General features: G+C 44.7%; 2 protein-coding genes across 2 annotated transcripts; one reads left to right on the top strand and one right to left on the bottom strand.

Annotated features, from left to right (window-relative positions):
• Positions 1–30,094: 30,094 nt before the first annotated feature.
• TNFAIP6 (TNF alpha induced protein 6) lies at positions 30,095–84,109 on the bottom strand. Its single transcript, XM_088461988.1, has 6 exons — positions 83,965–84,109; positions 66,244–66,381; positions 53,380–53,541; positions 44,013–44,241; positions 39,436–39,476; positions 30,095–34,866 (listed from the first exon to the last, which is right to left on the bottom strand). The coding sequence occupies exons 1-6, from the start codon at positions 84,062–84,064 to the stop codon at positions 34,715–34,717; spliced, it is 822 nt and encodes a 273-aa protein (XP_088318114.1). The 5' UTR covers positions 84,065–84,109; the 3' UTR covers positions 30,095–34,714.
• A 7,745-nt stretch (positions 84,110–91,854) lies between these two features.
• Positions 91,855–94,634, top strand: LOC148453527 (uncharacterized). Its single transcript, XM_088462011.1, has 2 exons — positions 91,855–91,869; positions 93,669–94,634. Exons 1-2 carry the CDS (start codon positions 91,855–91,857, stop codon positions 94,632–94,634), a joined length of 981 nt encoding a protein of 326 aa, XP_088318137.1.
• Positions 94,635–125,841: the final 31,207 nt, after the last annotated feature.

Here is a 125,841-nt window from a genome sequence, read left to right as displayed (position 1 = left end):
ATGTGTAAGGAGCATTACTACGTGGCACAATGTGTAAAGATCGGGCATTACTGTGAGGCATGATGTGTAAAGGCCGAGCAATACTGTGTGGCATAATGTGTAAAAGGCATTGTGGCATAAATGTGTAAATGCCGGGCATAACTATGGCATATGGTGGAAAGGGCATTACTCCGTGGCATAAATGTGTAAGAGGCATTACTGCATGGCATAAATATGTTATAAGGGGCACTACTGTGTGACATAACGTGAATAAGGCCTATTATACAGTGAACAGCTAAAACAGCCATCCCCACCCATGAGCCGCAGTGACCGGCATGGCATGTATTCACAATGCAGGGAGAGCTTGACGGCAGCCCAGCATCTCCGTGAGTGCTGGGCACGCCCCCTACAGTGGTGAAAAGGGGACGCATCTCAAGGACACACCCTTTTTCAAAATGATCACACCCCATTTTCGGGCGAGTGCGAAGTGTCCCTTTCTGAAAGGCGCTCCCAGCCTGCTCTAACATGAAGACTAGGGCATTGCAGCAGATATCTGGAATATCTGGTATGCAGTCAGGAAGCCGGCAAACCTAATCCCGACAGCCGGCTTCCCGACTGTCATATCCCAGCAAGGGTCTAAAGACACTTGTCCATATGCCGACGCTTGTCATTACAAATACGCCGGGAGCCCGACGCCCGGCATCCCGATCGAAGGGACGCTGAGCCCTGATAGCCGCAGGGGGGGGTTAGGTTTAGGGTTCCCGGGGAGGACTTTGGGTTAGGAACCCCCCCCCCGGAAGGTTAGGTTTAGGCTAGGGGAAGGGGGGTTAGCGTTAGGAACCCCAGGGGGGGACTTAGGGTTAGGCACACTTCCGGGGGACTTAGGTTTAGGCTAGGGGAAGGGGGGGGTTAGGTTTAGGCACTTAGAGGGAGGATTAGGGTTAGGCACTGGGGGGGAAGGTTAGGGTTACCATAAGAGAGGTGTAGGGGGTAGAAATAGGTTAGTTAGTATTTACCTTAGGACGATCGGGATATCCTCCTCTGCTGGGATGCCGCTGTCGGGATTCAAACCGCCGGGCATGGGTCCGGCGGTAAATCATACCGATTCCATACATCTGCTGTGGTCTCCCGTACATACATCCCAGTAGTTTTTAATATTTACATACCACCTCCAAAAATGGTTGCCTTCTAGGATATTCCACATATATCCTTTGATAAATATGCCTCTTATTACCTAATGCCTTATTCATAGGCTAACCATACTATCCCTTTAAAACGGGACACTCATGAATTACAAAGGTTCTGTGGCTGGCTGACTTCATGCCTAGATTTCACCTGGTTTTAATCTGCCACAGAACCTGTGTAATCCTTGAGTGTATCGTTTTAAAGGGATGGTATGATAAACCTACTTATTCACTATGGGTTTTGTGTACAGACCTGTAAGATCTTGGAGGCATTAAACATGCATTTAAGGGGCATGTGGGGATATCTGATGCTGTTGGGGATATCAGATGAGCATTCTAGGGGTATGTGGGGATGTGTGGTGACATGTGGGGAGGTCTGAGAGGGTTAGGGGAGCTCTACAGCATAAATTATTATGGGACCCAGAAATGGTCATTTAGGACTCAATTTTTTTTTAAAGTGGTGGGTCCTTGGGACCCACATATTTTGTCACTCAGCGCGATCATTGACACGAGGGGTACTGTGGGGACTGAAGAGACTAGTGTTCACCCTAGCGGTCTATAAGACGTGTCCCCTGTTCGTCAGTCTTAGGGGCGTGCCCGGCACTTAGGGACGGGACGGGCAGCCCCCAAGCGCTGCTGAAAGGAAGAATAGATGCCGGGTCACCGCACATTTCCCCACCCGCGGGACACTGATACCCGCTGGTGGAGATGGCTGTATTAGCAGGGCGCTGCGCGGTAAGGGCAGGGCGCTCCAGGAGTGCAGAGCGCCGCGCTAAAACAACCTAGCGGGAACACTAAGAGACTGTGGGGATAGAGGGAAAGAAGAGGTCTGTGGTGAAGAGACAGAAGGAGGCTAGGGCTGGAGAGACACAAAGAGTGATGAGGCTGAAGAGAACTGGGCGGGGGGAGGGGGAGTGGCTGGAAATTATCCACAACTGGCAGGAATAGAAGGAAAAAGCTCGGGGACAGTAATCTTCATTCTATAGAAACATTACTGATAAAAATGGTACCAATTAGCAAAATACAGTTTAATAATATAAAATAGTTTGAACAGGGACGTTGACATTTTGCCCTGCACCAAAACTTCTGTTACTATGTATTATATGCTCAAACCTCTGCTACAGTATATGACAATGACATTGGTTTCCTATGCAAACAGGTGTTTTCCGGACTATGTGATCTCATACATGAATAATGATTACTGATTAAAGTCACCATCTGCCCAGGGAGGAACAATTTCTTCAGAGGTTCATGTTGCAAGATGGCTTTTAGGATATATAAGCAGACCCAAAATAATAACGACAAAGAGGTGTAGCTTGCCAGAAGGAAGGAGGCTAAGAAGGTGATTAGGCGTGCAAGGGCAGAAGCTGAGGAGAAAATGGCCCAGTCAGTAGATAAAGGGAGCAAAACTCTTTTCTACTTCAGGGTCCATAGGGTATCCACAGGATACCTTGGGGTATAGGTGATGACGTCAGGCATCGGGCACCATAGAGTTAAGTTTTCAACCTCCCAGGATGCACTAGGGTCCCCCTATACCCTGCCCCCGAACCAAGGCATCTCAGTTTCGTTGGTGCCTTGCCGGAGTCGGATGCACCTGTTTAGAGGGGGGCTAAGGATAGCCCCTGAAGTTTTCTACAAGGCAGCTGTGGCTGCACATCTGGAGGTACAGCATGGACAGTCATTCTTGACGTCCATGCTGTCTTCCCTACACCGCCGCCGGTACCAGAACGCCGGTACTGATCCGGGGGTGCTGGTAGGCATCTGGGGTCACAGCTAGCGGTGTGGGTTAATTCTCTGACAAGTTTTGTGCAGCATTTGTCAGACGTGTTACAAGGGGAGTCCGTGTTACGGCCTCACAAGCGGCTGGTGGCGTCTCTGTCTACTCCTTATGAGGATGACGAGGGGACGACCGATGATGGGGAGATTCTGGATCTGTCGGACCAAGAACCTCTCCGTACTAAAGAGTCGGACGCTAAGTCTACGGTTTATATACCTGGCCTTATTTGTGCAGTCCGCACAGCTTTAGTTATTGAGGATGATGAACCTCCGGTCTCAAAATCCAAATATGCCTTTTTCAAAGATGTTAAGGGTGACGCCACAGTGTTTCCTCTTTCGGGTCAATTGGTGGACCACTTAGAGGAAGCGTGGAAACATCCTGGCAGACGGTATCAGCCTCAAAAACGTTTAGCAGTGGCTTATCCGTTTGCGGACAATTATTTTGCTAAGTGGGAATCCCTGCCACAGGTGGATTCTCATGTGACACGCCTGGTCCGAAGTGCCACGTTGCCCATGTCCTCCTTAAAGGATGCCACGGACCGTAGGGTGGAAATCTGCCTGAAGTCCGTTTATTCCCTCGCGGGGGGGCAGCCAGGCCGGCTATGGCCATTTGTTGGGTAGCCAGAGCTATGGAGCGCTGGGCTGATAGTTTGGAGGCGTCTTTCGATTCCGACTGTTCGGCTGAACAGACCGAGTTGATAGGCAATCTCCGGGATTCGGCCACTTACATTAACAAAGCGGCTTTAGATATCAGTACCCTGACTTCCCGGGTTTCTTCGGCAGCTGTGGCGGCTCGTCGCACCTTATGGTTGCGATCTTGGAAGGCGGACGCTGATTCCAAAAAGGGTTTGGAAGCTTTGCCTTTTAATGGAGAAGTCCTATTTGGTCCGGATCTGGACAAAATTGTAGCCACGCTGGCGGCAGCCAAATCGGCATGTCTCCCGTCTGCTGCAGTTCCTTCCAGTTCAGGTACATCGGTGTTACAGGGCCCAGTGTAGGCCTAAAGCACTGTCCTTTCCCCGTCAGGCTGGCCCCAAAAAATCGGCCAAGCCCCGGAAGCAGGCCTGGAGTACCAGACGTCCAGCCCCTAAGTCCGATGACAAACCTGCGGCCTGACGGTCCGGACCTCCCTTTGGGGGATCCCAGGGTGGGAGGCCGCCTGCTGCAGTTCGCCCAGTGTTGGTCAGTTACCACGACAGACACTTGGGTTCTCCAGGTGGTTTCTCACGGGTATGCCCTCTCCTTCCGGCACAGGCCCCCGTCCCAATTCTTCACCACGGGTCTTCCATCAGACTGGAACAAAGCCATGGAACTGCGGAAGGTTTTGCACACTATGCCCCAGGCTGGAGTAATAGTGCCTGTTCCATTCTCTGGGAGAATCTGTTTTTGGTGCAGAAACCCAATGGGTCGTACCGTCGGATCCTCAAGCTCAAAGCACTCAACAAGTCCTTGCGGGTGCCGAGGTTTCGGATGGAGACCCTACGGTCCATCATCCTGGCGCTGGAACCTGGGGATTACATGGTGTCGTTGGACATACAGGACGCTTATCTGCATGTCCCTATTCATTTACGCCATCAACAGTTCCTCAGGTTTGCAATCTGCAACGATCATTTCCAGTTCCGGGCGTTACCTTTTGGGCTGGCGACAGCACCACGTGTGTTCACCAAGGTTATGGCGGTCATGGTGGCTTCCCTGCGGATGCAGGGAGTCCGCATGTTGCCGTACCTGGACGACCTTCTGTTGGTAGCAGGATCTCCAGAGCTACTTCTACGCCACTTGGACCTGACGATTGCGGTACTCCAACGGCACAGCTGGTTAATAAACTGGCAGAAGTCCCCCCTGAGCCCGTCTCAGAGGATTCTGCACCTCGGAGCCTTATTGGAGCCTTACAGTTGAGGGTGCGCAGTTGTCTGCACAGTCGCCGGGTGTCTCTGCATTCGGCGATGAGGTTACTGGGCTCCATGGTGTCCGTATTCGACATGGTGGAATATGCCCAGTTTCACTCCAGACCTCTGCAGCAATTGATCCTGTCCAAATGGAATGGACTGCCTCAGAGTCTCAAGTCCCAGACGATGGTGCTCACTCCGGAGGTTCGCCTGTCCCTTGCCTGGTGGTTACAGACCACCCATCTCAACAAGGGTCGTCCGTTTTGGGTGGCGAACTGGGTCCTATTGACGACGGACGCCAGTCTTCGGGGCTGGGGAGTGGTCTCGGGTCCACACTTGTTCCAGGGCAGATGGACACAGGCGGAAAAGGAGCTTCCGATAAACATCTTGGAACTCCGTGCCATTTTCAATGCTCTCCAGCGGGCCCATCGGGTGCTCCACTGTCATCCCGTGCAGGTTCAGTCGGACAACGCCACCACCGTGGCCTACATAAATCGGCAAGGAGGAACCCGAAGTCGGGCGACACTCGTAAAGATGTCCCGCATCCTGATCTGGGCGGAGCGCAATCTCCCGGCCATATCAGCGGTATTCATCCTGGGAGTCCTCAACTGGGAGGCCGACTTTCTCAGTCGCCAGGACGTTCATCCGGGGGAATGGTCTCTGCACCAGGACGTCTTTCAACTTCTGGTGGACAAGTGGGGTCTTCCAGAGATCTACCTCATGGCGTCACGGCACAACAACAAGTTGCCGGTGTATGGGTCTCGTACAAGAGATGAAAAGGCGTCTCTGGTGGATGCTCTGTCCGTCCAGTGGACGTTCCGGTTTGCCTATCTCTTTCCTCCGTTTTCCCTTCTTCCACGGGTAATCCGGAAATTCAAACCGGAAGGAGGGACGCTCCTGTTGATAGCTCCCGCGTGGCCCAGACGGCACTGGTTCTCAGACCTCCAGGGTCTGTCCGTGGACATCCCTCTGCGGTTGCCGCTACGACCGGACCTGCTCTCTTTGACGGCGTGGTTGTTGAGACGGCCATGTTAAGGTCCAGGGGGTTTTCCAGCTCTGTAGTACGCACTATGCTGAGAGCTCAGAAACCGTCTTCTGCAAGAATATACCATCGTGTGTGGCATACGTTCTTCCAATGGTATCGACCGAGAGGTTATGCACCTCGGGAGTTCCGTCTGTCTAGAGTGTTAGCCTTCCTACAGGCGGGACTAGACCATGGGCTTCGCCTTGCTTCTTTAAAGGTGCAGGTGTCTGCCCTGTCTGTCTGGTTCCATCGTAGGATTGCTACAATCCCTGATGTGCGCACCTTTATGCAAGGTGTTCTTAGAATTCAGCCGCAGTTTGTTCCACCAGTGGCGCCTTGGGATTTAGCTGTGGTCCTGAGGGCTCTCCAGGGACCGCCGTTTGAACCACCAGGCTCAGTGGATCTTAAATGGCTGACAGCTAAAACAATTTTCCTTCTGGCCATCGCTTCAGCCAGACGTGTTTCTGATTTAGGGGCTCTCTCTTGTAGACCCCCTTTCTTGATTTTTCATGGGAACAGGGCGGTGCTGCGCACTCGTCCTGATTTTCTTCCCAAAGTTGTTTCCCGTTTTCATATCAACGAGGAAATAGTTGTGCCGGCTTTTAACTCACCTGACCTGTCGGTGGATGAGGCCACTTTGGACGTTGTGCGGGCCTTAAGGATTTATGTTGACCGCACTTCTTCGTTTAGGAAGTCAGACGCCTTGTTTGTCCTCTATGGCTTCCGTAAAAAGGGTTGGCCTGCTTCAAAGCAAACTTTGGCAGCTTGGATCCGTAAGGCCATTTCAGAAGCTTATCTTCATTATGGCCTGCCGGTTCCATCCTCTGTGAAGGTTCATTCCACTAGGTCTGTGGGTCCTTCGTGGGCAGCTCGACGTGGTGCCTCTGCAGTCCAGATCTGCAAGGCTGCCACGTAGTCCTCGGTCCATACATTTGTGAGGTATTACGCGTTTGACACCTTTGCCTCTCAGGATACTTCCTTCGGGCGGCGGATTCTCCTTTCAGCACAGGAGCGTCCCCACCCTTGAAGGATACTCCTTTGGGACATCCCCAAGGTATCCTGTGGATACCCTATGGACCCTGAAGTAGAAAATATGAGATATGGTAAGAACTTACCCTAGTTATCTCTATTTCTACGAAGTCCATAGGGTTCTACAGGACTCCCGCCCTGTCGCACCTACGCTGCAGATGGGGTTTACTCTGGTCCCCGGTTTTTTCATCTCCCTCTGGTGAGAATGTGATTCTTGTGTGTGTCCAGATCTTTTTTCTCTCTCTTCCTTCTCCTCCTTCGGCCTATGGCTTGGTATGTAACTGAGATGCCTTGGCTCGGGGGCGGGGTATAGGAGGGGGACCCTAGTTCATCCTGGGAGGCTGAAAACTTAACTCTATGGTGCCCGATGCCTGACGTCATCACCTATACCCCAAGGTATCCTGTGGAACCCTATGGATTTCGTAGAAATAGAGATAACAAGGGTAAGTTCTTACCATATCTCATATTTTAAGTATATAAGTGAAAGGCGGAAGTCAAATGGAGGAATAATAAGACTTAGGACAGAGAGTGAGTGCATGATCGAGGGAGACAAAGAAATAGCAGATTATCTAAATAATTATTTTTGTTCAGTATTCACTACAGAAAAAGAGGGGAAGGGGCCACAGTTAAGTTGCAGAGGCATTCTTAAAAATGAAGTACGTGAAAGTACATTTACAGAGGAGAGGGTCTCTGAACTCTCAAAACTGAAAGTGGATAAATCAATGGGGCCGGATGGGATACATCCAAGGATACTAAAAGAGCTTAAAGGGGTCCTGGTAACACCAGTAACAGAATTATTCAACCAGTCGCTAGTATTAGGAGTGATTCCAGAGGACTGGAAAAGAGCAAATGTATTACCATTGTACAAAAGTGGCAGCAAAGAAGAAGCAAGTAACTACAGACCAGTGAACCTTACATCAGTAGTGGGAAAAATAATGGAAACACTATTAAAAGAAAGAGTTGTGGAATATCTCAAATCCAACAATTTATAGGATCCCAAACAGCATGGATTTACTCAGAGGAGATCATGCCAAACAAATCATATTTACTTTTTTGACTGGGTGACAAAAGTAATAGATCAAGGGGGGGCCGTAGATGTATCTTATCTAGACTTTAGTAAGGCTTTTGACACGGTCCCGCATCGCAGAATGATAAATAAACTGGAATGCTTGGGATTGGATTCTATGACTGTTGAATGGATAAGATCTTGGCTGCAGTATAGGAAACAGAGAGTTGTAGTAAATGGAGTGTATCCACGGGAGGGAAAGGTTACCAGTGGAGTACCCCAGGGATCTGTACTTGGGCCGGTGCTTTTTGATATCTATGTTGGTGATATTGCAAATAATATTAAAGGGAAAGTATGCCTTTTTGCAGATGAAACAAAAGTATGTAACAGGGTAGACACACCAGGAGGGGTAAAACAAATGACTGAGGATCTGGGTAGACTAGATGAATGGGCAAGAAGATGGCAACTACAGTTTAATGTCAAAAAATGCAAATCATGCACTTGGGTCTCAATAACGGAATCGGTATGATTTACCAACGGACGCCTATCCAGCGATTGAAATCCCGATAGCGGCTGCCCAACATGGGTGAAAATCCCGATCGTCCATAAGGTAAGTATTGACTAACCTAATTCCCTCCCCTAACCCTCCCTTAGGGGTGCCTAACCCTAACCTTCCCCCGAGTGCCTAACCCTAATCCCCCCTCTAAGTGCCTAAACCTAACCCCCCCTTCCCTGCCATATAAAAACCTAAGTCCCCACCGGGGGTGCCTAACCCTAAGTCCCCCCCGGGGGTGCCTAACCCTAACCCTCCCTTCCCCTAGCCTAAACCTAACCTCCTGGGGGGGTGCCTAACCCTAAGTCCCCCGCGGGAACCCTAACCCTCACCCCCCTGCGGTTGTCCATGCTCGGCACCCGGCGTCCCTTCGATCGGGATGCCAGGCGCCGGTCTCCCGGCGTCGGTAAAATGACAGGTGTCTAGATTTAGACTCCTGTTATTTAACCCTTGCCGGGATTAAGCAGTCGGGAATAGGTCCGCCGGCTTCCCGACTGCATACTTCAATAACCTAAAGGCTAAATATAGTATCAAGGACACTATAATGGAAAATACAGAGGAGGAAAGGGATTTAGAAGTCATTACAAATTACTTAAAGGCAGGCAAGCAATGCACCAAAGCTTTGTGGAAGGCAAGTCAGATGCTTGGTTGCATAGGGAGAGGAATCAGTAGCAGGAAAAAAGAAGTGATAATGCCACTGTATAGATCATTGGTATGGCCTCATCTAGAATACTGTGTTCAGTTCTGGAGCCTATATCTCCAGAAGGATATAGACACATTAGAGATGGTACAAAGAAGGGCAACTAAAATGGTGCATGGCCTACATCACAAAACTTACCCAGAAAGACTAAAAGATCTTAATATGTACAGTTTGGAACAGAGAAGAGAAAGGGGGGACATGATAGAAACTTTCAAATACATGAAGGGTTTTAACAAGGGACAGGAGGGAAGCATTCTTCAAAGGAAGAGATGTACAAGAACATGAGGACATGAACTGAAACTGGAGGGAGGTGGACTCAGAGGAAATTTGAGGAAAAATTACTTCACAGAAAGGGTAATGGATAAGTGGAATAGCCTCCCATCAGATGTGGTTGAATCTAAAACGGTGGAACAATTTAAACACACTTGGGATAGGCATAAGAATATCCTTAAGAGAGATGTAAAGAGCAAATAGGGTTGAAGTTGCCTAAAGGATACATGAAAAGGGGCAGACTAGATGGGCCAAATGGTTCTTATCTGTCGACAAATTCTATGTTTCTATGTTGCACAGAAACCACATACAGGTAAGGCAAACTCTCAAGCAACGGGCCTGTATCTGCCAAGGACCCAAGAATGGAGGGTCAACGGAAAAAAAATTGGTGTACCGGGCCCCATCATTTCTGTTGCCGGCCTTTCCAGACTTTGATTGTGGTTCCAAAGCACAAAAAGATATTACTAACATAAAAGCATATAGTTACACGCCTTGATCTACAATACAATTAGCGCAAAGGTTATACAGTTACAAGGTACAGTTGATACATACGCAGATCCAGATTTCCCGGCAGCAAAGTTGAAGCCTCCGTCAACAGAAAGAAAAAGATGACTACTGAAAACAGAGCGTCTGTATATATACCCTTACAGAGAGTGGCAATACAATGGAAACGAGTTGGCATAATCCCATTGGTTCTTCTTCTTGGTTCTTCTGTTACGATGTAGTTAGCGTTCCCGCTAGGCTGTTTTAGCGGGGCGCGGCGCCCTGCCCTCGTTCTGGAAGGCAAAAAGCACCCTGCCCTCCAGGAGGAGGGCAAAAAGCGCCCTGCCCTCACAGCCTGCGGGAGCCGTTCTCACCCGCGGGACGCAGTGTCCCGCGGGTGGAGAAACATGCGGTGACCCGGTCACCGCTGGAGAATAGACGCCGTGCGCATGCGCCCGGCATCTATTCTCCCTGTCTGCAGGGCTTGGGGGCTGCCCGGCGTGTCCATAAGTGCCGGGCACGCCCCCAAGAGTGACGAAAAGGGTACGCGTCTTATAGACACGCCCCCTTTTCCGATGACCACGCCCCCTTCGGCGCGTGCACGGGCATGCCCTCTCTAGCTCCGGCGCCCTGCCTCCCGCCGGAGCTAGAAGGAACACTATGTAGTTCTTAGGTCAGTTTGTACAATTGTAGTTCAGCCCTCCAACGGCTCTTTGTGTATCTTTTCCCGACGAAGAACAAGTCTAAACTGACTAATAAACATTACATTACAGAGTACATTTCAATACCTAACTCTCTATGATTCATAATTTGCAGACGCATGTTGCGATCTCCTTGCCAATGGAACCGGAGATCTGCAAATAGACTGATTTAGAATAGCACCAAACACGGTCTGCTTATCATGTACTAAACCCTAGATATCAAATACCTGCATTTCACAACATAATTGATAAGTAAAACCTCTAATATTAACATTAATGCTAGGGAACCTTTATGTGTAAGTATGCAGTGTGTCGGTGTGGGGATATTAAGAAAAGACGCTAGTATGCGTTGTGCGTCTATGTGTTTGTGAAGTACACCATGGTATGTGCTTTGTGGCGTTGTTTATATTATATGTATTGATAAATGTATGTATTTGTATAATAAGGACTTTTAACATACATCAGTGGCAGATGCACAACGCTAATAATCATAATAGCGCTGTACACAGGGTATCGTGTAGGCAACGCAAAATGGCGTTGTGCAGATATTATTGTTACAATTTAGGTCTCAGCCAACCATCTGGCTTCGACAAGGGGGCAAAATTACTAAAGTGAGAATTTTTAGAAGTGAGTTTTAGAAGTGATGTTGCCCATAACAATCAATCAGATTCTACTTAACAGAGATAATAGCTAGAATCAGATTGGTTGCCATGGACAACATCACTTTTAAAACTTACTTCTAAAAACTCTCACTAAATTTACCCCTAGACATGATGGGTTTTTTTTCTAAAAGGTTCTGGGATCAGGTCAGCATAATAGTTCACAAATAATGCAATGCACATAGTCCACCTTAGGTGCATTTGGATCCTAAATTAAACACAAATGCAGTTAACAGAACAACAACCTTCTGTATATTGTGTATGATATATGAAGGTAGGATACTTCTTAATGGAACACATTAACTATGAAAAACTACCTTAATATTTAATTTAATTTAAGTATTGTTAAGGCCCCCATACATCAGCAATTGATTGCAGCAATCGTGCAATTTGCAATCGATTGTGTATAAAAATCTTTCCCTTTTTCAATCGATTGTGGCAATCTGCAATCGATTGAAAAAGGGAAAGATTTTTATGCACAATCGATTGCAAATTGCACAATTGCTGATGTATGGGGGCCTTAAGGAAAAAGGGTAAATAACTCCTCTATTCATTAAACCACAGAATTCTGTCCCCTCCTATTATAATCTGCCAATGTACCAACTTTAAAGGTCTGGCTAATATTAATTTGGGTAAAAAGGTATTTTGTCAACCAAAAAGTGCTGGCTGCATTTTGTTTCCACTGTAAATACTTTGGCTGTAGTGCCTAAAAGATCAAATGAGAGATGGAAGAAACAGGTATGCCACTTTGTACCTATTTAGGGCAGAATTGGATAATCCCTAAAGGCCCCCATACATCAGCAATCTGAAAACCACAATTGAACAATTTGAAGATTTATTGCCCGATTTTAGGATTTCCCAATCTAGCAATCTGCGCCCATACATTACAGATCTTTTTAAGTGATTTGCAGATCGATTGCAGCAAACACAGATCTGCCAATCTTGAAAGGCCCATCATTTTACTAGTAACGGTCTGCTAATCATGTCCATACACTAGCAATTTACAGCCCCAATCAATCTGTGACATCCAACATGTTGAACAATCTGATTTAACAATTCCAATCACTCTTTCGTTGCAATCTGCGATCTGTGAAGCCCATACATTGCAGATTTTTATACACAATCGATTGCAAATTGCAGAATTGCCAGAATCGATTGCTGTTGTATGGGGGCCTTTAGACAACCTAGACTCCTGGCTAGGGCCCAGGGGGTTCTGAATGGCCCAGATTATTATAACCAATATTTATGTACTGTATTTGTTTGTTACACAAATGGAGTGATGAAGGGGCCCTAAACCAGTTTCTTGCCTAAGGCCACATTGGGTCTTAACCAGGCTCCTTTCCAAACCTGGGTGCATACACACTTACCAATCAATAGCTAAATGTGCCGTGCCTGACACCACAACTGGGCAGGCATTTACATGTGTGATGTCATTCACTGCCGACCTCTGCAGCAAGTATACAGGTGGACGGCTGACCGCCCGCGCACACAGCAGGATGTGCCGATATATATGCAGATAGATCGGCCATCAGCTGTGCTGCACAGCCAACGCAATATGTCTGTGAACGACATCGTACACAGACATATCGCTGGTACACCCCCGCCGACGTGCCCAAGATATATATCGCCCATTCAAATGAACAGCTAATATATTGGCTAGTGTGTACCCAGCACAAGGGTTTAAGCATCTACAAATTGAATATATTTAAGTGGTGAGTAGACAGACCTAATCAGTTCGGTGACAGTCAAGTTCCATTTAGGTGAATCAGCAATAAAATACTTTCTTGCAACATGTATACTGTAGGATGTAGAGGCTACATGAAGACTAGATGTTTGTTACAACAGCAGATATTTATGCATATGTAATAGCTCGCTATGCGAGATATTACGGCTGACACTGTGCCTCCCGCTACAGCGTATACACATGTCATTACACAGGCAGACCTTAATTCCCAGCAGCCTCTGTAGCTGCTCAGGAGAACTTCACATGAGCAGTGTCAGGGGTAAGGAAAAATGACAGTTGGAAAGTGAGGGGGCAGTTGGAGAGACGCCCGGCCAGAGAGTGAGGCGACTCAGGGAAGGAGCAGCTCTGTACCTATCAAACGCTGAAAGCCTGAAAGGAGACAGCACTGAGAGGAGCAGAATGTACAGTAGCAGTGGAAGCGTCATTCATTATCACATTGCCCCTCCTTGTTGCTGGTGCAGCCCGTCCCCTGTTATCTCCTCCCCTCTGAAGTGATTGACAGACTGCAGTGAGCAGCTTCTCTCCGGCTGTACTCAGGAAAGTTGCTGACATCTCTCTCTGAGAAAGCAGCCGGTCACATTACACTGAGGAGCAGATCTCAGTCACAGAGCCTCAGAGATAGACGCTTTATTTAGAATGGGTTCCAGTAAGGCAGCTAGAAGTCATTCAGCTCCCCCCCCACCACCACCACCACCCCTGTTATCAGAGGCTGTTGCTGAAAACTTGAGTAATAATAGACTCCATGAACATCTGTAACAACTGTGGCAGAACATTAGTCTTAGGGGGTCATTCAGACCTGCTCGCAAGCGCAGGACGCTCGCAAGCGGGTCAATGTTCCCCCACTGCGCATGTGCACGACGGAGGGAGCCTTTGGTGCGCGTGCCTGCCAGATGGAGGCGTTCCCATGGGAACGCCTACCGGCTGAAGCCGGCCCCACTGACATCACTAGTGATGTCAGTGGGAGTGATTTTGGCTCTGATAGAGCCAAAATCACTCCAGGGCTTGTGGCAGGGAGACCCTACCGCAGGGTCTCTGTCGCAAGCCCGATGGTCGCGATGGTGAAGACCATCGCGACCATCATGGACGCTTGCATATGCTGTGGGTGGTCACCCACAGCTATGCGAGCGGCCAGGAGGCCGCTCCATTTTCATGGAGGAGGGCCCTGATTCAGAGCGAGCGCTCTGGTCAGAGCGTTCGGCTCTGAATCAGGCCCTTAGTGTGTACACTGAGAGGACGTGAATTGTATATTATTCTCCAGAGGGACTATAGATTATAACTAGAACTCCTTGTTTTTAAGTAAATTTAGAAGCCCATCCCATGCAGATTGTGACCACAGCTTCTCTGTTAGGGCGTGAGGCTGATCCCTCTGGTTCCCTAACAGCAGCAATAGTAAAGCCTGAGCTAGGGAAGTTCGTAGCACAGCTCTTGCTCTACAGATGTGTCCTCATACATTCAGCCTCAATACGTTACGCAGCACGACTTGCCTGGTGTGAGTGAGCCGCCAGGACTCATGGTACTCTGCTAGCATGGGCGTCTATTTTTGCCGAAAATGCAATGTGATGCAACTAGGACTCACTACAGACTGTGCCGATTAGTGTGATATGTGACACTTTATAGCTGTGTGCTATTGAGTCTGTATATGAAGTTGGAATGAAAAAAGCTGTGGCCGCTATATTGTATCACTTTGTATAGAGATTCAGGGACTCATTTGCACACAGATAAACAAGTGTCACTATCAAATTAATCAGCACAGTCTACTGGTGCGTCCTAGTCGCGTCACATTGCAACTTAGACTCATTTTCAGCAAAAACGACGCCTTGGTCTATAAGAGTCTCACGGGACCTGGCACGCCGAGATCGACTTTTTAGCGAGAGTGCAGCAAAGATGTGTAAGGACACATCTGTATGTAGATGCCAAAATCTGCTATTAGCGCACATTGTGCCTAATTCAAAACCTGCTTGCAAGCGGCTCTGTTTGGGCCCTGCGCATGTGCCGCATCTGGCGTGCGCATGCGCTCGCCCCGACGAGCGACTGAGCTTCAGTCGCTGTGGGGCTCGCTACAAGATGGGGCGGCTGTCGATGGTGAGTGACAGCTCACCCCATTTTGTAGGGGGGGTGGCTGCACAAACGCAGGCGTTTGTGGGAGGACCTACTGACTAGTGATGTCAGTAGTGGACTTCCTGCTCTATTAGAGCAGGGAGTCACTTGGGCTTGCGGCAGCTGAGACCCTACCCCAGGGTCTCGTTGCAAGCCTGATGGTCGCGATAATCGTGACAGTCTCCAGCCTGCTCGCACAAGCTGTGGGTGGACACCCACAGCTTTGCGAGTGGCTTGGAGGAAAAAAAAAAACGCCCAAAGACCCTGCGAGCAGGTTTGAATCAGGGCCATTGCCCTATGGACTCTGATACCTGGATTTAGTCAGGAGAAAACTCTTAAGACCAGAACTTTCCACTATATTTATGACCCAGGTCAGACTTTCCTAATAAGCTGAACACATTAGATATATGGGCCATATATTGTTTCAAATGCATTTAGATTAATAAAGGATGAAACATTATATTAAAGAAAAGTATAGTTAATGTTATTGTCATTTTGGGAACCCACATATATAAGGTATAGCAATGGTGATATGAATTAGAATGAAATAATATAGTTAAGACAAATTTAGTTTATACGTAAAATCTCCTTATTAAGGAATTAAAGGTTAATTTACTGGTTTTGGAGGTGGTATTTATAATAATATAATAACCAGAAGATTCCAGAATAGACATACAGTCAGGTCCATAAATATTGGGACATTGATAGAATTTTCATATTTTGGCCTCTATTCACCACCACAATGGCTTTGAAATGAAACAAACAAGATGTGATTTAACTGCAGACTTTCAGATTTAATTTGAGGGTAATTACATCCAAATCAGGTGAATGGTGTAGGAATTACAACGGTTTCTATATGTGCCTCCCACTTTTTAAGGGGCCAAAAGTAATGGGACAAACTAAACAATCCTAAATCTAACTTTCACTTTTTAATACTTTGTTGCACATCCTTTGCAGGCAATTACAGCCTGAAGTCTGGAACGCATAGACATCACCAGACGCTGGGTTTCATCCCTGGTGATGCTCTGCCAGGCCTCTACTGCAAATGTCTTCAGTTCCTGCTTGTTCTTGGGTCATTTTCCATTCTGTTTTGTCTTCATCAAGTGAAATGCATGCTCAATCGGATTCAGGTCAGGGGATTGACTTGGCCATTGCATAACATTCCACTTTTTAGCCTTAAAAAACTCTTTGGTTGCTTTTGCAGTATGCTTTGGGTCATTGTCCATCTGCACTGTGAAGCGCCGTCCAATGAGTTCTGAAGCATTTGACTGAATATGAGCATATAATATTGCCCGAAACACTTCAGAATTCATTCTGCTGCTTTTGTCAGCAGTCACATAATCAATAAATACAAGGGAACCAGTTCCATTGGCAGCTATACATGCCCACGCCATGACACTACCACCACCATGCTTCACTGATGAGATGGAATGTTTTGGATCATGAGCAGTTCCTTTCCTTCTCCATACTCTTCTCTTCCCATCACTCTGGTACAAGTTGATATTTGTCTCATCTGTCCATAGGATGTTGTTCCAGAACTGTAATGGCTTTTTTAGATGTTGTTTGGCAAACTCTAATCTGGTCTTCCTGTTTTTGTGGCTCACCAATGGTTTGCATCTTGTGGTGAAGCCTCTATATTCACTCTTGTGAAGTCTTCTCTTGATTGTTGACTTTGACACATATACATCTACCTCCTGGAGAGTGTTCTTGATTTGGCCAACTGTTGTGAAGGGGTTTTTCTTCAGCAGGGAAATAATTCTTCTGTCATCCACCACAGTTGTTTTCCGTGGTCTTCCGGGTCTTTTGGTGTTGCCGAGGTCTTTCTTTTTAAGAATGTTCCAAACAGTTGATTTGGCCACACCTACTGTTTTTGCTGTCTCTCTGATGGGTTTGTTTTGATTTTTTGTTACGTACAGTAGTGTATACTATATATAGTGTAGTACCTACTCTGATACCATATCTCTAGTATTAATCTTTTTACATAAGAATCAATAGTCAGCAGTTTCTGATACGCAACCCATTGACCATTCAGCATTTCTACTGTGGAACCCAGTGGACAGCCGAGTAAAAGAACAAAAGACTCGCAAGCAATTTGCAGGATTTGGGAGATTAACATGGACAAAAATGACCGTTACAAAAATTTCAACTGCTGCTAATTAGCAGCACTGAACTGTAGGTAGGGCAGTATATTTTACTGTGAGATGGTTTTCTGCAGTAACCACCGTACAAAAAATGCTCCACAGCTGACCTTGCTGGCACCATAAGCTGCATATTGCAATAATTCTGTAAATTACCAGCCTTTTTCATACAGTAACTTTGAGTTAATTAGTAATTTAACATTCTGCTACGCTATTAAATGTCTCCTTTGCATTATATTATGTTGTTCCATGGGCTTACCTTAACACTAATAGGGTTCTGCTATATTTTCTAAAAACAGTAACAGTAAAATAAGAATGAGCTAGAAAAACCAATTAGTTATCTCCTACCTTTGATTTGCCTGTTATTAACAATTAAGCGATGATCTACGGTTTCAAAGGAGTGTCTGAGGTTATACGTGGATGAAGTCTAGATTTTTGCAAAGCAGTTCAGAGGGAAAGGTAAATAGGTTGGGTCAGTGTGAGAGCTAGGGATGTTTTCTGGTTCTGCAAGTCTTTAACAAATCCAGAACAAACTATTTTAAACAGGCTCTTACCAAACCTATGAATAAAGATTTTTAAATTTAATATGTAGGTTTTATTGCACATAAAGAAATACAGTTCATACTGTATGTAGCTGTCGGCATACTGCAACATTTTTATGCTTTTGTGTACTCAAATACAAATAGTTGTGAATTATAGGTTATATGAAAAGGCTACAAAAAATATTCCCAAATAAACAGTATATGAAAAAGTTCCTAAAAGAATGTAAGATATTTCATTTATTTTCAACATTTGTTATGCAACTAAATTCAAGAGTTTGCTTGATGTGGCCTTTAATGATACTGAAGACAGGAAGTCAGCTAATATAGGATTCTTCCTTCAAATCGGGTGTGGGTAAAAACCGGAAACATAGTAACTGCATTGAAAAAGCCGGAAACAATGTAAACTGTATTGAAAAAGCCGGAAATCATAGTAAGTGTATTGAAAAAGCCGGAAATCCAGAGAAAATGTATGAGAAAAGCCGGAAATCATATTACATGTATTGAAAAAGCCGGAAATCATAGTAAAGCGCATTAAAAAAGTTGGAAATTATAGTAAATGCAGTGAAAAAGCCGGCAATCATACATTTACTATGGATTTCCGGCTTTTCTAATAGATTTACTTGGATTTCCGGCTTTTTCAATACATGTAATATGATTTCCGGCTTTTCTAATACACTGAGGGCCTGATTCAGACACGCTCGCAAGCGCATAGCCCTCGCAAGTGGGTCGATGGTGGACTAGTGCGCACGCGCAGCGTACGCAAGCCCCAGATCGAGCGCAAAAAGCACTCGCTCCGTGGCTCACTACAAAAGGGGCAGCTGTTGATGTTGATCGACAGCTCGCACTGTTTTGGAGGCGTGGCATGGGGGTGGCTTCACAAACGGAGGCTTTCCCAAGCGAACGCCTGCCGTTTGTGGGCGGCCCCACTGACATCACCAGTGATGTCAGTGGGAGAGCTTCCGGCTCTATTAGACCCAGAAGCTCTCTGGGGTTTGCGGCCACGAGACCCTACCACAAGGGTCTTGTCGCAAGCCCCAATGGTCGCGATGGTCTTGACCATCGCGACCATCATCCTGGCCGCTCGCGATAGCTGTGGGTGGTCACCCACAGCTATGCGAGCGGCCAGGAGGCCGCAACTAAAAAAAAACAGCACATGCCCTGATTCAGAGCGAGCGCTCGCTTTTTGCGAGCGCCTCTGAATCAGGCCCTTACTATGGAGTTCCGGCTTTTTCAATGCATTTACTATGTTTCCAGCTTTTACCCTCTTCCCTTCAAATCAATATTAAAATATCTTCAGTTCTTATAAGGGGAAGCAATCGGGAAGCCGACTGCCTAAATACCGGCAGACGGCTTCCCGACTGTCATATCCCGGCAAGTGTGAAATGCCGGTCGTCTAGATGTAGACGCCCGCATTTCCCCAACGCCGGGAGACCGGCGCCCGGCATCCCGATCGTAGTGATGCCGGGCGCCGCGAGCGGACAGATGCAGGGGGGGAGGGTTAGGTTTAGGGCTCCCGGGGGGGGACTTAGGGTTAGGCACCCCCCCGGGAGGGTTAGGGTTAGGCTAGGGGGAGGGAGGGTTAGGGTTAGGCACCCCCCGGGGGACTTAGGTTTAGGCAGCGGGGAAGGGGGTGGTTAGGGTTAGGCACTTAGAGGGGGGATTAGGGTTAGGCACTTGGGGGGAAGTTAGGGTTAGGCACACCTAAGGAGGGTTAGGGTTAGGGGGGTTAGGTTAGTAAATACTCACCTATCCACGATCGGGATTTCCAGCGCTGTCGGCCTTCCGCTGCTCGGAACTCTGCTGATGTCGGCCTGCCATGCGGCCTGCGGTATTTCATACCCATTCCCTTATAAGCACATGAAGCTATAGTTAAGGAGAATTGGGGAACATTTTTCACAAATGGAGTCGGTGAGGATAAGTCCATTTAGCAGAGGTTGTGCGACTGCGGTGTTACCACGGAGGACTTCACTTTGACATCCTTCCCCAATTCTTTGCAAAGGGAATCAATTTGGTCAACTCATAATAGATAAGATAGAGACCACCCCGCTATGGGATTACCACCCCTCACATATGTCCTTAAAACATGTGTGGGAGATGCAATCATTTGCAAAAAGTTGCACAGTTGAGTCATGTTCCATCTTTCCAATAGGGAAACCTTGTTTCTCTAAAAACTCTTGAATTGATATAAATTTATTAACAATTAGAAAACTGTCTAATTATAAGTCAGTGCTTTTGAGAACCGTATTTTGAGTAGCACTGTCCTGGGTCCCAGTTTTTTATAGCCGCCTCCTTTCTGGTATTATTGGTATCATACTGAGCTTGATTCTAATAGAGATTGAATTAATACATAATTGTGTGCTATAAATTAACTATTTAATGTAGTCAATGTTTATGTACAGGCTGTGGATCTGGTTCAGTTTGGAACCTAATTTGCTGATTAAGATATAGTACAGAAGGAATATGCTGGCTGTCAGGGCATGCAGGAATTTTTTGTTCCACAACTGATAGATAATTTCTTACCACTGATGTACAATATATTAAGCTAATGTGTGACAGCATCTATAGAAATGTTTCTCGCTCGTTAGGTACAGAAAAACCTACTTCTTCTTGAGTCGGAGGCTCTAGTCTGAGTGGGACCATTATATTAGACCTGCATATTTTTGACAGCTCCTAATGTAGCTCCGCTTTGCACCAGGGATGAGACAGACCATGACGTCACTACATCTCATTTCCCGGCAACACTGCAGCAAGAGCAGGAGGAGATCCAGCCTGCTGGCCATCATCGCTTCTGGCTTCTTTTGTGTTACTTGACTCACAGGTCAAGAAAATGCCACAAGTATCTGCATTGTGAGTCCATGATTCTGCTCGGCGGCAGTTCTGCGCTCGATTGACTGATATATTGGAAAACTGCTGCACATGAAAAGGTGTTAACAGTTACCTATTTTTGACACCTGGTTTCAACCCAATAAACCAAAATATGAAGTGAATGAGAATGGATGTGTCAAAAGAGAGGGCCCTCCCTTTATAGCTCACTTTTTTTTTGTGTGCGAACAACGTTCTTTGTCAAATAAGCATATCTTAATTACAATTATCTTTATGTGTGTGCACAAACTAGCATAGACATGCAACATCCATCATGGTCTTAGCAGTAAACCAGATTTACCTCAGAAGGCTAAACATAAATAATAGCTGATTGCTTAGCATGCAAAAAAAAAAGCAGTAAACCAGATTTATCTCAGAAGGCTAAACACAACCTGATAACGCAGGTAATGACTGATTGCTCAGCATGCAGTAGTAATGATGTCTGTAGAAAGCAGTCAGCTAAATAACATCAAAGGCGTAGAATGAAAAAGCTTATACCTGCAATTTTGTACATATTAAAATTAGCATTTATTAATGCATAAAAATAATCACAAGACAAAACATAAACAATAAGTAACAACATTGGTGGCAAACTGGCCACATTTACCAGACAGTAAACAAGTTGTTGTGGTTAAGAGACTCCGGAAATCTCTTACAGGATTCTCAAGTCTACAGCATGTGCTGACGTGTTTCAAGACTCTGGTGTCTCTTTTTCAAGGTGTGGAGATGTCTGGCTGGTTTCTTCTTTATATAGGGCACTAATAAAATAAATAAATACTAGTGAACTTAAAAATATGTGTTTACAGTACATAGTATGGCTTGGTGGGTTAAGTAAATCCTGAAGTTCAAGAGCATTGCTGCTTATGAAAAAAACCTCTTTAACTCAATGTCCTGGTTGAGTCCCCGTGAAAATAAAGTTTTGCATGGGCTAGGTTTTTCATTGATATTTCTATCTTTCCAACAAATTGGTAGAATTTTTTTGGTGGAGCAGTTAGGCTTCTGATGGAAATGATCCAAAAGGTGGTGAGTTAGTAGTCCTTTGTTTATAGTCCCTAGATGTTCTGCAATTCTGGTTGTTAGGGATCTAGTTGTTCTTCCACATTCATGGTATGACAAGTGATAAAATCGTCAATCTCTAAGGTGATATTGTTAACCGTAATCTTCGTATTTTTGGAGATGTCTGCCTTGATGAGTCTGCATCCCAGGTACATGTCACATCTGTGGAATCCTTTGGTGCGTATAGGATTTTTTGTTTTGGGAGACTATTTTTAACTAGTTGGTCTTTCAAGTTTTTTGCCTTACTGTAGAAAAATTTAGGTTTTGTGGGGATTAGTTCTTTTAGGATGGGATCCTGTTCTGCCCCTTTGAATTTCAGATCTAGAAGGTTTGATCTATATTTGTTGATTATACTTATAAGGTGATTGTTATTGTACCCCTTGTCTAGAATGTTCTCCTTCATTTTCTGGATTTGTACTGAACAAACGGTATCTTTGCTATAATTTCTCTTTACTCTTAGCAACTGGCCTTTTGGCACTCGCTTGAGCTAATTGTTATGATGTTCACTGTTCGTGGGGATGTACCTATTTACATCAGTTGGTTTGTGTATGTCATTGTTTGCAGGGAGTTGTCTTTGACGTGAATAGTCAGGTCTAGAAAATTGATGCTCTGTGTGCTCTGGTAAAAGGTCAGAGTCAAATTAACATTATTGGTGTTGAGGTAAGTGTAAAACGCTGTGAGCTCCTCCTCGTTTCCCTCCCATATGAAGATGATGTCATCTATAAAATGATGCCATGTTTTTAGATGGGTACCCCAAGTCACGCTATTGTAGATGTGGTGGGAGGGCAAATTTAGTCCACATTGGGGTGCCATTCATATTAGAAGTAGTTGTTCTCCAAGATAAATCTGATTGCTTCTATAATAATTTTTTTTTTAGTTCTGAGTTCTGTTTGATTCAAGAACTATGATATGGCCCTGATTCCATCGTCATGTTGAATGCACGTGTATAGTGAAGCTAAATCAGCGGTTCACAGTCTTTTATTGCTGATCCATACATTGTTCTATAGTTTCTCGAAAGTGTATCCAGTGTCTTTGAGATAATCTGGATTAGTTTTCACCATTGGTTGTAGTAGATTTTCGATAAGAGCTGAAAGGTTTGATGTAAGACTGTTGGTGCCTGCGATAAATGGTCTCCCCAGGGGGTTTGTTGCATCCTTATGAACTTTTGGTAAGACATATACTGTATAGTTGAATAAGTGGATCTAAAATGTTGATAAAGTTGAATTCATCCTCCGTGTGTTCAGATGCTTCCTAATCATCTAATCATCTTTTCAAAGTGGTCCTTTATCTTCACTGTTGGGTCACACTTTTTAATGTTTGATAAGTGGTTTGGTTCTGCTAACTGTCTTTGAATTTCTCTGATATAGTCCTTCTGTTATATGGTAGCCCCCCCCCACCTTTATTACAGAGTTTTATAACTATTTTCATTCTTACTGAGGTTCTTTCCGGCATCTCTTTCTTTCTTAGTGAGGTTATGTTTCATGGCTATTATTAATGTTAGATGTTCTATTTCTTCTTGTACCAACTTACTGGTTTTGTGAAGTTATTTATAATGGGAAAAATTATGTCTCATTTTTTAAAATATAATGGCAGTCGGTATCAGTAGTTGTTCCTACATGTCCCAAAATAGCACTTGGAAATTTCATGCCGGACCGGAATGTTTGTTCCAGAATCCCGGACGTTACATCATCGTCATTTCTAGAAGATGAGGATTTGTTAGTGAATGTGATTTTGAAGGCAGAAGTGATGAAATTCTTGCCCATTGCAGTGTTGTTATGGAAACAAAATTCCTTCATATAAAATTGCACCAGCAGACGGAATAAATTCAGTTTAAATATAATGATGAATCTACTGGATAAATAAATGTATTTGTAACAAGCATATAAAATATTTCAATAGGCACACTAATTAAAAAAAAATACTAATGAACTTAAGTATAAGGTTTCGTCAAATAATATCTACTGTACACACGGACAGATGCACTATGCGATATGTCTTTCGTCGGCTGATTGAGTGACATATCGCATAGTGTGTACCCAGCATTAGCTTCTTGAATGGTCTCTAGCTACTAACTCAGTAACACAGAAATGTTTCTTTCTTGGCAGTAAAATAGGATGCTGAGTAGAAGGTTTGTGATGATATGTTATAGGAGAATCCTTTATTTGATGTCCAATATAAAGATTAGAAGGCTGTAACTAGAAAAATATCAGAGCAGGTACTTGTCACATACAGTATACTGCAAGGGCTCCCTCTTATGGTGAATAAGTAGAAGAATATATATATATATATATATATATTAGGGATGTGCAGGCTCGGATAGGTTCGAGTTTGCACGTGGAGTTCGGATTTTTCCCTCCAAAAAAACGGAACTCACAACGAGGCAAAACGTCATCTTGCATGGACGAACATCATCATTCCTGGTCTTTTGTCCAGGAATGATGATGTTCGTCCATGCAAGATGACGTTTTGCCTCTTTCTGAGTTCCGTTTTTTTGGAGGGAAAAATCCGAACTCCACGTGCAAACTCGAACCTATCCGAGCCTGCACATCCCTAATATATATATATATATATGATCTTTATAGGTATGACTTAACCTTGAGTTAGATTTACTGTAGGGCAGTGGTTCCCAAACTGTGTGCCATGGCACCCTGGGGGACCTTGGGACACTTGCAGGTGTGCCTCAGGTTGGTGGTCCAGCACCAAATCAAATTATTTATGGTTAATGTAGTGTAAATATGTGGACAAACAGAAGTGCAAACCTGTCCACCACCACATAACTGAACCCAAGAATGACAGGATGACCGGTAAGCACAATTTACTTCACTTTACTACTTTACAAATTTTTTTTCACAATTTCTCAATAATAAACTTTTGGCTTAGAAGTGCCTTAAAACAATGCTGATACTCTAGGGCCCCGTAGTTCAAACAATTTGGGAACCACTGTTGTAGGGGTCAAATGGATGTGTTGCCCATAGCAACCAATCAGGATTATAATATAAATTCCTGCTCAGATGTTGGAATTAGGGCAACAGGGTATAATCAAGATTAAGGGCAGACACCAGCTGTACCAGAGGAGATAGGGACTGATTCAATCACAGCAAAGGTCATCTTGGGAGGACATGGTGGCCTGCACTTCTGTGCCTCATCATCTTATGAGGAGTCAGTGGATATTACTCAGTGATTCACAGGAGTATTGAGGACAATGTAAAGCTGGAAATCAGACGGTGCTGTCTGAGATGTGAAAGGTCTGCAAATATTTATTTGGATACTAGTGGTGTAGCGTGGGCAGAGCAGGTGGAGCTCATGCTCCGGGCTCTAGATCCGGTGGGGGGCACCAGCTGTGGTGGATCAGCCATTGTTCATTCTCTTTCAAAGTTTTAAATATACTACTGGGACCATTGATCTGCCCCAGCATTCCTAGGCAAAACTGCGCAAAAAATACAGGGTTGCCATTAGGAGTAACCCCACTCTGATAGATCATTGGTCCCACTGGTATTACACAGAGGGCACAGTGAGAAGAGGCATCAGTAATAGGACAGCAGTGCATAAAATGGAGTGGACACCCTGCTCCACTGCTCAACTCCTGTACTGGATGGGCCCTGTCTGTGTGATAGCTGTCTGTTTCATATGGATCCACAACTCAATGAGTGACAGCTACAGTAGTGTTCCTGCAGGATCGTAGGACTCAGAAGGGGATGCCACATCCCATCCAGTGCCCCCCAGTACAGGCAGAGCCCTTAACTATGCATGTACAGAATGCTGTGTATTGTATGGCGTCTATAGAATGCGTCTATAGAATGCTGTGTATAGTATGGTGTCAAATGGTATTTTAGGATTTCAAATTGCTATTCAAAAAGGGACACAATATGGTTGATTCAATTGCGGGCGATGCCGGCAAGGCCCATGATCTAGTATGTGCAAATGCCGCACTTATGGTAGCCCCAAGTATGTGTAGTGTTGTACGCAGTGCAATGGGACTGGAAACAAAAAAATCAGCAAGTTTGGGGCAAAGTCGGGATGGTTTGTTGTGCCATGGCTGGCGCTTTCGTGCAGTTGCGACAGCATATCGCAGGCATTGCCCACAATTGAATCGGCCCCAATGGTTCTGAAATAATAGATTTGTTTAGCTGTTTTATATGATATTCATAAATATATTTAATGTCATTTTGGATATTTGTATTGCAATGAGATTATTTTTTCTGCTGCTTATTAAATGTAATACTATGCTGCAATGTTATTCAGGCTCTATTATTAGCTATACATAGTTTTTACTCTTCAGTGTTTTTATAGTTTTTATGTAAATTTATTTCACATTATTTTTAAAGTATTTGTTTATTGCCTTTTACTTATTTATTATTATTGTGATTATTATAATTACTATTATTATTATTATTATTATTATTATTATTATTATTATTATTAACATCATTAGCCTGGTAGCGGATTCAAGGCCAACTATAGTGCATGTGTGTGTTGCATATGTAATGACCTGACAACACAATATATACCCCTTGGGATTCCCTTTAAAAATAAAACATTAAAATACTGCAAAAACCTTTAATATTTCTTATTCTATTGACAAAGACTGGTGTCATGCCATTGACCTTTTGTACATGTCTGATTTCCATTTGAGATTCTCATCATTTTCAAATATCCAATCTAGTCCATACAGCATAGCCAACCAAAAGGACTTCCGCTTGGGGGTTCAGAATTACAAAACACTAAACAAGTGCGGCATCTTGGTGTTGTCCTGGATAGTGGCTTGACACTTAAACATCAGGTATCAGCCACAATCAAATCCTCATTCTTTCATCTGAGGAACATAGGGCCTGATTCAGACCCACTCGCGAGCGGCTGTCCGCTCGCAAGTGGGTCGATGGTCTGCACTGAGCATGCGCACGACGGAGGGAGCTCCGTCGTGCGCATGCGCCAGACGCGAAGAGCGAAGGAAAGTCCTTCGCTCGTTGTGTCTGATCAAAGGGGGCGTGCTGTCGATGTTGATTGACAGCACCCCCCCATTGGTGGGCGTGCCGGGGGCGTGCCTCCCTGACGGGGGTGTTCCCAAGGGAACGCCTACCGTCAGAAGCTAGTGATGTCAGTGGGAGTGATTTTGGCTCTGATAGAGTCAAAATCACTCCGGGCCTTGCGGTTGAAAACCTCAACCGCAGGCTCCGGCTCGCAGTTTCGATGGTCGCGATGGTCACGACCATCGCGGCCATCAAACTGCACGCTCGTATAGGCTGTGGGTGGTGACCCACAGCTATACGAGCGTCCAGGAGGATACTCCATTTTTATGGAGGGCGGCCCTCATTCAGAGCGTGCGCTCTGCTCAGAGCGTACGGCTCTGAATGAGGGCCATAGCCAGAATCAAGCACTTAATTCCCTCAGAAGATCTGCCTAAAGTCATACATGCATTTATATCATCACGCCTAGACTACTGCAACCCCCTCTACCTCGGTCTCCCAGCAAAAGAATTACACTGCTTGCAGATGGTACAAAATGCAACTGCCAGGCTATTAACCAACCAGCCCCGTTCCAGCCACATAACACCCATTCTCTACTCCCTTCACTGGCTGCCTGTCAGATGGCGAATTGCTTTCAAGATTGGATTAATAACTTACAAAGCCCTTCATGACCATGGCCCAGGGTACCTGAAACAGCTTCTGATTCCTTACTGTCCCACTCGATTACTGCGATCCATTGACGAAGGACTATTAACAGTACCAAGAATCTCACGGAATTCGTCTGGGGGTCGAGCTTTCAGTTTTGTGGCTCCAACCTTTTGGAACTCACTTCCCCGCACAGTTCGAGAGGCCTCCACTCTAGAATCCTTCAAAAATAGACTCAAGACTCACCTATTCACCCAAGCATTTCACTAATGTCCCTTGTTTAAGCTTATTTTGTATTTTGTACTATAAATGTAAAGCACTTTGAGTCCTTTAGGAGAAAAGCGCTATATAAATAAAATTATTATTATTATTATTATTATTATTATTTTTGAGTTTAAAATTGCAATTGAACATGCAGCAAGCCATTCTTCTGAAGTATCTCCACTTACTCAGCAAGCATCAAGTGTTTTATAATATTCAGTAAGGATTTCTCAAGTTCAGGGGAATTGATAGCATGTTTTTAAAGAAGACCAGTCACTGGGGAAATCTGGGTATTTTTATTTATATGTTACAATGACAGATGTGTTCTCAAAATCTCTCACTGAGCCACTTGCTCACAGTGTGTTATACCAGCATGATGGCAAACAGGCTGCATGCCAGAGTTCCCTCATAAGCAACAGTATGGGCGCAGCCATGTTAAACACTGTCATCTGATGCTCTTCCTCCACTCAGAGCACTGCTCCCAGACCAGCTGATTGCAGCATCCAATCCTTGGGAATCCTCCCCTATAAATTCAATTTCCTGACTGGCCCTGTGTTTTGTTTTCAATACAACATCTCTTCTTGCTGAAGTTACAGCTTAGTACTGAGCTCCAGGTACTCTGTATCTGAATGGTTCCAGTTCATTATATCCAGTTCCTAAATCTGGTAAACAAGTCTCCTATACCATCTTGCACACCAGTCTGGTTTTAACACTGAGACTTGTTCTCACAGCCTCCATTGGTTCTAGCTAATACCTCCAACCATCTGTCCCATCCAATGCCTCCAACATCAGACTCTTATCAATTAAGTTCTTCAATTCATCAACATCGGTCCCAACTGATCAAGTTTATCAATTCATCAACATCCGTCCCTACCAATCAAGTTCATCAATTCATCAACATTGGACTCATATCAATTAAGTTCTTCAATTCATCATCGGTCCCAATCGATCAAGTTCATCAATTCATCAACATCGGATTCAAATCCATCAAGTTCTTAAATTCATCAACATCGGTCTCAAACCAATCCAGCTCAATCTAGCATCATCAGTCTCAATCCGATTTTGCCCATTCCTTCAGTATTATACATCCAGTCCCATTCCAACCTGCTGTTCAATAAAGCAATTCTATTCCTGTCCTCGCCTTCTGGTCCATCATCCACTGCCGTATCTCTACCTCCTCACATCAATACTTGAGGAAGTTCTGGCCCAAGCCACCTAAGTTCATCCACGCCTCTCAAATCTCCTCTTCAGCCTCCCATGCCTGTTCCAACCCAGAGCAACCCTCAGGGTGATAGTGACCCTGTGGATAAGCTTTCTTTACAGCATTCAGTTAGAGCAGTGGTTTTCAATTTCAACCCTCAAATTTTCCCAACAGGTCATGTTTTGAGGATTTCTGTCTGTGGAAGCAGGATCATTTATGACCCAGCAAAATACATTCTCACCCTTGCATGGTTAATGGTATACACAAAACGCCACTCCAACAAGCCGTGCCAGGGTAATCAGTAGCCCCCCCCCTCCCCTCTAGGCTCTCTAGTTGGTGGTACTTGAAGACTGGAGGAGAGAACCCATGAGTAATAACCCTTTTCCACCAAAATTTCGGGTCCGACCTGGGATTTGGAATACGCTTCCAAACTGGGACAGACCTCTCTCACACCACTGCGCTGACTCGGGTTATATCAGAGTCATCGTCATTCACACTGCACCCGGGTACCCTGTTTACATTGCCCTTTAACACGGCTCCTTCCTGTGTTCAACCCTGGTTGCTACCTGGGTTGGATTCCCGGGTCACTGGACCCGGGTTATTGCGGCAGTGTAAAAGAGGTATTAGAGTAAATAAATCCTTGTTCCCTTGCATCCATCGACCTGTCCTTATTATATTTCACTTGCCAGAATTTAATTGACCAAAGTCTAGATCTAATACAGTAACATGGATTTTGTATGAACTTTTTGGTATGTTAATCATCTACTAAGCATTGCCATACCTGACTGATGTGACTTAATAAACATTCTCTCAGAGCTGCGTGATACCTTGGCACTTTATATATATATATAGTATAAAATTGAAAATTGGTAACAAAACTATTGATGCCCATCCATTTAACGATGCAGGGGACGACGGCACGATTACGACGCCGTCGTCTCCCGCGGGGTGTACTGCATACACTGAACGTTCAGACGTTCAGTGTATGCAGATCAATCATCCCCGAACATGGCAACCTGACAGCGGTCGTTAGGTTGACCGTCATGTTCGGGCGATGATTGATGTTAAAAACGACCAGTGGGCACGCGCTTCGCTGGTCATTTTTAACCTTTTACTGCCCGATTTGCGGGCGATTACCAAGCGATGGAGCGATAACGACCGTCGTAATCGCTCCATCGCTAGGTATAATCGCCTAGTGGATGGGCAGCATTAGTGTTCTTATTTACATGCTGGCCAGTGTAAACATGCGTTTCATTTAAAAACAAAAGAAAACTAATATTGTTCAGCATATGATTTATTTATTTAAAATTGTTAATAGAGCACATACAGTATGTCTTTTCATCAAATGATTAATATTTTACAGCATATAAATAAGAAGAGACCCTAAATAATATTAATATGAAATATAATATTGTACATACATGGTCAGATTTAAGTTTGTCGATATATAAATATTTACTCAATATTTTCCCATTTACACTGACACAGAAAGTATACCTGTAATGGCAGATAAAATACAGCTGCTAACTATAGGGCAAATATTTAAAGTACCCTTGTCACCTACACGCACCGTGGACACAGCCTTTAACATGTTTCAGTAATATCACTGGGTCCTAATGAGTTAATAGTCTGTGTTTTTGTAACGCATAATTTTTTGTTCTCCTAAAAACATTGCTGTAACCACGGCATCTTGGCAAAGTATGCACTTGTTTTTGGACATGTGCCGTACATTAGAATAATAGTGATATCATTCTTCTTAAATTTTTGAGGAATAACAAATATAATTTGAATATATTAATAAACTCTTCACTACTCTTATTTATTAGAATGCAGCGTGCCAGTGGCCATATAACCCGTCATTCCCAGGGTGCAGATTCAGGTTTCTTCAAGTTAGATACTTCTGATGGATAACTGCATAGGCAAACGCAGGGGGGTTTCCATCTGCCTGGAAATCCCCCTCCCCAGCCCACACCATGACCACAATAGAAATAGTAATGCAATAAAATTTTACTAGTGCTGCATGTTATTCTCAGTATCACAAATGAAATCATTTGCACCACCTGTGAATCTTTTAACATGTATCAGTCAGTAATAAATAACCTGTGCACCAACTAGGAGATCTGGAAAACATTCACTGTTAGGGATGTGCTGCTATAGAGCCCAATATGTACATATATGTCCAGGGCAGTGCTATATTCTGCTGCTGCTCCCAGACTCCCGGACTTGCTCCCATGCTCTGGAATGGTGCCCACATCTAAAATAAAACCATTCAGCTCAGGCAGGACGTCCTACTGCCACATTTAATGGCTTACTGTAATTGCTGGTCCTCTATATGCTGGAATTATGACACACAATATACTTTGTATGACGCATATTATAGCTGGTTAAGTGGTAATTATGTCCTCTTCATGGACTGGCCACACTCACTCTAAAATCAAGCATTTGGAAACCCCCCTCTAGAAATCCTGCGTTTGCCAGTGAACTGGGAAGATTTGCTGTTGTTTTGTAGCTCCTATCACTATGGAATGAAAAAAACTGCTTGTGTGTCATGAGTGGGAACCAACCTGTCAGGGTTATTATAATACATCTGCCTTTACATTCCCATTGTCAGGGCAATAGGTAGCATGAAAATGAGCAACGAACAGATATTTGGGAACAATGAGATTTGTTTGTTTTACAGTTAAAGACAAATATAAAAATTGTTTTTTTAAATATTATCTTTACAACATGAAGTACCTTTTGTGGAATTTACTGCCAGACAAATCCTAGATAACATCCAACTGTGCAGGAGCTATTTGCTTAATAGATTATTATTATTATTATTATTATTATTATTATTATTATTATTATTATTATTATTATTATTATTATTATATGTAATGTTACAGTATCACCACATGGTGGTGCAGTACCATTACAATTAAACTTATTGGAGTGGAACTGAAATTATACTTGGGCTGAAAGTGACTGTGCGAAGGGGCAGTATAACTTATCATGGGAAGAACAAAAAAGCAACAAATTGTCTTTGATCCTTTTTTTTAATTGACCACTGTATATAAATGGCCAATAACAATCAATGTAAAATTAGGCTTGCTTTGCATTCATTAGTATTGCCCTTTTAAATACAGTGGTCAAAGTGATAGGTGTAATCATTTTATATTCTAACTTAAAATTGTCATAAATACTATGCCATGTGGTCTTTTACCATTTCCTATATCTGAGATATTAAAACAAGGAAAAACACTTCAGAGAGGCCACCCTAAGAAATCTGGGTGACAGATTAATGCAGATGAGCCAGAGTTATTATCTATTTGGTAGCAGCACAGATGTATTTCACTGAGCACAATAATTCATTTGATATCTGCATATACACTATCAGATGATACAGATGTGGGGCTGGCTAGTATGCAGGGATGCAATGGGTCAGTGCTGCGACTAGGGGAACTGGGTAGTTGAATGGGGGTGCCATTCAACTACCCAGTTGTCACTAATTCAGTGCTTTAACCAAGTGCTTAAAGCACTGAATTAGTGACATAATAAAATGTAATTCTGCCAACTTAATGTCACTTATTCAGTGTTTTTCACGGTGCTACCTCTCACAGTGAGAGCAAGCCGCTGTCATGTAGGTTCAGCTTCCTACCTATGAGGCTGCTGGTTGCAGCTTCTCTACATTAAGCTACACTTCTAAAAAAGTGCCTCCTTGGATCCCCTCTACCACCAGGGGTTCTAAACAAAGGGGCTGGGCAGCATCTGAGAGGTGTGCACCTAGGGCGGATGTGCCCTACCCCTGGGACTGCATAGAAAGCATGATTTCTGCATATTTAGGTACAGTTATATACACTATTAGTGTATCCCATCAATGGTGCACGTGTGATAGGCTGTTGAAAAAACAGTTGTGCTTGAAAGTGCCTGTTTATAAAGGAACTGCGCATAGCATAGTATTTCAAGATGGCAGCATCTTAGAGGGGTGCAAAGTTTGCATCACCTTATGAGAGGATCTGTCTGGTGTTCCTTACTGACTGAGGGCTAGCTGCCTTTATACACATCATGCTATTCACCTCAAATGAGATTTCATGTTGAAGAAGAGACCATAGAAGTGAGATTTCATGTTGAGGAAGGGATTATAGAAGTGAGATTTCATGTTGAGGAAGGAACTATAGAAGTGAGATTTCATGTTGAGGAAGGAACTATAGAAGTGAGATTTCATGTTGAGGAAGGGACTATAGAAGTGAGATTGCATGTTGAGGAAGGGACTATAGAAGTGAGATTTCATGTTGAGGAAGGAACTATAGAAGTGAGATTGCATGTTGAAGAAGGAACTATAGAAGTGAAATTACATGTTGAGGAAGGGACTATAGAAATGAGATTTCATGTTGAAGAAGGAACTAATGAAGTGAGATTACATGTTGAGGAAGGGACTATAGAAGTGAGATTTCATGTTGAAGAAGGAACTATAGAAGTGAGATTTCATGTTGAGGAAGGGACTATAGAAATTAGATTTCATGTTGAGGAAGGGACTATAGAAGTGAGATTCAATGTTGAGGAAGGAACTATAGAAGTGAGATTTCATGTTGAGGAAGGGACTATAGAAATGAGATTTCATGGGATTGAGAGTGCATTTATAGGACTGTTCTTGCATTAGAGGAGGACCACAGAACCTTCTTCCTCTGGCAAAGTGACAATTTTTACATCAGTTTCAATGATATCCAGTCAGCTGGTTGACATTCAGAAGATCAACACCAGAATGTTGATATGGTTAAAATGTTGACATGTTTACTATGTGGACATATGTTTTTTTGTTACATTTTAGGGTTAGGCTAAAATAAGCTAATACATATGTTCACATTCTGGTGTGGACATGTTAAATGCTGACATCATGAACATGTCACCATTTCAACCATGTTGACTTTGTTGCATGCCGGTATATTGTGTGATGACCTAAAGCCTGTGTCAGCATTCTGAGAGCCGATTATTATACTACACTCGTTTCAGTGGGCCAATGATCAATCATTGGCCTATACTTTCAATGGGATTCCTTTCACACATTCCAGGCACATATATGGGAAAGTGAATTATACAGTAGGTACAATTATCATAATATGATTGAAATGTACCATAGTGACAGGAAAATTTGTTGCAGAGAGGAACCATATGTAGCACTTAGATATTACATATAATGCAGCTCTAATATACATAACAGACACGAGGTGACAGAGGAGCTCAGTGCAGGGAGCAGTACAGAAGTTCTAATGGTAATGATTAATATAACAATATAATTACCATGTGTGCAAGTTATTGCACCAAACCTACTTCACAGCCCACGAAAAGATTGTCACAGAAATAGACTGTACGATGGGAAATATAGAATAAAGAGTGGAAATGCACTACTCTTTCCTAAATATTTACCGTAATACATTGACCACTGTATACAGTACTTAATACAGGGAAAGTAACATAATCCGTGATAAGCATAACCAGGAATTCATGACTTGCGCTAAATTGAACTAGAGGTTTTTCAGCCAGCCATATCAATGGAGTGGTAGCAACATGTATGGTTATGTTAAATCAATGTAATTCAGAATCCTCAATATTGTAAATTAGGAAGGTTTCATCTAGGAATAAGGTGATCTTTACATTATTTTCAGACATACTTGTTGGATAACTTAAAAGTATGCAGCAAAACATCACACTTAGCAGGCCTGTGCTTGAGCTACACGCTTTTTGATGATAAATCAACATTACTACAGTACATATTACATGGAAAGTTTAAGAAGTAATCTATCAAAGTCCGTCGCATGTTAAGTGTTCCATTCATCTCCCATTCAAGTCAGTTGGGGCTTTGCCCAGAACAGTCTACATTACGCACAGTGAAGACAGATGAATCACCACCAAATTAATTTCATTTGCTTCTTTGGTTAGGAACGACTTTTCTGCTAATGTTCTCATTAAAAACTTTAATGTAAAAACTCCGGGTTTGCTTCAGACGTCAAGTTTGTCTCTATTTCAGGGTGTAATTTGGACGGTGGGTTTAGAGCCGTATACATGAGCTGAAATCCTCCTCCGGTGATGGAACTGTCTGACAAAAATTTCAAAGTCATAACATTTCCTAAAAGGAAAACACAAGAAGGTGTATGAGTAAGGATTTGTAATAATTCTACAATTCTCATTGGGTTTGGCTCCTCATTGAAATAACATAATCACAGCATTGAGATACTTTACAAAATCAGTGTTATTTCATTTTGTACTGGATCTAATTCTTGGTATTTTAAGGTACTATAAGAAATCAGCTACCCAGTTTCTAATCCAAACGTAAATAGCTCATCCATACTTTTACGAGTGCAGCTTTGCAGCTATTGGGTATTGTATTTACCTGCAGGAGAAGCTTTCTTTGTCAATTAGATGCTAGGCCAGAAATTCAGGTGTCTGCTAAATGAGTTTAATGGTGTGTTATTTAGTGATCAATGATCAGATATGTGGTTTTGTGGGGAATGGCATTGACTTGAAGAATGGCAATTTATGCAATACTAACTCTTGTTCCTTACATTACCTGGGTATTTTTGTGTTGTGTTTTTTCTCTCTTTCTCAGGTTTATCTGCTTATAATAGTGATAGGGCCTGATTTAGATCTGCATGCAATAGCGATATTTATGCAGATCGAGCTATCGTTGGCCATTGTGCATGTGCGAAAGCTGCACTGCGCACGTGCAGCGAATGTTTTGCAACTATGCTCACACAGATGATTAAATTGCAAACTGATTTACAGTCAGCATTTGGGGGAAGTAAAGAAAAACGCAGGCGTGTCGGACCGTTTAAATGCTGTTTTGAGGACGTGCATAAATTAGCCACTGAGTCCTTGCTCGCAGCAGGAGAACCCTCTGCTTGTCTGAAGACCCGATCTGTCTTCAGACAGCTGAGACTTACTCAGAGGGCTGATGGCCGCCTGATCTGCTTGCAGTGTTTCTGATGTTTGCGGATTTGTGCATGAGTGGCGGATGTGAGATGCTTTCAGTGGGCGTCTCTTAGGCCTGAACGGAGGGCGAGTAATTAGCATATTTTCGCAATTGCGTTCCGTATGAAATTGCAGCTGCGATGGCATTTGCGTGCGGATCTGAATCAGGCCTTTAGTTTTGTGCAAGGCAATCAGTAATTTATGCTTATTTTCATCTGGTGACTAAGGGGTCTATTTACTAAGCAGTGTTAGGAGATAGAGTGAAAAGTGATAAGAAAGTGATAAGGTGCCAGCCAATCAGCTCCAAACTGTCATTTTTCAAACACAGCCTGTGAGGTGACAGTTGGGAGCCGATTTCCTGGCACCTTATCACTTTCTTATCACTTTTCACTCTGTCTCCTAACACTGCTTAGTAAATAGACCCCTTAATTTGGTATATTTGGTAACACCTTTTATACTAAAATTGTTCGCCAATTTGATTACAGTATTCAGAGAATACCTTGTTAGCCCAGAAAATGCACTTTTAGCAGCCATTGGCTGAGTTTATTCTCAAAGGTCTGTAATGCAGAACCAGAATGTGTAATCAAGGCTGTCTTTAAGGAAAATATCAAAGGAAATGTGGAGTGCAGAGTGCGTGTTCCTCTTAAAGAGAGACCCTCTAGATAGACGAAAGCACTGTATATTAGTGAGTGAGCATTGCATTAATGTCTCCCTATCAGTATTCATTGCTCTAGTGTGGCTGCTTCTCTAGCTCTTAGCAATGGTAACAAGCACAACCAGCCCTGCTTTGATGAATTGAATTGGTCATGCTCTAAAACAATGCTTTTTAAACTCAGGGCCTGATTCAGAGCCGGACGCTCTGACCAGAGCGCTCGCTCTGAATCAGGGCCCTCCTCCATGAAAATGGAGCGGCCTCCTGGCTGCTCGCATAGCTGTGGGTGACCACCCACAGCATATGCGAGCGGCCAAAAAGATGGACGCGATGGTCTTGACCATCGCGACCATCGGACTTGCGACGGAGACCCTGCGGTAGGGTCTCCCTGCCACAAGCCCTGGAGTGATTTTGGCTCTATCAGAGCCAAAATCACTCCCACTGACATCACTAGTGATGTCAGTGGGGCCGACTTCAGACGGTAGGCGTTCCCATGGGAACGCCTCCGTCTGGCAGGCACGCCCCCGGCACGCCCACCAAAGGGGGCGTGCTGTCAATCAACATCGACAGCACGCCCCCTTTGGTGCGAGACCCGGAGCGACAGCTTTGCTGTCGCAGTCCGGGTCTCGCGCATGCGCACGACGGAGCTCCCTCCGTCGTGCGCATGCGCAGTGAGGAACATCGACCCACTTGCGAGCGTACTGCCGCTCGCGAGTGGGTCTGAATGACCCCTCAGTCCTTAAGACACACTTAGAGCCGTATTCAATATGGGAGTGAAAGGCCATCCTGGACTTTTGGCTCCACATCGGAGCTTTCCATGGGATAAAGTATCGGGCGCGTGCCCGCTTTATCCCCGTATTCAATTTAAAACAAGCGAAAACGGGACCCGGCGAATTGGGAAAAAACGGGAATTTTCTGGAAATTTGCCTGGGACCCCCCTAAAGATGTCCAGACATGGGGGATCACTATGGGTACCCCTGTTTTTGCCTGCAAAAGAAAGTTAGGTTTTTAAATAGCCGTGCAAGGTGTTTTTTCCCGACATTGAAGAAGTGATGCAGATGAGCACTTAGGTTGTTTTTTTCATTTTCTTAAGTGGTTCCATCAAATTTGGGGTACATGAAAATGGGGGTAAGCATTTTTTTAAGTCCCTAAAATGATTTTTCAAAATTCTGCAAAAATGCACCTGCTGCTAGCACCTGCATTCTAGAAAACACCTGCCGCATACATGGGGACCCCCCCTGAGGCCATTCCACTAATTTAATAATTTTCTCAAACACTTTTTTTTTTTTAAACCCCAAAATTAAAGTTCATTTTTGGGATGTCCTGATTTTTTTTTTTTTTTTACACAGTTCATTTTTAAATGACATTAGCAGGGGTGCAGGCTAAATTATCAGGGATAATTTATCACCAATTCCGACTTTTCGCATCCAAATTGAATACCCCCCTTGGGGTATATCTACTAAAGTGTGGGTTTTTAGAAATTAAGATATTGCCCTTAGCAACCAATCAGATTCTAGCTATTCTCTTCTAGAAGGTGGTAGATAAATGTTAAGTAGTATCTGATTGGTTGCTATGGGCAACATCTCCACTTCTAAAAACCCGCAAATTATTAAATATACCCTTACAGTCCAGGTTTAAGGATATCCATGGTTGAGCACATATGGTTAAATCAAAATGACAAGCACTAATTAAGTTGCCTATGCTCAAGCATGGATATGCTTAAAACCATGCATTTGCATAATAGTGCGTGTACGCGAAGACTCCACTGCGATCGGGATTGTGATCGCAGTGACTAATCAGACCCATCGCAGAGTGATTGACAAGAAGTACCGTTTGAGGGTGGTGACGTGGGGGTTATCAGCGAAACGCAGACGTGCCAGTGCGTTTGAACGCCGTTGCAGGGGCGTGCATAAGTTAGGCACTGCGATGCCCTACACAACTTGGGCTTTCACTGCGTGCAATGAGGTTAGCAATTTCTGAGTAAGGTCAGACCTTGTGCAAGTGTGCGTGAGGCTGCGATGGTACTCAGTGTTACCAATGGTTTTCCAGTCTTGCTAAGTGTTATGGATGTGTGTAAGGTAATGTGGGCGTCCTTATGTTAGGCTGTGTATGGCATTGCAATTACAATCATTAGCATATCTTCGCAGTGAGACTGCGTGCGTAATCGCTATTGCGATCGCAATAGCGATCCTTACTGAATCAGGCCCTTAGTGTTAGAAGCACTTCTCTAAAAAGTAAAATCCAATAAGGACTGCCATGTAAAAAATAAATTTTGAAAAATTTCCCTTCTTTTGAAAAATGTTAGAAATAGTGGGCAAAATTTACTAAGCGGCGGTTTGAAAGCGGTTCGTATTTTCTAAACCCCGGCGGTTTGGTGGCGTTTTTTCAGCAGTTTCTAAATGACAGCCTTGTTCTATTCTATTCTAAAATGTGTTTTGACTGTGGTTTGGCGGCGGTTTTGCTATCTGCAGATTTACTAAGGCCAAAACCGCTGCAAAACTGCCATCAAAACACATTTTAGAATAGAATAGAACAGGGCTGTCATTTAGAAACTGCTGCAAAACTGCCACCAAACCCCCGGGGTTTAGAATAGAATAGAACCCGCCACCAAACCCCCGGGGTTTATAATAGAATAGAACCCGCCGCTTATTAAATTTTGCCCAGTGTCTCTAACTAGTGCTATATTTCTATTTATAGTTTTTATGTATGAGAAATATGAAGATACTAATCCAATTTATTACTTTTAGCTTCAGAAACTGGTGATAATCCTTTACTTTCCTCTATGCAATATAGTTAGCCCAATGGAGATTTACAGCACAATGTTATAACATGCAGATTTTCCATCTCCTTCCTAATAAAACAGAATTACTCAATGTCTTTGTATGTATGATGTTATTTCCTTTTTTTTTTAGTTGAAATAGAATATTTCTGTAAGATCCTCATACTGCTTTATTTATCCTTGGCAGTACTCATGCAACATAGCAAATATATCAGCTATAGAGTAATTGTTGTATTATATAGCTGTCAATCGTTGCATTTGCACACAATAGATTACTGACCAATTTTCTATGTTACCTGTACTGATGATGTCATTAGGAAGCATGTATCCACAAAACCTGGAAATGAAGAAAGAATAATGAAAAATATAAGGCATAAATAAAAGTGAAAGAAAAAAAAAACTTTAAATTAAAACACAAAACCAAACTTGATTCTGTGCTATGCATCATCCATTTTGGTACTCCACCCCCTGAAGAAGTTACATGATCTATGATGAAACGCATTGTGCCACACCCAGATATTTTTGTCACATATGTGCCATGTGTTTTAAAAATTGTTAAATTCTTTATGCTTTTGACTAAGGTGCTCTGACAGTGGCTAGCAGTATTTAGTTGAATAAAAGCTTGTTTTAACTGTACAAGCTCTCAGTAGGGTGTTTCATTCCCACTACCCCTCACATACACACACGGACAAACAAAACACAAAATAAGGAGACTCTTCCAGGACTAGCTGACGTATGAGGTGAATAACATTCTCACCTCATTCTGACAATATCTGATGCTGCGCCATTTATTATCTGAGGTGAAAATGATTGTTGGGAAGCAAGGTGGCATCTATTCTGAAGGAGACAGTGGGATTTTTCTATCACCTTAAATCAACACCTAAGACATAAGGACTTAGTTGTCATCCGTCATCACTAGACCACTTCTAGACAATTTCCCTTTTATATAGAAATATATTGACATATTCGAAATGAGTGTATGGTATATTTGTTTAATTCATCATCCACTTTGCACCATATTGAGGCCCAAGGTGCATGCTCCAGTGCTTGCAGGGAACACCTGTGTTGGGGGCTTGGATCATCGGACCCTCTCCAAAAAGAGAAGTGTCCTGTTTCTCCCCAGGCCCAGAAGGTCCCATTGAGGGAAAATGCTATCTTCAGGTCCTTATTGCAGAAGATAGGGGAGACCTCTTGACATTCCTGAGCCCTGGAACCAAAAGGCCCCTAAAGGGGGCAAGTGTCTTCATGCTCCCCTCAGCCACAATGCGTGGGGTTGCCCTTTTCTCCCCAGGGTTGGCAGAAAGAGAGAGCCTCCGATGACAAGGGGAGAAAGTGAGCCATAAGGGTCTCATCCAAACCCCTTGAAATATGTGACAAACACACACAAAAACATGAAATGGTGTGATGAAAGTGCTAAAAAAATTTAAATAGTGCCATAAGTTCCCCGATTTTCAGCCCTGGCCAAATGATTGGGGCAAAGAAAACAATGATGTTACCTGGAAAAATAGTGCTTATTGCAGAATGCCATACTAAGCACAAAGGAGGGACCCCTTCCCCACAGGCTTTTTGGGGCACCCCTGGCCCAGCAGCATCGGGAGCACATCGCACCTCAGGCTTCAGGGAGACAGCCTCTTGCCCAGAGTACCAGGTGATGGCATAACACCTACTGGGACCATGCATGAGCATCTACACCTGATCTTCCATCTACACCTGAGAATCCATCTACACCTGAGAATCCATCTACACCTGATCTTCCATCTGCACCTGAGAATCCATCTACACCTGATCTTCCATCTACACCTGAGAATCCATTTTGCATACTATGCTCCAGTGTGTCTGGATTATTTGGGTGTGCAGCTATCTTTGAAGATGTATTTTTAGCTAACAAAACATCAACTGTGGCATAAAATGCAACTCATCATAGTTTTACACATTCTTAGAATCAATTATACAATCACTTAATGGTGTGGTGTAAATTACTGGAATACACTTTTTGTCTTTTGTGAGCAAAAATTGCCTTTTGTATTAACACCTTTTTTTCAGTCAAACAAATGAATGTGCAATAGGTGGCTCTAATTATTAGAAATTAATATACTTTGCTGTAACCAATACTTATGAAAGCATTGTTTTATTAAAAAATACCAATATATAGCAGTGGCTTCCTTTGAATCACGGTGCCCCAGAGTATCAGCATTTTTTTATGGCACCCTAAGGCCAAAGGTTTCTTATTGAGAACTTATTTAATGATGTCATTTTTATGTTAACCCTTGGTTCAGTTATGTGGTGGTCGACAGGGTTTGCAAATCTGTTTCTCCACATAATTTATGATTAACAGCCACAAGCTCTGGTTTTGCCTGTCACACTGACCATAAATAATTCCATTTGGTCCTAGACCACCAACCTGCGGCACCTCAGGGTGAGAGGTCACCCGGTTTGAGAACTGTTTATATACAATACGTTTTAGATTTAATCGCAGGGATTTTTTTGAATTTACCAAATTTGAAAAATCACTCACAAAACTAATCTCGAGATGATTTACGCTTCTTTCATATAACTGTAATGCTAGTTTCTATGCACAAAAACTGTGCATGGGATTTCTCAGAAAAGGAGTTTAGTACATTTTTAAAAAGTTGGGGATAAGGTGTTACTACTGCAGAAGGAACCCCACACTCCTGGTCCCCATATGGTTGTGGAAATCAGCCCTGCCGGTATTGGGAGGATGGGGGAACATGCTGCCCATTCTGTTATTATGCCTTTTCTTACACATGGCACTGTACATAGAGACTGTTTTTAGTTTTGTTTTTTTATACAGGTGAGATCACTTCTCGCCGAACATGTCTCATGGAAAGAAGCACATTTCAAGGTACATAACAAACAGCTTCACCAAAGTGAAACATAGAATGTTCCTTCACTCTCCTAATTAATAAGGATTAACAGCATTATTTTAGGACCAAAACAGGAACTTTTAAGAAAAAGTGAGGGGTGGTACAAAAGGGCAGCAGGTTGGACTTTAAAGGGACAGTTACTGTGCGCCTCCTACAGATTTATAGAGAGGGTGTGTGCTTTGATGTGAGAAGGGTGGGCCATCGAGGTGCAGGAGTGGAAAACAAAGGTACTCTGTGCTGCACATTGTTTATGTTTCATAAATGAGCTCACTGTGTTCAGATGTTTACACTGCAGTGTTCTCCAAAGGGCCTTTTAATAGGTACTCCTCCTGGTATCTTTGGCCCTACTTGTAGATAGCGCTGGCGCTGGCCAGCGGGTAAGAACATGGGTAGAACACTGCACTGTACATTATTTACTAATTTCGGAGCCATTAATAGTGCTTAGTTTTTCTATCTATCAAATAGACTCTCCCTACCAGCATTACAGATCAGATATTAAAATATTCTCAGTAAAATCTATGGCAGATTTTACCTAGGGGCTGCAGGGCCACAGCACCCCCTGTAAAATCCGCTAACTCAGTGAGCTAGTTGCAATCCATGCACTAGCTACACTGTGACTTATTGGAAGTGTTACCTGCCAGTCACACAGAGGACAGGCAGTCCCAGGAGTGGGAGGGGGTGTTTTCTCCCCCTGGCACTGCTAGTCTGGGCTGGGATTAGCAGAAAGAGCGTGCTTTCAGTGGGAAGCTGCTCTGCTAGGTTTTGGGAACTCCCCACACTCATAGTTGCCTACTTTTGCATTTCAGAGAGATTGTGAAAGCGACACCTACAGTATGAGCGTGGCGGTAAAGTGGGCGTGTACTGCTACATCTGAGGGGCGTGTCATAACATTGATTTACATCCAATGTAAACAAGCCCCAAAGCAGTTAGTAAGATATACATGAAAACACACTGATACTTCTCAGAAAATGCATGTAGCCATAGGGATCATTGTGCCTGATTCACTACGGATCGCGATCGTGGCTAGGATTACACACGCAGATCTGTTGCGAAAATATGCTAATGAATGCAATTGCAAAGCTGTCGCACAGCCAGTATAGAAACGCCCACTACCGCTATCTCACATCCATAATACCTTGCAGTCCTGCGTTTATATCGGGAACATCGAGTAACATCAGCACTTCAAGCACAAATACAACAGGTCTGACCTTACTCAGAAATTACTCACCTCGACACACACGAAGTGAGTACACAAGCTGCGTAAGCAATTCGCAGTGGCTAATTTATGCACGCCCATGCAGCAGCGTAAAAATGGACAGGCACGTCTGCGTTTCTCCAGCCCCCCCCGTCACCACAACCGCTTACGTCCCATCACTTGATCTGCGATGGCTTACTTTCTGCATGCGTAATCGCAGAGTGATCACAATGCTAGCTCATGCACGCGCACTGTGAAGCATATGCGGTAAGCACTATCAGCCGATCTGCGTACACCATTTCAGTTGCGATCCTTAATGAATCAGACCAATTGTATATTATAACCAATGCAGGGAAATTATACTAATGATCCCATTGAATGTATATATCTGTTCTTAAATAAAACATCTTCATAATGGCGGTAAGGTGCAATCATGGAGATTGCTACTATTTCAGGGAGTCTCCCTCACAATCAGGGAGAGTTGGCAAGTATGCCTACACTGATTTTGCAGCCGATACAGTCCGTAGAAACCAGTGTTTTGCTATGCGCTGTTGTACCATTGCTAGTGCGCATGCATGGGTCCCGGCACTTGCCAGATCCTTTGTGCAGGCGCCCGGACCTGGCCGCGCAAGACTACTGTCTCCTCCTCTCCTCCTGGTCCTGCAGTGCAGGTAGCCCCCCTCATCCAAGAGGGTAGGAGCCTCTACTGGTAAATTCCATAAGTAAAAAAAGCAAAAACAGAAGATGCAAAAAATATACATTCAAGAATTTTAGATATTAGGATTTGATTTACCGTCCTACAAAACCATGAAAATCATCATAGCTGTCATATACTTCTAAGTAGTCAGAGAGACAGTCAACTTCTTCTTCAATATCCATCTCTAAGAAATGCAGGAGAATTGGCTGGCCAATATTGGCCCGTATGTGCCAATAGCAGATTTGCTCATTTTCATATTCATCAGGAAATCCTGGGGATTTAATAATCCTCTCTTGCTCGGTATACACTCCACCGCACTCCTTTGCTGAAAAACAAAATGCATATAATAGCTGCTGTATATACTATGTTTTATATTCATAAATTACATAAAATATCATAAAAATAGTCACTAAATTCCCATCTTCGTATCGGTGTGATATAATAGTTGCACAATGGTAGAGGTGCACTTAGAGCTCTATTTATTAACATTATTTTTACTAAAATAAAGTGAAAAAGGGTGTTTTCACACCCTTTTCACAGTATGTTAGTATCACCTACAGTTACTACAGGGCAATTGGAGTAGTATTCGTAAAATTCTACTCCAAGCTCTAATTACTTATTTTTAGTAATCAGATTGCATTTCCCATAATTGTAATGGGAAATGTGATCTGGCCAAAGTTACTAAAAATAAATTGTGAAAAAATACCGGGGGAAGCCCTGTGATAATAACGCCAACTCCAGGGTCTCCCCCGGTTACCGGACTCCTGCTCCGCTCTAACGGGCAGAGCAGAGCCCGGAGCCAGCCCCAGTGATCAGCTGTGTGGTCTAAACAGACCACATGCTGATCTCTGCTAAAAAAAAAGAAATTGGTAAACAAAACTTACCTGAGTCCAGGCAAATATACTGTGATAAGTGTGCGGAGGGGATTCGCAGGGACAGAGCTTTATCGCAAGCTCTGTCCCTGCAAGGGATTTGTAGTAAATCCCTGTGATATAGCCTGAATTCGCAATGCGAATTCAGTCAGTAATATTACATTACAATCTGCATTACAAATGCGGATTGTAGTAAATTGAGCCCTTAGTCTTTTCCAAGAGTTTCTCGGTGTCATAAGACCCAAATGGGGTGATCATTCCCCTGCCCCCTGAGTGATCATTAGTATGCACAGCACATTTCATTAAGGTGTGCACCCAGGGAAATTTAGAGAGGTATACTCTGTACCAAGGGGCTTGTCTAGCACCATACAGAGCCATTTCCAGCAGTATTTCATGTCAGCAATCCTCTCTCATAATGTCCCCTCAGTTCCCTCCTTAGCATTATATCCCCCAATAATCCCATCAACTCTGTCACCTCACTTTCCCGTTACCACAATATATGATACTGTAGTGACCCCAATTCATATTATGCTAAATAGAACTGGACGGCGTATTTTATATGTACAACTCTGGCAATCACACCTGGAAACAAACTTTGTCTTTTCAACACGAAAATAGCAGCTAGTAAGTTTTATCAAGAGTACACCCAAACTCTAAAATTCACTAACATAACCATAAAAATAAAAAAAATCAGCGCTTCATTCACAGTCTAAATCAGGGATGCGGAATCTCCTTCCTGGGGGCTGTATATTGCCCTCGGAATCATTTGGTCTGGCCCTCTGAGCTTTTTTCTGCTAGCCTCATCTGGATAGCAGGGTGCCTAGAATGGCTCCCTGCAGCCAGAATCTTTGCAGTAGTGCTGCCAGGAGTGTCCTTATGACGCTTTAGACAGCCACATCGCTGCCCTTACAGCTCCTGAGGATGCTCCAGGCATTGCTGTAATCACTGGCAATTGTGGCCCCACCCCGTGTGATGTCACATGGAGGGGGCGTGGCCTGTGCCAGGCCCGCCAATAATGTTATATATATCAAAATGGCCCTCGAAAGAAAAAAGATTCTGCACCCCTGGTCTAAATCAACAATATAAAATTTAACTTTATAGGAGATCAGTAGTAACAATGTCTCTATCCTCTGTCTGTGATAAGCAATGGATACCCCAACTCCAGGCAGCGGTGGAAAGACGGTGTCCGTCCTCGTGCTGCAGATCACACGGGTATCGTCCCACACGGGATGTAGTTATGTGACTGACGCCTAGGGTTAGGCTATGGGTAGGTGGGCATTAGGGTTAGGCACCCCCGTGGGAGGTTAGGGTTAGGCACCACCTCGGGAAGGTTAGGTTTAGGGTGTGGGGAGGGGGGGGATTAGGTTTAGGCACTAACGGGGGGAGGATAGTGTTAGGCACCAGTAAAGGAGGGTTATGGGGGGATAGAGGGGAGGATTAGCTGTATTTACCTCCACTGTCGGGATTTCCTCCCTTTGGCCAGCCGCTGTCAGGTTTTGAACCAGCAGCTATACAGCCGCCAGCAATACAATCTCACTCTCACACTGCTGCAGTATATCTACGTGTTTCGAGGAGTTCCCTCCTATTATGCCGCAGTGTCCTCCGACAAGGACTTATCAGTCTGAACAATCGGGTCATGTAGTTTTCATTGTCCAATCAACATGTATAAAACCCGGCCGATGCAATAGCAAATTCTTGTACGTTGACTATGCTATCCATATAGATACAAATACAGCAGCTATTCATCATATAAACTCAATCCTATATAAAAACTCATCTATTCATCATATAAACTCAATCCTATATTAAAAAAATACATACATTTAAAAATATAACAACAATTGGTATTAATAGTAACTCCAAAGAAATAGAGTATACTCTAAAACACCACATATAGCTAAAGTGCATATGAAAAAACATGGCAATACTAATGTATATATGAGCTCGATAAAAAAACAGGAAATAAAAAAGGGAGAGAGTGAAAAAAGAAAAATTAAAAGGTTAGTAAATGGCATAACTCAGAAACAAGCCATTTGGTTTCAAAGCAATCTCTGTATTATTAGTTCCCCGGTTAGTTCTACATAATTTAATTCCACAGGAACTCTTCAAATCTTTAATATTGCAGCTATGCCTCTCTTTGAAGTGCAGTGATACATTATGTTTGTCATAACCCTTTTAGTATTTCTGATATGCTCTGCCAGATGATCTTTCAACATTCTGTTTGTTCTGCCAGTATATTGTTTGCCGCATTTGCAGTCCAACAAATAAATACAATTTTTACTCCGTGTGATGAAATCTTTAATTTGATACATAGCAAGTAACATTTGATATATATTGTGTTATATTCTTTTCAGTTTTGCAGTTGTGCATGAGCCGCATCGCTGAAAACTTTTTGATTGGGTTCTAGTAACTCTTTTTGTAATAGGCAGAGCACTTTTAACTAGTTTTTAAATTGTCTGCTCTCCTATATATGAATCTCGGTTTATACGACACATATTCTCTCAGGATTGGATCTCTGGTTAGGATGCTCCAATGTTTTCCAATTACCTTTTCTAATCTTTATGTTGTGTGAAATATTTTGTAATAAATGTGACCTCTTTATAATCTTATTTTTGCTTATTTCTAGTGCTGGTACCATTCAAAGCATCCATTCAATTTACATTTCTACTTCTGTCTTTGGCCATCCTAACAGAGTGTTTGTTGTAGCCCTTATTCAGGAACTATTTTTCCATCATTTTGGCTTGATTGTCAAAGGTTTCTAAATTAGTACAATTCCTTCTCAGGTGCTGAAGTTGGCTGTTCGGTATACTCCTTATCCAATTATCATGATGGTTGCTTTCATGGCTGATATAAGAGTTACAGTCTTTTGGCTTTGTAAATTTTCTTGCTGATAAATTCTCCCCCTCTACATAAATCGTAAGAACAAAAAGTTAATTTCATCGGAACTAATTTGGAAGAATGGCTCTATGCCTCTAGTGTTAGAATTAAGGTATGCACAGAAGTAATTTAAATATGTACTATCACCTCCCCATATCAAGAGGACGTCATCTATATATCTTAGCCATAGCACCAGGCTGGCACCCCACTTATGGCCTGCCCATACCGATTGATCTTTCCAGTGGGACATGAAAAGAACTGGGTGCCAGCCTGGTGCCCATAGCAGTACCAGACATTTGAAGGTAAAAATCTCCTTCATACCAAAAAAAAAGTTTGTTCGGAAACAACGAAATACCTTCCAAAATAAAACTATTTTCTCTTTCATCAATGTTTTCCTTGACTATGTGGTACTCAATGGATTCAAGGCCCAATTGATGTTGAATTATGGTATACAAAGGCCGGACATCTGCTGTTACTAGAAAATATCCTGATTTCCATTCAAAATCCATCAACTTTTTAATCACAGAGGGTGTATCCTTCACATCATTTTTACCTCTAGACGTTGTATTTTGTGGTCTAAAAAACACGAGGAGGTTGGACATGATAGAGTCCACACCCAGTGGTGTCACAAGGGGTGGTGGTGGGTGCATGCCACACCTGGGTGTCACCCGCCGAGGGGTGATAGCAAAGTACTGACTTCCCCTCAGCCGGGTGCTGCACTGTAGCATTACATGCAGCACTTGGCTCCTGACACAGTGAGGGAGCCGGCTTTGCAAATACACTGGTTCTCTCTGGGCAGTCCGCACATCCAGGACCCCCAGAGAGATTAAAATGGGTTCATGCCGTGAGGCCGCACCCCCTTACCTGCAAGACCATACACCTTACTGTGGAGGCCACACCCCCTTTGTTACCACCTTGCGCACTTAGGGATGAACATCGGTAGCCTGCCTGGGTGTCACCTAATGGAGGGACGCCACTGTTCAGACCAGCCACTATTGGTTGTCCAGGACGCCTTTCAGTGCATTTATGCACTTTAGGGAGAATATACAGGACTGCAATTGAAGCATTCTGCAGCCTAATGTACTCCGCCTCTTGTTCTGAAATTACATTGTGAGTAGTATATAGACTAATGAGTATTTCAAGTTTCTTCTGCATATTATTCGAGGGGTGTCTCTTAATTTTTTATGTCTGTTTATCTGAAAGTTGGCATAGAATTTCCACATTATAATCATCTCCCTCACCTTTTTCGGCAGGTTTAATAATGATCTGGGGGCCTATTCATTAAACATTAAAATTCTCTGGAGATAATTAGCTTTAGAACTCTCATGGAGTTCTAGCTAATTATAGGTGGAATTCATCATTCCACCTCTCCATAAGTATCTATTCCGAAAAGCTATTATTTTTGCGATGACAGCTTTTCGGGAAATAGATACTTTTCCCTGCCTACACTACCTTATCGCATCTGGAAACAGTGCTGCGCATGCGCTGTTACATCTGTAAAACCAGCGCATGCGCAGCACTGCCTACAGATGCGTTAAGTTTTGTACCCCCCCAATCCCCCCCCACCCCCCTCCCCCCTCCGCTCACCTTCCCCCCCCCCGACTTACCTGTCCGCGCAGCAGCCTCCGGCTCCGTCCTGCTGGTCTGTCATGTGGTTTCCCTGCAGACCACATGACAGATTAGAAAAAAAATATATATATTTTTTTCTTTTTCTAAACTTTCTTGTGCTCTGCTGGGGAGCACACATGACAGATCAGCCTCTGGAGCCTGAGGACGGAGCAGAGCGCCGGAGGGACTCGTCGGGGGACCTGCACTCGCTGATACAGGTAAGTTTCACCCGCTATTCGCCACCTCACAGTGGCGAATAGTAACTGCATCAAATTCCAAAAATTTATAATTTTCGGAATTTGTTGAATACCACAATTTCCACATCCCCATACTAATGTATGGGGAGTGTGGAAATTAACGCAGGGGAACTTAGCAAGGAGATATCTGTGATATCTCCTGTGTTAAGTCTGTTCATGAATACCAAAATAACGTTATTTAAGGAAAATGTCCTTAAAAACGTTATTTTAGTGTTAGCGTTACTTTGGCCTTTAGTCAGATTATGTTTTCTAAGACACATTTTTTCAAGATCCTCTTTAACTCATTTTTCAAATGTGTCTACAAAACACCCCTTTTTATGTTTGGGGAAAAATTAGGATTTTCTTCGGAATACTTTGATACTTCCCTCTGGAGTTTCTATCTCATTAGTTAAAATGGATGAATTTGAGGTCTTCATTGAGCTCCTGAAGTTTGTTCGAAAATTATCATTAAAGATATTTTTTGCTGAAAAAAGGACTTGTAAACCCCGCTGTTATTCCATCGGCCGAGTTTTATACATGTTGGACTTGTAAACCCTGCTATTATTCCATCGGCCGAGTTTTATACATGTTGGACTTGTAAACCCTGCTGTTATTCCATCGGCCGAGTTTTATACATGTTGGACTTGTAAACCCTGCTGTTATTCCATCGGCCGGTTTTATACATGTTGATTGGACAATAAAAACCATGTGACCCGATAGTTCGGACTGATAAGTCAGTGTTGGAGCACACTGCGTCATGTCTTGAAAAAGAGGAGAGAACTCCTCAAAACGCATAGATAAACCTGCTGCAGTGTGAGACAGGTCAAATCCCATCAGCCCATGATCTTCAGCATGAGGACGGACACAGTATTTCCACCGCTGCCCGGAGTTGGGGTATCCATTGCTATTCATCCATTGATTCAGAACTGTCATTATGCTAAGACTTGTTTTTTAATATTTTTAAAGACTTTGTATATTTTAAATCCGTTTGCTGGATTATTGTGAATAAATTCCTTTGAATTAACTAAAGGTTCTCACACATATATTCAGAATTTTTTACCTGCTGATTTTATTCACCTGGAAACACTTGGGAGAGAAAGATACCAATATGAGAACACGGGGCTGAAATGCTATGTAGCTTTCAGTCTGACTGAATGAGGTAGCCTGGTTGTATCTTTTGACAAGACATATACGTGTAAGAATAGAAATGTAAGTGTTTTTCCAGCTGATGTAAGGGGTTAAAGTTCTGCTCAGTGTATATAAAGAAACCTTTCATGCACACGTGAAAGAATTTCAATGTAAGTGCTGTTCTGATTTCTGCAGACAGAAGATAAAGCTTGTTTATCACAGACAGAGGATAGAGACTCTGTTACTACTGATCTTCTATACAGTTACTTTATGCTTTTTATTTAGACTGTGACTCCTCCGTTTCCGGGAGTGGAAAGGCCAGGACCTGCGTCCATGGACGCAGATTCCTCGCCTCACAAGTCGGCCAGCCTGCGTAAGCTGAGACTCACTGACCTGGCCGGCGCTGTCCAACATTGCAACCTATGCATTTGCTTGTGTGCGGCTTTGCAATTCCGTCCTCTGCTTAATCGCCCCAGAGAGTAGTGAAATGACTCCTTTCTGAGTGTAATCACAGATTATTCAACACAAGTGAGATCTCTATGCACAAATGGGGAGGCTAATATCAATATAAAAGAGCATCAATTCGCTCAATATTCACACGTATAAAAGGGAAAAAAGTTATGATACTTTTTCATCAGAGGCAGAGCGTTATTGGTGCAAGCAGTAACATTGTTACACATATGCAGTGATAGAAAAATGAGCATATACTTATGATCAGGAGACAAATGTCTGTATACCATAGATACAGGAATTTAAGTGTAGGTTATTCATATGTAATATTAGTTCTGTAAGTAATATATTGCTGAGACGGATCCAAGCAAATCAGCATTATGTGTAAATTGCAGATCTAGAGCCTGAGGTGGAGGCAGAAGCGCATGTTGCTGCGGCGATTGGCGGTCACCCGTCTGCGACTTTATGCAAATGCTGCTACAAACTACTTTCCTTGTGTACATCCATGTGGCCAAATGTGCAAGGACTGAGACGCCCACTTTCAGCATCTGTATCTGCAGTAACACCAATTGGTGCACCATCGGTTGCACCATAGAAACTTACACCAGACCCATGGTAGGTGCAGTTTCTACGTCTTGCTATGCCTGTGGCTGTGCGTCTGTGTACGTGGCTGCTTTCATTGACACGCCTGCGGCACACTCAGAACACGCAAACTGCACAGACCATTTTTGTGTGCATTACTAGTCACCTCCCAGGGACGCCCACCACTTTCCAGAACATTTCTGATACTATTGCGTCTTAATTGCAACAGCACCTTTGTGAGTACAGTACACTCTCTGTAACGCATGCGCTGTTGCAAAAAAAAAATATATAGGCATTTTCGCGCATGTGCAGTTGCAAAATAGTGTTCAAGTATGTGAGCATCGGCATTGTGTACCTTTTGAATACGGCTCTGAATCTTGGTGCATGTGTACATCTCACACTTCGCATGCACCGTTAGATTACCGATGACGTTCGCAGTGAGGACTTGGACACAGTGTGATTGGCAGTCAGGGAACATTTGGTGAGGCAAACACAGGCATGTCAAAACCGTTTTCTGGGCACGTCTCAGGCTGCAAATGCGAATTTGTACGCAGTGGCAAAGGCACTGGCAGCTTACTTGTGACTGACATTCTGAATGCCCCTAGGGTTGCTCAGAAAATTAATGGTGTGACCTATGGTGCATCCGTGTACGCAAGTAGTAGATTTGAGATGGCACTCGAGGGCACTTCAGTACAAATTCCTGCGCTCCGACATTTGCATATTTTTCACAACCGCTGAGTACAAAATGCTGCCGCAATGGGATATGCGTGCACCTCTAAATCAAGCCCATAGTTCTTAGTTAATAGTTATGGCAGTTGGAAGTGGGCGCTCCAGAGGCGGGGCTGCAGCCCAGTTCAAAATTCAAATAGGGGAGTCACACCAACTGTCATTTCAAACATTGCTGGCTGGGACTCACTGGCAGTTGGTGTGACTCCCCTATTTGAATTTTGAACTATGCTGCAGCCCCCCCTCTGGAGCCTCCACTGATCAATTGTCAAATAAACATAAGTATCATATTAATAATTAAATGTAAACCAACAAAGTGTGTCACATGCAGAAGAAGTTGTTTTTTTTTGCAAATACAGTACATAATTGATGGATACTGTGATGACATTTGGCAAATAATCACATTGATGAATAGTCAGATAAGCATGAGCACCAAAAGCAGCTTAATATGTATAAGTATATTTCCTTATGACATTTGTTAATTAAAGGTACCCACAATTTGTGTAGTAATATTGATACATAATGTTCTGATTATGTGATGGATAAAAAGAGGGAATAATAGTCCTGCTCTAGTATTTCCCTTGCCTTTACTTTCCCATGTGTCAAAGCATTTTATGGTGGATGAGTGGGCAGAGGTACAGATGCCGGTGTGAGGATAGAAAGAGCACTTCTGCTGTCAGGGCTGTAGGGGAAAGGCAGACACTGATATCAAAGGCTAGTGCCAGGAATTCTGTCCTGAATGAACCCTGATGAGAGAGTGCAGCGTGAGACAGTTGATTCCTATTAGTAGTGCATGTGAGAGGGGATAACAAACCTCCTGAGTCAGTAGTCAGGTGCAGTCACCGCTGACAACTCCTGTCCGGTTTAGAAGAAGACACGCGTTTCGCCCTGTAGGCTTGTTCACATCTTAATAAGAGGAAACCTTAACCTTACTAATTTAAATATTAATAGCATAACATAAATGACACTATATTTGTACAGTACCATGAGGATTATAGCAGTAGGCGTCCCATCTTTCACTCTTATTTAACCGGTAGCCATAATCAATTATTCCTTTTTTCCCAAATCCACAGTTGAATGTAGGTTTTACTATAGGATATCCAACTCTTCCTCTCTGCAGCCATCCTGCAGCGCATACATGGAACCCTGGGGACCATATAAAAAGAAATAGTAATTAATATAGAGAAACCGTGGGTGTTGTCAACCAATTCTAAAAACTAATCACACGATCTTTATCTTCTCTCATCTCCCTGTAATACCAAATTCCTTACTTATTATCATTTTCCTTCTTTTCCTGTTTCTTCTGTTAAAGGGAAATCCTAATTACCTTTAATAGTATGTACTTTGCTCCACAGTTGCACAAGACATTAAAGATCAGACATTTTGCGTGACTGTAATCCTCCGTCAATTTAACTAGCTGACTTGTTTAAACAAATCACTTGGCATGGCTGGGGTTGAGTACATTAATCTTACGTAGATGCATTTGCTAAAGTCATTAGTTTGTGGGCTGAGTAATAAAAAAACCTTATGAAACCATGATGATGCAATCTCTAGCATTAGATTTCTGTACATCCTCTATCATTATGGTGAGAAATGTAGGAAAATTGTGGCATGAATGCTGAATTAAACAATTCAGAATACAGAAATACGTTTTACTTATTTTTCAGATTAAATCTGTATTTATTTTACCAGGATAAATGGACGTGAATGTACCCATGTCGTTCTTTGACCTTTTCCCAATCTCAATTATGTCAGATAATCCACTCATATATAATACAATAGTTTTGGTCATGACTTGGTAGAAATGGCAGCAGGCAATGCCCCTCACTGCAAGTGGTTTAATGCACACAGCAAGATGTATACTCCAAATATATAAAAATAATGATGTAGACAAGAGCACCTTCGATTATTCTTAGTAATATACAGGCTACTTCTCACTCCAAATTCTGTTTAACACGTGTCAAAGCCATAATTTCTGCACTGAGGGGCTAATTCAGCATTGCACGCAAGTGTGCAAGACCCGTTCTGCGAATGTGCAGAACGGGACCTGCGTCATCGCACGCAGCCCCTTGTATTCCACTGCCTAATTGACAGACAGAGGCATTTAAAAAGGGCAGAGTAGAGGCTTGGTCGGACGGCGTTCCCGGAAACGGGGGCATGTCCTACCCGTTTTCCGGGAGTGGCAAGGCCAGGGGCTGCATCCACGGAAGCAGTTTCCTGACCTCAAAAGCGGCCAGTCTGTGTAAGATGAAGTCGCATACCTGGGGCTGTGATACACCTCCTGCTGCATTTGCATGTTTGCAAATATGAAATTGCAAGCTCAATCACCCCCTGAGTTTCAATATGTAATGTGCAATGTTACAGACATAAACAATGGGCTACTGCCCTGAACAACTCCAACTCTCTTATAATTTGTCACCCTTACTAGGGGTGCAGTATATTTTGTCGATATTCATCATGTCGACATGCTTGGAATTTTGACACTGACCATGTCAACACGGATGAAATGTCCATTAGAATGTTGACAAAACTTCCCTGGTGGTCTAGTGGTGGGTCTGGCGACTCCAGCGGTGTCTTCCAGGTCTGGTGGTGACTTCCTGATGGCTTCTGGCAGATCCTACAGCTCTTCTGGCGGTGAGTATCACTAACCATCCCCCTAGTGTCTAACCCTAACCTCCCCTCCCACAGACTAACCCTAACCTTCCCCCAGTGACTAATCCTAACCCTAACCTTCCCCCAGTGCCTAATCCTAACCTCCCCTCCATAGCCTAACCCTAACCCTCCCCCAGTGCCTAACCCTTACCTCCCCCGCATAGCCTAACCCTAACCTTCCCCCAGTGCCTAATCCTAACCATCCCTCCTGTAACCTAAACCTAACCCTCTGGTCCCTGCAGAATATCAACAATTCACATGTTGACATTGAACATGTCGGCATATGCAGACTGTTGACATTCACAATGTCGACATTTAAACAGTATTGTCGTCATATCTGTCAACATTGTGTTTAAATGTTGACATTATTATTACATCTCGCTACCCAGAGATCCAGCCTTTACAGGGGACAGCCTCCAATTCAGGCAGGGGTATCTTGTATTACTCTCCCTCTCTGCTTGCTCTATAATGGTAACCAAGTAGGTGGTGTTAAATAGCATATTAAGTTGTTTGCTGGATAGGGGGCTCTCTTTGCTCTACCTGCTTTGCACTACAGCCTCTGGAAGCACCCCCTTCATGGGCCAGATTTCTTCTTCCTCTTCCAGAACAACCGCCCTTATTCTGAGTTGACCACATCTATGAGACTGCACCTCCCTCCTACTCTCTGCTTGCAATAGCAGCTGTAATCACTATTATCTACATGTATACCAGCCTCATCCTAGGTGCAGCAGATCCAACTGAAATCGAATGGGTCTCTGCATATCCTAACCACTGAATAGTACGCAACTCTGTCTACACTCCAGCGATATGCTTCTTCTATATGCTGGCATCCTGTTTCCAGCCAGTAATGTCCATTCATCTATAAGTGCATAGGCAAATAGCAATATAATGGAATTTTACTAGTGCTGCATGTTCTTCTCAGTATCATAAATTAAATAAATAGCACCAACTGTGAACCTTTTAACTAGGGGTGAGCGGGTTCGGATTTCTGAAATCCGAACCCCCCCGAGCCCCCCCGATCCGAGTCCGATCCGAGTCAGGCTCGACTTTTCCCGCCTGACTCGGATTCTGAAATCGAGGCAAAACGTCATCTTCCCGCCATCCGAGTCTCGCGGGTTTTGGATCCTATATAAGGTACCCACGTCGGCGCCATTTTCTCACTCGGCTGTGGACAGTGAAGAGGGAGGGTGGGAGTTAGGGCTGTGTAGTGTAGTGTAGTGTAGTGCTGCTGTTGTCCACTACTTCAAAGTCCATAGGGGCTGGCTGTGTTGTGCTGTGCTGCTGTTGTTAATAGGGGCTGTGTCCACTACTTCAAAGTCCATAGGGGCTGGCTGGACTGTGTTGTGCAGTCAGTTCTCCATAGGGGCTGTGTCCACTCCAAAGTCCTGTGCAGTGGCCCAGTCCTAAAGAGGTGCTGTAGTGTTGTCCAGGGGGTGCTCTGTCCATCAGGGGTGCTCCCCCCAAGTGCTAAAAAAATAATATATTTTCTGTGTTTGTGAATTGTGTGCGCAGTAGCCGCACGTGCATCAACAAAGTAGTGCCAAGCGTGCGCCTGTGTCATAAGTAAAGGGCCGGCTGGCTTGACCATTAAAGGGTGCTGTAACCCCCGAAAGTACACTCCAGTCCAAACCAAAAAAAAATTATTTTCTGTGTTTGTGAATTGTGTGCGCAGTAGCCGCACGTGCATCAACAAAGTAGTGCCAAGCGTGCGCCTGTGTCATAAGTAAAGGGCCGGCTGGCTTGACCGTTAAGGGTGCTGTAACCCCCGAAAGTACACTCCAGTCCAAACCAAAAAAAAAATTATTTTCTGTGTTTGTGAATTGTGTGCGCAGTAGCCGCACGTGCATCAACAAATTAGTGCCAAGCGTGCGCCTGTGTCATAAGTAAAGGGCCGGCTGGCTTGACCGTTAAGGGTGCTGTAACCCCCGAAAGTACACTCCAGTCCAAACCAAAAAAAAAATTATTTTCTGTGTTTGTGAATTGTGTGCGCAGTAGCCGCACGTGCATCAACAAAGTAGTGCCAAGCGTGCGCCTGTGTCATAAGTAAAGGGCCGGCTGGCTTGACCGTTAAGGGTGCTGTAACCCCCGAAAGTACACTCCAGTCCAAACCAAAAAAAAAATTATTTTCTGTGTTTGTGAATTGTGTGCGCAGTAGCCGCACGTGCATCAACAAAGTAGTGCCAAGCGTGCGCCTGTGTCATAAGTAAAGGGCCGGCTGGCTTGACCGTTAAAGGGTGCTGTAACCCCCAAAGTACACTCCAGTCCAAACCAAAAAAAAAATTATTTTCTGTGTTTGTGAATTGTGTGCGCAGTAGCCGCACGTGCATCAACAAAGTAGTGCCAAGCGTGCGCCTGTGTCATAAGTAAAGGGCCGGCTGGCTTGACCGTTAAGGGTGCTGTAACCCCCGAAAGTACACTCCAGTCCAAACCAAAAAAAAAATAATTTTCTGTGTTTGTGAATTGTGTGCGCAGTAGCCGCACGTGCATCAACAAAGTAGTGCCAAGCGTGCGCCTGTGTCATAAGTAAAGGGCCGGCTGGCTTGACCGTTAAAGGGTGCTGTAACCCCCAAAGTACACTCCAGTCCAAGCCAAAAAAAAAATTATTTTCTGTGTTTGTGAATTGTGTGCGCAGTAGCCGCACGTGCATCAACAAAGTAGTGCCAAGAGTGCGCCTGTGTCATAAGTAAAGGGCCGGCTGGCTTGACCGTTAAAGGGTGCTGTAACCCACAAAGTACACTCCAGTCCAAACCAAAAAAAAAATTATTTTCTGTGTTTAGCCGCACGTATATATCAAATCGATATAACATAAATGGAGGACCAAACTTTCTCCGATAAAAATAAAATAGAGAAAGATCAAGAACCACTTCCTCCTAGTGCTGAAGCTGCTGCCACTAGTCATGACATAGACGATAACATGCCATCAACGTCGTCTGCCAAGGCCGATGCCCAATGTCATAGTAGAGGGCACATACAATCCCAAATGGCAAAGTTCAGGAAAATGACCTTGAAAAAGACATTTAAATCAGCTGAAGAGAAACGTAAACTTGCCAATATGCCATTTACGACACGGAGTGGCAAGGAACGGCTAAGGTCGATCCCTAGTATGTTCATGACTAGTGGTTCAGCTTCACATGACGATGGAAGCCCTCCTCCCACTAAAAAAATCAAAAGAGTTAAGCTGGCAAAAGCACAGCGAAGAACTGTGCTTTCTAAGAAGATATCACAAATCCCCAAGGAGAGTCCAAGTGTGGTGGTGGTTGCGATGCCTGACCTTCCCAGCACTGGACGGGAAGAGGTGGCTCTTTCCACCATTTGCACGCCCCCTGCAAGTGCTGAAAGGAGCACCCACAGTCCACTTGCTGATATGCAAATTGAAGATGTCACTGTTGAAGTACAACAGGATGAGGATACTGGTGTAGCTGGCGCTGAGGAGGAAGTTGGCGAGGAGGATTCTGATGGTGATGTGGTTTGTTTAAATCAGGCTCCGGGGGAGACAGTTGTTGTCCGTGGGATGAAAAAGCCCATCACGGTCATGCCTGGGCAGAAGACCAAACATTCCACCTCTTTGGTCTGGCAATATTTCTATCCAAATCCGGACAACAACTGTCTTGCCATATGTACCATATGTAAAGGTGAAATAAGTAGGGGTAGGGACGTCAACCACCTAGGAACATCCTCCCTTATACGGCACCTGCAGCGCGTTCATAAAAAGTTACTGTCAAGTTCAGAAACTTTGGCTAAGACCGTAAGCAGTCCAGGGACACCTAAATCCCGTTGTCCTGTTGTATCCAAGCGCCTGCAAACCACACCGTCAACTCCCTCCTCGTCAATTTCCTCCTTAGTCAGGATCGGAAGTAGTCCTGCAGGCCATGTCACTGGCATGACTGACTCTCCTATCCGGGATTCCTCTGGAGGATCCTGCATTGCTACGCCTACTGCTGCCGCTGCTGCTGTTGCTGCTGCTGGGAGTCGTTCATCATCCCAGAGAGGAAGTAGGAACACCACTACTTTTACTAAACAATTGACCCTCCAACAGTCCTTAGCGAGGAGGATGAAGTACGACAGCAGTCATCCTGAAGCAAAACGTATAACTGAGGCCTTGACTGCTATGTTGGTGTTAGACGTGCGTCCGGTATCCGCCATTAGTGCAGTGGGATTTAGACAATTGATGGAGGTAGTGTGTCCCCGGTTCCAAATCCCGTCTAGATTCCACTTCACTAGGCAGGCGATACCGAGACTGTACAGAAACGTCAGAAAAAGTGTCCTCAGTGTCCTGAAAAATGCCGTTGTACACAATGTCCACTTAACCACGGACATGTGGACAAGTGGAACAGGGCAGACTAAGGACTATATGACTGTGACAGCCCACTGGGTAGATGTATCACCTTACGCAGCAACAGCAGCAGCGTCACCAGTAGCAGCATCTCAGAAACGCCAGCTCGTTACAAGGCAGGCTACGCTGTGTATCACCGGTTTCAGTAAGAGGCACACCGCCGACAACCTCTTAGAGAAACTGAGGGAAATCATCGCCCAGTGGCTTACCCCACTTAGACTCTCCTGGGGATTTGTGATATCTGACAACGCCACCAATATTGTGCGGGCATTACATCTGGGCAAATTCCAGCACGTCCCATGTTTTGCTCACACAATAAACTTGGTGGTGCAGAATTTTCTGAAAAGCGACAGGGGCGTGCAGGAGACGCTTTGGGTGGCCCGAAAAATTTCTGGCCACTTTCGCCATTCAGCGACTGCGTGCCGAAGACTGGAGCGCCAGCAAACACTCTTGAACCTGCCCCGCCATCACCTGAAGCAAGAGGTTGTGACGCGGTGGAACTCAACCCTCTATATGCTTCAGAGGATGGAGGAGCAGCAAAAGGCCATACAAGCCTATACATCCACCTATGACATAGGCAAAGGAGGGGGTATGCACCTGACTCAAGCGCAGTGGAGAATGATTTCCGTGTTGTGCAAGGTTCTCCAGCCCTTCGAACTTGCCACACGTGAAGTCAGTTCAGACACAGCCAGCTTGAGTCAGGTCATTCCCCTCATCAGGCTTTTGCAGAAGCAGCTGGAGAAAGTGAAGGAGGAGCTAAGACGGAGCGATTCCGCTCGGCATGTGGGACTTGTGGATGAAGCCCTTCATTCGCTTTGCCAGGATTCCAGGGTGGTCAATCTGTTGAAATCAGACCACTACATTTTGGCCACCGTGCTTGATCCTAGGTTTAAAGCCTATGTGGTGTCTCTCTTTCCGGCCGACACAAGCCTGCAGAGGTGCAAAGACCTGCTGGTGAACACACTGTCAGCTGAAGCGGAACGTGACACGTCAACGGCTCCTTCTTCATTTTCTCCCGCAACTGGGGCTGCCAGGAAAAAACTTAGGTATCCTAAGCAACCCGCTGGCGGTGATGCAGGGCAGGCAGGACCAAGTTTGGACATCTGGTCCGGACTGAAGGACCTGGCAACAATTTCTGACATGTCTACTGTCACTGCATATGATACTGTCACCATTGACAGAATGGTGGAGGATTACATCGGTGACAGCATCCAAGTAGGCATGTCAGACAGTCCATACCTGTACTGGCAGGAAAAAGAGGCAATTTGGAGGCCCCTGTACAAGCTGGCTCTATTTTACCTGAGTTGCCCCCCCTCCAGTGTGTACTCCGAAAGAGTGTTTAGTGCAGCCGGGAACCTTGTCAGCGAAAGGCGTAGGAGGTTGCTTCCACAGAATGTGGAGAAGATGATGTTCATCAAAATGAATTATCAGCTCTTCCAGGGAGACCAGCCTCCAGAAGGTACAGAGGGACCTGTGGTGGTGGATTCAAGTGGGGACGAGTTAATACTTTGTGAGGATGAGGATGTACACACTGAAGAGGGTGAGGAATCGGTGGATGAGGAGGATGAGGATGACATCTTGCCTCCGTAGAGCCAGTTTGTGCAGGGACACATTAATTGCCAGCTTGTTTTGTGGGGGCCCAAACGAACCAATCATTTCAGCCACAGTTGTGTGGCAGACCCTGGCGCTGAAATGATTGATTTGTTAAAGTGTGCATGTCCTGTTTATACAACATAAGGGTGGGTGGGAGGGCCCAAGGACAATTCCATCTTGCACTTCTTTTTTTTCTTTGCATTATGTACAGTTTGGGGCCTAGTTTTTCTAACTGCCATCCTGTCTGCCACTGCAGTGTCACTCCTAGATGGGTCACGTGTTTGTGCCGCCCACTCGTGTCGCTTAGCATAGTCATCCAGCTACCTCGGTGCAACCTTTTGGACATGAAAACACTATTGTGAGGTGTGAGGTGTTCAGAATAGACTGGAAATGAGTGGAAATTAAGGTTATTGAGGTTAATAATAGCATAGGAGCAGAGAAACCAACAAATTCTGTGATTTTAGCTGTTTTTATGCTTTTTAAAAAAAAAATACAGATCCAAAACACAAAACCCAGAACCCAAAACACGGAAGGGTGGTTTTGGCAAAACCAATCCAGATCCAAAACACGAAGAAAGATCCAGATCCAAAACCAAAACACAAAACACGAAAAGTGGCCGGTGCACACCCCTACTTTTAACATGTGTCAGCCAGTGATAAATAAAATAACCTGTGCACCAACTAGGAGATCTGGAAACCATGCACTTTGTATATAGATCAGATACTGTATCAAATGAATCAGCGCAGTTTTCTGGTGCATCCTAGTCACATTACACTGTGGCTAAGATGCATTTCCGGCATAAAAGACGCCTGGCGCTAGCAGAGTAGCGCAGGACCTCGGATGCCGAGAGGGGCTGTTTGGCACTTGTGTGTGTGTGTGTGTTTCTGTGTGTTTGTGTGTTTGCTTTACTCTTGGCCTAACTTTGCACCAATTACTGATTTCTCAACTTCAGATGGAGAAAAAAGTAAGGAGAATAATTGAAAATCACAGGAAGACTTTTGTTTGTTCGTCTGGCATCTGAAGGGAAATGATCTCATATTAGTGAGAGTATAAGTATTACTTCTGTACTTACACAATGCCATTATTTTACCCTGCCAAAATTCAAGGAATTGCAGATGTCTAAGAAGCATTTTACCCTTGAGATTTTAAGGGAAGTTTTAAAATATTTACACAGAACTTTTAAGCGATTGTCCTTCAGAAGTGTTTTTTTGTAAGGCATTGATCCAAAATATTTTTTTCTTTTTTTAAAAGAGAAGCCTATTACATAGTAAGTATCAATGTCCAATAATACATGATCTATAACCATAGAAGTCTTTATAATGGGTGCAAGGTGCGCGGTGCACATGGGCCCCTGGGTCCAGGGGGGCCCACACAGCACACCCTGCATCCATAGGTAATCATACTTACCCCTCCGCCGATTCCCGAAGTGCTGCTCCGCAGCGCCGGAACGGCGCTGCAGAGCAGCAAACACACACTGGAAAAATGGTGGTGGCCATTTTCCCAGTGTTCTGCGCATGCGCAGAAAAGATGTCCCCGGGAAAGTAGGCGCAAGCGCCATTTTCCTGGAGACCTGCGCATGTGCTGTAGATTCTGGCATGAAGCCAGAATCTACAGCGCTCAGTGCCGCGCTGAGCCACTGATGGAGAGGAGGGGGCCCAAACGGAGGCTGCACACGGGCCCCCTCCTCTCTTAAAACGCCCCTGTCTATAACATACCTCCCAACATCACCCTCTCCAGGAGGGACACAATGCTCTGGTCCTGGACTTCCCTGGTAATTTATGATTGGTGGCGGCTCCAGAGGTGGGGCTGCAGTACAGTCCAAAATTCAAATAGGGAAGTCACACCAACTGCCAGTGAGCCCCGGCCAGTGATGTTTGGCAGCTTGAGAAATGACAGTTGGTGTGACTCCCCTATTTGAATTTTGAACTGCGCTGCAGGGATGTCCAGGACCAGAGCATTGTGTCCCTCCTGAAGAGGGTCATGTTGGGATGTATGCTATAACTATGTCTATTTGCTGATAATTAGTCATTATTGTATTAGTTATTTATATATTAGGTTAGAGTGTCCATACATGCACAGACATTTGACATAACGGGATTCGGAGCTCATAACAGTGCACAATTATTGTGATTAGTCAGTGACCAGACACACTACTGGTACTAAAAAATGGAGTAATACCAACTCCACATAAAGACTTGTATAAATGTATAAGTACCTTGATAGTGCTGATTGCAAATACACCTTTTGGTATTCGGGATATATTAATAACTTACCCCACAGTATAAAATGATATCAATTTATTCATAATTATACACAGCAAACATAAAATGGAAAATATCCAAAAAGAACACACAATGTTACATGGAGGAGAAACGGGTTCCACAAAAAGCTTCTCACCCAAACAAGGTGCTGCGGTGGGCAAGTGCTAATTAAGCAATGGGTCCCAGGCCTCAATAGCTCGGCACCACAGTTTTTCCATAGTTTTTCCAGCTGAACATAGAAAAATACATTGAAATTTGGAACCAAATTCGCTCTATTTTGATTTCAAAACCTGTGGGGTAAGTTATTAATATATCCGGATTATTAAAAGGTGTATTTGCAATCAGCGTTATCAAGGTACTTATACATTTATAGAATTGACGCTTGTTTAGGACCCATGGACACTCATTTCTACCTAGACATCAGAACGTTGAATGTGATAATGTCTACATGTTTGATATGTCGACATCTGAATAATGGCGACATAGACAATATATTGGCATAGTGAAAATGTCAACATCACCATTTGGATTACCTGAAAAATGTCTTGTCGACATTGTGACCATGTTGCCATTTCATAAGTTCCAACATTAATGTCAATTTAATATACTGAACTCATTAAAAGGTGGAGAAAAAACCTTTAAGAGGACATTTTTACTGTTTATTTTTATTTGGTATTTTTATATAAAGTTTTTATGGCAAGTATGAAACATCTTGGGGTACATTTACTAAAGGTCGATTTTTAATCAATTTATAATCGAGGAAAATCTATTAACATCAATGTTATGTTTCTGGGGCTAAATCAAACATTTACTAATGCTTAAAAAAAACAAACATTGGGCCCTATTCACTACGGATCGCTATTGCGATCGCGGCTGCGATTACGGACACAGGCCTGCTGTGATTATATGCTAATGACTGCAATCACAATGCCGTCGCACAGCCAGTATAGAGACGCCCACTGCCGCTATTTCACATCCGTAATATCTTGCAGTCCTGCTCATACATCGGGAACATTGAGTAACATTGGCCCCTCACGCACAATTACAGCAGGTCTGACCTTACTCAGAAATTACTAACCTTGTCGCATGCAGTGAGTACTCCAGCTGCGTATGCCATCGCAGTTGCTAATTTATGTCTTTTGCAGTGTTTCTTATTTACCCATTATTCACGGTACGCCACACAGTAGTACTCGTAATTCATGGTACGCCACACAGTAGTACTCCTAATTCACGGTACGCCACACAGTAGTACTCCTAATTCACGGTACGCCACACAGTAGTACTTCTAATTCACGGTATGCCACACAGTAGTACTCCTAATTCACGGTACGCCACACAGTAGTACTCCTAATTTATGGTACGCCACACAGTAGTACTCCTAATTCATGGTACGCCACACAGTAGTACTCCTAACTCATGTTACGACACACAGTAGTACTCCTAATTCATGGTACGCCACACAGTAGTACTTCTAATTCACGGTATGCCACACAGTAGTACTCCTAATTCACGGTACGCCACACAGTAGTACTCCTAATTCATGGTACGCCACACAGTAGTACTCCTAATTCATGGTACGCCACACAGTAGTACTCCTAACTCATGTTACGACACACAGTAGAGCCCCTTATACACTAACATGCCCCATAGCCCTGATGCCTAATTGCACCCATGGGCCTTATGCCCGACACCTGGTGATCTAGGGAAGGCTAGTGGTAAATTACCGGTGGCCAAGTCCGCCTACCGAGAAGTTAGGAGAGGCTGCAGTGGGGAGCTTTGTCTAGCTCTTTGCTTCCCACCACTTGCAGCACTCTCTGGTCCTCATCTTTTTTCTTCTGCCGTTGGTCTGTCTTGGTAGCGGTACCAACTTCTGGCCTCTTCCACTGCTGCCGGAGCTCTTCACGCAAAGTCCTCTTCTATTGACCAATGTACTGAATGCTCCGGTCAGTGGCGTCTGACGTCAGTTGCTGTGAATGGACAGAGCTATGACGTCAGTTGCAGTGAATGGACAGAGCTATGACGTCAGTTGCTGTGAATGGACAGAGCTATGACGCAGAGAGATGCAAGTGGCTGAACCCGCTTACCCTATCTCGCTGGACCTGGTTAGGGGTAGGGATTAGAGTTAGGAATAGTAGAGAAATACTAAAAAACGCTGGTCCCTTAAAGATCTGACCCGTGAGTGACGAACACAAGACCGATGGGACCCAGAAGTCGAGCTGGAGTCGCTGTGAGAAGGTAAAAAAATCACTAGGTCACATGGTACGGCTTGTCGACAGTTGATCATGTCGACATAAACATGATGAATGTTGACATGCAGCATTTCGACATTTCGACCATGCCGGCATTCTCATGTTGACATGTTGACCTGATGACTGTCGACATGATCACTGTTGAGAAATCATGCCACACCCAAACCTTGGTGGGTTCCCAGTGCACTTTGTGATCAGGTTCATTATTGATTTCTTTGGCCTATATAATCTACACAGTCACCAGAAAATTGTCCTGGTTCCGAGTCCACTTATATGGGGTGTTTTGCCAAAATGTGGTGACTTAATATCTGGTGTTAAAATTAATAGAATTCTGACTCCCTTTTCTTTATTTATTGACCCCAAATAACAAATTATTCTTACTTAATGCTGATTGGCTGTAGGAAATGCCAGAAAAGTAGCCAGTGTTCTTACTAACCATAGTACTAATTGTTCATGGAAGGAGGGAGCAAGATTCCCAGTCACTGGTCACAAGCGATGGAGACAAGAGACATTCATCAGCAAGCAAGTAAAGAGGGCCAACCAGACTGACTGGTATACCAGCACGGTCATTGGACTCTGTATACCAGTCAGTCTGGTTGGCCCTCTTTACTAGTCAATTTCATATTTGTTACTTTTCAAATGAGTGCTATGTACTAGCCCATTTCTGTACTATCCTCCTGCTCTTTTTCCAGCCTTTACTCTTACTTGAAAAACCGTGTATTATACATTTCCGAATCCATCAATGCACCATGACTTGTACCTATTTTCCTCGCCTCCTCCAGTTGATCATAAGTGGCAAGCTGTCCCCCTTCATATTCACAGACCGCTCTCGCCTCTCTGTAGGTAAGCTGGTATTTTCCACTCCGTGATTCCCGATGATAAACTCCAGCTGCTTGTTCTGAAGAATATAAGAAGTGACAATTAGGATATTGTATCCAATCCAAGACATTAATATACCTCCAGCACTGCACATAGTACAAATCTGCCAGAAACACACATACAGGATCGGTTTCATTGAGAGAAAATATTGGACAGTGGCCCAGAATTAGAACAAAGTCATATTTTAGTATATATATATTTATATTCCAGATTTTCATTGTGTGTTACCCCAGCAAATCTGTTTCAATGTAAACCTACTCATTTGTTGTTTCCTGTAGATTGTAATCCATAATGAATGTCCCATTTAAAATCAACGGAAAGGCTCCAAGGATCCTTTTGTTGAAGACATTTTTATCTGGTTTATGTAAACAGAGGATTTCATGTGCTCCATTGTTTTGGCTATTTCACAGGATCCTCCTCTGTAGTTAGACCCATTTAAGCCTCCTACAAAGTTTGCTGTTGAGTTGTCAGTCTGCCTCCAGCTTTCTCTACTTAACATTTCCCCTCTCACAGGGCATCTGAGGTTACCACATTTAAAAAAGCCTCTTTTCATTCAAAATGTATTATATAATGATACAATTAAAGAACATAATTTTAACGCTAGACAATTCTTGTCTCCCTCAATAATCACATCTCAGTGCTATTGGAATAGTGATTACATAATGGCATGACCAACACGCGCTGGCAGCAGTCTCTGTGGGACTGTGGATTAAGGTCACCTCCTACACCACAATGTAGTAAGTGATTACTGTGGAATGTGGAAAATACAGCTGGTACAGTACAGGGTAGTGCTGGGAGGACATGTTGGTAGAACATGGAGACTGTGCTTGCTGGAGGGAGGCAGCGATGGTATCATAGTGGAAAATGCAAGTAAAACATGGAGGCATTACTGGTATAACATGGGACCCTAATTCACCTTGTTTAGCATCTTGACCAGACACGATTCTTAGTAAATTTACTCCCTACAATGGTTTTGCACTGATGTGAATACATTAGCTAATGAAGATATTTGTAACATGTGTGGGATGTCTGAGCCAGTAGCAGCATATAGTAGAAACTAGAGGCCAGAGCCGTAACTAGACTTTTTGGTGCCTGGTGCCAGAGAGAGCATTGGCGCACCCCCCCCCCCCCATTTTTTAAATGGGTGTGGATCATTATGTCTACAATAAAAGGGTAGACAATACAAGTTAGACAAACAATAGGTCAACAGGGTCTAAAGGTCGACATACTAAATGTCGACTGGTAAAAAGGTCGACACGTTAATTGTCGACACAGAAATAGTCGACACATGTTTTTTTTTTTTTAGCCCTAATCTTTACCCTAACCCTCCCCTTGGTGCCTAACCCTAATGCTGCATACACACGGTCAGATTTTGTTAAAGATTTGAACGATAACGATTTTAAAAATCATTCAATCGTTCATATCTGTGACATGTTGGGCATGCATCGACCAACGATGCGCGTTCCTGCATGTCAGATAACGATATCTGACATCGACTGTGTTTGCAGGAAGATTTGGACAATTTCATTCATTTTAATACTGTCTGAAATCGTTCATCGTTCACAAATCGTTGATGAAATCATTCATCGTTATTGTTCAATCGTTCATCGTTCTCGTTCATCTAGCAGATCTGACCGTGTGTATGCACCATATCCCTCACTCCTGGTACCTGACCCTAACCCTCTGGTAAGTGCCTAACCCTAACCCTCCGGTAAGTGCCTAACCCTAACTCTAAAAAATAGAGCATGTGTTAACCATTTCTGTGTCAACCATTTGTGTGTCGACCTAATGGCCCTGTCAACCTTCTTACTAGTTGACCTTTAGTGTATTGACCTTCAAACCCTGTCGACCTTCAGACCCTGTCAACCTATTGCCTGGTCTAACTTGTATTTTCTACCTAGGAGATGCTGGGGATAAAATAAGAGGAAGCTACAAGTGAGAATCATAATAAACAGGAAAATTGACAGGTCTAAACAGAGCCCCTTGCCCTGCGGTGCCCAGTGCCATGGCACTGGTCGCACTACCCTATTTACTGCCCTGCTAGAGGCTCTTGGGAACTTTTAACAAATAGCCTTTGATTTATTATTATTAACACTTACTAACACCCTAGCCTATCATAGTTGCGCTGCCCTGGGGTGGCTGGCCTTTGCCGGCTCGTTGGGGTTCCGTGCCCCAGACTTTGACTAAGCATTAGGGACCTCCAGTATCAGAGAAGCCGTGACGTGTCCTGGAGTCTTAGCCATATTTTTGCAAACATATGCAACTGAGATCTCTGAATTATCTACCACCATGTAGTATTTCAAATCTTATTGCTGATATCATTCAGAGTGCTGGGGGATACCTTTTGTTGTCTCTTGTATAGAATAACCCCTCCCCTTCAAGCACCTGAGTGATGTTACTAAAGTGATTGAGCAGCTTCCCATATGTACTGCTGCTCTTGAGAACTGTAAGCTTGTGCAACTTTAACTAATACTACAAAAAACAGACTGACAACACGGTGATAAACTTTGCCTTTCCGTTGTCAGCTTTACCCTGCCAGTATAACACAGCGCTTACATTTTTCATAGATCAGATCACATAGTCTTTGACAATATACTTAATTGCCAAAATTTTGAGCCAAAGAGACATATCCACTATTTTAGAACATTAGTAATTATTACAGCTCATAATGTTCTCTTTCCTAATGTTTTATTACTTATTCTCAGAAAACGCACCTCCTACAACCAATAAATTTGTAGTGGGGGAGCAGTTGGAAGTACCATTCCCTGGAACAGCCATAGTTTATCAGTTATCCTTCAATGCTTAACCTCACAGTCTACTCAGTCAACAGGTTAAATTATAAATACAAGCAGGGTTTGTGTGATCAGCTGCATCAAACCAATCAGCAGGGTCTTCACAAACTGGTCATACTGAAAACACCACTAATGCTGCAGCCTGGATAATAAATTGAACCAGATTAAAGTTTATGTGGTCCCAGTGCCTGATTCATAATTGCAAAGCTGCACGCAGGCTATAGATATGATGTATGCACACAGGCTATATATATGATGTATGCACGCAGACAGCTTTTGCAATTGCGACCCTTGCAGATATGGTAATGCAGCAGGAGGCATCACGCCTCCTGTGCATTACTTATCCAAGCTGCGTTGTCCAACATAGCATCGGATAATCTGCGTACCATCGGCCGGCTGCAGTGGCCCATGGGGTCCCGCAGCCAGCTGCCGCAGTTGAGATGAAGAAGCCTGGAAATCTCCATCAGCCGACGGAGATCCAGGCTTCTTCTCTCCCCCGCAACGGCAGCGACACGCCTCCGTTTCGGGAAACGGGGGGCATCACCGCCCCCTCCTGCCACCAGACTGTCAATCACTGACAGTCTGCTGCCAGTTTACGTGCGGCCTCGCAGACCCGTTCTGCAGATGCGCAGAACGGGTCTGGCGCCTGCGCAAATTTCCGAACATCGGGAATCTGCGTTCAGCAGTGCACTGCTGAATCAGGCCCACAGTCCACTACTTAAGTCCTCATCATCCTCGTCCACCCCTCATCCCTAAAGAGCTCTATTTAAATAATGTGTTTTGACAGTCCTGGTAGAAAGGAATAAAGAAACAAGGTATTCTCTGGCCATTCTACAAATATGGGTATGACCCACTGTACAATATTCTGGACGGAACTAACACTATAATGCGATGAAACTTCCGACAACTTAAATTTTCAGAGGTTTGACAGCATACCCCATATGTATCAAGCTCAGGAAAGCGAAACCCAATGGCGTTGCCTAATAGAAGCTTTTCCCCCAAGAGGGATCCAATAGAATCCCTCCCAGGGTGCCTTGCTGATGGCTATAAACCCGGAAGTCCTCACTTCCGGGTTTATGTTGGCAGAGCTGTCCTTTGCGGTTTTAGGGCCTTATTCAGAGTTGTACGCAAACTGAGCGATTTTTTTTGCCATTGCGCATTGGTCAAAGTACTTTAATGTAGTCACACACTGCGAGTCTTTATTGATCGACAGACAGGGAGTGTTTAGGGGAGGCAACTGGGAGTGTCGGCTAAAAACGCAGGCGGGTCTCGACTGCTTCTGGGGCCTGTCACATTCTGTGATCCTGTACGCAGAAAATAGGGCTCCGGCATCTCAGTTACGGCGGCCGTTCTGAGTAACATTAGACTGTAGGCGTAGAAATTTGCCTGATCTGGGTCCGATGCTGCGTAAGTGTGTGCAGTTGTGATGGCTCCGGTGGGCTTCTCAGTCCTGGCGGCTGTTCTATTAGCATACTTTAACAAATACGCAGATGAAAAAAACTGCAGCTGCGGCAGCAACAGCATACAACTCTGAATCAGACCCTTAATCACAAAACTACCTCCATACGGCATTGCTAAACCCGCAATGCATGTCAGTAATGTGTCATTGTTTTCACAGTGTCACTTATTAACTTTAGTGAGTCCCTTCAAGCTATCAGGACCTTATTCAGAGGTGGCCGTACGGTCTACGACCGCACGGCCGCCTCGATGTTTGGCCAGTGCACATGCGCACGAGCCGGCTCCCTCGTGCGCATGCGTGAGATCAGCGCTGGTCGTAGCGGGTCTCTTTCCAAAGGGGGCGAGCTGTCGATGTTGATTGACAGCTCGCCCCGTTTGGAAGGCGGGCCGGGGGGGTGGCAGCCCAAACGGAGGCGTTCCCATGGGAACGCCTACCGTTTGGGGGAGGCCCCACTGACAACACAAGTGATGTCAGTGGAGAGCTTCCGGCTCTGACAGAGCCAGAAGCTCTCCGGGGCTTACGACAAGTGAGACCCTACCCTAGGGTCTCGTCGTAAACCCCGATGGTCGCGATGGTCTCTGACCATCGCGACCATCACCCGAGCGGTCGTTAGAGCTGTGGGTGTAAACCCACAGCCTAACGACCGAAACAGAGGCGGGCGGTCAGGATGCAAGCGGCCGCCCAGTTTCTGAGCGACCGCTTGCATCCTCCGACCGCCTCTGAATGAGGTCCTCAGTACCTTTACCATACTCATTTCTTATTGATACGTACAGTACATACAGAGAAGATCATTTTTCAGACTTACAGCAATAGCCAGTGTTTCTCCCCAGAAGTTTCTATAGGTCTGTCATTTCAATGGCTTTATTTTAACTGTAAAATTGTGTTTGATCATGGGCATATATTGATTTTTTTATTTTTTTGGACAATACATCCAGCCAGTCCTAAGGATAATGCTGTGTGATATTATAGCTATAGTGGAAAATGTATTTTCAATGACACCAGTATAGTGTACAAATTGTATCACAGTGGGACAGTAGATAGCATTGTTATCTACTGTAGAATGTAAATCTCTTCTGAGAGGCATGGATGGGATCAGTATTTGGAGAGTAGGCTGATCCTTGTAGTGCCATATTGGAGAATATTGGGTGACTTTCAGGTAAGTTTATACTTACCCACTCTCCCAGAAGTTGCAGCAGACTCACAAATTTGGGGAAGAGTCTCCTGGCTCACGGTAAAGTGGGCAAATCTTCCACATCCCGCTGGCCGACTGTGAAGTGGTCAGCTCCTAGAAACCGAACCTGCCCGAACTTACCTTAGCCGAGGAATTCGAAAATCAGGCACAACGTCATCTTCCCAACGTCAGATCTCGTGTGTTTTCAATCTGATACAAGTCCCTCTTGTGGTGATTTGGCGTCATTTGTCACAGGAACGCGGGAGGGGTAGGAGGGTAGGCTAGTTAGCTTAGCTAGTAGTAGTGACAGTTAGTGAGACAGTGACAGTCAGGAGTAGGACAGGTTTAGTGACACTGGGGTCCATTTACTAAGCCTTGGATGGGGATAAAGTACCAACCAACCAGCTCCTGACTGTCATTTTTCAAACGCAACCTGTGCCATGGCAGTTAGTAGCTGATTGTCTGGTACTTTATCTTCGTTCACTTTATCTCCATCTAAAGCCATGTATCCACTAGCCAATATAGTGAATGATAACGTTCATTATATCGGCCAGTGGATATGCCGTCAACGACCAGCGATGCGCGCTCCCGCTGGTCATTGACGATGTCGGTCATTGCCCGAACCCACTGTCCCAACTTGACAATATCGTCAGGTTGTGGAGGTTCGGGGATGAGGAAGGGTGCCGGCGTGCCGTCGTGATTGATATCGTTCAGTGTGTGCTCAATGTTGTTAAGGACATTGGGCCTGATTCAGACCCGCTCGTGAGCGCTCGCAAGCGGGTCGATGTTGGCCCAGTGCGCATGCGCACAATGGACCCCGCTTGTGCGAGACCCGGATAGCGACGGCCAAGCCGTCGCTATGGGTCTCGTACCAAAGGGGGCGTGCTGTCGATGGTGAGTGACAGCACGCCCCCTTTGGTGGGCGAGCCGGGGGCGTGGTTGCCCAGACGGAGGCGTTCCTATGGGAATGCCTACCGTCTGAATCCGGCCCCACTGACATCACTAGTGATGTCAGTGGGAGTACCTTCAGCTCTGATAGAGCCGAAAGCACTCCAGGACTTGCGGCAACGAGACCCTACCACAAGGGTCTCATCGCAAGTCCGATGGTCGCGATGGTCTTGACCATCGCGACCATCTTTTTGGCCGCTCGCTATAGCTGTGGGTGGTCACCCACAGCTATGCTAGTGGCCAGGAGGCCGCTCTAAAAAAAGAGAAGGACGGCACTGATTCAGAGCGAGCGCTCTGTCAGAGCATCCGGCTCTGAATCAGGGCCATTGAGCACATCACTGCCGGGGACACACTACATTATTTCGCTCATGCATAACGCTTAGTAAATATACCCCACTGTCTTTGATGGGCAGTGACACCCACAGTGACAGTCCCCTAGGTAAAACTGGCTGAGCTAGTTTTTTCAATAAGCAATCAGCAAATCGTTTTTTTTTTATATAGTGCAGGAACATCATTTAATCATTAATATTACTTGTGTGCGGCTTAAAAAAAACTTTGTTTTATGCTAAAAACTTGGCCATGGTACTGTGTCTGTGATATACAGTATAACAGTAAGTAATGATCAATAGGTCAAGGACCACTGCTTATACTATCTTTGCAGTGTGTCGCTGTCGGTGGGCACGTTTTTTTTTGTTAAAAAAATAATAATATATATATTTTTTGTGCTAAAAACTTCAGGCTGTGATACTGTATCTGTGATATGTAACGGTCAGTAGGTCAAGGGCCACCGCTTATACTATCTGTGCAGTGTGTCGCAGTCGGTGGGTAATTATTTTTTTTGTTAAAGAATAATATATTTTTTTGTGCTAAAAACTTTAGGCCGTGATACTGTGTCTGTGATACATAACAGTCAGTAATGGTCAGTAGGTCAAGGGCCACCACTTATACTATCTGCGCAGTGTGTCACAGTTGGTGGGAACATGCTTTTTTTGTTACAAAAAACATAATATTCTTTTTGTGCTAAAAACTTCAGGCCGTGATACTGTATTTGTGATATGTAACAGTCATACTGTGTCTATGATATGTAACAGTCCGTAGGTCAAGGGCCACTGCTTATACTATCTGCGCAGTGTGTAGCAGTCGGTGGGCACTTTTTTTGTTTTAAAAAATTATGTTTTTTTTGTGGAAAAATTTCAGGCATTGATATGGAACACTGCAATCAATCAATAGAACAGCAGGAGAAGCAACAAAGCACTAGTGCTGCAGCTGCTGCCACCACCAGTCATCATGATGGTACCACTTCAATGTCATCTACTACTCAGTCAGGGCATCTAAAATCCAAAAAGCATATACACCACACGCAGTGGCAAGGAAAGGCTCAGGCCTTGTCCTTTATTCTGAGTGGTATTTCTGCAACTGCTGTCAGTCAGGCATCTTTTTCTGCCTCACATGATAATATAAGAGCGTCTCACGCTAGAATAGGTGTGTGGAAAAAACCCCCACCAAGGCAGGAGAACAAACTACTGTGTTGTTCAGAAACTACACAAATCCCTGAGGAGAGTCTAAGTGTGTCCATGAGTTTTATTTGTGAGCTTGACCTTTCTGATACTGCACTCTTAGAGAAGCCTCCTTTCTCCATTTCTGCACCCTCTGCCAATGTGGGAATGAACAGCACAAGTCAAGAAGATGCTGAGAGACATTGAAGATGCTACAGTGGAAGTGCAACATGATTAGGGGGATATTTGTGTAGGTGATGCAGGCGCTAATGGAGGATGTTGATGATGAGGATGTTGCTGATGGCGATGTTGTTTATGTAAGTGAGGAATCAGTGGTAGCAGTTCTTGCCCATGATAAGAAGAAGGCCATTGTCATGCCTGGGCATAAGACGAAAAAATCCACCTCTTATGTGTGGAAATATGTTTACCCAAATCAGGACAATTGTCTTGCCATCTGTAGTGTTTGTAAAGTCACAGTAAGTAGAGGTAAGGACTTTCTAGGAACCTCCTCCCTGTTACATCATTTGCAGTGCGTTCATGAAAAGTTTTTGGCAAAATCAGAACCTTTTGCTAAATAAGTAACAACAAGCAGTCCAGGGTCAGCTGCTCAGCTAGATCCAAGCACCTGAAATCTCCACCACCAACATCTTCATCATCAATATTCTCAATAATGATCGGAAGTAGTCCTGCATCTAATTTGATTCCTCCCCTATCCAGAATTCATCAGAACAATCCTTGAGTGCTAGGCCTGCTGCTGCTGCTTTGGATGGATCTTCATCCCAGAAGGAGACTCAGAAGACTACTACTAATAGTAGTTTAAAAGAAAAAATGACTGTTAAACAATCCATTGATAGAGGAAGCAAATATGACAGCTGTCACCCAGTTGCACAGCAGATCACTGACGCCATAACAGCTATTCTGGTATTAGTTCTGCATCCAATATCAGCCATTAATATAGTGGATTTTAAACAGTTTATTGAGGTCATGTGTCCCCGCTACCAAATCTAGATTCTACTTTACTAGAAAAGCAATCCCCAGCCTGTACATGGACATATAAAAAACTCAATTAGTGCCCTCCAAAATACTGTTGTGCCCACTGTCCACTTAACCACAGATATGTGGACAAGCAGTACAAACTAAAGATTACATGACTGTGACAGCCCACTGGGTTGGTGTATTGTCTTCAGCAGCATGAACTGTAGCAGCATCTAACAATTACCAGCTCATTTGGAGGCAGGCTACTCTCTGTATCACTGGCTTCACTAAGACACATACCGGTATCAACCTCTTCGAAAAACTCAGGGATGTAATTGCAAAATGGCTTACCTTGCTTGGACTTTCCTCAGGATTTGTAATTTCTTACAATGCCACAAATATTGTGAGAGCATTACAGCTGGGTGATTTCGAACACATCGCATGTGTTGCTCATGAAATCAATTTGGTGGTGCACAATTTTTAAAAAAATTACAGGACCGTGCAGGAGATGCTGACTGTGGGCTGAAAAATATTGGGACATTTTCGGCATTCAGCAGCTGCATGTAGAAGATTGCAGCACCTGCAAGAACATTTTAATTTGCCCTACCAGCAGCTGAAGCGGATGGAGGAACAGCAAAAGCCATCCAAAGTTACACAACTGGCCTTGACATTGGGAGAATGTACCTTACTCCAGCACAGTGGAGAATACTTTCTGTGTTGTGCAAGGTGCTAAAACTCTTCGAAGTTGTCACATGTGAAGTGAGTTCTGACACTGCCAGCTTCAGTCAGGTGATTTATTTAATTAGACTTTTGGAAAAGCAGCTCAGAAAACTGAAGGAGGAGCTGAAACAAAGCAATTCCGCTAAGTATGTTGCACTTGTAGATCAAGTCCTTTATTTGCCAGGATCCAAGGGTTATCAGCATGTTGTGCCTTTCCTTCCACAAGAGACAAATCTTAAGAAAAAGAGGGAAATTGGTGCGCTGATGATCAATTACTGCCCAGTATAGAGACTTGCTGCTGACACCTGAGGGTTCTGACAAAAACCCTCACAAAAATCACAAGAACAGAAAAAAATGGTGTTTGCACTCGTAGCTGTACAGAAATTCCCAAGGCTATGTATAATCAAATAATAAAATGTATTTGTACAAACAATGAACTGCAGTTCAATCTTTAAAAAACACATAAATACATTAAATATTGAATAACATGATTAATATGCCTCAGACCTGGTTTGCATATGGCAACAATATGAACACAATGTGACTATTATCTCAAAGAGATATATATGGAAATGTTGTCTCCGCTAGTAGCTATACAGAAATTCCCAAGGCTGTTTATAATCAAATAATAAAATGTATTTTTACAAACAATGGAAGGTCCAGATAAATTAGCCATTCATCTCATCCCCCACTTGTCAGCACCCGCTTCGGCTTAGCAGCCACACATGCTAGACCAGACATCCATCTCACTCACTGTGTGAGTGACCGAGAGCCGCTGGCACAGCTGCAGTGAGACGCTGGAGCGTGGATAACATTGGGAGCTGGTGAATTGGGAGCTGGTCAACTACACCAGCTGGTGCAGTACAGGAGACACAACAGTGGCACCCATTGGGATAGTCTACAGCCATACAGCACAGCAGCATTTATGTGGTCACACACAGCCTCACAGGAGTTCCACAATTGGGGAGCCTAATTTCTCTGGACCTTCCATACAGTGCCCCATATGGTGACTATATAACAGATGATCATTATTTTAGGATGACATTTCTTTTTTGCATATATAGTATATGATTATCTGTTTCTCTCCCTTAATGAAAGTAGAGGTGGGTCCCACCCATGTACTATTTGAAACCATCATTGAGATTTAGACACATTGTGCCTGAATATCCATCTATATTTCTTTGAGATAATAGTCATATTGTGTTCATATTGTTGCCATATGCAAACCAGGTCTGAGGCATATTAATCATATTATTTCATGTTTAATGTATTTATGTGTTTTTAAAGATTAAACTGCAGTTCATTGTTTGTAAAAATACATTTTATTATTTGATTATAAACAGCCTTGGGAATTTCTGTATAGCTACTAGCGGAGACAACATTTTTTTCTATTTTTTTCTGCTCTTACAAATCTTATGCAAAGAGCTCTTGGTGAGCAAGTTGACAGCTCAAGTAGCACATGACACAGCAACGTCTCCTCCTTCAGTTTCTCCGGCAACTGCTGCTGCCAGAAAAAACTCAGCTTTCACAAGAGACCCACTGGTGATGCAGATGAGTCAATACAACATTTTGGCATCTGGTTGCATCTGAAATAATTGCCTAAAATTAGTGACACCTCTACTGCAACTCCATCTGATATGTTCACCATTCAAGGAATGGTTGAGAATTATTTTAATGACATCATGCAAATAGGCATGTCAGACTGTCCCTTTGACTACTGGCAGGAAAAAAAGGCAATTTGGAGGCCCTTGCACAAACTGGCTTTGCATTACTTAAACTGCTCATCCTCCGTGTGTACTCAAAAAAGAGTTCTCAGCACAGCCGGGAACCTTGTCAGCGATCAGCGTAGGAGGCTACTTCCTCAATGTGGAAAAGATAAGGTTCATCAAAATAAACTACAAATTCCATGAGGAAGACCTTCTCCGGCAATTATGTCAAAGTCCAGAGGCACCTGTAATGGTGGATTCCAGCAGGGATGAATTAATATTGTGTGAAGATGATGTACACACTGATGAGGGTGAGGATGATAATGGCGATGCCATATTCCCTCTGTAGAGCCAGTTTGTACGTAAAGATCATTGCTGGCAGTGTCAGCTGCTTGGTAACTTGTTTTGTGGGGCCCCAAACAAACCAATCACTTCAGCCACAAGTGGCAGTCACTACCGCCAAAGTGATTGGTTTGTTAAACTGTGTATGTCCTGTTTAATATAGAATCACATACCAAGGACAATTTCATCTTGCACCACTTTTCTTTGCATTATGCGCTGTTTGGAGCATTGCTGACTGTCTATTGCGTAGCCGTAGACGACAAACATTTTTATAGTTATTATACTGCCATCCTGTCTGCCACTGCTGTGTGGCAATGTTTCATAGATGTTCTATATTCTTTTAAACTGACGTGTGTTTGTGCCGCTGCTCTTTTGCGTTGTTTAGACAGCCAGCTCGTCACAGCCTTTGGCCTATATTGGTAAACTTGTTTAGGCATATGAAATGCCTTCTGATATTAATCTTAAAAAATGTGATATTCTCATGGGATAGAGGTTTTCTGAGGTCTAATAATTGCTTGCAAGCAGCACACTGTCACTCATAATACTGTTTTTAAAGAAATAAAGAACTTTTTTGTGGAGAATTTGGATAAATTATTGTGAAATAAAGCATAAACAAGAGTCCTTTTCATAGTGCATATTTTCCACATTAAATGATAATTTAAATAATCACCAGTCATTCCCTAATACAGTTAACACCAACTTGCAGGGGAGATGTGTTTATACCAGGCTACAATGTAATTACTCCAATGTCAATGTTTTTCTTTGGATTGCATTGACTGACTACCTTGTGTGCACATGAAATAATGTTTATTGCATCAGTTATTGTACATAGCTGCCAGCAGAAAGGGGCATGACCTGCAGTAATGGGGCGTTGATTGGCATTACTAAAATAAAAATAACTTTTTTGCAATATGGCATGGTTTGGGTGAATAGAGGATGGGTTCAAATTAATTCCAATTTTTTTAAGGAGGGATGTTGGATGGTAAGCTTTTGAGTTAATTACAGAAGTTGTATTTTTAATGCCACCTTATAATTGAATTATGTACGGATTAAAATGTACATATCACTTACACACAGCTAGTCTTATTCAACTCCTACATTGTGTTCTAGCTGGGATACCCAGCGTTGCCCTGGTTGAAGATTGGACCCTGAAGTACACCTGCAGCCTTTGTTTACATTGTCTTCGTTTATAACCCCATTTCATTCTTCCTGAAAAAGACCCCACTGTTTGCTAACATGCATGTAAACAGTGGCATAACTACTGTGGGTTGCAATGGTGCCCAAGCTGCCTCTGGAGCCTGCCGCTGAACCAGTCGCGCACACATGGTGGTGCTGGCCCGCCAGCTGATTACAGCTGGCGTACCGGCAGGCAGACATGAAAAGACAGTGCCGCCGGTCATGAGGCAATCAGAGCTCACGGATCGGCAGCCAATCAGCAGTAGCGGCTCCTGATTTGCTGCCAGTCTGTGAGCTCCGATTGGCTCGCGACCGGTGCCAGATTCATATTGCGCCGTGCTGTCTATCCATGTCTGACGCTGCCTGCCGGTGTGCCAGCTGTAATTAGCTGGTGGCCCGGTCCCAAATCCACACCTGCTGGATGCTGACGGCACACAGAGGGAGGCTAGAGGCTGCTGGAGGAACACGAGTAGGTGAATTGCTGGGGAGGGGGCATAATGTGTAAGGGGCACTACTATTGTGTGGCATAATGTGTTATATGGGGCACTACTACTATGTGGAATAATCTGTAAAAAGGCTTTACTATGTGGTATAATGTGTAGTGTAAAGGGCATGTGGCATAATGTAAAAGGGGTACTCCTACTGCATGGCATAATGTGTATAAGGGGTACTACTGTGTTGCGTAACCTGAATGGACTCTGTGTGGGGGCGAATGTATGAGTTTTTTTTTACCTCTCGGGGGGCCCTATTAACATATGTGGCCCCCAAAGTTCTAGTTACACCCTTGCATGCAAACACAGAGGGCTGACTAATATATATAGTCACTTTCAAAGGACTAATTCTGGATTTACTATGAAGTGCTTGAGTCATAGAGTTTAACACTTGCTCAGACTGTGAGGTTAAAAGGATACTTTTGTAGCTTTCACACAGGTTTTTGGCAGACTGGCAATTTACACTGGAGCCAGCCCTGGAATCTGTGTAATTTAAGATTGTCCCCATTTTTAGGGATTGTGTGACAGTGTGTGACTCTGACGAAGTTCAATCCTAAGCAAAAACCTAATCATGTTCAAACTACACCACCCTGCCAAATTTGGTGGAGCTAGGTCAAAAACTCTGGCCGTGCATAAAGGACAAACAGACAGATATGCTTTCTCGTTTATTGTATAGATAATCACACACACTATTTGACCCTATAGAGGAGCAAATTTAGATATCCAAAATGTATATGTAATGTTTAAACATTAAAAGTACTTCTGGACTTCAATATTATTCCCACCTCCTTTAATTTTGAATAGTGTGTGATTTGTTTTATATTTTATCTATCTATCCTTTTTTTATTGTATTTATTCATTTTTTATTCTTATATTATACTTAAAATATATTTGTATGAATTATATTTTAAAAACAACTTACCTCTTGTGGGAATTCTGCCATAAGTCTTGTTTATTTAAACACATTGATGAACTCAATGACGAACAACGTGCTCTACCCAACTCCTGAAATTTTGTACTGTAAAATTTGACTCTTTCCAACTGACTACATCTTGATAAATTGAATCTAGACCCTCCAGCACAAATAGGGGGGTATGACATCATCAATTTCCATTGTACCTTAGCTGTTTTATACATTGTGAATGAGGCACAGTGGGGGGGGTTGCTATTTTTGCAGTGCCAATAAATATTTACAAAAATGCAGCCTATTAACTAGGGAGACATCCCTTATGCCTCACTGATGTCACTGGTTCCTAGAAAGTGGACTGAATATATTTTCAGTCCATACTGACATATATTTTAAATGTTTCAATGTTTCATTTGTAAAATATTTCTGAGCTGAGTACTGTTATTAAAGTTACTTTAATAGGTCTTCATCTACTATGTGTTTGTACAAATAGTGGGTGTGGATTAATAGATAGACAGTCAATAGATAGACACCAGAAGGTAGACAGACAATAGGTCGACAGAGTTAAAAGGTTGAACAGTATATTGTTGACAGGGTCAAAAGGTCACCATGGGCAAAATATCAACATACTGTACAAATGGTCGACAGAAAAGGTCAACACGTGTTTTTTCTCTCCATATTTTAACCCTAATCCCAACCATGCCCTCCATGGTGTCTAACCCTCCCCTTAATGTCTAACTCTAAATGTCCCCTTCCATAGCCTAAACCTAACCCTCCAACAAGTGCCTGATCCTAAACCTAACCCTAAAATAATGAAAAACCAACCATGTGTCAACCTTTTTATGTCAACCATTTGCAAGTCAACCTGTTGACCATGTCGACCTGTTTACACTGTCACCAATTTACATGTCAACCTTTTTAATCCTGTCAACCTATTTACTGTCTACATTCTGGTGTCTATATAGTTACAGTCTATCTACCATGTGGATACCATACTATAGTTCATAAGATAATCACAATATGGTTAATACAGTAGTTTCCATATGTCAATTCTCATCTTCCTTACTATATTAGTATTAACAGCACCATTATCTTCGGGAATGCTGTACAATAATGGGTTATAAGGGATGACATTCACAGAAGCAAATAACAAAAATGTCACAGCTCAGCTTACAATCTTATAAATATCCAGCTAGACATTTTCATTTGCAGGTGGGTGTTCACGCTTCTATAGCATAGGATAGCAGTGAATATTAAACCAACAATGTTCATTCAATCCAGTTTTGTTTTCTTTTCTTGTACATTATTATGTCTGTTTCTAAGCATATAGCTATACAGTAATATTTTAGAATGTATACTTATGGACTGCCTTTCTTTTAGAGGGACAATGCTGCTTTCAGACTTGACGCCATGATATAAAGTTCATCAGAGGGACTCACTTAGGAGAAAATAAAAAGTAAAAAGCAACAGTTGGCCCAGCAAGTCTGTATCTGCGGCCCTGAGCTTGGTTCTCCACTCTGTTTATTTCTTTCTCTGATTTTGTTATAAAGCAGAGAATAAAGCTTAGGGGGAGCCTAATCGGTGGCTGGAATACAGTGCATTCTTCCTCCATCCTTGGTGGACTCCAGTTGTGCAGGTAACTATGTCTAGGCATGTGTGAAGGCGTGAGTGGTATGCAAGTGCAAGTATGGAATACATGTGGGATATGAAGTCTTTGGGTAGAGGTCTGAATGCTCATGGGGCATATAGTGGAAGTGGGGGTCTGAGGGCATGTAGATGAATTTTCAAGCAGGGGGCATTTTGGGGTGAGTGATGTTGGGATACTGAGATCGCTTTGGAGCTGTTTATTATTTCTACAGTATAAAGGTAATGTGGGGCTCTTTCGAAGGTTGGTGACCCTTAAGACAGTTTCTGCTTTAGTCTATTAAGAAGCAGCCGTGGTACCGTCATTGGTTTCAGACTTATGGTTGCATTGGCGTTCGGTACTCTGCAACCAATAACAGCACTAAGAACTGCTTCATCCTAGAGACTTCACATCTCTGAGGAGTCAGGGGATAGTAAATACTACTACTGCAGTTAGGGGCTTTGCTGATGCCTGATGGGGCTATGTATTGTGGTCAAGCGGCTGGACATGTGACTGTATAATGAAATGGGACTGAATTTGCTAAACATGTAACAAAATGGGCTATACAGTATATGATGGACTGTTCAGTCTTATTTGTAAAGTATTTAATTTCGGCCATACGGAGCAGTCTATGTATTTACGTCTACATATTATTTCAGCAAGATTCATTTTGCTATTATTTGTTTCACGAAGAGATAAAAGGGTGCACAGTTCTGCCGATACTACGTTTGTGCTTCGTCATTCCATGGAATAACATTCTGCACTGTATTTGTAAATTTGCATTTTGATAAATGTGTAGTCCATAAAGGCAGCTGGGAATCACACAGTCAATTCATTCCGCTCTGTGATATGTATGTGTAAGAATGGGACTTCTGATAGAGCATTTGCTCAAGTGTCCCTTTCCTGCTATTGTACGCAAACTACAGTATTGAAACTTTTGTAAGATTCACTATAATTTCAAATTACAGTGATTGTACATTTGCATAATGTAGTAATGCCAACAGGGTGCATTTTACTGATCAGAAATGTACATTTTACTTTATGATAACATCTGTATATAGTAAAACAATCATACAGTTTTGGACGTTTTGTCAACTTTTTATAACTTATCAGGAGAGCATGTTACTTACTGTAAGAACTTTGTTGTTAGTTTAAGAAGTTTGAAAAGGTATAACATAAAGGTATGAATGTTGTACAATGCTGAGGCTCGAAACACACAAAATACACAGAATTGTACAGTAGGTTGTTTCTATAAATATACATTTTGTTACAGGAAAAGTGAACTAACCAGGTTGTTTCTCTAAATGTACATTTTGTTACAGGAAAAGTGAACCAACCAGAAATTCCGATTAAAGGCTTTCATTGCTATGAAGAAATTTAACTAAAACATCATATGCAAAATGTAAATATTTACACGATAATGTAAACAGCTTTTAAGAAGAATAATGTCTTCTAAAACATATCACTTTCTGTAGACTATACTTGGACAGCCAGTGGAATGCCAACTTTTGTAGAACAAGTCTGAACATATTCTGACAACTTGTAAGGACATGATGAGACTTGTAGTTCCACAGTAGTAAGAGATTTAGAGGTTGCTTAGTTTTGCTGCATGAGAGCCACAAGGTACCTGCCTATTGCAAGTTAAGTTACTATACCATAAGTTACCTACCTATTACTTAACTGCAGGAGAGCCTCAAATTCTCTAGCTGTTTAAGAACCACAGGATTCCTAACTCTGCTGCAGATTATATTTACGTTTATGTAAGTAAAAATCAGTAAACAGATGAATGACATACCTAGCCAGATTGAATTGTGGAATATTTCGCCCTTCATTCCCCATTCAAACGTTTCATCCAAGCACAAGGCTATCAAAAAGAATAATATCAATTTGTTCATGTTTCAGCTATTTAAGAGGGATTTCTTCCAAGGAAACTACTCTTGCATCTCACGGAGCCCTTTTTAAACATCTGGTCTCCAGATCGCTTAAAGCAAGATCTTTTTTTTTTTTCCTGCTTACTGTGAGTTTAGTGAGCTTGCTCCAATTAAACGTACAGCTGTAGTATTTCACAATTAGAATGATGTCAGACTGTATTAGTAGGGAGAGGATGACGATAATATAACCAACAAGCATGACTTCCCCTGTCTGTGGTTATGACCAACCAGACTCTGTAGGGGGGATTCATCAAAGGTTGCTTAATCTGTTTCAACAGTCATTAATTTCTCTTCTTAATTAGCTTTGATTCTGTATGTTTGCAGGGACATGTCTTTCAAGGAGGTGTGATAATGGAGAATTGTTATAGATTGCGGATATATTTAGATTGCAAGCTCTTGTGACAAGGTTTGTTTATGTCTGGATAACTTACAGTATTCCAGTATTATATATAAAATATTTTATTATTAAAGCTGCTGGCAATGATTATGTGGCTGTTGCAGAGTTGAACACATGCTCATTTGCGGAGCGTACCTTTTGTGTTCTTGCACTGAGCATGCTCCGAAACTAATCATGGGCAGTGCAGAGACTTAATGGAAATGCGGACTATGCAGAGCTGGCTGGAAGCATTTTTAGATGTATCTTTTGCGCCGGGGATTGGACAGGTACAAGTGCGCACTGATAATGATGACAGGTATCAAGACAAGCATACGGGTAGTGGCAAATAGGATAAGGATGCTTTGCTCGCAACAATGCTTATAGGTATAGGGATTATGGCTGGCATGCATCAGCCCTTATATAATTAATATGTACAGTGTATTGAGAAATTAAATGGTTTAGATTTTGTGGGCAAGGTTTTGTCTCAATATTTCCTTACCACAAATGAACATTTACCAATGTCACATTAATAGGTGTCAACTCATAAGTGAGGTGAATGTATGTTTTTTCCCCATAAAAGTATTATTATTATTATTATTATTATTATTATTATTTTATTTTGTAACACGCAGGACAACTGGAGACAAGTGTAACTGTCCAGGCAAGATAAATAAGAAAATTATTATTTATTTCTGGCAAAGCACAGGTTCTCAAACTTATGGGCCCCATCCATGTGCAATGGATTTCCGCGATCCGGCGATGTTGCAACCCGGCATTGCAGAAATCCAACATGTTGGATTTTGCCGTTTTGACGATCGCGATAAAAAAATGATCGCGATCGTCAAATCGCGGACATTTAACATGTGAAATGTCTGCGATCCGGCGACGGATCGCATCCCTGCATCGCGACGATCAGTCGCAGATGTATGGCCACCTTCAGTCCTCAGGACCCCAAACAGTGCATGTTTTGCAGGTCTCCTCATGGAATCACAAGTGCAATAATTAGCTCCACCTGTGGATCTGTTAAAATGTGTCAGTGAGTAATGACTATACCTGTGCCCAGCTAGGTGACCTGGAAAACATGAATTGTGTGGGGTCCTGAGGACCGAGTTTGAGAACCACTGCGGGAAAGCAAAGCTGGTGTAGTGATTTGCGCAAATGTAGTGAAAACAATTACTTTTCCATGTAACTTCCCTGGAGGATTTGAAACATCACAAATGTCTTCTAATGCCAGTCATATAAAAAAGAGGCTGCTGTCTTGATAGAGAGCAATCTGAGCTCAAAATGTATTGGCCACCCATGCCAGCAGTGAATACCGTTGCCATGAAGGGGTGTACTTGGTCTGCAACAATGTTTAGGTAAGTGGTACATGTCACAAGTAGACTCTGGGCCCTAGTCTGTGCCCAGAGTCTACTGCGCATGCACATGTCAATTTCCCTACTGCACATGCGCAGAATGCCGGGAAATTGTCAGCAGCAGCCATTTTTCCAGGCGATTTATGCAGCGCTGCTACAGTCGACGCAGAACTTAACAGTAACGGTAAATATTCAAATTATGGGTGCAGGGTGTGCGGTGTGGGCCCTCCCAGGACCCAGGGGCCTATGTGCATTGCACACCCAGCACCCATTGTAAATATGCTAACAGATGTGTATAGACTGCGCACGTGTTAACCAGAAATAAAATCTCAAGTATTCATGCAAAGATACTTTTTATCTAAAAATTTTTTGACACATGATAAACACACTAAAATATCACATAATGGATTGCATAATAATAATAATATAACATATAAAAAAATACAAAACAATATACATATAATTGTGCTTCTCAGAGTATTGGTTCTGCACACACTTCTTTTTATGATTTAAATATCGTAATAAAGATGGATTGCAGAGATTAATATCCAGTGTAGTATAGTAGATGTGTAGGATGTGCACATCAAAAAGGCCGGCACCTATTTCAACAGTCTTACGATTCCTTTTTATAGCCGCGGACCTCAGATGACATGTGTAAAACGTGCTCCTGATGTTGGTGATGAGAATCACATGTGGGTAAATAGTCACTAATGTTTATATCCCCAAAGGCAGGCGGTGAGAGAGGTGGGTATGTGAGTATTGCGGCCAATATGTTTGTAAGTGTAACATTTATCCAGCAAATTAGCACAATAGAATATAGTGCAAAAGCCAATATTGAATGGAAATAGTTTGGCTGAAATATGACTGTTACTGTATGGAAGTCTCTTCCCTATTAAGGGATGTTCTCACCGGTGAGTAAACTTTGAAAATTGGGCTGGAAAGTACATACGGCTGGATCCAATGCCCTGCGGTGTGTGCTCTGACTGAGACCACTGTTAGGTAGTAGCTGTAACTGGAGGCCGGAGAATGGATGTTGACCCAGCAGTTCAGAAGGACTGCTGCCAGTAATGGATATGGTCTGCAGTCTGGATGATAACAGCTCAGAGTCCTGCTGGAATCGCTGGTTGCTGTCGGCGGTTGCCGGTCGGCGGTGATTGTTTACTGCAGAAGTGTACGGAGCAAACTTCTGGCAGTATATGGAAGTCTGCAGTCCGGAGGTGTGCAGCTCAAGGCTCAACGCATTTCTGTACAAGGGTGTACTTTCATCAGAAGGGGGCATGAGCAGGGTCAGGGGATGATTTTATATTACACTGAGCAGTCAGAGCTCAGAGGTGCTTTCCAAAGCATCTCTTCTAACTACATCATGTGCCTGTGGTTGCCATGATCACTTTACAGAATAAAAGAACAACGTCACTAATACCAGCCTGAAGAAACAAGCCAAGTAAAATTTTAAATTACACCCTTGTGCTTATAGCTTACCACTGTGATTTATAATTAAAAAAACTTATATATTTATAGTCTCAGGAAGAGGCCTGGGATCGGCCGCTCCTCACCTTCGTGCCGGCGTCCTTGGTCTTAGGTGTTCAGTCGCTTGGAGTGGAGGTGAGTGGTGACTGAGTATTCTCCCCGTGGTCTGCTTTCCTGCTTGCGTCCTGGTTTCCGGGGTGCCGGGCATGGGCGCAGTCATGTTGGTCCATATCACCTGACTAGTCTCTCCCAATGGTAGTCCTGTGGTCACTCAGCTGATCCTCTGATCTAATGACCAGCTAGCCAGGGGTATTTAAGTCTGACTCCAGGAACAGAAAACTGCTGTTCAACTTCGCTGTTCCAGTGACTTTGCTAAGGCCCCCATACATCAGCAATCTGAAAACCACAATTGAACAATTTGAAGATTTATTGCCCGATTTTAGGATTTGCCAATCTAGCAATCTGCACCCATACATTACAGATCTTTTTCAGTGATTTGCAGATCGATTGCAGCAAACACAGATCAACCAATCTTGAAAGGCCCATCATTTTACTAGTAACAGTCTGCAAATCTGCTGATCATGCCCATACATTAGCAATCTACAGCCCCAATCGATCTGTGAAATCCAACATGTTGGACAATCTGATTTAACAATTCCAATCACTTTTTGGTTGTAATCTGCGATCTGTAAAGCCCATACATTACAGATTTTTATACACAATCAATTGCACATTGCAGAATTGCTACAATCAATTTCTGATGTATGGGGGCCTTTTCTCCCCCATATGGCTCTGTGCTATTTCCTTCAGAGTGTTGCTTCAGCCTACTAACAGTTCTCCAGTATTTCCTACATTAGCTTCCATGCTAATTTTTCAGTCTGAGACTTGAGCTCTCTCTCAGTTTTCCAGTCTTTTATGTTACTTTTCCTGAGTATTTTGTAGTATGCTGCTCAGCCTCTACTGCAGCTTCTCTGTAGTACTGAGCTGTCAGGTTTCCTGCTAATTACTACTTAGCTTTCAGCTGGACCTCTACCAATTCCCAGTACATGCCTGTGTCCACATTTCTCTGTGTTCCAATGTGCAAATCTACACCAGGATCTCTACATTCTCAAGTTAATTTCCAATTTTCAAGTATTCTGTTCATCACCAGTGTTCAAGTATTCCATTCATCACCAGTGTTCAGGCATTCTCAAATTCATCTCCAGTGTTTAAGTATTCCGTTCATCACCAGTGTTCAAGTATTCCGTTGATCACCAGTGTTCAAGTATTCTGTTCATAACCAGTGTTCAAGTATTTAGTTCATCACCAGTATTCAAGTATTTAGTTCATTTCCAGTTTTCAAGTATTCCATTTATCACAAATGTTCAAGTATTTATCTCAACTCCTGTGTTCAAGTATTATATCAACTCCTATGTTCAAAGTATTATCTAAACTCCGGTGTTCAAGTAGTCACTTCATCTTGTGTTAATATATTCATGCTAATATAGTCCCGGTCTTTCTGCTACTCCCAGGTACCTGTCCAGAGGGCTGCAACCTGCCTACTTGGTGCAGCGAATCCCAAATCCCGATTGGAGGGCTCACTGAAGACCACCAAGTGGGTTAGACTCTGAGCCTCTGGGCAGGTCTAGCCAAACCTGGGTTTGGCCACAATAGGGAGACCTAGTCATTGGCACTCTCTTAGTTGGTCCCTAGCTACCCTAACCCCCTGGCTTTTACCCTCACCTGAGGATTTTCCGTATGGATCATGACATATAGGAATGCTCAAAATCCAAATGTGACAGGTCCACATCAAATATTCTTAATACCTGTTAAAATGATTTTAGAATTCCCAGGTAATACACTTGTACAATAAAAACAATAATATGTTTAATTTCTGATATGAAGCGAAAAGCCTGCCTGAAGCAAAGCATAAAGATAGTGGCCACAAGGTGATTAATGAGGACAATCTCCGAAGCACATACAAATAGCACATTATGAACTATAATAGCTACATTTATGTTCAGGCAAAGACATAAAAACAGAACATACATTAAATTAGGATTAAAGCACGCGAATGCTAGAATAAGCATGAGAGGACATAAGCACCCTGTTTTTTATTGTGCTAATACTGGTTAAAACTGGTTTGGGGGTTGCAGTCTTGTTATAGGTTAGGTTAGTGGGTCAATCAGTAGTGACAGCCTGTCAGGGACCTGTTTGGGCGGGCTCTGTTTATGAATATTAGGGCGCTGGGAGGAGTCAGCTTTCCCTTTTCCAGTTGTGATCGTCTGGATAAGTACCTCAGTGTCAAAATACTTATTACTTATTATTTCCACTGCTTGATTATTACCTTTATTTACTATCCCTTCCATATTCTGCCCTCTCCTGTCTCTCATCTCCTCTATTAGTTCATCCCACCCGTGTACCCCCCCCCCCCCACGCTCCTCACCTTTCCTTGCTGGCTCTTCCCCCACTGCATCCTTTCTGATACCCCCTTCTGAGCACCCTCCATCATGCCGCGCCCGCGCCGCAATGCCCCCCCCCCCAGCGGCTGACCGATGCAGCCAGGCCGCTTGCAGTGGCCGCCGCTTCCAGTGGCCGCCGCTTCCCCGTACACGCGCGGTGCACGCACTGCGCCCGCGCATATGTCATCACGGGCGCCGGCGGCGCCCGCTTCCAGCGCGGGCACCGGCGTCCTCGCGCCCTCACCGTCGGGCCTGCAAGTCTGGCTGGCCCGCGGTGGGGGCCCTTCTCCGAGCCCATCACAATCACCAGGGGTTGGCGGCGGGAGCGTTGCCACGGAAATCGCGGCTCCCGTCGCTGGCCCCGCTCAGATGGCGGCGGCGGCCATTTTAGGTGAGCAGGGCCTGCAGAGCCCTGCGTTAATGGCCGCCGGGCACCAGGACTCGGCTGGCAGCGCGGGGATAAGAGGCTTTGCGCCCTCACCGCCGGGCCCCCAGGTCTGGGTGGCCTGCCGGGGGGGCCCTTCCCCCCATGCCTTTAATATAACAAGGGCTGGCGGCGGGAGAATCGCTGCGGTAGCCGCGGCTCCCGTCGTTGGCCCCGCCCACATTACGGCGGCGGCCATTTTAGATGTGCAGGGCTTGCAGAGCCCTGCGTTAATGGCCGCCGGCTGTCGGGACTTGGGGAGGGCGGGTTCGCTGACCCCAGCACCCGGCCCCGCATGCATTGTTACCCAGGCGCCTGCAGAGTCACAGCGTTTGCGCAGCCCTTTTTCAACTACCTCCACTGCTTTAGGGGCAGGGAGGACGGGGCGCAACACCCCTAGCAGAGCACAAACCCCCTCGGATAATGTGCTTTTCTCCAGCCCCGCAGGGTTGCAGGCTTCCCCTATTAGGCGTAGTGCTGCTGCGGATGGACACGGCAGTGTCTCCGCTCGTAGCACCCCCATTACGCCGCAGTATGTGCTACCTCTCGCGGCGCCATTGCCGCAGGCGCCCAGCATTGTGTTTTATGGCCCTGCGCGGCATAATTTGCCTTTGCACAGCCCGGCATTGGGGGCGCAGTGGTCCCTTTATTTTGCTCAGGGCTTAGCGCAGCAAGTGCTCCCAACCGTCCCTCCAGCGTTTCCGCAGCAGTGCTTCGACGCGCGGCTGTCTCAGGCGGCGGGTCAGTTCATGCACCAGGTGATGCCGCCCTATGCGGGACAGCAATTTTATTCTGCCCCTTCATGGTTCCGCTTGCAGCATCCGGTTTCTCACCAGGCGCCAGACTATGTTGTCAGGCAGGACCCAATTCAGCAACCCCCTCTGCCAGCGGCCCCTCCTCCGGTTAGGCCACCCACCCCCCCATGCTCAAGCCACGCGCAGGCGAGGGCTTCCCCGTCCGCAGTGGTCCCGACCCAAGCCCCCGCAGCGGCCTCTGTGGCACACAAGATTGTGTCTAACACTGTTGTTACAAGTCCACAGGGTCCATCTGCTTCGGCTGTCATTGCTGGTGATGCTGTGTCTACAGAGGATGCCCAGCCGTCGTCAAACCTGATCTGATGGACATGCCACGCGGCGCAAGTCAGGAGGCGGTTTCCGCCGTGGCGTCAGCTACCCCGTCGACTTCCGGAGCAGGTGAGATACCATTGCACCACAGCCACATAGATTTGTCACACTCGGAGGATTCCTCTGACTCTTCCAGTTCAGTAGATAAACCGCGTAAGCTAATGCGCTATTTCGTTCAGCAATTGAAAGGGAAGCGTAAAATCCCGAATAGAGCGCGTAGTTCTGCAGGCAGCTCGGTTCCGGATGTGACGGGTGATGCCGTACACTGCTCTAACACTGCCATTTTAAGAGGCGTTAGGTCGAAAGTGAGGGAGCGTATTAGAAAGGGCAAATACGTAGACATGTTTGCCATTACGCATGACGCCAAAAAAGCTTTGGATACAGCTAAATCTGGGGGGGCAGCAGCGGAGGAGGCGCGGCGCAGCTACGCCTATTGGCTTTGCGGGATGTATATATTTGCGGCTTGCTACACTGAGACTAGGCCTGCCGAGTTTCTGAACATCCTGAAGTACTTACACCTCGTTCACAGCATTCAGTTGTTCGCTAGGCATAATGTGTGGCGGCAATATGACGAGGCTTTCCGTAAGAAGCAGGATGGCCAGAAAATTCTTAGCTTCGGCTATAAGGATGTGGACGTCTGGCTTGAGGTCACTCAGCAGAACAAACCCACCACGGAAGCACCAGTGGGCCGTAAGCAGCCCTTTGTTGCCCGCCCAGGTTTCAACACGGCAGGAAAGGGAAAGTGCTTTGCCTTTAATAACGGGCAGTGTAACAGAGGAGCAAGCTGCCGTTTTAAGCATGTCTGTCTGTCGTGTGGCGGCAATCACGCAGTTAAAGAGTGCAGGCGCACAGGCGGGCAGGCAGCGGGACAGGGCGAGCAGCGAGCTGCTAAATAGAACCGCTTCGCCAATACAGTTAGATGTGTTGGAGCGGTGGTTGGGCCGCTACCCGCTTAGGGCGGAAGCAGCCTTTTTATTGCAAGGTTTTCAGGAGGGTTTTCGTTTGCCAATAGTTAGGTCAGTTGCAGCGTTAGCAAAAAGGAACCTTAAATCGGCTAGGGATTATCCTGATATTGTGAGAGCCAAAGTAATGGCGGAGGTGGAATTGGGCCGCATGGTTGGCCCTTTCTCATCTCCTCCTTTAGTGGATTTGTGCATTGCTCCCTTGGGAGTTGTGCCCAAGAAGGAGGTGGGTAAATTTCGGCTGATTCAGCACCTGTCCTACCCGGAGGGAGGATCAGTTAACGACGCTCTGGACCCGAGGGACTGCAGCGTCACTTACCAATCTTTCGAGGACGCCCTCCGGATAGTGCAGGGGTTTGGTAGGGGAGCGCTATTGGCAAAAATAGACATAGAGTCGGCTTTCAGGTTACTTCCATTGCACCCCGACTCTTTTAGGTTCATGGGTTTTAAGTTCGAGGGTTCATATTTCGTGGACAAATGTTTGCCAATGGGTTGTTCCATTTCCTGTGCCTTTTTCGAGTGCTTTAGCTCATTTTTGCAATGGTGCATTCGAGTGGGTTCGGGAAAAACTGGGATAGCCCATTACTTAGATGATTTTTTATTAGTTGGTCCAGCTGATAGCGGTGTCTGCAGCGAGCTGCTTTTATCAGTGCAGGCTCTTTTTCGCGTTATGGGCGTGCCCATTGCGACGAAGAAGACAGAAGGGCCTACCACAGTTTTGTCCTATTTAGGTATCGAGATTGATACCGTGATGGGTTTATGTCGATTGCCCCAGGATAAAGTCAGTAAGATGCGGGAGTATTCAGGGCTCTGCCTCTCTGCAAAGAAAATTTCATTGAGGCAGTTGCAGTCGTTACTCGGCCTACTTAATTTTTCTTGCCGAGTGATTCCTATGGGTAGGATCTTCTGCCGTCGGTTGGAGAGGGCCACGGCGGGCGTTAAAAGGGAGCTTAAGGAGGACGTGCGTTTGTGGTGTGCCTTTTTACGGGATTTCAATGGTGTGAGGATTTGGTTACCCGAATTGGTGGCCAACTCTGAACTCCAGCTTTATACGGATGCGTCCGGAGCTTGCGGTTTTGGGGCATTTTTCGAGGGGCAGTGGTGCGCGGAGCCATGGGCGAAAAGCTGGCAGGACGCCGGTTTGACATCTAATATGCTCCTTTTGGAGCTTTTCCCGTTTGTGGTGGCAGTAGAGATTTGGGCTGTGCAGCTTAGCAATCGTAGCATAAGTTTCTGGTGCGATAACTTGGGGGTAGTCCATGCCATTAACAATCAGAGGTCAGTCTGCCCTCAGGCTCTCAGTTTACTGAGGCATCTGATACTTTTGTGTCTAAAGGGGAACATTGATTTCAGGGCTCGGCACGTCCCTGGCGTTGAGAACGAGATAGCGGATGCTTTGTCTCGTTTTCAATGGACTAGGTTCAGGGCATTGGCGCCTGCAGCCAGCGCCCAGGGCTTACCTTGTCCCGCTCATGTCTGGCAGATCATCGGGCCGGCATCGATGGACTCACGTTGAGAGCTTTGGCACCGAGCACCTTAAAGTCATATACGGCAGCGTGGGATTCGTGGCTGGCTTTCTTAGCTGAAGTAGATCGGGGTAAGAATATTGAGGATAGCATGTTGCAATTTGTTTGGAGGTGGCACGAGCGTGGCCGGTCTAAGGCCGCAATGTCCGGTGCCTTAGCCGGCATCTCGTATTTTTCGCGCTTGCGTGGTTTGGTAGACCCAACCAAGTCGTTCCTTCTGGCCAAGGCTTTAAAAGGTTGGGCTAGAGAGCAGGCAGGGCCAGGTGACTCTCGGAGGCCGGTTGACACCGGTTTGTTGAGAAATCTCCTGGTGGCAGTAGCAGGAGTAGCCTTGGGGCAGTATGAATCCTTTTTGTTTCAATTAGCTTTTGTGTTGGCATTTTTCGGAGCGCTGCGGGTAGGCGAGTTGGCGGCCGCTAGCAAGAGAGCAACAAGCTCGGGGATTCTTTTGAATAACGTGATGGTTAAGTCGGATTTGATCTTGCTCAAAATTCAAAGATCAAAGACCGACCAATTAGGTAGGGGACATTGGCTGTCAATCCCTGCGCATCCGGACCCGAGCATATGTCCAGTAACCATAGCTAGGCATTACAATCCTCAGCGTCCGCAAGGCGGTTTGCAATGGCTAGTTCATGAGGACCTTTCGCCACTGACACGTTTTCAGTTTTCTGCAATTTTTAAGCGGTGTTTGGTAGCGCTTGATTTGCCGGTTGAGCTTTACGGCACACATTCGTTTAGGATTGGCGCAGCTACTTGTGCGGCAGCAGCGGGCTCTTCCAGCGACGCAATCAAATGGTTGGGTCGTTGGAGGTCTTCCGCTTATAAAGGTTACGTGAGAGGCGACATGCTGCCTAATTAGACAGCGCATCTGGCGAGTTTGTTTTTTGGGAAACCCAGTGCCTTAAGCTACCCGCCGCTAGGGGGGATTGGAGTTCTTTTCACCTTTTGCCCTCCATTGAGGTTTTGGTGTTGTTCACCTCCATCTGGGTCACTCAAATAACTCAGTTTCCCCGACCTTGTTGTTGGTTACGTGAAATTCGAATTAAAACTAACGTTCTTTTAAATAATTTCCCCTTACAGGTTGTGGTAGGGTGTTTGATAGGGTGTGGATCGTAGGCCATTCATATGTGTTTTGGGCTTGCAGGCACCCCCTTGCTCGTGATAGCCCCGGTAATGTACGCTGGATCGGGGTGCGAGGCTTTCGTTGGAGTGGTCTGTTGCCTCTTCTTTGGGAATCAGAGAAGAAATGGGGTGCCCCGGATTGCTTGATCATCCACTTAGGCAGCAATGATTTGGGCACTTGTAAGGGTGTTGAGGTTATCCTGGCCATTAAAAGGGATTTTCAAATAATAGCCGAGCGTTGGCCGCAGGTGCATTTGGTGTGGTCGGAGGTTATTCCTCGTAGGTTTTGGCGAGGGGAGCAAGGTGGCGCGGCTTTGGATAGGGTGAGGAGGAAACTGAATGCCGCTGTATCTCGTCATGTAGAGGGTCTGGGAGGGCGTGTCATTAAACACCCCCGTATACGTTTTGAGGAGGTTGACTTCTACAGAGAGGATGGAGTGCATTTGGTAGGACAAGGTTTGGCATTGTTTGTTTCGGCTCTTTTGTCGGGCATGGGTAGAAGTTAGTGGTCCTGTTAGCTGGTGGCGGTTCGTTGTCTAGGGACCTCGTTTTGGCGGAAAGCAGTGCTCCTCGGCGGCTCAATTTAGTGCAGCTGAACTTGGCTAGCATCCCCCCTTTGAGAGAGGCGAGTCGGTTGCTGCCTTAGGGGAGGACCAGGTCTCCATCTTATGGAGGGATCAGCACTGTGCTAGATTAAGGGGGGATGGTACTACTCAAGGCAGCTCACATCGGGTGGTGGATTCTCCACCTCCTTCTTAGTAATACTCTTAAACGGGCTGTAGTCGAGTTAGCATTGCTTTTTCGCCACCATGCTCGATCATTACAATTTCAATTCCTAATCTGATTTCAATAAATTTGGCTGCGACCTCTTTTTTGCAAATCTATATCGTTGTCAGTGTCTTTATTTTAGTTGGATAAGTTTGATTTAAGTATGGTAGAATAATAAAACTATGGGTGACTTATGTAATGGGTTATGAGAAGAATTCACAGCCAGGCCGATTTGTTTAAATAAAAAACTACTTTAACTGAGCGGGATGTTTTGATTAGTGCTTCCTCTTATGGTGATGGATTGTGGCATGTTTGTCAAAGCTATTTAAAAATGATATACAGTGCCACCACCCAGCAAACACTGGCTTCTTAATACGGGTTACACTTGAATTAAATTTTACAGAACTGGTTAGTTACATAGAGGAATGGGAACTAAGGGCTTGATTGAGAGACGGGCGGAAATGCGGAGATCACTCACAGATTGCAATTGCGAAAATATGCAATTGAAATACTCACTGTCCGGTGCTTTGAGACGCCTACTGAAAGCATCTCACATCCGCCGCTTATGCACAAAACCGGAAACATCGAACGCAGATCAGGCGGCCATCAGCCTTCTAAGTCTAAGCTGTCGCAGACACAGCGGGTCTCCAGACATGCAGACACGCAGATGGCTCTCCGGCTGCAAACATGAACGTAGTGGCTACTTCAAGGACGCCCAGAAAACAGTGTTTAAATGGTCTGACACGTCTGCATTTTTCTATCCACACCCCCGTTACCTCCCCTAACGCTGACTACACTTTGCCAGTGAATCCTCTGTGTGAGCGTAATCACAACTCAATCGCTGCGCTTGCACATTGCGCCATTCACACTTACACAATGGCAAACAATAGCTCAATCTGCGTAAATATCGGCATTGCGTCCTTCTCTGAAACAGGCCCTTAGCGTAGTAATTTAATACATCCTGCAATTAAGACGGTATTTAGGAACATAGAACAAAACTATGACCATTCAGGAGACTATTTTAGAATTGTAGTTACTTGGAAATCTAAACAAACTCCTGTCTGTAGCCTCAGGGGAATTGAAAGTGTTGTTGTTGGTCCTATGGTAAGATCTCATGCTATATTCAACCTGTGTGCATTTATTCACCATGGTGACTTCTTCAGGGGGAGGATTTGTTTGTACTCACCTCTGACTACATAAACACTATGAAGAAATGTGTTAGAGACTGATATATTTATTTCTATTGATCTAACCAATTGGAGGAAAAATTCAAACATCCACCATTCCACTGCGGCTTCATCCAAGGGATCCAGAGCAGGAATCCTCTTGCGGCAGCTGTACAAGACCTCGCTGTTACCACCTCCCTGCCTGAAGCTGCACGTTCTCCAACTGTGCACATTCAACCGGCTCATGCTCCAGCTACCGTTCTGCGGCTGCATCCATGGTCACAACCACATTCCACCTTACCCGCATAGGCCCTGTGACCACCCATATATCACAGCAGAGGAGTTCTGGGCCACATAACTGCTTAGTACATAGAGCCCCGGATTCTATCAGCATACCAGTTCTTTGTACCGGAACACTAACTAACATAGGCCCTCATTCAGAGCCGTACGCTCTGAGCAGAGCGCACGCTCTGAATGAGGGCCGGGCTCCATTTTCATGGAGCGTCCTCCTGGACGCTCGTATAGCTGTGGGTCACCACCCACAGGCTATACGAGCGTGCATTGTGATGGTCGCGATGGTCGAGACCATCGCGACCATCAAATTTGCGAGCCGGAGCCTGCGGTTGAGGTTTTCAACCGCAAGCTCCGGAGTGATTTTGGCTCTATCAGAGCCAAAATCACTCCCACTGACATCACTAGTGATGTCAGTGGGCCGGCTTCTGACGGGAGGCGTTCCCGTGGGAACGCCCCCGTCAGGGAGGCACGCCCCCGGCACGCCCACCAAAGGGGGCGTGCTGTCAATCAACATTGACAGCACGCCCCCTTTGATCGGACACAACGAGCTCCCTCCGTCGTGCGCATGCTCAGTCCATAACATCGACCCACTTGCGAGCGGACAGCCGCTCGCGAGTGGGTCTGAATCAGGCCCATAGTGCGAAGCTATATATTTTGAACATCAATGTTTTATCACACCATTGCTCTGACTGAGCGGCCTATTCATAATTGGGGCCGGGTAGTCACCGATAATTAAGTTATCCAACTTGCTGCAAGCAGCAATGATACAAAATCACCAAAGCAATTCAACATTGCCCCTGGTGCGGAGACAGCTGGTCCGGAGATCCCCAGTCCCAGCGATCCCTATCACCACCACTTTAGTACTTGGGTTCACATATTCATACAATGAACTCGGCATCCAGTGGATGAAGCGAACCGGAGCTCTTCTCCAGTCTTCTTCCCATAGGGAATCAGCACCATCTGGTGCTATTGTATGGGGACAGTGTGCCAGGTCGGGGCTGAGAAGCAAGCAGAAGATATCAGTGTAATAATGAATGGACCCGATACTTAATTTCTCCACAAGTAGGTGAAAATGTTAATTTTTCATCTATTTTTGTAAATATTAAAGGATAGACCCCTGTGTCATTATTCAACATCTCTGGACTCCATTTCTAATTAAAGGGCTGATACATTAAAATTGACTGCTGTGACCATACCAGTTCCTTGTACTCTATGGGCCTGATTCAGACCCACTCGCGAGCGGCTGTACGCTCGCAAGTGGGTCGATGGTCTGCACTGAGCATGCGCACGACGGAGGGAGCTCCGTCGTGCGCATGCGCCAGACACGACGAGCGAAGGACTTTCCTTCGCTCGTTGTGTCCGATCAAAGGGGGCGTGCTGTCAATGTTGATTGACAGCACGCCCCCTTTGGTGGGCGTGCCGGGGGCGTGCCTCCCTGACGGGGGCGTTCCCACGGGAACGCCTCCCGTCAGAAGCCGGCCCACTGACATCACTAGTGATGTCAGTGGGAGTGATTTTGGCTCTGATAGAGCCAAAATCACTCCGGAGCTTGCGGTTGAAAACCTCAACCGCAGGCTCCGGCTCGCAATTTCGATGGTCGCGATGGTCACGACCATCGCGGCCATCAAAATGCACGCTCGTATAGCCTGTGGGTGGTGACCCACAGCTATACGAGCGTCCAGGAGGACGCTCCATGAAAAAGGAGCCCGGCCCTCATGCAGAGCGTGCGCTCTGCTCAGAGCGTACGGCTCTGAATGAGGGCCTATATTCCTTATCACATGCACACTAGGGTTAGTTTGTGTTGGGAGCCAATTAATTTACCAGTATATTTTTGGAGTGGGGGAGGAAACCCACACAAGCACAGGGAGAATATACAAATTCTGCACAGGTAGGGCCGTCGTGTGAATCGAACCCATGACCTCAGTGCTGTGAGGCAGTAAAGCTAACCATTACACCATCTGGTACATTCTATGTACCATTGAATACATTGTTACAATATTATACATTACATCACTTTTTATGTTTGAATTTGTGTATGCATGACCTGATTGCAGCACTGCAATCACTATTTTTCTTTGTGGTTTGAGACCCTATCACGGCCGCTTGGATCAGATTCGTTACACAAACTGTGCACTATTTTAAATGAATATACCCCACCAGCGCTGAGAGTGAGTTTATTTGTAGAGCTCTGGGGTGAAGCTTATGATTTAAAAAGTGCTGGTTCCTGTGGATGGGTGATTGAAACTGCCCAAGCTCTAATACTATAGGTCACAGGTTCTCAAACTCGGTCCTCAAGACCCCGAACAGTGCATGTTTTCCAGGTCTCCTCACAGAATCACAAGTGAAATAATTAACTCCAACTGTGGAACTTTTAAAATGTGTCAGTGAGTAATGAGTACACTTGTTCACCTGCTAGGTGACCTTGAAAATATGAACTGTGTGGGGTCCTGAGGACCGGGTTTGAGAACCTCTGCTGTAGGTGATCTCTGTTAGCCTAGTGATAGGGAATGCTAAGGAGAAATTGCCTGCTTCTGTAACTTGTCTGCTATCCTGAAAAACAAATCACTCTATTATTGTAAGAGAATTACTTTGTGAGTGTCATCTTGAAAGTTTCAGTGTCACAATGTACATATTCTAACAATGTCCCATAACTATACCAGTAACAGGCCACATGGTTGCAATTGGGTCCAATGATATAATGAGCATGACATGATTCCTACCATTATGACTTGTTTGTACACAGCCGGAAAGGTTTTATATATCATGATGGAAGGGAGATGGCCTTAAATTAAATCTGCTCAGACCCTCACCAACCTGCAAGCTTCTGCTTTGGGCCTGGGAAGAAGGCTTGGCTCATGGAGGTGAATTTCTCTTTGGAAGGACAAAGGCCCTGATTCAGAGCCTGGACGCTCTGACCAGAGCGCTCGCTCTCAATCAGGGCCCACCTCCATAGATATGGAGCGTCCTCCTGGACGCTCGTATAGCTGTGGGTCACCACCCACAGCATATACGAGCGTGCAGGATGATGGTCACGATGGTCTTGACCATCGCCACTGTGAGCAGAAGCCTGCGGTTGGGTTTTTCAACCGCAAGGCCAGGAGTGATTTTGGCTCTATCAGAGCCAAAATCACTCCCACTGACATCACTAGTGATGTCAGTGGGGCCGGCTTCTGATGGTAGGCGTTCCCTTGGGAACGCCTCCGTCTGGCAGGCACGCCCCGGCATGCCTACCAAAGGGGGCGTGCTGTCAATCAACATCGACAGCACGCCCCCTTTGATCAGACACTACGAGCGAAGGAAAGTCCTTCGCTCGTCGTGTCTCGCGCATGCGCACGACGGAGCTCCCCCCGTCGTGCGCATGCACAGTGCAGACCATCGACCCACTTGCGAGCGGACAGCCGCTCGCGAGTTGGTCTGAATCAGGGCCAAAGTTCAAATCATGAATCCATGGTTATAATATACTCAACCCTTTATTCTTATGTTATCCCCTAGTCAACACTTAGTTAATAATATCTAAAACCTGATAAGCAGATGCGCTACAGGAATAGACGCCATTCACAACTTATCAGGAACTGCCATGTTACTTAACACTACCCTTCAGAATAGAGAACTCTTTAATCGAGCTGTTGTGTAACTTAGAGAAATACGGCTTATGATTATCAAGCAGATGTTACCAGCGCCTGAGGAAGCCACATAATCACTCTGTGTGATGTTCAAAGGCTAAAATACTACAAATTATACAATTACTTAAACAGCAAATACATAACTTTTTTCATGTACTGAAAGATGTATTTCCTATAAAAGGGCAACAAAACACATGGTTGTAGTTAATGTGATATTACAGAACTGTATATCTGTTTGTAAGCATACAGTAGCAAAGATCTGTCACACTGCTTATATCCTCACAGACAAGTATGTACTGTAATTTTCTGTACCTAGCTGTGCGCTGTGTCATTTGCACTTATCACATTCCAACCTCAATATCAATTATTTTTTTATGCAGTACCCACACAAATTATACCTTGTTTGTTTCAGAAGACTTTATACTTTCAGAATTACTATTAGTCTTTGTGTCTCATTCTAACACATCAAATAACAGTTATATATCAAAAAAGTGTCTTTAGTAATGTTTGAAGAAAGTGAACCAAAAGCAAACATGATTTTTTTTTGTATAAAGACCACAAATAAACACTTTGAGGTGCCTGCTTCAGCATTAATTCACTGTTCCAAAGTTGCAACCCAAAAAAATAATTTGTTGCAAATTGTTGCTGTCTCGATTTAACCGGTAACCATGTGTAGACATAGGGGTAAATTTACTAAGAATCGAGATAGGTCGAGATGACCATCTCGGGTGATTTATTCATTTTTTTCATGCTTGCAAATTTGCTAAAGGTAAAGTCGGGTGAGTTAGAGAGAGATTTCTGTCATCTCACTCGTAAAACTTGGGTCAGATAGCAATCTCGAATCAAATCACCATCGGGCCAAATCGGAAGTACTTTTCACCTAAAACATACATCTCTCAAATTTACCAAGAATCAGGATGACAAGCTCTCTGTCAAAATAACTTTTCAAACTCTCAACCCCCTGAGCTGCGAGATAGTCAGAAACATACACAAATCATTGTGATTTGTGTAAGTTTATTTCTGTAAATGGTTAAAATAGGATTCATTTTAGGGAAAAAATTACGTGAGGTCCCCCCCCAAAAGACTAACCAGCCCCAGGCTTGCCAGCCAGTCCTGATTCTTAAAATTACAGGGAAAAAACTGTGTAGGGTTCCACTGTAAATTTAAGAACCAGCACCAGGGAGCAGGGACAGAGCTGGTTTTAAATATAGGGATAAAAAAATTGGTGTGAGGTTAACCCTATATTTAAAACCAGCCCTGGACGCTTTCTAGCGGGGGACTGATGCCACAACCAGAGGTTCCCTTTCACCAGGCACCCTAGCAGCAGCATCAGCCCTGACCTCTAGTCAGCCCAGGCCAGGGATCCCTGGGGAGTTGGGGACCCCTCCAATAAAGGGGTCCTCCTTTCCAGGGCACCCCTGGCCTAGGCTGATAGCCCGGGGCTATTCCCGGCACTCTACAGCGGTGGGTGCTGGGTTGATAATGTATGTGTAGTGTAATAGAAATGGTTAAATATTGTCTTTAGTTGTAGAACAACACGTCCCAGCAAGCCTCCCCTGCATCCTGGTATTTGGAGAACCACAAATACCAGCATGCGGGGCATTACGGGCCCACAACCAAAGCAATATGTAAAAAACACAACATACACCGTGACAGTAAAATTTTATTATAACATACATGCACACTCACACTCACTATCACACTCGCTATCACACATACTCACCTAGTATCCGAAGTAATCCATAGGGGTACCTAAAAAAAAAATCCATACTCACCTCTCCTATGCGTAGTTCACGTCCTCTTCTCCAAGTAGGCATCCAAAGAGTTAATACAAAAAAATGGGTGTTCCCGAATCCAAACGGACTGAGCAAAGCTATGTGTTTCCACATAGCTTTACTCCGCGCGAATGGCCGGGGCACACTTGGGCCCCATCATTGAAGGAGCCACCAGCCAATCAGCGGGCATCTCCGTCGCAGCAGCTCGCTAATTGGCTGTGTGCGGTCAGAATTCTCCATTGAAGTCTGTGCTGGGAACTGCGACATTATATCTACTGCTGTAACCACAAGGGTGACCTCAATTAACCTTGTGGTTACAAAATATAGGGATAAAAAAATTGCCGTGAGGAATTTTTTTATAGGTACCCCTATGGATTACTTCGGATACTAGGTGAGTATGTGTGATAGTGAGTTTGAGTGTGCATGTATGTTATAATAAAATGTTACTGTCACGGTGTATGTTGTGTTTTTTACGTATTGCTTTGGTTGTGGAACTACAAGTGCCAGCGGGCCCATAATGCCCCGCATGCTGGTATTTGTGGCTCTCCAAATACCAGCATGCGCGGGAGGTTTGCTGGGACATGTTGTTCTACAACTAAGACAATATTTAACCATTTCTTTTACATTACACATTATCAACCCGGCACACACCGCCCTAGGGTGCCGGGGATAGCCCCGGGCTATCAGCCTAGGCCAGGGGTGCCCTGGAGAGGGTGACCCCTTTATTGGAGGGGTACTCAACTCCTCAGGGATCCCTGGCCTGGGCTGACTAGCGGTCAGGGCTCATGCTGCGGCTTGGGGGCCCGGAGAAAGGGCACCCCTGGCTGTGGCATCAGTCCCCCACTAAAAAGGGTCCAGAGCTGGCTTTAAATATACGGGGAACCTCCCAAATTTTAGCGAGTTCCAGCGAGATTAATCTCCTTGAAAATCGGGACCATCTCGATTCTTAGTAATTTTACCCCATAATATCATAGTGCAACAAGGCCTACCATTTATTAAACTAGAGAACCTACAACATTAACCACTTAACTGACGATTTTTTTTCCAAAAACCGCTACAAAATTGTCGGATTTTTTTATGAGTGAATTAGGTGAGGAACATCCATTTTATCTTATCCAAAATGGTTTCATAAAAAAAAAAAAAAAAGTTTTTTTTTTTTTTAAGATTTGTAAAAAATTTTTTTTTTTTTAAATAACTGAACATCGGAACCACCATCAGTACATCTGAAACATTGTAAACATTGCGACCATCGCAACATTCAATTTGAGACTGGATACAGGAACCAGGTATGTCAGGGGCATGAGGGGGGAGGTTAACTTACTTTTCCCCAGCGGCTGCTCAGTTCTGCAGGTGCCGGGTAGGGGGTCCTGCTTTGCTGACCAATCAGCAGTGATCAGCAGCACAGCAGACAAAGGGGGAGAGGGTGCTGGCAAGCAGAGGGATCGGAAGGTCCCTCTGAGAACAGCAGCTGCGGGAAGATTCAATTCCTGCAGCCGCCCTCATGTTTATCTGTCTGGACAAAATTTTACGTCCAGTACAGATAAAGATCTGCCTGGTGGGGACAGAAAATTACGTCCATGCCAGGCAAGTGGTTAAATGTTATGTAAATTGTTTTGGGGTAAGATCTGGACTTTAGATGACTTCTTGTGTGTGTGGGCCAGTATGGGGGAGATAGGGCAGAATTTGCCTTACCCCCTCCTATGGAAAACTAAATTTGTCTGTAGTGCTGGGTGATATTGCCTGGTGATCATAATTTGAAAGAGGGGACACCCCTCATTTTTTTGTGGGTGCCACCATCTTTACATGTATAATTATGAGCTTGATATGGCATGTAGTGCACTCTCACTCATTTATAGAAAATGGGTGTTTTCCGTAAAGCAGTGTAATATGGTATGGTAATCACCAGACAGTAACTGCAGTAGACTCCCCTCTTTCAAATATGGATTCCCCCACGGTTTCAGGTCTCATTATTGGGTTTCCGTAGCACAGGTTAATATTGTCTGGTGATCACCAGACAATACTGTGAGTACTAAGGGACTCAGGGCCTGATTCACTGCGGTTCACAATTCTGCTTATACGCAAGCACCGCAATTGCTAATATCTGAGACCGGAGGTAAGACTGTGCATAGACGCGGGTCCCCGCCAGTGGGGATCCGCCTTACCTGTCCCCTTGAGTCCTGGCTGCAGTCTGGGGTCCGGGGAGCCTTGCTAGCTATGTCCCCCTCAGAGCCCTGCCAGGAGAACCTAGCCGAGGGCTGGTGTCACGGCGTCGCGGGGAGGTGATGGAGCAGCAGTGCAGATGTCCAAAAGACTGTCTTGCGCTGCTGCTCAGTAGTAAAATAAATGAAAATAAAAGTAAATTATAAAAATAAGCTTGGGCGGCTTAATAGCAGCCCCACTATTAAAACGGTGATCCAGCTCCTGTTGGACACCAACGAAACTGAGTTGCCCTCTGGCTGTGGGCGGGGTATAGGGGGAAGGACCGGAGCATCCTGGGATTGAAAAGCTTTGCTGTTGGTGTCCCACCTACACCCCATTGTCTCCCCTGTGGAGTCCTATGGACCCTGAAGAAGAAAAAAACATTTTCAGTTCACTGACTATTTTAAAATTTTATTAAAAATACTCTCGCTCCCCCTTCCACTAGAAATATAATGAAAAGTTGTTGCATTGCACTTTTATATAGAATAACATTTGTTTCGTGATAGGTTACAAACCAAAATATGTCTCTATTCTTTGCAGTTCTGGCCATATCATGAAAATATATTATACATGATACAATTTTCTTAGCTCCTTATGACTTTGGAGCAAAATCATCCGTCCATTATATACTAATAAAGTACAGAGTAGTTTTAGCTATTTTTTTTACTTTGTTTTTGTTATTATTTACTAATATAGTACAATATAGTATTATCTATTTCTTTACTTTTATTTTTATTATTATTAGTGATATAGGGACAACTGCAGAGCCTGGCCCAGTGTAGTGGTATATTGGCCCTTACTGCTCTGGGCCAGTATCGCTGGAACAGCTGAAAATAATCCAACTGCTCTGATGCTAATAAATTGAGGCAATATGGCATTTTTTTCTATCATTGTAATAAGTAGCGATAAGCATATAACCTCATTGCCACAGTTCTGGTTAGAAATACTTAAGAAGAGCAGAACAATATTTAATTCACAGTGTTAGTCCTGTTGAGTGCAGAAATAAGCCAGTGACACTTTGCTGAGTTCTACAATCTGGTCTAGTCTATGACCAGTCATGCAGTAACTTTCCAGAAGGCAATCTGCCAGTGCATGACTGTGAAGTCTAATCATTAAGTCACTGATAACATTAAAAAGGAGTCATGGAAATTCAAAGAACTTGGTATTGACTGCATATGTGTTCCCTCTCAATAAAAGTGTTAAAACACCCATAAAAATAGTATATTTACTCCATTATGTTGAGTCGGACGTATCTCAAGATGCATCCAGCCCTGCACCAGTAGTATATGCACCAGCTAAATGTCAGGCCTTCATTAAACACAGGCAGGCTGGGGCAAAACTAGGCTTTCTTTCACCAAGGGCAAAGTCTCAGCCTCTTACCAGCCCACATTTGTTTTTAAAGGGAGTAAGAAAGGTGAAACATCTCCATTGCTATCAGGTTTCCCCACAGATCTCCCCACATATCAAAATATTCACAAAAATCATTAGCACAGCTGTTACCCACTGCTGTATCCAGTGTGTAAATATGTAATCTGTCTGTTAACCCATTCTGCTAGTGCTTCCACAATTGCTGTGGAGGAAACTGTTGATCTGGGGAGAAAAATGTTGCAAATAGAGAACATATCCCTCAGCACTCCTGTGTGCACATCATATCTCCCCACATGCTGCTTTTATTTACCCGCATGCCATGGGATCACCTTAAATGCTATAAGCCCCGTCGCATACCCTTAGACACGCCCACATACCCCATAAATGCCATCAAACATCACCACATGCTCCTTACATGCCCATCAGACATCCTTATATGCCATAAGATCTTCTTACATGTCATCAGGTCTCTTTAAATGCAAATAAATATTCCCCACATGCCCATCAGCATCCCCCAGATGCCCATCAGACCTCTCCACATGCCATCATGTCAACACATACCATCTATCCTTTTCCTTATGTCATGAAACCCCCTCCACATGCCAGCAGACGCCCTCCACATGCCATCAGACCCCCTATATATTCCATCAGACCGCTTCCAAATGACATCTGTTATTCTGCACACCAATCATTGCATTTATTATTGTGTCTCCTAATAGTCAGATTTTTGTATAGTGATTTTGGCAAAGCTGACAGGATGTTCACATGCACCATAAGTGAGAACTCCAACAGACAGGCTCTGATGACTTCATACCCATGAGGATTGGTATGATATAAACATGACTACTGCTGCTACTAATAGATACAGTTACTTTCCAATCTCTAGTATAGTTTACGTATACACATAGTTGCAAAGCCCACTTTACACTGTTGGGGGTAAATTTACTAAGATTCGAGATGGTCCCGATTTTCAAGTAGATTAATCTTGCTGGAACTCGCCAAAATTTGGGTGATTTAATCCCTTGTTTTTTTACGAAATTTACCAACAGGCGATTTGAGGCTAAATGAGTTGGCCGATGGGGAAGCAGAATGAGATATCTCTCCCAAGTATCTCGTTTTGCAGGAGATTACTCACCCGAGATTGCAGTGTTTTCTCTCTGCAAATCTCTCCCGAGCTAGCAGCTTGCACATATCAGTGAGATTTGTGTTGGACGCTTGTGTGTTAAGCCTTCTAAAAAAGGGTTACATTTTTTTTTTTCAAATGACGTGAGGTCCCCCCCAAAAAAACTAACCAGCCCCGGGCTTGCCAGCCTGTCCTGGTTCTTAAATTTACAGGGAAAAAAATGTGTAGGGTTCACGTAAATTTACGAACCAGCAACAGGCAGCAGGGACAGAGCTGGTTTTAAATATACAGAGAAAAAAAATGGCGTGAGGTACCCCGTATATTTAAAACCAGCCCTGGACCCTTTCTAGCGGGGGGGCTGATGCCACAGCCAGGGGTGCCCTTTCACCGGGTCCCCTAGCTGCTGCATCAGTCCTGACCAGTAGTCAGCCCAGGCCAGGGATTCCTGGGGAGTTGACTACCCCTCCAATAAAGGGGTACCCCTCTTCAGGGTATAGAGGATGTGACCTAAGCATAGGAGAGGTGAGTATGGATTTTTTTATAGGTACCCCTATGGATTACTTCAGATACTAGGTGAGTATGGGGGAGATGTATTAACGGCGACATCGCCGTTGCGGTACATCCCCCCCGACTTCGCGTACATACCGCGGTTCATTACCGCGGTATGTACCAAGGATTTCGCAAAGGACAGCTCGCTCGATGAGAGCTGTCCTTTGCGATGCTGCCGGGCAGAGGGACTTCCGGGTTGAACACCCAGAAGTCCTTCTGCGCATGCGCAGAAGGACGCGGGCTGCGGGGGCTCATGGGAGGGATCCGATCTGATCCCTCCCAACCCCGAGCGTCGCGCTAAGAAACCCATAGGCTTCTATTGGGTAACGCCACCTGAAGGTGGCGTTACCTAGCGACGCGAAGCAGCAGAATGCAGCGCATTCTGCTGCTTAATACATACGGGGAATGCGGTAAAACCCCCGAAAACTGCATTTTCGGGGGTTTTACCGCATTTTGCCGTTAATACATCTCCCCCTATGTGTGATAGTGAGTGTGATAGTGAGTGTGAGTGTGCATGTATGTTATAATAAAATTTTACTGTCACGGTGTATGTTGAGTTTATTATGTGTTGCTTTGGTTGTGGAAATACAAGTGTCAGCAGGCCCGTAATGTCCCGCATGCTGGTATTTGTGGTTCTCCAAATACCAGCATGCGGGGAGAGGCTTGCTGGTACGTGTTGTTCCACAACTAAAAACAATATTTAACCATTTCTTTTACACTACACATACACTATCAACCCGGCACCCACCGCCCTAGGATCCCGGGGACAGCCCCGGGCTGTCAGCCTAGGCCAGGGGTGCCCTGGAGAGGGTGACCCCTTTATTGGGGGGTCCCCAACTCCCTAGAATCCCTGGCCTGGGCTGACTAGAGGTCAGGGCTGATGCTGTGGCTTGGGTGCCCGGTGAAAGGGCACCCCTGGCTGTGGCATCAGTCCCCCATTAGAAAGGGTCCAGGGCTGGTTTTAAATATACGGTGGACCCTCACGCCATTTTTTTCCTCCGTATATTTAAAACCAGCTCTGTCCCTGCTGCTTGTTGCTAGTTCGTAATTTACAGTGGAACCCTACACATTTTTTTCCCTGCAAATTAAGAACCAGGAGAGGCTGGCAAGCCTGGGCTGGTTAGTCTTTTGAGGGGGAACCTCATGTAATTTTTTTAAGTAAATTAAACCAATTTTAATCATTTACAGAAATAAACATACACAAATCACAATGATTTGTGTATGTTTCTGACCATCTCACAGCTCAGGGGGTTGAGAGTTTGAAAAGTGATTTTTTTACAGAGAGTTTGCTCCTATCTCCCCCGAGCTTGTCATCCCGATTCTTGGTAAATTTGAGAGATGTATGTTTTAGGTGAAAAGTACTTCCGATTTGGCCCAATGGTGATTTGATTCGAGTGAGATGACAGAAATCTCTATCTAACTCACCCGACTTTGCCTTTAGTAAATTTGCAAGCAGGAAAAAAAATGAATAAATCACCCGAGATGGTCATCTCGACCTATCTCGATTCTTAGTAAATTTACCCCTTGGACTTCACATCCCAACATGTTTCCCCATTTTATGGTATTTTCAAGCCTGCTTGTAAAATTATACATGCCAGTAGAAAAGATTGGCGATAATAAAAAGAGTACAATTGCTTATTTTGAACAAACCTGCACAGCCCCATAAGGAATAAAACTGTAAACTGTAGCGTGCTCAGGACCAAATACACAGATGATTTCTCTCTTGGCACAGAGGATGGCATCAGAGGATGTACTATGCAACATTAGGTAACTAGTACAGAGAACTTTAATGGGGAAGAACAGTACAGCACAGTTTGTATTATCCAGGTGCTGCTTACTGCAATCATATCTCAGAGTTAGTTGATAGCACTGACTGCCAGGTTCCGCAGTCACAACTTATGAATGAAACTTAAGACAAGACCTTGTAAAAGGTTATGCTTATAAGGTTTACAAATATGTCTGAGATATTTGCTGCTCAGACGTCTCCTTTTCTCTTTAATCCCCAGAATGAGCAATTTCCATTTTCTCATTCCCTGACTCAAGGATCCGCACAATGATAAAGAGATTTTTAAAACATGTCTGAGATCACACTTTACTTGAAGCAGAACCCACCCTTTAACCAGAGAAATACATGTCTCAGACCTGGTTTGAAACGATGGAACAACTTGGCAATCGGAACAGTCTATGCTAAAATTTGACAGCTGCACATACGGTAATTGTTTTGACCTTGAAATGGGCCAACATAAATCATAAAAAAGAAACGACTGTTAAAATGAAAGCCACATGTGGAACTAAAAAATAAAATATTCACTTATTTTACTGGAACAGATTTTCTTGGAAATAGAAGAGATGCTTCCAATTTAGTTTGATGATGGTGCAGAATTTTTAATATTAACAGATTTTTAGGAATGTGGGAAAGATTGAATATCTATCTAAGTATCTATCTATCTATCTATCTATCTATCTATCTATCTATCTATCTATCTATCTATCTATCTATCTATCTATCTATCTATCTATCTATCTGTGGTGCCCCAAATATATGTATTATGGATGTTATAGTGAGTTGGATCATCATAGGCCTTCTGTTACCTGATTGCAGTGTGTTGTCATGAATTTGCTGTTGCCCCTGCACTCTTTCTTTGGCAGCACTAACGCTCCTCTCTTTCTCCAAACCACAGCAGAGAGATAAGGATCTCTTCCCCAGACACAGACAATAAGCCAGTCCAATATATGCAAATAGGATTTTGTATTTATTACTAAAGACTCCACCAAGGGTTGTAGGGCTCTATTTACTACAATCCGCATTCAGAATGCAGATTGTAGTGTGATATTACCGGGATTTTAATATCACAGGGATTTTTAAAAAATACAGTGACAGGTGCCCGTGCATGTGCTGACCATCCGCCGCTACCCCCACCCCATGATCGCGACCCTCCCCGCGGCCCTTCCTCCTCCTTAATTGCACTTACCTGCAGTGATCGGAGCTCCGGTGATCCGGTGATGTCCTCCCTCTGGTCAGCTGGTATCCCATACTGCACTGCTGTAACCCGGTCACAGTGCAGGATGGGAGACCAGCTGACCGGAGGGAGGACATCACCATAGCCCCAATCTCCGGTCCCTGAACTCTGGTAAGTTTTTTTTCCCTTTTTTTTTTACAGTGTATGAGCGTGTGGTCTGTTTAGACCACACAGCTGATCTCTGGGATGGCTCCAGGCTCTGCTCTGCATGTTAGAGCAGAGTAGGAGTCCGGCAATCGGGGGAGACCCTGGATAACGCCACCTCCAGGTGGCGTTATTATCACAGGGCTTTCCCCGGTATTTTTTCACAATTTATTTTTAGTAACTTGCACTCGGATCGTATTTCCCATTACAATTATGGGAAATGTGATCTGATTACTAAACATAAGTGATAATTAGGGCTTGGAGCAGGATTTTACAAATTCTACTCCAAATGTCCTTTAGTAACTTTAGGTGAAACTAAAATAACGTGAAAAGAGTGTGGAAACACCCTTTTTCACTTTATTTTAGTAAAAATAATGTTAATAAATAGAGCCCATAAGGTGGTACTGTTTACTTAATGTTTAATGATTAATTGGCAGAATATTCTTGTGTAGAATATAGTACAGATTAAAATACCAGAACTAACCCTGTCTTCTCCAAAATCGCAGGATTTATCTCTTGTCTCCTTTTCTCTGTCTTTTTTTTATCTGAAGAAAGATACTGGTACCCACCTCAAGTAACCGTTTAATACATGATTTACAGTAGCTTCTAGACTCTGGATAGGTTATCAGATGTTTATGTTATTCATTTATGAAATTATTTCACTGATTTCTTCCTGTTTCAAGGAACTAGTTATAAGAATGAAAAAGTATAACAAAAAGTAGTGCCTGTACCATCAGAAAAAAGCACTGCTTATATAGAGTATAAGTATATGCATCATGGATGATGAAAGCAAATTCATTATTGTATGTAGAGCTGGTGGCATATTAATTTTGTGAGCTGTCACCCTCTACAGCTGGCTTCTTATGCTTCAAAAGTATTCCTTATTAATATAAGGCGGAGCGTGGGAGGCTGCAAAGTTCAAGTGATGAAACACATTAGATGGTCTCCCGAGCCCCATCTGGTTTGTAAAGCTTGGAAATTCTGACACTGCACACTTGATCTGGTGAAGTTATCAGCTGTCTGTGTACTACGGAGACAATTGCTTTAGTGCATTATTTATTATATGATATATATATATATATATATATATACATACAAAGACCAAGCCCCGGCACTCCACATCAATAGTCAAATAACTTGCTCCGGTGCCCTCCTAGAGGGTCGGCCCCATCAATACTACAGCAGAAAAGACAGGCAGCACTTGGAGAATGTAAACAACGGTGAACCCTAAATAAGGGTATTTATTGTCCAAGACAAAATAAATACCCTTATTTAGGGTTCACCATTGTATACAGTCACCAAGTGCCGCCTGTCTTTTCTGCTATGTTTATATATATATATATACATATATACATAACTTATAGACAATAAATATCTTGTTAGTGGGGGTCTTTCGCTGGATATCTGATATTGATGTACAGGTACGTGAACATCACACAATGGGCTCTATTTATTAACATTATTTTTACTAAAATAAAGTGAAAAAGGGTGTTTTCACACCCTTTTCACATTATTTTAGTTTCACCTGTAGTTATTACAGGGCAATTGGAGTAGAATTAGTAAAATTCTACTCCAACCCCCAGTATCACTTATTTTTAGTAAAGCAGATCGCATTTTCCATAATTGTAATGGGAAATGTGATCCGACCACAGTTACTAAAAATAAATTGTAAAAAAATACCGGGGGAAGCCCTGTGATAATAACGCCATCTGGAGGTGGCGTTATCCAGGGTCTCCCCCGGTTACCGGGCTCCCACTCTGCTCTAACGGGGAGAGCAGAGGCGGGAGCCGGTACCAGTAATCAGCTATGTGGTCTAAGCAGACCGCAAGCTGATTACTGTAAAAAAAAGAAAAAAAAAATTAAACATTTTTTTTTTACTTACCTGAATCCAGGGACCGGTGATCGGGCCTCCGGTGATGGCTCCTCTCCGGTCAGCTGGTCTCCCATAGTACACTGGGGCCCGGTCATCAGGTGATCGGGCCCCAGTGCAGTATGGGAGATCACCTGATCGGGAAGCCCGGAGAAGATCACCGGAGGCCAGGAGGATGCAGGTAAGTGTAATGAAGGGAGGGGGGGTTGCGGGGGGGTTCCGTGATCGCGGGGGCGGGGCTTAGCACCAGGGGGCGGGGCTTAGCATCGGTGGGGGGGTAGTAGCAGTGGTCGGTTGGCTCATGCACGGGCTCTTAGTCGCGGTATTTTTTCCGAAAATACCGCGACTAGAGTGCAGATGGGATCCGCAGGGACAGAGCTTTGTCGCAAGCTCTGTCCCTGCAAGGGATTTATAGTAAATCCCTGTGATATTGCCTGAATTCGCAATGCGAATTCACTCGGTAATATCACACTACAATCCGCATTCAATATGCGGATTGTAGTAAATAGAGCCCAATATGTGTCACATAGATTTTATGTATCATGCTTGCATTCTTCACCATAATGTGACATTCCGGGGTATTTTGCTCAGTAGAATGATCAGTGGTGCAGTACTTAGGTGTCAAATAAGGGTCTCCATACAGCTTGTTTGGGTTAAAGCAAACAAAATGATGCTTTAATATGGTCAGCATGAAGCAACAGAAAATAAGAATCAACCTAGCCTCCATTCAGGGCACTGCCTCACTTCTTCAGCCCTAAATATCAAGGACAGCTAGTCTGAGCACAAGTACTCAGTCCTGCAGGCTTCTAGCAGATATAGCCCACTGGTCTGGCTGCCACAGCCCACCTGGGCTGTGGGCCTGATTCAGAGCCGGACGCTCTTTGAGAGCGCTCGCTCTGAATCAGGGCGTCACTGTTTTTTTTTAAAGACGGCCTCCTGGCCACTCGCTAAGCTGTGGGTGACCACCCACAGCTTTAGCGAGCGACCAGGAGATGGTCACGACCATCGCGACCATCGGGGCTTGCGACGAGACCCTTGTGGTAGGGTCTGATTCCCGCAACCCCCGGTGAGCTTTCGGCTCTAATAGAGCCGGAAGCTCACCACTGACATCACTCGTGATGTCAATGGGGCCGCCCCCAAACGGCAGGCGTTCCTTCGTGAACGCCTCCGTTTGGCCAGCCACCCCCCCTGCCCGCCTCCAAAACGGGGCAAGCTGTCAATTACAATTGACAGCTGCTCCGCTTTGGTACGAGACCCGTAGCGACAGAGCGCCCGTCGCTGGCCGGGTCCAGCATGCGCATGCGCAGTGGGGGACCATCGACCCGCTTGCGAGCGCTGTGCGCTCACGAGCGGGTCTGAATCAGGCCTGGTATACTCTGTGCAGCAGATAGGTGTGGCCACACATCTTTTTAAACTTGTTTGGGTGGATCCCACCATCACAGCACAGATTCAGTGTCTCACCAATGACACCTACTGTAGCTTGTATGTATATTAGAGATTATTAGAGATGAGCAAATCGGTTTTGGTTCAGACCTTACCGCCAAGTTTGGACCTCAGAACGAGGCAAAACGTTATCTTTCACGGACAAAGATTATTATTATTATTATTATTATTATTATTATTATTATCGTTTATTTATATGGCGCCACAAAGGTTCCGCAGCGCCTTACACAGTACATAAATGAGCACACAAGAAAAACAGTTATTAGTAATACAAAACAATGCAGGACAAGGACAAGGTAATAAACTCAGCTGCAAAACACAAGCAGCAGTACATGAACAACCAGGTGTTAGGTGCCGTTGTGGGGAGTTAGGAGTAAATGATACTATAAGTAGGGGGAGGAGAAACACGTGAGGATGAGGGCCCTGCTCGTGAGAGCTTACATTCTAAAGGGGAAGGGCAGACAGACAGGGGCGACACAGAGGGGTAGATAGTGAAGAAGGAGCATGGAGCAGTGGGTTAGGATATGTGCTGCGGAATGTGTGTGTATAAGATGACCTGATGTTATGTAAAAATTAAGTCATTCATACATCTATCTCTGATAGAAAATAGATTGTTTGTGTTATTTACATGAGAGATGTACAAAGTAAAGTAGAAGCACTTTAATTTGTGTGTTACATTTTAGCATCTATATACATCCTGACAAGAAATGCAGCTATTATGGGACTGTCCCGCCATCCTGATACAGTAGTGACTACTTTAGTTCCAGCTGCTGGGTGCTATGCCATGCTCCTGTGAGTGGGTGCATCTCACATGATGTTGACAGATGATGTTTTGTCCATGAAAAATTATGTTTTGCCTCGTACTGAGATCTGAACTTGGCGGTAAGGTCTGAGCCACAACCGAACCGCTCATCTCTAATATATTTATACTGTATCTTGCATTTTAGCTTTAGCAGGATCCTTTAAGTGGTCATTTTACTAGTGGCTGACAGAGAAGGTAAAGCTTAATTGAACTCTTCTGTCTGCACAACGGTTACATGACACTTAAACTACACAGATACATTTCATGAAATATACTGTACATTGCAGACAGTGATTACTCATAGCTGCACATTGCATGAGTCCGTGGGTTTAAGGAATAAGTAAGACAATGACCTATAAGCTTACTAAAGGCGTACTTTGTGTGGTCTTGAAATGGAAACATTTAATTGCATAATTTATCCTGTTTCAGATCTACAAAGGAAACTCCTTTATGAAATCACTATTTAAAATCATATGTATATATGATGATGCCATTATTCCCCATTACAGTATAAAATCAGTATTACTGTGATATTGATCCTCTAAATTCAGGCTACTTATGTGCATCAGCTGTAGCAGCTACTTTTCCCTTAGGGCAGCCACGTCAAACATAAGCTATACAGTTAGTGCCGGTCCAAACTCCCTAATTCCTACTGGTTCCCCCCCTGCAGCCATCAGTATTTATGCCACGCTCAAGCCCCACCACCACCACCCTGTTCTCTGTCACTGTAGGGTTATGGGGAGGGGTTACTGTCCTAATGCCACACCAACACCTCCATAGTGTAGCAGGGCAGAACATACTCTGTGCCACCTCACCTGGGACTCACCATGTGTGCTAAATTACTCCAATTGGCTGAGTACTCAATGCTGCAATGTGCCGCATGAGGAAAGAAGGAGAATGGAGGACAAAAAGCAAGAGCAAGGAGGGCAAAGGGCTAGGACATAGATGGAATAAAGAGGGAGAAAGAGGAGGAGAAAAGGGGTGAAGCACGGAAAAGGAGGAGGATAAATAAGAATGAAGGAGGGAAATGTAGGAAGAGGATGAATGATATAATGATAAAGCAGAAGGAGGAGAATCAGTTGTGCAAGTAGATTTCATTTCTTAGAGGTACTGTACTACACCTGTGTGCCACACTGACATTTTGCTCCACATCTTTTAAAATGGTCTTTGTTTTCTTATTACATTTCTCTCCTATATTATATCCACTAAACCCTCCTCCATATTACATTCAGATCCCACACCCCACCATATCAATGTGGTTGTAAGAGCCTGGCTGCTAGGATGTATACCATGTGCACACACATTGTTGTGGTCAGGAAATGTTTAGTAAATGGCCGGGTGTCAGTGAGCTATCTAGACCCCAGAAGCTTTAGGGACTTTGATAGCGTGAAATCTTTTTGGATTTTTATTACACCCCTGCCAGCAGCTTTGACTCAAATGTTAGGTCATTAAAAAAGAAAAAATTGTTGCCATCAATGTCACTCACTTCATTTTTTCTGCCACCCCACTGAGTTACTTTTTTGACAGGTTCCTATGCCTTCCTGTACTTACTTATACATGTTGGCGTACTTAATTTCTTACTGCCACTAATAGCGGCAGTATGAAATTATAATTATTGGGTCAAAAACCTCACAATTAATAAATGGGCCCCTTTGTCACTTGGATTTGTTTATTTTTGCAATCTCTATGAACCTTCTCAGCTTTAGAATGTTTTCATACTTATATGTTGGTTTCTTTGCAATGGGAAGCCTATGAAGAAATTTAGCCTACCCAGACAGACAGGGGTGCCGATGGGGGGGGCAGGGGGTACTAATTACCCGGGCCTTGGCTTGCTGGAGCGGCCTGGGTCTGGCGCCAGCCCCCTTCCCTTCCTCTAACATCACAGCAGTCCCCCTCCTCAGCGCGCAGCGCCATTGCAAAAATGTTATCTTTATTTATTTTTCCTAAGGGGGTGTGGCCCTGCAGCCACAATTAGGCCACGTCCCCTTTTTACCTGGGCCTGCATGGCTCTTGGCGCGCCTGCAGACAGACAGTGGGACGTAAGTGCAAAAATGGACATCAGTAGACTGTGCAATCAACAAAGAAAGCAATCACAGACAGAGGCGTATTAAGAGAGCAGGGGGCCCGTGTGCATTCCCTGTCTGGGCCCCTCCCTCTCTCCCCGGTGGCTGGCCGCGCACTGACTGCAGTAGTAGACTCTGGGCAGCACTAGACTCATGCACAGGTCACCCGGAAAATGGTTGCAGCAGTAATTTTCCAGGTGTTTTGTGCAGCGCTAAAGCCAACGCGGGACTTCAGAGGGGTAAGTATTAAAAAATATGGGTGCAGGGTGTGCGGTGTGGGCCCCCTGGACCCAGGGGCCCATGTGCACCGCACACCCTACACCCATCATAGATACAGCCCTGATCACAGACTGCGCATACGCTGTACCACGCATACTGTGCATACAAAACAAGAAATAAGAACAGATGATTTGCAGTGCGTGGCCACTTCTCTCTGTCTATGAAATGGACATTTCTGGGTGGCAAATTTGTGGTTACAGCACTTACACACATAACACATCCTTGTTGGGACATCAGCCATGTAGCCGACTTCTGTGCTTGTTTGTGGTGCGCGGACTGAGATGGGACGTCTGTTTCAGATTGATCTTTTGCACCCAGCATGGGGTGATGGAAGTGCTGGTACCATTGATGGCAGCGATCATAAGCATGAAGACGGATAGTCACAAAGACGAATAGTAGCTTTAGTATAATATGTTAATCTGGCTGCCACAGACTTCAGCACTTGCAGCTGCTTTATGTCTGACTCTGCATATGCAGTTGGAGATCACGTGGTACAGAAGCTATCTCTGTAACATTTCTGTTTGCATCTCTCCAGCCTCATCCCCCCAGTGTCTCTCCAGCCTCATCCTCCCAGTGCCTCTCCAGCCTCATCCTCCCAGTGTCTCTCCAGCCCAATCCTTCTATGATCTCTCAAGTGTCATCTCCCCTATTTCTCTTCAGCCCCATCTTACCTTCTATGTTTTTGGCTGCCTGCTATTCTTCAAAACTCCTCTTCCCTTTAGTGGCATGACATATCTGCATTTCATTCCCACCACACAAGCCATAGGAGGAGGAATGGTAAATGGGCTAACAGACAGTAGCACCGTTAGCATCATCTCAGGTGCTGGGTGGCACACAGTAGGCACTACTGATTGGAGGAGTCCTCTTAATAGGTAGCTTGCTGGCACTGTGTAAGTAAAGATGGAAATGGAACTACTGTAGTTCTGCTTCCAACACAGTTGACAGAACACAGTTGTGCTCAATTCTGACCCACTTTAACCCCCAGATTCATGTAATTTCTTAATGCTGTGGCACACCAGCCTTTACCACCTTACTTATGTCTGCACCAACAATTATGGCTTTTCTCCCAACTGTGGAGATAGTCAGCAATGATGTCCCATACACATTGGTAGCCGCTCTGTACTGCCGAGGGGCAGTGAGCAGATGCCACACACATATCTGTAACTGGCACGCACAACTTTTCCTGCTTTTTAATATTGTAATGGGATTGGGAAAATCCTAGATATTCTGATAAGAAGTGGCCACACACACATGGGCGACAAATCCAAAAGTTGAGAGGTATGATAACCAGAAAAATCAGGGTCATTACCAGAGCTGACAAGATATGGTACAAGATCTGCTAGCAAAGGCCATGTCCATTACGCTGCAGTGGGCAGAGACGGATTTAGACCTCATGGGGCCCTAGGGAGGATACCAGTTTGGGGCCCAAACTACCCTCATCACAGCCCCTCGTAACCTCTCCATTACAACCCCTCTCAATCCCCCTCATTACAGTCAACTCCATCACAGCTCCTCATATCCCCTCTTCACAGCGGACCTTCATCCTAGCTCACTCATTCCCCCCCCCATGGAGCCCCCCACAGCCCAGCACCCCTCATCACAGCCCCTCACAGCACCCCTCACCATGGCCCCAGTCATCACAGCCCCCCTCACTCCCCTTATCACAGCCCCCATATATACCTCATCACAGCCCCTCCATCACAGCCCTCCATCACATCTCAGTCCCCCTCATCACAGCCCCCTGCATCACAGCCCTGTCCATCATAGCCCCCTCCATCACAGCTCCTCTCACTCCCCCTCATCACAGCCTCCTCCATCACAGCCCCTCCTCATAGCCCGCTCCATCACAGCTCCTCTCACTCCCCCTCATCACAGCTACTCATATCCCCTCTTCACAGCACCTCTATCACAGCCCCTCCTCATATCCCCTCTATCACAGCCCTCCATTATAGCCCCTCCTCATAGCCCCCTCCATCACAGCCCCTCCTCATAGCCCACTCCATCACAGCCCCTCCTCATAGCCCCCTCCATCACAGCCCCTCCATCACAGCCCCCTCCTCATAGCCCCCTCCATCACAGCCCTCTCCATCACAGCCCCCTCCATCACAGCCCCTCCTCATAGCCCCCTCCATCACAGCCTCTCCTCATAGCCACCTCCATCACAGCCCCCCACTTAGACTTACCTGGTCTCAGTGGCTCCAACAGCGGCAGCAGAAGACTGGGGCAGCGACGTTGGCGGGAACCCTCCTGAGCACTGCAGCGTGCCTGCGCAGGCAGCTGTATCACAGTGATACAGTCTGCCCGGAGGCTCTCTGGGAGTGGAGGCGGGACCACGTGACATCATGACATCACATGGTAGTCTCGCAGTGCTCCTCTGGGAGCGCTGTGATTATGTAATTTCTTCGGGCAAAGGGACCCGTCCACGGGCCTCTTGGCTCCTGCCGGGCCCTAGGCGAGAGCCTAGGATGCCTAGCGGGAAATCTGGCCCTGGCAGTGGGCATGACATGATGAAGTGATTTACTGCGAATTGTGTCTTCATGCTCATGGACTGCCAACTTCACTGGATTGCCTCCACTCCCAGGATCCCGGGAGAACTCCAAATTTGTGAGTCTCCTGGAAGTTCCTGTAGAGTAGGTTAGTAACAATAGCATTTTCTTTCCACTGAATGTACTGAGGTATTTTCTAATACAAAGGAATATTAAAAGAGCTTGCAATACCTTTTTGTCAATATCCAATATCTCCTGCTTTCTATTTTGATAAATAGTCAGGATTCTTAATTTTGCATTAGACATGCAGAAACATGAATTTTTACTTGTTTTAAGGACAGAATTAATTTGAAAATAAGGGGATGATTTAGCTTGGGACGGAATTACAAAGTTTCCAATTCCATCCTTGTTAATATGCAAATGTAGCAGGCAGTGGCATAACTAGGGTATTTGGAGCCCAGGGCAAATTTGAAAAGGGAGCCCTCCCCCCCCCCATGTGCGCGCGGCGAAGGCGCGCGCGTCCAAAAATGGGAGTGGTCACTTAAAAATGGGGCGTGTCAACATGACACACCCCTTTATTTTCAAACTGAACATTCCTATCGATATGCACCTTAACCCCAGTAGTACCCCCAGTATGCAGTTGTGGTCCCTCTCATGCAGGCCCATAATAGTGCCCCTTATACAGTATCCCCAGTAGTGGTCCCTCTTATACAGCCCCCAATTAGTTCCCCTTACTCAGTACCCCCAGTAGTGGCCCCCCAAATGCAGTGCCCCACGTAGTGTTCCCCCTTATGCAGTGCCCCCAGTAGCAGTCCCCACAATGCAGTGCGCCCAGTAGCGGTATCCCCTTATGCAGTGCCCTTTTATATAGTGCCCCCAACTGTAGTCCCCCCCATGCAGTTTTCCCAGTAGTGGTCCCCTTATGCAGGCACCCTGTAGTGATCCCCCCTATCTAGTGCCCCCTGTAGTAGTCCCCGCAGTGCCCCTAGCAGTAAGCCCCTTATATAGTGCCCCCAGCAGTAGTGTCCCCCCTCCCATGCAGTGCCCCCAGTAGTGGTCCCCCTGATGCAGGCTCCCAGTAGTGACCCCCCCTATCCAGTGGTCCCTGTAGTGGCCCTTCCTATTATTGCCCCCATTAGTGGTCCCCCGAGTGCAGTGCCTCTAGTAATACTAGGCCACTTTTAGAATGCCCCCAGTGGTAGTCCCCCCCCAAGTAGTAGTCCCCAGTAGAGTAGCGCCCCCCTCCCAGTAGAGGTCCCCCCCAGTAGTAGCCAACCCCTCCCCCGTTGTGCAGATAGGTAAGGTTTAAAAATAAATAAATATATATAAAAATATACTTACCTGATTCCACGCTGCTCCTGTCCGCGATGCCGATGCCGCTCCCGCCCTCCAGTCCGCCCGGGCTGGCGCGCTCAGCATTATGGGACTGACGTCATGACGTCATGACGTCATGACGTCAGTCCCATTACCCACTGCAGGAGCCGGACGGAAGTCCGGCTCTTGCAGTGGGTGCTGCAGCAGTCAATGAGAGTCTATCTGACTCTCATTGGCTGCTGTTTAACACACTCATCGCCGCCAGCGCTGGCGGCGATGCGTGTGTTATGCACAGCCTGAGCCCGCCTCCTGGCGCTATTGGGCAAGCGCTCAGGGGGAGGGAATGGACTCAGGCGTGCAGCACAGGACCGGCGCTGGAAGCCTAGCGCCGGTCCTGTGCAAATGTGTAGCGCTGACAGCACTCATTGCGGTCGGCGCTACACTGGCTATCTAGGGCAGGCGGCCCGGTACCGTGGCCGGCGGCGCCCCCCCCGCGCCGCCGGTCCAACGGCGCCCAGGGCACGATCCCCGCTCGCCCTGCCCTAGTTACGCCACTGGTAGCAGGAAGTGTATCACACTGCATCTGCGATCCCAGCAGGCTGGGATAACAATCGCGACTGAGTCGCCATCCAGCTGAGTAAGCCTCAGCTTACTCAGACTGGTCGGCTTGCGAGGCTAGGAAACTGCATCCATGGATGCATCCCCTGGCCTTGCCACTCCCAGAAAATGGGGCAAATATGACCCATTTCCGGGAACGCCGGCCACCCCCGTCCCCGCACCACCCTTTAAATGCCTCTGCCTGTCAATCAGGCAGAGACATAGAAGTGGCTGTGTGCACATTTACAGAACGGGTCCTGAGCATGCGCAAATCCCCGATAATGGGAATCTGCATTCAGTATTGCACTAAATGCTGTGTATATGGGAAGCTGTGATGTACCAGTATCCTTCTTCTATATGCTGGCTGTGATTTTCAGTCTTCTTATTTTGGATGTGCCTTTTGTTTTGTTATGTCTCCATTGAGCTGTGGGCACATGACCTATGAAAGGTTGTAGACAGTGGATTGGCATAGCTGAAGGTGTCTAAGATTTTCTGCCTGTAAGTATCTTAGGGCCTGATTCAGAGGTGGACGCAAGTGATTATGGGGCTGCGTCTTCGGCCGCAGCAGAGCAGAGACATTATGGTAATGCTGACGGTGATGTCTTGTGTAATGAGATGCCCACCTCCGGCTTCTCTGATTCACTGCCCGTGTCCGAAGATGCAGCATCGTATCACAATTGGCAACATCGTGGCCAAAATTGGACTTCTGAGCAACTCAAAGGTTGCTCAGAATGTCCAACGCAAGTAAGCTGCCGAGGCAGGTGTATCTGCGTTGGAAGATGCACTAGTTGACTACGGCATGTCCCTAAAACCCTGGTGACATGCCGGCATTTTAGATGCTCCTTCCCATCTCCGCTCTACACGGTCTCAGACTGTCTATCAGGCTGCGGCCTGCTCCACATTGCGACCGGAGCTGCAGAAGCATCGCAACACATACGCACTGCGACTCCAGCGCAGTAAAGAAACCATTGGACAGCTGCGACCAATTTGGCACAGCGCCCGAGGCTAAATCAGGCCCTTAGTTGTAAATTTGCCCCTGACTTTCACACAAGTGGTTAAACGGCAGCAGAAAGTTTTTATGTTATCTAAGATGAGGATAGCTGCATTTCAGAAATCTGTAATCTAATAATATAGTTTCCCCCCCACAAACCATGCCTAGAGAAACCCCTCTAGCTTAATGACATGCTCCAAACTACTGACAGATATCACACAATTCCTTCCTTACACCAGAGTGAGTGCAAACACATGGTGGGCAGAATTACAAATGTACAGAACTTGGCCGTGTGTTAGAAATACATCTGCTAGAAATTATCTCAGTAGAGAAGACTTTCATCCATTATTATTATTATTATTACATTCATTTTATTTTGTCATGACGCTCCCCTTTAATATTTTGGGTTTTAAATGTTTCATTATCTCCAGGATGCAGTAAAAGGATCATTTAGTAAAAGCTGCTGATCATTATGGGCCTGCTTCAGAGATGTATGTAGAGTCGATGCCACATGTAAGCGGCCAGTGTTTATAGTCTGCCCATACGTCTGAGCCGCTGGTTACCGCCGGGAGACGCAGAACAAATTTGTGGTGTAACTGATGCGCAAAAGCAGGTGGGCGTCACTGTACATATCCCATGGGCTGTGGCATTATCATGAAGGTGTAGTCACATCTTGGCAAACGATGCAGTCGTGGCTGCAATCAATAGCGGGCACTTCTGAGTCAGGCCCTAAATGTTGTCCAACTATCTAACTAGCTGGCTGGTTGGAACGAAAATCTGGAAGAGTATGGGAGCAAATGACAAATGGATTTAACAAATTTGAATGACTGTTTTTGTATGTTTTTCAATGTTTTTGAGCAAATGGTCGATTGTCATTTGCTCCCGTACATTACCAGATTTTGTTCCAACCAGCCAACTGGTTGTGATATTCTCTTTTGATGCAGTTGTACCGAGAAAAGAAACATAAATATATAGTGTACACTGTAAAATATTAACATTGAGATACTGTATATGTGTAATTACTAGGGGTGAGCGGGTTCGGATTTCTGAAATCCGAACCCCCCCGAGCCCCCCGATCCGAGGCAGATCCGAGTCAGGCTCGACTTTCCCGCCTGACTCGGATCTGAAATCGAGGCAAAACGTCATCATCCCGCCTTCCGAGTCTCGCGGGTTTTGGATCCTATATAAGGTACCTGCGTTGGCGCCATTTTCTCACTCGGCTGTGGACAGTGAAGAGGGAGGGTGGGAGTTAGGGCTGGCTGAGCTGTGCAGTGTAGTGTAGTGTAGTGCAGAGTAGTGTTGTGCTGTGCTGTGCTGTGCTGCTGTTGTCCACTACTTCAAAGTCCATAGGGGCTGGCTGTGTTGTGCTGTGCTGCTGTTGTTAATAGGGGCTGTGTCGACTACTTCAAAGTCCATAGGGGCTGGCTGGACTGTGTTGTGCAGTCAGTTCTCCATAGGGGCTGTGTCCACTCCAAAGTCCTGTGCAGTGTCCCAGTCCTAAAGGGGTGCTGTAGTGTTGTCCAGGGGGTGCTCTGTCCATCAGGGGTGCTCCCCCCAAGTGCTAAAAAAATAATATTTTTTGTGTGTTTGTGAATTGTGTGCGCAGTAGCCGCACGTGCATCAACAAAGTAGTGCCAAGCGTGCGCCTGTGTCATAAGTAAAGGGCCGGCAGGCTTGACCGTTAAAGGGTGCTGTAACCCCCAAAGTAAACTCCAGTCCAAACCAAAAAAAAATATATTTTCTGTGTTTGTGAATTGTGTGCGCAGTAGCCGCACGTGCATCAACAAAGTAGTGCCAAGCGTGCGCCTGTGTCATAAGTAAAGGGCCGGCTGGCTTGACCGTTAAAGGGTGCTGTAACCCCCAAAGTACACTCCAGTCCAAACCAAAAAAAAAATTATTTTCTGTGTTTGTGAATTGTGTGCGCAGTAGCCGCACGTGCATCAACAAAGTAGTGCCAAGCGTGCGCCTGTGTCATAAGTAAAGGGCCGGCTGGCTTGACCGTTAAAGGGTGCTGTAACCCCCAAAGTACACTCCAGTCCAAACCAAAAAAAAAACTATTTTCTGTGTTTGTGAATTGTGTGCGCAGTAGCCGCACGTGCATCAACAAAGTAGTGCCAAGCGTGCGCCTGTGTCATAAGTAAAGGGCCGGCTGGCTTGACCGTTAAAGGGTGCTGTAACCCCCAAAGTACACTCCAGTCCAAACCAAAAAAAAAATTATTTTCTGTGTTTGTGAATTGTGTGCGCAGTAGCCGCACGTGCATCAACAAAGTAGTGCCAAGCCTGCGCCTGTGTCATAAGTAAAGGGCCGTCTGGCTTGACCGTTAAAGGGTGCTGTAACCCCCAAAGTACACTCCAGTTCAAACCAAAAAAAAAATTATTTTCTGTGTTTGTGAATTGTGTGCGCAGTAGCCGCACGTGCATCAACAAAGTAGTGCCAAGCGTGCGCCTGTGTCATAAGTAAAGGGCTGGCTGGCTTGACCGTTAAAGGGTGCTGTAACCCCCAAAGTACACTCCAGTCCAAACCAAAAAAATATATATTTTCTGTGTTTGTGAATTGTGTGCGCAGTAGCCGCACGTGCATCAACAAAGTAGTGCTAAGCGTGCGCCTGTGTCATAAGTAAAGGGCCGGCTGGCTTGACCATTAAAGGGTGCTGTAACCCCCAAAGTACACTCCAGTCCAAACCAAAAAAAAAATTATTTTCTGTGTTTGTGAATTGTGTGCGCAGTAGCCGCACGTGCATCAACAAAGTAGTGCCAAGCGTGCGCCTGTGTCATAAGTAAAGGGCCAGCTGGCTTGACCGTTAAAGGGTGCTGTAACCCCCAAAGTACACTCCAGTTCAAACCAAAAAAAAAATTATTTTCTGTGTTTGTGAATTGTGTGCGCAGTAGCCGCACGTGCATCAACAAAGTAGTGCCAAGCCTGCGCCTGTGTCATAAGTAAAGGGCCGTCTGGCTTGACCGTTAAAGGGTGCTGTAACCCCCAAAGTACACTCCAGTTCAAACCAAAAAAAAATAAATTATTTTCTGTGTTTGTGAATTGTGTGCGCAGTAGCCGCACGTGCATCAACAA

This window comes from Taudactylus pleione, unplaced genomic scaffold (genome assembly GCF_031769625.1).
Source record: "Taudactylus pleione unplaced genomic scaffold, aTauple2 ptg001137l, whole genome shotgun sequence".
NCBI classification, from domain to species: domain Eukaryota; kingdom Metazoa; phylum Chordata; class Amphibia; order Anura; family Myobatrachidae; genus Taudactylus; species Taudactylus pleione.
Note: the sequence above shows the minus strand (reverse complement) of the source record. Positions and strands in the feature narration are given on the sequence as shown.

Coding starts and splice junctions, on each gene's coding strand:
- TNFAIP6 (XM_088461988.1), bottom strand. CDS start 84,064: ATGAACAAATTGATATTATTCTTTTTGATAGCCTTGTGCTTGGATGAA. Junction 66,382..83,964: donor CCACAATTCAATCTGGCTAG/GTATGTCATTCA, acceptor TATATTCTTCAG/AACAAGCAGCTGGAGTTTAT. Junction 39,477..44,012: donor TTTCATGGTTTTGTAGGACG/GTAAATCAAATC, acceptor CTTCATTTCCAG/GTTTTGTGGATACATGCTTC.